Here is a 135,636-nt window from a genome sequence, read left to right as displayed (position 1 = left end):
CGACTAATCAGGGAGAAGAGACCTGGCTAATTCTGCTTTCACTCACCTGAGCTTTTGAATTAGGCTGCTGCCTGATTTGCTTGGACTTCATGGTCCCTGTAGCTGCACAATCTTCTATAGGGTTGGAAGAGTCACTGGCACTGAAGGCCTGAACAAGGGCATCTTTGGGCTGCACTCGCATGAAAGGCAGGCAGGGCCTGGCAGAGGCTGTGCAGAGCATACCGGTCTGGGATCAGCAGCGCTGGGAGTGCCCTGCACCCATCTCACGGTGCCCTTACTGCACCCCGATCCTGCAGTCACTAGCCAGGCTACCGGCCCCTTTATCTCAGCAACGTACAAGCCCATCTGCGTCTGAGCTCGTCCCCCAATAACAGAGCAGCAGGAGCACAACTCGGAGGTGTGCTGCAGGAGAAGAGCTGCAGGAAAAGCTGGCTGCAGGCGAGGAGACATCACCTCCTGCCCAGCCTGCTTTGGGTGTGTGTCAGTCGAGGGCCTCCATCACTTGAAGGCACATCCCTGTAGATGGAGCCAGAACCTCACAAGGCAGAAGGACAGCACAGTCCTACCCATCACGCTTCTCCAAGTGACAGCCCAGAACTCTGCTCTGCTCTGAGGAAGGGTTAGCCCAGCCCCTCTCCCCCCTGCCCTCAAACACCTCCAAGGTTTCAACTCCACTCCCTCTCCAGGTAAATCATTCCAGAGTGTCATGTTTCCCTCTTTATTCAATATTTAACCCACATTCCCTTCTGTTGCCTTTTCCAGTCCACCACAGCCATGGACAGTGGGTAACTCCTGCAGCACAGCCTGCATGTTTATGCCCCCTTCAAAGCAGTAACATCCCCCTGGGATGTCAATGAAGCCCCTAGAGCTATTTTCGGGATGGCTTTTCTCACCACCAGCCCTATGATGGCCTTCCCCAGGCCCTGGTGGGTTGGATGGAGACACTCACACACTGTCCCTTACAATTGCCTTGGTCCCCTCCCAAGGAAAGGCTGAGGGTCTGGACCAGGAAACAGAGAGAGCTCCAAGTGGGCTGCTAGGGTGATGGAAGCTGGCGGATCCCTCTCTTTTACCTCTAAAGCTCCTGGTTTGGTGCTGCCCAGTCGCAGTCTTGTGTGCCAATAGGAGCCTTTGCACCTCCGCCAGTGGCTCGGGCTGTCACCATCGCACACAGTGGCCGAGCAGCTCAGGGATGCAGTAAATTAGCAGCAGCATCCTGGACACCAAGGCTGGGTTTGCAGCCTGCAGGGAGGCACCAGCACTCCCACATGCACAGCTCCCCAGGCGAGCTTGTGTGTGTGCCCGCGTTCATCTGTGTGCGGTGTGTTGCACAAGGGTGTGGGCGGGCAGGCAGTACTCTGTCCAGCACACCCACCTCCCCAGAGAGGGGGAGCATCAATCAAATCTTCTAGCACGCTTGAGTGACTTCAACACCCAGAGAGTTTTTTTTCACTTCAGGTCTCAGTCTGCCCTGCCCACAGCACTGCAGAGCCTGAACTGGCCTGGGAAATGGTACACAGGTGCTTGGCTGGCAGCAATGTGGCATCGGTCAGGTCCAGCTCCATGTGGACCAGTCCCTCCTTTGTGTGGGAGCAGGGTGAAGGCAGGATCAGACCAGCAGGGAGGACACGGCTGGGGCGGTTTGACACCAGTGGTTGCAGCAGGACAGGGGATGGGGACACTCTTTGCTGCATTGTGTGCAGACATGAGCATGGGTCACACCAGCCCCAGGGTGGCTTTTGCCCAAATGAGGTCTGCTCAACCCTTCCCATCCTGGTGATGTTGGCTTGCTCCTGGTCTTTGCTTGGGGAAAGGTTGTGTCACACTTTCTGTCCTTTGGGGACACTTCTGAGGCAGCCCCAGCACAATTGAAAAGCCTGGGAAAGAGTAAAAGTGAAGGAAGAGGAAACTGCCCCATTCCCACCACCATGAGTCCCTTTTGTCCTGGAGCAGAAGGCAGAGAGGAGCAAGAAACTTTGCCACTTTTCACAGCCCAGCAAGAAACACTCTCTTGGTTGGCCCAGAGTCTCCGGAGCAGGGGCTGAAATTAGAAAAAAACAGATTTGAGAACCTGAAGGTGGGGACTCAATAGGCCTGAGGAGATGTGATGGGGGCAAGGTTTCCTGGCATGGAGCTGGTGAGACCTGCCTTTCCTGATGGTCGCACCAGAGCCACCAGCCTGGCCCGGACACAGCAGTAAGCTGCAAAGAGGGAGACCCTGGAAAGCCTGCACTGTGAAAGCCAGCAAGGGAAAGCGGGTGGCAGATAAGAACATGTCGAGGAAAAACACAAACCAGAAGCTCCCGAGGAATTTTGGAAAGGAAATGGGGAATTAACTGCAGAAAAAGAGCTGGGGCGAGGAGGGGTGAAGGACAGGAAATGCACAGCAGTCTGTGGCTTGCAAGAAATAGCCTGTCCATGCCACCTTGCCAGGGACTCGCCACCTCCCCTTGCTGCCTGGGGACACCCAGCAGCATCCATCCCAGCTGGGCAGGAGCATTGGGAATGGCCAGGTGGCTGCTGCCAGCTCCTGGGGGACAATCCAAGCAGGAACCAGGAAAGAAATGAAACCAAGAGCAGCTGGCAAGAAAATATCATCCCCATGGTGTCGGATAGGGAGGGGAGGCTGCGGATCCTGTCTTGCCGGCGAGTAGACAGAGGACAGCCAAGGCTAAGGCTGGCAGACTCCAGGTACCTCCCAAGATCCTGTGGTGCAGCCTGGCTCAGAGGGCATTTCACTTGGGTGCCCACCCACAGCTATTTCTGGGGGGGCAGAAACCATCCCTTCTCCTTTTTTTTTACCCCTCTTGCCTTCACCTCCCAGCAGAAGCCCCACAGTATGGGGTCCCCACGCAAGCAGCCCCCTCAATCTGTCCCTCGCCCCACAGCTATTTTAGAGAAAGGCAGGAGGTATTTTTAGTGCTGCCGGCTCCCAGGAGAAGCTCTGAGCCTCTGAGCCACAGCAGTGCTGGCGCCAGAGAAACTGCCGCTGCTCTGGCTGATATTTCTTGTATAATTAAACTCAATCCATCCCGGGGGCCGGGTCTTGGCCACCAACTCAGCGAGGATGGGAAGGAGTGGAGCCAGAGTGCCGGGGGCTGAAAGCTCTGACGGATGCTGGGAATTGCTCTGTGGGAGCTAGAAAAGCCAGGCCTGAAACTCTGAGGTGAGTTTTGCCAGATACGGGCGAGCAAGATGGCTTCGAAAGGAGCAGGGAGTGGAATTTAATGGGAGCAGACCTTCGCAAAGGCAAAAGACCCCATACCAGCATCTTCCTATCCCACTCCACTACAGGAGATGGACTCAAAGAAGATCCCCAGGGCTGGACAGATGGCACCTAAAGGCAACCTGGGAGAAAGCAACAGAATTTGAAGACCACCCAGTGTCTGCAGGGCAAGCCGGAGAGATCCCTCCTGGTTAACAAAAGCCCAAGCTGGAGCTGGAGCCACGTAGGAAGTTTTGGGGCTGTCTGGTTAGCGAGCATCTGGTGAACACAAGCTGCGGCTGGAGGATGACAAGCAGCAGCACAACCCCTGCTTCCCACGCCCACCGGCTGTCCGGGGGCCCCAATCTGCTGCTGAGAACGGGGGGAATGACAGCCCAGAGAAAACACAGCACCCGCCGGGGCTTACGGGTTTTTTTCTTCTTTTTTTTTTTTTTTCCCCTCTGTGCAAAAAGAACAGAGCATTTATTCCTATGCTCCCTTAAATTTCAAGATACATTTCCAACAATCCAGACACCAAGCTGGCATTCCAAGCAACAGTATATTTTATATAACTGATTTTTTTTTGTTGTTTTTACCACTTTATAAAGCCATACGATGAACAGCAAAGAATCCAACATCTGTACAACGGGAAGACAACAGCAGAGTCACATTCACACAGGGACATGGTACAACCAAAGTCATCCTTACACGCACGACATTATGGGCACAAAGATACAAAATATAACGTATTCTTTTTCCATCTATATAAATACACAGAAATGGGCAAGTCTAAAAGTTTGAAACTGTTCATTAACACTGATTAGCAAATAAATCTGTAACATTCCCAAAGTAACAAAGACAACAACAAAAAACCCACGCATAACACGGCGGCACATGATCCGCCAACAGAAACATCAGGTTGCTTCCTTTTTTTCCTTTTTTTTTCCTTTCCTTTTTAAGGAAAAGAAAAAAAAAAGGGAAAAAAAAAGAGTAACCCCAAACCAACCTCGCAATTTGCAAAACAAACGAATGAAATGAAACAAGCCCCTGCGGGCTCCTTTGCTGTCTGATCCTCCTGCCTGCTCCTTGGGAAGGGTTGCCTTTTGTTGATGCTCCTGTCTGGGGTTTTTGGGGCAACTGGTTTCTTCACCCGCCCAACCTGCTGGGTGGGGATTTTCTTTGCACTTTGGTTCAGGCAGTTGAACTCACTGGAAAAATCGATGCCTGGAGGCTGGGCTGGGTTTTTCTCCCTACCTGGTTTGTTTTCCATGTGTGGTTTGACCAGGAGGCAGACAGCAAATGTTGCATCCTGAGCAACCCCAAACTTTGCTCAATTCATCTGCTTAAACCCCTGAGCCCCCATCTCCACTGGCAATGGGGGGCCTGGCAAAGACCATGAGATGGGTGCATCCCATCAGCAGATGATGACACAGATCATCCCCCAAAACATCTCTTGCAGGGGGCAGAGCCAGAGGCAGCCCCGTTGAACGGGATCCCCACATTTTCTACCTTGCATGTGCTACCATTTGGGACAGGCAGCAAGCGACCCCCCGCAAGGAGCATCTCCCAACAAATAGCAACATTGACAGCAAAGGGAGGACGGGTGGGAAGGGGCTCCTCTGAAGAACAATCCAACACAAAAAGGGCACATACAATAAATTTACACACGCAAAAAAAAATTATATATATATCTATATATGTGGGGAAAAGTGCGTTTTTAAGGATATCTTTGGCAAGAATATATGCAGTTCTTTGTGCAGGAAGAAGGGATGTGTTTGTGTGTGTGTTTGTGTGAGAGAGAGAGAAATACCATCCGGCTGCTGACAACGGCAGTGTGATTACAACGAAACATATGCTGGGCTTAACTCGTGCAAGCTCAAATCTCAAATACCATGACTGCATTTAAAAACCAAAGAATAAAAACAAAGAGTATTTTCTGTCCCTTTCATAAGGAAAAAATATCAACACTGGGTCCCCACCAGCCCCAGGAGCTGGGTGATCCTCAATGCCAGCTGACGGTCTCTCCTGGGGACAGAAAGGGTAGTTACATCTAAAAATGTAACTTTAAAAAGGAGACAAAAGAAAAAAAAAGTGCCATCAAAGGGAGCTGACAAACACCTGGCTACATCATTGGAAGGTGATTAGCTCTGTTAAAAAAAATAATAATCATCATCAGACAATTTTGTTAGTGTTCAAGATTTGGATATGGTCTTAATCTCCATCTAGCAGGTTAGTGGCGAAGCCGTGCGCGGCCCGAAGCAGGTGTGATGCTGTCAGCACGTATCTGCTGGGGTCGGCTTCTACGCAACACCTCTGGGGTGCTTAGATCTGCTTCATTTGTACGGGGAGAAAAAGAGGAATGGGGGTTTCAAGCACCGGTTTCCGAGGCAGCAGATTAAAATAAAATTACATTATTATCATCTCTTTTCTTAGCAGTGAGAAAACCGAGTCTGAAAAATAGAGGCTTTCAAAAATATATCTTTATATATCTATAAACACAGTGTTTTCTCTAATCGGTGAACGGCAGGGTAAGGAGATTACAGGTGAGATCATCTCTCATCTCGCTTGAATTTCGCAGAAGGAGGGAATCGCTTTTTGGAAACATCAAAAATGAAAAGGTCTCTGCATCTGTGCGGCCAGGGAGGGGGGAAGCCCCCCCAAAACCTCCTGTCCTGCCACCATCTCACAACCAACTCCTTGCTATGCATCCTTTCACACATCAGTACAGCCTCCGGCCGTGCCAGCCCCTCCGGGCGCCCACGCCGCTCCCCCACGCACACGCACACACGCACACACACATGCACACTGGGCACACATGCGCTGCCCCGACACGGGGGGACCCCTGCACCTCTTCCCCCATCCACATTTTTCCTTGCTCTGCATTTTCTTTTAACATGAAGGTGTTTCCCCAGGGCAGGGGAAAGGGGGGGCAGGCAGATATAATGGGGGAGATATGATATGCAGAAAGCGATATGGCAAAAATAAATATTTTTGGAGTGTAAATTTAACCTTTTTTCCTCCTTAAAATTTTGTTAGCTTACAGTATTTCGTCAGTATAGCTCATACATATATTATAGCTATCAAGGCAAAGGCAGTCCAAGGGAGGCAAGCTTTCCAGGGGGGCTGCAGTGCTATATTTCTAATTTTTGCCCCCAATAAACTATTTGGGCCACTTTGCACTGAAAACTTCTCCCAAAAGGCTCTCAGGGGGATATATGCAGCAGAGGGCTCAGCAATGACCGTTTCCCCCACCTCAAACCTGCACGTGTGACCAAAGCATCCTCTACCCCGCCCAGCATCACGGGGCTGGAACCTCCACCTGCTGCCCCCCAACCACGATCTCCCCCTGCTGCAGCAGCATGGGGGGGCCCTTTGCCCCTCTCACCCTCAAGCTGGCCCTCCTCACCTCCCAAAGCAAAGGGAAAAGCCGACGGCACCAAAGTCACTGCAAAACCACGGTGCATTCAGAGGAGGGTGAGCCTCCAGACAGCCAGTTTTGGGGGTACATGCGTGCTGAGCAGGGTGGCTCTCGGAGGACCTGTTACCTCCCCACTGAGCCAACGTTGCCCAGCGACCGCAGGTCCTTTCCTTTTTTTTTTTTTTTTTCTTTTTTTCTTTTAACTTTCTTCCTTTTTTTTTTTTAACGTGGCCTCCAAAATAAAAGGAGAAAAAAGCGCCTGAGTTACTTGTAGTCATTCGCCTTTCGTGCAACTTGAACGTCCATGCAATTTTAAAACCGCTTGCGCGTCTCCGAAGAGCGCAATAGGGGTAGCCACGGGTCTGCTGCTTTGCACAGGGAACCCACCTGTGCCAGCATCCGCTATTATTATAATTATCATTATTATTATTATTATTACAATGTTTTTCTTTCCCTTCTGTTTTGTTTTGGTTTCTGCGTTAAGAGAACATGTGACAGGCTGCAGGAGAAAATTGCCAAAGAGGACTAGTGATGGGAGGGAAAAGGGGATGGGAGAGGAGGCGACTTTCTGCATCCTCCCAGGAGGTTCACAGGGAGGGTCCTGCCTTCCCCAGGAGCAGCAGGAGCCCCCACACACACCTCCCCGAGGGCTGAGGGGCACCAAAGCACCCCTAGGGAGGTGTGAAAATGCCATGACCCCCCTCTCTGGGTGGACTCACAGCTGCTCACCTGTGACCAGTGCTGGGCTCTGGGTCAGCAATAGAGATCAGCCCATGGCCAAGCTCCCCAGGGATGGGAGGGCTCAGGACTAAGCCCCCCCAAAATCCCAGGAAGTCACCAGGCAGCCAGCAGGTTTTGGGAGAAGTGTGGAGGCCAGCGAGGACCCTCCACTGCAGCCATGCAAGAGAAGGTTTCCAAGGGCATCTCCTCCAGTGTCCTGCAGACCCAGCCCACGTTGTTATCTCCTATGCATTGTTTCAAACATGCAGCAGACGTTCACTGATGGAGCTGCTGGGATGGAGCTTCTTCCATGGGTTTTGCTGGTTGTCTCCTTTTTTTTTTCCAGATGGAAAACACCAGTCATGGTCCCGCGTTCGGTCCCACGTAGATGTCATCAGTCAGGACCGTGATGCTGAAAGCTGGGAACACACCTCTTGCTGCTGCCTTCGCTTTGGTCACCTTCCCTGTGCTGGGACATCATGCATCCCGTCTGACATGACTTTGTGGCTGTCTTATGTAGGTGTGTGGTTTTGGTTCCTCTATGTATGTGTTTGGCTTGTGTTGAGTTCTTAAGGGTATTCGTAGGGATTTTGTTTGTCGTTTTCTGTTTTCCTCCAAAATTCCAACCCTTTTCCCCCCCAATTCACTTCCCTCTCCCACAATGCACTTCCTCACACTCCTTCTCGGATCAGCTCCAAGTCCTTCTCCAAAATTCAAGAATCACCTGCAAGCACCGGCTCATCTTTTCTGGCCGGAGCCAAGCATGACCCTGGAGACAAAGTTGACGATGGCTGCAGCTGGCTGGTCCGGGTCTAGCTCGGCAAAGAGGTGGCAGACATTGTCTGTGGTGCTCCCTTGCTTCCTGGCCACAAAGCCAAAGAGCCTGGGTGGGGACAAGGTGAGAGGCTCAGTGAGGTTTGGCAGCATTGCTCACCCAAGGAACACCACAACCCTCTTCCAGCATCATCTTGTCCACCTCTCATTCTTTAACATCCACCTTACATGGTACAGAGGGAGACATCACAACCAGTCTGCATGAAGACCAGTCTACTCTTCCCTTTGCTGCGGTTTCTTTCAAGGCCAGCACTGCATTTCCATCATCTCTTGGCCAAACCTCCCTTGCTCTGACCATCCCTGCCACCTTCCCTAGATCGTTCCCAGGAAGGGACCTTACAGATGATCACAACACTGCCTCACTTTGGGCAATGACCATTGAAACCACAGAGAAATGATGGGCTGGGCATCAGGGTAGACCCTGTATGAGACATCCCATAACACTGGGAAGGCCATGTGGGGACACGGGGCACTGAGTGAGACCATGTGGTTATTTCTGTCTGTCTCTTGTCTGATAAATAAAATGTTCTTTTTTTTTTTTTTTAATTAGAACGTGCAAACTCAAGTTATAAATATGGGGGAACAGAATGTGAGACAGGCCCAGGCCATGGCATTTCTAATTGGAGAGGGGAAATATCCCAGCAGCTGGACATTCTAATAAAAAACCCTTTGCTAACACAATGGCTAAAATTAGTGGGAATTGACCCCTGGAAATGGGCTCAGCCAGCAGCTCTGCACTCCTGTGGGTCAGGACAGGGAGTACAGGAGGAAAGGGAAGGGCTGGCTGGTGGCTCGCACACCCTCAGCATAACCCCCAGCTCTGCTCCATGAGCTGCCTCCCACTGACTCCACTGAGTTTCCAGTAAGGCCAGTTCAGCCAGGGCCGTGCCTGCTCTGACCAGGAATTTAAGGCTGAAAGGTGCTTCCTGAGTACCCAGAACCATGGCCACATGCTTCGTTCCTGCAGCAAGGAGCTGAGGCCATCTCACACTGTCCTGCATATGGCATCTCCCAGCCAATGCTCAAACAGAAGCAGGAGCCACCCTGACAGCAGCTGGGAGGAATCGAGCACAGAAAGTACTTACTTCGCTGGGCCGCTGCCATCAGTTTTAGTCCACCTGCAAGGAAAAGAGAAGGTGTGAGGGATAGTGCCTCCTGCACCCTACAGAGAGATGGGGATGGGATGGGGGCCATGGCAACAACAATGGAGGGCCAGCCTGGCTTTGCACAGGCTTGGTTCTATGGAAGTTCTATGACACTCCTCTACCCCAGCATGCTTGGAGATACCGAGAAGTCACCAGGAGAAGCTGAAGTTGCCCCATGGTATCCAAGGGGACCCTTCATCCCTGCCCTCCACATGAGTAAGGAGGACAGAGGAAGCAAAGACCCTTCTCCAAGCAGCCCAGGAGTGTCAGGGAGAGAAGGGGGCAGGGAACACTTGCTCCCCCAGGTTACAGCACTCACTTTCGTTCCTGGGGGTCCAGGTCGCAGAAGGTGACAGTGTTGAGGGGGTAGTGTCGCCGGAAGAACAATCTGAAAGACATGGCAGTGAGCATCAGGGCCAGAGAGCCCCCACTACTGCCCCACCACAGCCCAGCCCCACTGGCATAGGGGACACTCCCATAGGTCTCCCCTAGGATGCTCCAGGAGTCAAGGACAAAGGCCAGCCCTGCACATGATCAGGTTCATGCCACCCCAGGGACATCCTTCAGCCACACACTCCCTGGATCACAGCCCTGTTGGCTTTGGGGACCCAGGGACATGGCCATGAGGGCTCTTACTTTCTCTGGTTGTCGGTTAAGGTGATGCCTTGTGCAGAGACTTTGAAGTGGACGATGGTAGCAGTGGGTGTGGGGTCAGCCACCAGTGTCTCAGCGACAGCCTTTGCAATGGCCTGGGGTCCCGTCAGTGACTCCATCTCCACCGAGTTGATGAAGAGGACATTGCAGGCTGGAAAAGGAGACACCAGGAGTGGGGTCAGCCACTACTCTGGGCCACATTCACCCTGCAACAGCCCTCCCTACTCACCTGCACCCTGTTTGAGGAGGTCCGTGGCCGAATTGGTGGCTGATGCAGTGTCTTTCTTTTCCTCCATGGGATCTAGAAGACATGGAACAGTTACTGCTGCTCCCTGCTTGGAAATCCACTCCATCCCTGCAGGCTGTTGGGGTGGATACATTCCCTTCTGGTCCTGGCTCTTACCTCGGTCAGGAACGACGAGCTTGCAGGGCAGGGCCAAGGGCATGATGGAGTGCTGGTACACCAGAGCCGAGAGGCAGCCTGGGGAGAGAGGGGCGATGGTCAGCGCAGGGCTGGGGACATGGGTTTCCCTGGTGGTAGATCATTGTTGCTCCAGGTGGATGGGAACAGGCTTTTTGGTGGGTTTCTTCACTGGTCCTAACGCCACATGTGGCATTTCCTCTTGCTGAAACCACCATGACCATGGAGGGCTCAGAGAGGGGGCAGAGATGCCAGGGTCACCTTAGGAGCAACAAATGGGGCAGATGTCCTCATGCAGCGCCTCAGAGCACATTAACCATGGGAAAAAATCGAACAAGGGGAGACCCTGCCCTCCACCCTGCCCAGCAGCATCATTTCTCCTACATGTGTGTGCAGGAAGGTACATACCTTTGTATATACACACGTTTGTGTACACTCATGAATGTGCATGGCCCCAGAGATCCCAAATGCTCACAGGAGTCGGTTGTGCAGAGACAAGAGACAGTAACAGTGATGGGGGCTCTCCCAGATAGTCTGTTTTGATAGCCCAGCACAGGCAAGGCTTTCCCAACCCAACCCCACATGCGGGAAGCACACTGGGGGCACTCACCAAAATAGGGCTCGTTGGGGCATCCTTTTAGTTTCACACCCCGTGGGCTGGTCTCGATGAGGAAGTGCCTCACCAGCTCATTGGTGATATCTCCTGGGAAGAGATGGGACATTCTCACATCAGAGCCACCCCACTCCTCCTCCCACTCTGCAGTCCCACGTGGAAACCAGTGCTCCAGCTCGAGGGAGGGGTCCCTGCCAGCCCACACACCCTCCCCAAATCCAGGCCTTTGCACAGGGTTGACCCCAAGCCAGGCCAAAGTCCGAGATGCAGCTGCCCCTGAGCCCTCCACTGCTCAGAGCAGAGGGTGTCTGGTGCTTCCCTGTGCCCTGTGAGGGGACAGCTGGGAGGGGGGGATCCTGCCACATCAGCACATACCCAAGGGCACAACTGGCACAGCAGAGCCGGCTGCCCGCTCGCCCTGGCCGAACGATGGCAAACATCTCAGCGTGGGATGGAGAAGAGAGCACAATACCTTTCTTGTTCTGCTGCATGACCGTGGGAGGCGGAGAAGCTACTTTCATGGCGAGGCCGTAGGCTCCGCGGAAGGAGTGGCTGTCTCGGATGATGAAAGCCCCTGGCTCCCTGTCCTTCAGCAGTGCAATGGCTGCAGGAGAGGAGGGAAGACCTCAGAGCTGGCACGGTGAGAGCCAATGAGCCCTCCAAAACTAGCAAGTGTGTGGGTTGGGATGGGGTGCCCCAGCTCATCTGCGTATCTGGGTGGGGTTCTCGAGGGGATCTGGAACCAGGCAGGGGCTCACTTCCTCCCAGACTCCGCTGCCCTTGCATGGGCAACTCAGAGCATCCCTTCCCACCCAGCCCAGCTCTGTGCAACTGAGCACTAGAGAACAGGCAGGGATCAGGGGACAAATGCTGTGACCTTGACCCTGAAGCACCTTGTCCCCTCCGTGTTCTCACTTCTTATTTTAGTCATGTCTCCATGACCCCTCTGAGCTCTCTCAACTCAAGATTTGGGTGCTTTGCACCCCAAACTGCATAGACCCACTGCATGTTGTGGGGACCAGTGTTCCTCCACCAAGAGGAAGGTTTGGGGAGCCCACATTATGCAAACTTGCAGCTGAGCTGGGCTGCAACCCCCCCGTCTGCCATGGTCTGAGTATCTGCAATCCACCTTCACTCCTGACCATGACTCCCTTGATCATATCCTTCTCCCTGCGCCATCTACCCACCCTGCTCCCTGGAGATCTCCGGTTTGTACCAGTACTTGGAAGTGTCTTGCACAAACTTGACATTGGCACGAGTCTCGGGGCTGATGTCTGCAAAGAAGGAAAGAGAAGACAAGAAAAAAGTTAAAAGATGCTGCATCTAAAACTCCACATGAGCTTTTAGCAAATCTGGCTAAAGCATTAAGACCTCCTCCTCAGCCCCAACCATAACCCTATCCTCCAAACCCAGGCAGGCTGATCATCAGCTGGAGCTGAGGGGGCTGCTGGGCATCTAAAGCTAAACCCAGACACAAGGGCTCTCAAAGGGCTGTGTGTGGGATGAGCCTCCTTGCCACACAAGCAGACACAAAATGGGAATTCATCGTTTAAAAGGGAGTTGGCCAGGTGAAATGAAAGCTGTTGGAAGAAAGAGACATGTCCAGGGTGTGGCGGAGAGATCCCTTAACTTCAGGGGACCTTCACTGCTCTCTAATGTTCAAGCTTTGGCTCATCTATCATAAAAATAAATTCTTTCCCTTATCTTTGCTCCATGCAGAGGAACTGTGCTCCATGAGGAATGCAGCCCCCTGCCCAACCCTGCCTAACTCAATGCCCACCAGTGAGATGGCCCCAGTGGGAGCCAGTCCTCCAGCTGTGAAGCCACCACTTTACGTGGGCAATGTTTCCAGCCACCTGCTTTCCAAAAACAACCGAGCAAACAACCTAGCAGGCCAGATAGCATCACTGCTGGAGATGTGTTATATCAGCCCTCTGCAACCTGGTCACCTTCAGAGAGGTGGGAGGCTTGCTCCCCTTCCCAGCCAGCTTGTTAATTGTTATGGTTTTTAACTGCTTGTGCTTCCCAGCTGGGAAAGGTTCCCAGCCAGAGCGAGTCACAGGGCCGGGGCGGGCGCCAGCCTGCCCACAAAGGGCTGTGCACTCAGCAGCAAAACCGGCCGGGCAGCCAGAGCCACCGCTGCCCCACGGCTTTATTCCCCTTGTCCTATCATCCCAATCTTGGCGTCACCGAGGTGTCCCATAATGGGAGCCAGCAAAGGCGTTCCAGGCACGGCGACACCCAGGGCACAACACGACGTTTGAAATGGGGAGGCAGCACCACAGCAGGGTCTTGGCGGGGTAAAGCCCACTGGGAACAGGGTCGGGAGGTCAGCACATCCCCACGGCAGAGAAAAGCTGCCTCCGGGTGCTTTGATCTCCCTGTACACAACTCTGGGTACTGTTTACATCAGTGATGCCGGGTCGGTGCTTTTCCTGTTTGGATTTACCAGAAAGTGCAGGAAATGGCCCGAGCCCTGGCAGTGTTACCGGTTTGAGGATGGGCAGGAGGGGTAAATCAGGACGTGGCCGCAAACTCTTTCCCTGCCAGCTGGTGAGGAGGAGGAGGGGAGAGCCTTGGGCAGGGGGACATGGGGACCTCCGACAGCATCCTTTACCTGGCATGGAGAACTTGGAGAAGTCTGGCAGCGTGTGGGAGAAGGCGACGGTGCTCCCACCACTGGGGCTGGACATGCCGCTGGAAAGGGGCGAAGACGCCTTGCCGTTGATGGTGGCATAGTTGGGCAGGCTGTTGGAGCGGTCCCCTGTCGATATCCGCCGCTTCTCAGGCAGCGCGGGCTGTGGCGTGGGGCTGCCCTGCTGGTAGGCAGCTGAGTCCGGGGAGGAGGAGTGCGGTGTGCTCGTGCCGGGGTAGTATGCCGGCGAGACCGGGAAGGACGGCGTGGAGGGAGGCTGGTAGCCAGAGGAGCTGCTCTGCCGAGACAGCGTTGGGCGCCTCTCCTCCGGGCTGGGGTAGCCATACAGGGGGCTGCCAGGGGGGATGGCTGTCGCAACTTGATGCCTGGCCAGGCTGGGGCTCCCCGGTGGGGCCACCAGGTTGCTGTGGGCCGCCACGGCATGCCTGCTCAGCCCGGGGCTGCTGGGAGCACCGCTCACGCTGGGGTTGACGGCTCTTCGCCCAAAGCCAGGGCTGGGCGGCGTGTTGGTAGCCACTGTCCGGTGCAGGGTGCGGGGGCTCCCCGGCAGGACATGGGCCCCCGCCACACTGACCTGCGGTTGTGGCCGAGCTTGGAGGTCCGGCTGGAGGCCAGCTCGGCTATCAGGGTAGTCAGGGCTGGTGTATGCTGAGCCTGGGACCCCACCTTGGATCATTGTAAAGGAAGATGGAGATGAGTTTTGGTAGCTGCTGTGAGCAGAGGGCATCTGGGAGCCAACAGGCGACCGGTAAACAGGCTCAGCCGAGGCATGGGGAGGTGTAAGCGTGCCGTGGGGGCTGCCCTCCGACGGGTAGCTGCGGAGGGAGGCCCTGAGGAGAGATGAGAAAAAGGAGGATTCAGCACCATCACTCATTCCTGCTGCTGGCTGGCACCTTCCTGTGAGTGGTGCACAGGGAAACTGAGGCACAGTGCCAGCCAGCTGCTTGGTTGCTCAGAAGCAACAGTGGGATGGGTCCTCCCAGCTGCATAAAAGCAACTGGTGGCAGCTTTAGCTCCCCCATGCATCCAAATTCCCTCTCAAAATATGACTTACTGTGAGACAAGAGCATTTTCCAGCTCCTCTCCTAGCAAAATGCCGGGTTCGTTCCTCCCTGCCAGCCTCACCAGGTGAGCTGGTGCAGGACACCCGATGGGCAGGGTGGAGAGGACACAGGGACAATGGCTCCACTGCGCCACAGGGCACCAGTGCTCAGCCCAACCCAGGGCTAGGGGTTAGCACAGACCCCATACCTCCTCCCACCCCAAGGGCTGGGTTTCCAGCGAGATGCTGCCAAGGACCAGTGACCACCAGTGACCCAGCTTTGTGTCCTCAGGGCAGTGAGCTGCACGGTTAGCCAGGACCCTTAAACCCTGCATAGGGAGATGGGGGTTCTTGCAAAGGCAATTTCAAAGTTCGAATTTCAGCCCCAGCCCCACCAGCCACCCAGACCTGCACCCACTGCCTTACCCATCCACGCTGTGAATGGGGCTGCTGGTAGAGACGGGGCTGGGGGCAGGGAAGGAGTTGGCAAAGGTGCCATTCCTGGTGGGCATCTCCGGGCCCCCGGGCTGGGCGGCGGGCAGGGTCCCTCCCCTGCCTATTGTGGCCGTGCGGGCCACCGACTCGACATAGCTCCTGGGCTCTGCAGCAAAAGAAAAACAGATGAGCCCACAGCTCCCATGGGCAGGGGGCCATGCCTTTCCCAGTATCCTCATTTCAGACAGTGAAGGTGTTTGAGCTGAGCTCCTCCAACTGCACATTTCTCTCATCCCATATCCCACAGGGGGTGTGGAAAAACACATCTGCTCATCTGGGCCTTTAGGTTGCTCCAATGGATGCTGAAGACCCAAAGTCATGGCATGGGGAGGGGGGTAGTACCTGATCTCAAGGGGACCAGAGCACATAGGACCGTGGTCCCTTCCCGTGCCACGGCCGCTCCGCCCAGCTCTGAGTCAGCGTCCCTCCCCACCCGGGATGCCACAAAGCACACGTCGTGCTCTCTGCTCATCCCCCTGCTCATCCTAAAAATAGTCATGACTCTAACCAGCCTGCGCTGACTCACATGGGACTGACGACGATGCCTGGCGGTCTCTGCCCCGTGCAGCCCACCTCTGCCAGCCATCTCCAGCAACAGACCAGAGAGCAGCTCCAGCTATTTCCACTGCAGTATCCAACACTCTCACTGCCAGCCCGGCTTGAAACAGGAACCCACAAGCATGACCAAGAAAAGTAATTTTCCTTTGGAGCCGCCGAGCTGTCCCATGTCAGGAGCAGGGGGCTGGGCTCGCCATCACCAGCCAAGGCAGCCGCCAGTCCCAGCCCTCTCTCCTCCCTTTCCTCTCTGCCTCCTGCTCCATCCAGGCTGGTTCCTATCCCTACAATAGCCCGTGCAACCCCCAGCTTCTCCCAAAAGTTGTGACAGATGAAGGGGCTGCAGCTTCAGCCCTGTCGCCCTATGCCCCAGCAGCCGTGTCACACGTGGGCTGGCACGTGCCACCGACTGCTTCCATGCTGGAGAACAACACCCTAAGCGAGACCCACTGGCGTCAAATCCTAAGGCACCCCTGCAGGTCCCTGGCTCCAGGATGGCCGTGCCTGAGGCGGCTCCATAGTAGTAATTAGCATGACAAACATTATTATTATTATTAGTCATAACAGACAGGCTTCGGCTAAGCCTACCAGCAAGCCAGCCTGCTCACAGCCAGCAATGCCAATGCACAGCTCTGTGTTCAGTGCTGGACCAGGGGGTTGCAAGGAAAAAGATTGTCATGGGTCTCCCTCCTTCCTCCCTAGTGTCTCCATGCCCCATTCACCTGCAGACAGGGAAAGAACCATCCATCCCTCGGGCTGATCTCCCTGCTGTGCCCTGCTCAACCCCCCAGGGAAGATATGAGCCAAATCAGACCAAAGACCTCAACACAGGCTGGGTACCAGCATCTGAAGCAGGACACACAGCTCCGAGTGACAGGGACACGGCACTGCCCAGGGGGACGCCCAGGGCAGCTGCGAGAAACTCATCGTTGCTTAGGTAATTAAATTAATTTCACAGCTACTCACTTTTCTCCCCCAGCTCCCCACCCCTGACTAAAATTAGCTAGACAGTACATATGAGTCAGCCTGCAAGAGGTTAAGACCAAACGGTTGCGAAAATGCCAGCCCCTCCCGCAAAGGTGGGAGCTGGATGGAGGCAGGAGCCGGGGGCTCGGGCTGGGGGACAGCCCACGGGGAAGCACGTTGTGCGCCACAGCAATGTGTTCCAGTTGTTTGGCTCAATACGGGAAAAAAGAAAGAAAAAAAAAAACCAAACTAGGAAGTTTCAATCAAGGCTTTTTTAGATTAAAAAAAAAAAAAAAAATCAGATCTTTCATCCTAGTATTTTTTTTTAAGAGGCTCCAGAGATGGGAAGACAGTGGGAGAATAGACAGGCCTTGAGTCACCAGGGGGTGGGCAGTCATTTGGGAATCCCGAATCCAAGTGGGGCTCTGCTCCAGCCAGAAATCCCCAGCACTGTGACCATGCCGGGCTGTTCTAAAGGTGGCAGCCAGGCCCCGAGCTCCCGCGCTGCCAGAGCATCCCCCGGTCCCAAGAGCAGCTGAGCAGAGACCAGCGGGGCAGGGAACCTATGAAGCCTGTGGCTTGGTGCAGAGGGTGTTAAGTCTAAGCTTTGTTAAGCCAAAACACACATCCCTGCAGATTCAGTCCCCCAAAAAAACATCATGTTATGCAAGAGGGAGGACTAAAGCAGGGCAAGAGGCTGGTAGTGGCTACTCAGCTCAGCCAGAGCAGGATCTTCAGACATCCTTTAATGTATCCAAGAAGTCATTGCTGAAAAGTCAGAATCAGAACATTCGCTTCAAGCAAACACTTTCTCCCATATTACACAATGTTCACGTTTTGGTTATGTGCATTTTGAGGAACTCCTGGGGGAGAAACACCGATGGCTCCTGGGGCCACAGGAAGCATTGCAAATTCACTGAGAAGAGATATCCTCTCCCCAAAACCCATCCTGAGCACACGGTTCCCCATACCAGCCCTGAGGGCCCGAAGTTTTATTAAAGAAGAAAGCAAAACCACCCAACAACCATTAGATAGCAGGCAGCACTCCAGGGAATCACGGCCACTCCCTAAGCCTCCATCCTCCTGGGAAATGTGCCACCCCTGGGATCTGTGCCCCCCAGCATTGGTAGAGCCACTCCCAGCTTCTGTCCCAGGTCAGCCCAGTCCTCAGCATCCCAGGAGAGGTGCAGCCCAGGGATGGGAGAGGTGGGGGGAATTTTGGCAGCCTCCCGGACAGCGGAGGATGCACACTGGCTGCCAGCGCTGTGCTGCTGTCCGGCCGGCTGAGCCGGCAGCACACTGGTGGCCTCTGTGCCTAGTGACCTTTTGTGCTGCACTTCGGTTTATTTTCGCTCCAAACAGCAACAGCAAAGCCAGAAGGGGAAGGCAGGAGCCCAGAACTGGGGCTGCTGCTCCCAGCCCCCCACCAGGCTTGTCCAAAGCTGGCCGTGACATGCCAGCATCCCCAGCATGCCACCGGCGAGGATACCATGCACCGACAAAGAGCTCTCAGCCCCCATGGATGATCGCCACCCAACATGACAGATCTCCAGCGCCAATTTGGACATTGGGGGAGCCAACCACAACACAAAGCACAACGTTCCCTTTCTCGAAAGGGAGCAATACCAGCAAGACTCAGGCTCTTCCATCCCTAGGGGCCAGCGCAAGGGAAGGCTGCCGGCGCAAACAGTGGGAGCCTGCTCTGATCAACAGTCCCAACAGCGAGCACGAGGAGAGAAGAGACAGAGAAAGAAAAGCCTTTCTTACCTTCTTCAGAGCTACCGCCCGCCTCCCCTTCTAGCTCTGAGAGACGGAGGGGCAGGGGAGTGATGGGATCAGGGAGAGGAGGAAGAAGGGAGGTGTGAGAGACAGAAACAAAGAGAAATCTGAGTTAAGCAGCTTTGCCTTACTCAGGCAGGGGCACACAGAGCACAAAGGAGAGCCCCACAAATCCCCAACACAGCACCCCAAACTCGGCCCCTGGCCTCACACAGACCCAGGGTCCACCTGGACATCCCAGAGATGATGTCCAAACACCAAGAGGCTGGTTTCAGGTGGGGAAGAGGGAACAGTGGGGAGCCACCACAAAGGGCTGCTCCAGGAAACCCAGCAAGCACCAAAAAAGCATCAGCTCGCTCTTGGGGGCAGAGGGAAAAGGGCGTCCCTGGGTGGGCTCAGCCAAGCCATGCCCCGCAGGCTTAGCCAGGATTTGGGGAGGTTACATTCATAGATGGCCAAGGAAGGGGCCTCAGGTGTTGGGGAGCAGTGAGGTCTGGCTTGGCAGGCTGCTCTGGGACACGTCCCCAGGACAGCGGGGCCTCTGCACCCAGGGACCACTCTCTGAAATGGAGAGGGCTCTGGATACTGTTTCCAGCTGACAGGCTCAGCTCCTGGAGAGCAAATCCTCTCTGGCTGTGCTGCAGAGGAGAAAGGAGGGAGGGAAGAAGGAAGGGAGGGAGGGAGATGGGGCTGGGGAGGAGGCAGGACCCCAGGGTTTTCCAGCCTCCACCACCAGAGACCCTGCTGGGCTAAGCTTCCTGGGCAGCACCAACATCCCCCACCCTCACACAGACCCAGAGTCACCACAGTAGGTGACAAGGACCCCAGGGCTACCTGGCCCAAAAATGCAGGCAGAAGTGCCTTCTCCAGCCAGGGGACCCTTCCAGAAGTATCCTCATAGACACACCTCCCCAAAAAACACCTGCAGCCCCCATGCCCGCACTCACCTCCCACTGGATGCAGCAGGATCTCTGCCGGGTTGTGGGGTTTCAGCCCCAGTGCTGAGAGAGGGGTTTTGGCCAGGCCGGGGGGAGAACGCACTGTCGGCACAGGGAACACAAGAGTGTTAGTTGAGGAGTGGGAGGTGAAGCGTCGGAAAGGCTGGAGCTGTCACTACCCAGGGGTTCAGAGCCCACATGACACGTCCCACCCACCAGCTGCAGTCAGGGGCTGCCAGGAAGAGCCGTTATGTGAAGCAGCACCCTGGGGAAGGGCACCCATCCCCGTCTCCATTTGAGGATGCACATAAGGCAGGAGGTACCCAGGAATAAGCAGTGTGCCCCACTGCAGGGCTGGCAGGATGGAGTAAGCGGGCAACTCCCGCGGCAGGCCCAGACCCCATCTCCCAGCAGCATCCCCACCAGGGAATGGTCCCACCATAGGCATGAAGCCTTTTTCATTGCCTCCGTGCAAGCAGCCACCTCCCAATGCAGCACTCCCAAACCTTAACCCCCCTCTGCCAATCGCCACGTCTGGCTGAGGTGGGACTGTGCTGTCCCAGGGCAGCTCATCACTCCCGCAAAAGGGGCAGTGGGACTGCCAAAGAACTCCCAGCCCTGCAGACCAGCTCGATGGGTGGGTGAGGATGTTCACAAGTGCATGTTCCCTGAGGGGTGGTAATGCACACATGAGGTCTGTGCCCCTGTGCCCATACATACATACCAAGAGGAGCTGCGTATGTATGTATGGCTACGGTATGGACACACCAGCAGTACAGGGCAGCAGGGTTTCACAGGGCAGGGTGGACCTCCCCAGGCAGACTACACTTTCTCTCCCCTCCTGCCCTCTGGCTTTGACCCATCTCCTTGATGCTGCATCTCCCTGGGTCTCATCTCCAGCAAGAGGGACCAGAGGGCACATCCCTCCATCAGCATTTGAACGTCCCCGACTGGTGGCACAGGGCCCACAGCGAGGCCGGGAGGCGGTGGGTGGTGGGTGCTCCAGAGGAAAGCCAGACCCTCACCCCAAGGCCAGGACCCCCAGCAGCCTGGGGCTGGAGCAGCTGAGTCCCTGGGAAATGAAGAAGGCAGCGTCTTCCCCAGCTGGTGTCCAATTTCCCCAAATCTGGTCAGCCACAAGCCACAGTGTCAGCTCACACTCTGTTGGCTGACAAGCAGCAGGGTCCATCCGGGGCCGGGAACTCCCCTGAGACCAACATCTCCCCATGGAAGGGAATCTGTCCTCCATCCTCCCCTGGAAGCACTCTGGCAAAGCCTGCAAGCTGCAGCTTCAGGCCTCCCAGGCCTCCCTGGCTGGTGCTGGCTAAGGAGCGCTGCCTCCAGGCCACATCCACAGCCAGGCTGTTCCCATCACCTCTGCAAGTGACTCATCCCCCAGAATGAGTCACTGTTCCACTGCCAAGGAGCTACTGCCCTGGGGCCAAGCTCTCTGGGTCCCTGGAACAACGGGGCCATTTCTGAGCTGCCAAAAGCCCCAGGGACACTCTCACACTCTGGTCACTACATCCCACGAGACAGGGCTCAAACGCCAGCAGGTTGCAGGGGAATAACAGTAACAGCACAGGAGGAAACAGCCTTGAGCCCTATGGGCTGAGCTATAGGGGCAGGCAGCCCCATTTCGACTAGGACATGACACCAGAGAGGGCTGCACCCAGCCTGAGCATCCTCAGGCCCGGAGCATCCCTCAGCATCCAGCCTACAAAAGTGGTTTTGGGGCGGGTAGGATGGGGCTGCCAACTTTTCGAGTTTCCCAGTTGACCGACTGCTCCATTGCACTGGTCCAGCCTGAGTCTTGCTGTGCTGACATAAGGCTGCTCATCAGGGCTTACAGCTCAAGTCAGTCACACAAACCCGGTCCACACAAACCCACCACAACTGCACAGTCAGGGTTAGTCAGAAAGGAGGCATGCCACACTGGAGGAGCAGAGAAAAGCTGCATGCAAAGGGCTGGCACCTCCCAGCCTTCTCCCCATCTTGCTCTGGAAACAGCGAGTGAGAAGTGGCACAGCATGCGAGGGTCTGCCCTGAGCCCCCTCCCAGTCTCCAGTCCCTCCTGCCTCCACCTGGCTCGCCTGCTACTGCAGCCTCACTGCCCTTCTTGCCATGCCAATAGGAAAGATGGGGAGGTGCAGCACTGGGATGGAGTGCAAGGATGCTGTCTTTTGGATCTGTCTCTCTCCTTAGCCCACTTGGAATCTCAACAAAGAAATGTCCCAGGGAGTAAAGGGTGGGAAAAAGCCAATGGGAGGGTGTCGAGCACAGGATGCTGATGGCAGTGGGATGCTGATGGCAGCATGAAGTGGTGGGATGTGGAAGAGAGAGAAGGATGGAGAGGAGGAGTGATTAACATGGTGGTGGGTGTCTGGAGCCTGGAGCTGTCTGACCCTTGGCGAATTTCTGGCTTGCCGAGAGCCACCCATCAAGCCCTTCCGCCTCCCGGAGCCGCAGCACTTACAGGGGTTGGAGTAAGGGGTTTGTGGCGAGACGGGGAAGGCTGGGGTGGGGGGGGAAATCTCACCGCCACCGGAGGGTGGGCTAGTGGGGGAGGCACCCTCCATCTCTTCGAAGGCTTCCTTGTAGCTGTGGAGGTGAGGCTGGAGAGAGCAGGAGAAAAGGTCAGTCCCATTTCTACAATGGTCAGCACCCTCCAGGACACCACCTCCACCAAAAGCATCATCAACCCACAACCCTGCAGGATGTTATGGATGCTAGAAGTCCTATACGCCCCTCTAAGCCTTCTCCTTCTCCAGAGGTGGCTGCACCCCACCAGCCACTCCCTCACCCCAGCATCCCCCACCCCAGCACACCTCTTTGGGCCTCCCGCCAGGGTTGGCTGCGATGGTGCTGACCACCTCAGGTGAGAGGATGGTAGGGCTGCGGGGCGAGCTGGGCTCCGGTGAACTCTTCTCATAGTGGCTGTCACTGGGGCTCCGCTTGCGGGCAGGGATGGTGCTCTCCTCCAGGGGCTTCTCCCGGGACTGCGCCCCTGCAGGTCAAGCACAGGGTGGCCGATGGGTGAGGAGCTGCCAGTTGAGATGGGGACCAGCAGGAGATGCTCCAAGGCTGATCCGAGAAGTCCCCCCAGGGCTGGGTACCAGAGAGAGGACTCTGCCCGGCCAAGATGGCAGCTTCAGCACTCACTTGTATCTAACCCCCAGACCAGCATGGTCAGTTTTGAGCTGGAGCTGATACACCCTACAGCACTGGCCCTGGGCCAAGCAAAAAAGCAAGGCAGAGTTGTGTGGCTAGTGGCTGGACCACTACACTAGCCCTCCCAAGCACCTTGAGTCTTGCACTCAGAGGCAGCATCCCCAGGCGGTGGGTGCAAGGGGCATGAGCATCCTGCGAGCAGCCCAGCCCCGCAGAGCTGGGGAGGACCAGCACCTCTCAGCAGCATCACGGTGGGAAAGGGTCATATCCCCCAGCACTGGAGCAGCCAAGTTCAGCTGCATCCCCACTTCTGCAGCCTGATGCAGCTTCAACCACAGCAGTGGAAAAAGTCTGTTTTTCTGAGTCCCTAAAGCAGAGGGAACACCAGGTCAGGAGGAAAAACCCCAGAGGAATAGTGCAGGAAACCCCAACAAACCACTGCTGATCTCCTCCCACCAGCACAAAGCCTTCCTAAAAGGGGAGATCAGCATCTCCTCTCCATCTGCCCGAAAACCACCTTCCCAGACCCCAGCACCACCAGTGCCCACAGCCTGGGGCAGCACTAAGGGGCTCCGAGACTCTGGGGGGAAGAAGGGAGCAAGCAATTCACTGTGGGAGAACGAGTTACTCCAGGCTGTCAGGGTCTGGTAGAGCCCACTGGCGATCCCATGGGCTGGGATAAAGCCCAGGAATGAGAACAAAGCCAGCACAAGGCAGGGGCTTTGGGGGGCTGGGATGAGGGGTGTGACCCAAAAACCCCCAGCAAGGCCCAGACACACTCTCTGCCCCATCTTGCCTGACAAAGAGGTTAATTAGGGCTCAGGGACGATGGTGCTGGGTTCAGTGCAGGGGAACCAGGCAGAGCATCACAGCTCAGAGCCCCATGGGACTCCCAGACCCCCCTCAGGACCCACACAGCAGTGGGGTGACCCTTGGTCTCAGCCCCACTAGCAGAGGTGACAGCACCATCCCCTCCACCTTTCTCGCAGAGGCAGGGAGGGCTCGCACTCCCCATCGCCCAGCACACTGCAGGGCAGGGGGGGAAGAAAATAAAAAAAAAAAAAAGAGAAGAAGAAGGGAAAAAAAAAAAAGAGGCCAGTATCACGCTCCAGGAAATGCACTTTTCAAACACCAACTCTTTTCCCACGGGCTGGCGAAGGAAAAGCAGCCATCAGCTGCTTCCCCTCACTCCCCGGGGCTCCGTGCGGGACCCACGCCTCGCACCCGCTGACCTCCCCTCCTCCCTGCTCCCGCACCGGAGCTGTCCCGGCCCTGGGGAATGGGCTGGGAGCGGGTAAAGGGCTGGGGGCGCGGGAGGGAGGTTGCCTGGGCGCATTTCTAAATAATCAGCCCAGTGAACGGCAACAACAATAAAATCACAGCTGGGGGGGGAGAGGCGGCCGGGCTGCGAGGCGGGGGACGCGAGCCAACGGGGCTGGCTCCAGCCACGGAGGCGGCCTGGAAAATTCCACTAAGAGCAGCTTTGAAACACAACTCCCCGATCCCTTCTGCAGGTGCTCGCCAGCACAGGGGACAGCCATTAAAAAGGCTCGTGGAGAGAACAAGGGGAATGAGAGGGTCTCTGAGAACCTGCCCTGCAGGCACAATGGCCGAGGGTAGCATTGTATAGGGGCACCTTATATTTTTTTTCCCTGTTCCTCGCTTTAAGGGAACAAAGCCCTGAGTTGTAAGCACAGGGAGAAACAAAATGGGGGAGGAAAAATAAAACAAACGCTTACATTTTATTTTTACCCCTCCACTTTGCGCACTATGGGGTTTCCTGCACGCCCCAAGAGCATCACCAGGAGCAGCCCTTGGAACATTCCAAAGTGAGCTGCAGCGACCGAGTGCTGCGGAGAGGCAAGGATCACATATGTCTGCCTTGCTTTGCATTTTTCATTTGAGAACCACAAACAGCAGCTCGCCAGAGCGCAGCTGTCAGTGCACATCACACACCTACAGTGTGGGACCCCCTGCTCCATACCCAGGGCTGCACGTCACCCAACTGCAGGGTGCCGGATCTGGCCCATCAGGACACCCAGGCGCTCACCGGGCTTTGGCTGCACCACTCCCCAGACATGGAAAGCGGCTGGAGCTGCAGGGAGGGGAGGGACGAGAGGGGAAAAAAGAGACTCATTGTTCGGGAGCTGAGAGTGGGAAACTTTACGGGCTGCCCAGAGCAAAGCCTGGAGGAAACCCAGGCTCTGAGCACGGCTCCCCTGACCCCCCGGGGTGATTTATGGGCTGGAAACTACGCTTGAAAAACAAATTCTCCTTTCTCCTGCTCACTGTGCCCCTTCAGCACATGTACAGCCTCCCTTAGCCACGGTACCATCACCAGTCTCCCAAGGATGCTCTGCACGGCTGCAGGAGTTGGGGGGTTCCCCATCACAAAGGGGGAACAGCGGCCCACACCCTGCTCCCCACCCTCGCCACCACTATCTCTGGCACTGCCTCCCATTCTGCTGCCTATTTAACTCCCTAACCTGGCAGCAACCCTCTCCTAGCAAAGTCCTGCCCTTGGATTAAATACAGCTCTAGGGCTGGGGAAGGGCAGTAGCACAACAGCCAGGGGAGAAGGAAACAGAAGAGATTTAAACCCAGGTGGTTTTGTGGTTGGGGAGCTGGGTCTCTGGGCCAAATCAGGAGGAAGCTGCTTTCTGGGCATGAGATGATGGAGCCACTGCCAGGCAAGAGCCAGGCGATGCCCCCACAGTGGAGAGGAGAGGGCAAAGCAGCATCCCATGGCCCTTGGGATGCAGCACCCAGCAGTTAAAGCCACACAGGGACACACGATGCCCAGGGAAAAGACAGATGCGAACTCACTCCCTCCCGGCATGAAGAACAGCAGCAGACGTTGTTGCCCTGTACCTCTCTCTGCCAGAGCCCAACTCATCCTGTCCCACTGGGCACAGACAGGTTTACTGTTCCCCTCCTCCCAGGGCACTTAATTGATGTGTCTGTCCATGTTTCACCCCAAAATAAGCACATCCAGGGGCCCTCCCTCACCCCCCACCTGGCTGCAGATGGACTCATGGGGAAAATCCCCAGACTGAGGCAAGTGAGACCCTGCCAGGCCAGGAGCTGGCTGAACTAGGGGTCTGCAGAGCTGCACCCCAGCTCTTGCTTCCCAAGGGCTGACCCACAGCCAGGGCAAAGCTTGGAGGGGCTGGAGCCAGGGGCTGGATCCAGCCCAGCAATGAAACCTCACCAGAGAGCAGTGCCAGGCTTAGATGAGATGCAAAGCCAAGTGTGGGCAGGGGAGTCTGTACCCAGGGCCAGGGGCTCCACCATCACTGGAGGAGGTCAAGGAGGTCCCTGAGCATCGTCCTGAGAAAGGGAAATCGAACCTGCATGGGGAAGGTCTCCCGAGGCTCCCTCCATCCCACATGCATGCAACACACAGAGCACTCAGCATGCAGGGACAGGGAGAAAGGAGTGATGAGGGGGAAGGAGAGAGGAGAGAGAAGAAAGGAAAAGGAAGGATGAGAAGGAAAGAGAGAGGAGAGAGGTGGAAGGAGAAAGATGAAGGGGAAGGATGGTGGACAAAGAAGGAGGGAGGTGGAATGAACAAACCGGAGAAGGACCGTTGCTGATTCAGAGGAGGACGGGGGACTTTGGTGCTCTTGTTGAGTTCCCTGAGCTTGGCGTTGTACTCTGCCAGCATACCAGGAAAGGGGGTGCAAGGAGGGTGTGAGGTCACACAGGACAGACACAGTCCCCCATGGGGAGAGGAAGGGACAAGACAGGACAAATGTCACAAGATACAATAGGGAGACAGAGAGAGAAAACAAGAGAAAATATTAGATGGGTTCCAACAGACGAGATTGGGGTCCAAGGAAGCTCAGACAAATCTTAGAGCTGCTTTCCCATCACCCAAATTGCCTGGCTCCAGGCACTGCTTAAATCCACACAGGAAATCAGCGGTGGCTCCCAGCCACACGTGGCCTTGTACAATGCCATAAATGGCCATCACTGTCCCCTTGGGGATGGCACTGTGCAAGTCTCCTCCACCATGAGACGCCCAGGGCTGGGGCAAGAAAGGATAACCCCAGATGAGAGACAATAGGGACTGAAGGACGGCAGGACCAGCTCCTCTCTGCAGGGAGGCACTGGGGACACCAGCGCTGCCCCATCCCATCTCTTCCCCTCCATCACCAGCGGGAAGCGTGAATGGGAGCTCTCCCCCGCCAGGCATGGAGGAGGTGTGAGATGCTCCTCATCGCTGTGCAGGGACACGCAGGCCATTTATAGCAGCAGGGAATGTAAACAAACCCATCCGTGCCCCACCATCCCCATCAGCCGCCCCCTCCCGGTGCTGGCTTTGGGACACCTCGTTCCCGTTGGAGGTCAGTCTGCCCGCCCGCGCAGTCCCCGCCTTGGCACAGAGGGCCAGGATCCAGTGGCGACAGGTGGCCACAGGCTGAGGACCATCCCTGGGATGCCTGTCCTCCCCAGGAAGCCCAGCGGCTACAGGGGGATGAGAGTAACCTCAGCCCAGCCTTGAGGACGTGACCCCAGGGTTGGGGGGGGATGCATTTTTTAGGAGACACCATCAAATATCCATTTCTCACACACTGCAAATACTGTTCCACCTCTCCTGAGGCTCTCCTCTTCCACCCCATTTTTTCCCTCCACACCCTGTTTCCCCAAAAATAAGACAGGGTCTTATATTAATTATTGCTCCAAAAGGTGCTTACTTTTTTACATGTGGACACTATTTAAATTGACTTTTTATGAACTGTAACTAGGGCTTATTTTTGGAGTAGGGCTTACATTTCGAGCATCCTCAAAAATCCCGAAAAATCATGCTAGGTCTTATTTTCGGGAAAACAGGGTAGTTGAGGGGCAATCTGCTCCCTATAACATTCAGTCCAGACATATAGCATGGTTTGGGCATCCGGGCACTCTTGGGTTTGTTTAAACCCTTTGCGCATCTGGGCTGGATCACCAAGGTCAGGTTCAGATACATACAAACTGCCTCCAGCACCTTTGCACCCCTCCACATCCCCTACCTGCCCCTCGCCCCGGTGCCGCAGTGACTCAGCCCCTGTGCCTGGGAGGTTGGTGGTGTTGGATTTTTCCAACCAAGCCTCTTCCTCCTCCCTCTAATGCCAGGCGTGTTTCTGGACTGAGCACAGAGCTGGAAGAGACGGAGCTGCCAAGCCCCAGCATCACGAGCTGGCCCCCAGCCTGGCCACAGCCCCGAACCCTTCCCAAATGTCGCCCCACAACCCAACAACTGCAGACGAAGCTGCGAGGAAGGAGGGCACCCACCCTGCTGCAGGGCCATGGCACCTCCTTCACAGGGGATTGGGACCCTCTGTGTCCCCAAAGCCCCCGAGCTGGAGCCACGGGAAGGCAGGGAGTCAGAGGACACAGATTCCCCTCTATGACACAGAACAAACACCTTCACCCAGCCACAGCACCGATGCTCGGCACTGCGCTCAGCCAAGCCTTGCACCAAACCCCTCTGGCGGGGCTGGGAAATACCTTCCCAGCTCCTGACTATCACCCCAAGGCCAGGTCAAGCTTCAAACCACCCAGGGCCAAGCTAGCTGGGCCACCAGGCAGAGAGGCTGCTGCCAGCCTGCACCCTGCCCCCTGGCTCTAGCAGCACCCCGGCTGCCCAGGGAGGAGGTCTGAGCACCAGGGAGGAGGTCTGAGCACCAAGCCCAGCATGCTGGGGGTAAAGTGGGGGCTAAAATCAGGGAGGAGTCCAGCTACATTAAACACAATGCACGTTCTCTGCTGGGACCTTACACAAGAGCACGCTCCAGGCAGGAAGAGCATCCTGTCCAAGGCAGGGTCCAGGCAGGACACCCTTGGACAGAGCTGAAAATATTTTCCCAAACAGATCCATACTCTCCCCAAAAGGGAGAAATACCACTGGGACCCAGCAAGTGGCTCTGCCACAGAGGACAGACCAGCCCCATACCGCAAAGGGGTGAGGATGGGCAATGCTGCTGTGGTCGGCGAGCTGCAAGGGGAGTGGTCTCGGCAAAGGGGAGAGGCACATGCTGCCTCCCTGCCCAGCGTGTCCCCACGGCGGGTGGTTCAGTCCCAAGCCCGGATCCAGAACAGACGAGGAGTTGCCACATCTCCCATCCCTGGCTCCACCATGCATGCCACCCCCGTGGGGTCCAGCTTCTTGGGACATGCAGTTTCCCCTGTCCCCTCAAGGAAGCAAAGTGTCCTACCTGCCACCCTGTGGGCCACCAGGCCCTCCAGATTCAGAGGCTCTTCTGCCGACCTCGACAGGTCTTCGTAGCTCTCCAGTCCCTTGGGGGGCATCTGGGTTTGTGGTGTGACAGTGGGAGAAGGCGGGGAGGAGACGTGGAGCTGCTGAGACCCCACGGGGCTGTAGGAGGTGCTGAGCGGGAGGATGCCCATCGCTGCTCCAGCCGGGGCTTGGCTATAGTTCCTCGGCTCCGGCACTGGGGCTGGCTGGTAGCTGTAGGGTGAATAGGTTTCCCGGTACTCGTGCACCCCATAGTCTGACTCTCCGGGAGAATAGGCTTTGCCTCGAGGCTCGGAGACCACGGGGCTCACAGAGGTGCCAAAGGACCTTGGCTGGGCCACTTGTGGAGTCGGCTGGGCATAGAGACCAGCAATGGGCTGGGCTGAGACGGAGGAGAGCAAGAGTCCCGCCGGCTTGTCCTGGCGGGAGGTGGCAGGCACACTCTGCGACTTGTGGACGGCAGGCGCGAGGTCCAGCATCAGGACATCAAGCGCTTCGATGGACTGCTCGATCTCCCGGCGGGAGGGCGCCCGGGGGAACTCGGGCATGCTGTGGCTGTGGGGGGCCACTGGCTGCAGCGGGCTGGGCTGGGGGCTGCAGCTGGAGACACTGGGGCTGTGGCTCTCCAGGCCAACCTCCAGCAGCCGGGAAGGTGGCCGGCTCCCCCCTTGCTGCTGCCAGGAATTCAAGCCCCTCTGCACAGCCTCCCGGCTGCTGGTGCTACGAGCTGGGGCCTGGGGCAGTGCCGGGTTCCCATCATACTTGGCCATGTCCACCACTGGGAAGGACCGGGAGCGGTAGGCACCAGGGGGGTCATAGCTGTACAGGTAGGGCTGGGAGCTGGGCAGTGGCTGGGGCTGCAGCCAGCCCGGGGCGTGGGAGCCCGGCGGGCGCTGCGGGTAGCCAGCCAGGTGGTCCTGAGCAGATGCCGAGGGCCGCAAGGGAGGCAGCGGGTCACGGAGGTGGTGGCCCATCAGGGTGTTCTGGTTGTTGTAAGGGTAGCCACCGTTGGAGAGTGGCTCGCTGTCATACAGTCCCTCCTTCAGCAGCTTCTCAGCCCCGTTGCAGCTCGAGGGGCCGTTGGGCAGGGAGGAGAGGCTGCCCACCCGGGGCGCCTCCTGGTAGCCAGCCTCACTGGTGGTGGTGGTGCCATCCAAGGAGGAAAGGGTGCCCAGGCTGCCCACGCTGTGCCCATCCTGGTTGGGCAACTCATCATCCAAGATATCCGTCTCCCGCTCAGCCACGAGCGCCGCCGCGTTCCCGTTGACATGCACCTGAGCCGGCACCACGTGGCGGCCCGGCACGGCAGGCAGGTGCGCCGGCACGGGCCCAGGCGCGTGGTTGTGCATGGGTGGCGCACTCTCCAAGCCAAAGCCAACAAGGAGACGATCCAGCTCCCGCTTCTCCTCGGGGCTCAGCACCGCCTGGCCGCCGGGCGCCCCGGGCACCCCCGGCTCATCGGTCCGGTCGGTCTTGGTGGAAGCGGTGGAGTTGCCCGAGTCGCTGCTCACCGAGAGCGTGTGCTCAACGTGGTTGGGCGTTGCCGAAAGCGGGAGACGGGCGGCGTTGATGGCGCCGGTGCTGCCGTGGAGGGAGTCTTTCTTCTTCACTTTAGCGTAGAGGCTCCCGTCCAGGGGCCCTTGTGTGTGCCCAACCTCTGCAAGGGGAGAAATGAACACGAGACCCCAGATCAATTGCTGGCTCTCTGCACGGAGCTAATGGGTCCCATTAGCCGGTGGTTTCGATCTCTTCCGAGCCGCCAGAATGCTTAACGACCAGCATCGCCATTTCCTCGGCACCCTCCACAGTCCCACAGGAGCCACCATGCAGAGACACTGGAGCAAGACACCCCCCCATCCCCATGCCCCCATAGACCCCACTCCGCGCACCGTCCTGCCCTGCCCTGCAAGCATCACCTGCTCCGCTGCGATTCACCAAATATCCCTCCCCCTGGTTCCAGGAATCACTCCTGGCAATTCCCCTCCATGGCTCGCAAGGGCCGGGACTGCCCACACAGTCAGCCATGACTTCACCGCCACACCAGAGGGCTCAGCCAGCCTTGAAGGGCCACGCAGCACCAGGGAGGTGACCAGGGAGATTAGGGGAGGTGCACCACGGGCCATACGAGAATGGGCAGAAATGGTCAGGATCTGGCCTCCTAGCTCTGCATGTCTCCAGTTGGATGGATGTATTCAGCCCACGGGTGAAGAACAGATGAAACATGGACCCACCTTCCCCCTCCCTGCCAGATGATGCACAGATCCAGCCAGTTGTCCACCCTTGACATTTTCTTCCCTGGCTACAGACAGGCTCTCACCCTTTCTATACTTCCCCTTCCCTCTCAGAGGCCGGTGGATCTGCCTCACACCTTTCCTCACAGCTGGACACTGCCCTGAAGCTCCTGCACAGGCAGGACCACTCCCCAAATCCAAACGTGCAGCAGCTCCTCCCTGGGAGGCACTGAGTGCCCCAGTGCCACAATTCGAGGCTGGTATGAGAAGCTGGCTTTACTCTGCAGCCCCGAAAAGCCGGGGGGCAGCCAGGGTACAGCAGCATCACCAACAACAACCTTGCATCCCAGCTCTGAGCTCCCCAGCTCCCACCACTCTCAGCAGCCCCAAGATCACAACCAGCTGCACCCTTTAAACTCTTACAAACAGGGTAGACAGATTTTGGGGGCACAGAGAGACCCGAAGCCACCAAGACAGCAATGGGGATGGCCCCCAAGCCATGTTCCCCACAACAGAGCGTGCACGGCACAGGCTGGGCTGCAGACTCTTGTTTTTCCAGCTCCCCGCCGAGGTTTCCTGGAAGGGCCCGCAAGCAGCATTAAACACTTTCTTTTGGAGGAAAAAATGACTCTTCCCTGGCGGGGGTCCAGGCAGCTGACTCAGGGACGGAAGACGGCCCTAATGCGATAGTGTGAAATCAGAGCACCCCTATCTGTGAGCAAAACACTTCCGAAAGCCAGCCGCGAGCCGAGGACAGCTTAACCAGTCCCACACCACCACACCCGCACCCCAGCAGCTCCCACACCGCCAATCTCCCTCGCTGTAAAGCAGAGAGGGGGGATAACACACAGCACGTGTCCTACCAAGTAAGGGTCCCCTCCTCGATGCTGATTTTTCACTCCCGAATCCCCACCAGCAGCATCTCAAGGAGGCAACGAGGCCCCAAAGCTCCCACTTAGCCTGAAGGTGCCCCAGGATCATGCAGCAAGGTCCTCTCTGGGCGCTTGGTGCAGGAAAGAATGAGGATAGAGGTCCACAATTTCTCCTGGAGACTCAGAGCTCCTTCATCCAGCCAGTGTAACCAGGAACCAGCAGTGTTTGACTCTGCAACACCTCCCATACAGGGGAAAAGGCGGAGAGCGGGAGGGAATCCCTTCCCGTGGAGGGAGAAAGGAAAAAGTAGCGTGTCCAGGGGCAGTGTCAATGCTGGAGAGGTTGAGACATCGCCTGGAGCTGGGGAAAAGGCCCAGCCCTCCTGTCTGATGGCAGCGATGGTAGTGGCCCGTCCCATGAACCAGGGCAAGAGCCAGGGTGAGGGCTGGGATAATAACTAGGGCAGGGGAATAGAAAGGAAAAGGGAATAAATAAGTATAAATGAAAGCACGTGGTGCCAAGGGAGAAAATAGACGGGAAAGGCTTTAATTAGACTGTGGGCTGAGCACTGCCCCACGGCTGGGAGAAAAGTCTTGAAGCATGGTCAGGATGGGACACAACACAGTTCACAGCAGAGCCAGAAAGCCCTGAGCCCCCCGTCCCACCTTCCCTGGACCCTCTAGCCAGGCAGGGACATGGGGGCCCCCAGCTCAAGAGTGGTACCAGGGTAGCAAGCAAGGAAGGTGCCATGACACCTCCATCATCAGTCAGGCCCTTGTCCCATGGGTGCTCTGCCCCACACCTGACTGCCCACCCTGTCTTCATCCCCACATGTCCCCTGGGCTCGGATGCCAAAAGCCAACTCCTGCTCCCAGCACCCCTTCCAGGCCATGCAATTGCTCACGTGGCTGTCCATCGCTTGTCACCTGAGAATTTGAACAAAATCTCCCCGCAAAAAAAAAAAAAAAAAAAAACAAAAACAAAACAAAACAAACAAAAAAAAAAAAAAAAACCAAGGGAATTGGGGACAGGCTGCTTCAGCTGAAGCAGCCATCCCGAAAGCAGCACGATCCCAGGTCCCCATTTGCAAAGCGTTCGCAGCTCCCAGCAAGGTCAGGTTTCATCCCTGAAGGTCAAAGCAGCTCCAGCCTGGCAAGCTGTGCCACTCCAGCGTGGGTTGGGTTCGACCAGAGCTCAGCCCTGCTTCGGCTCTGTCTGCTCTGGCTGTATGGAGGCTGCTGGGGGTAGCGCTGAGCCCAGACTGGTCCTACCCCTGCTGCCAGGCTTGCTGCCTCAGCAGGGCAACACACTGCCCTCTCCCTCCCCAGCACCCCGCAGCTACACCTGGGAGAAAAACTGGTCCAGGGCACACATCACAACAGGATGAGGGGTCAGCTCACATGCCCAAATCCCAGCCATCCACTTCACACCCAGTAGAGTGCACCATATAGCATCATGCACCAGCGCATATCCTGGCCAGGGCTCTGTACCAGTGTAGAGGATAAGTCTGGGGCACCATCATGTCTCCCCTGGTTGTGCCCTCAGCAGCATCCCGCCTGCTGCCTCTGCTCCCCATCACCCAGAGCCCTGGTTCCAGGGCATCTCTGGAGCACCAGCTGTCATGGAAGACCCTGGAGTCTTGGGACTCTTTGCAGGATGAAAGATGTGGGCTGAGTCCCATGGGGAAGAGCTCAGCCCCCTCTTGCTCTGGTTTCATCATGTGTCCAGATACAATGGCAAGAAGTAACCCCAACGCCTGAGCTGTGGGACACCATGGCCGTGAATTTCCCACCCACCTCCAGCCCTTTCCCCTATCTCAAACAAAAGCAAAGTCAGGACTTACCAAAGGGGAAGAAAAGATCCCAGGTGAAGAGAAGGAGTGGGTGGCAAAATCCCTTTCCTTCACCCTGTCCAGCACCAGAGCCTTCCAGCGGGACCTGGCACAGTGGCAGCTCACAAGGCGTCTGCAGCCGGCTCTGTGTGTCCGTCCAGGACAGGAGCCGACAGCCCAGGGCTGGCTTTCATTGGTGTTTGTCCCTTTGGCTTTGCTTTCCCTCTCGTCGAGGGAGCTATTCCCTCCCCAGCGCCCTGTCCCGTGGGGCCAGCGAGAGGGGAGCCCTGACAGCAGCAGGGTGCCAGAGGGGCTGAGATACGGGGGTACCCCCCAGGACACGGGGTGCCAGAGGAGAGGATGGAGGAGAGGAAGGCAGCGGAGGCAGGAGATGGCTTGGAGGCGAGGAGGTGCGGTTGTGCTCCCCTCCGCCCCGGACCACACAGGGACAAGTGGGAGGGGAAGGCAGCTGGGGGCTGCCCAAGCCCGAGCCCCAGCCTGGGTTAACCCCAGCGAGGTGCTGGGAGGGCGGGGAGCCGTGGAAGGAGGACGGCTGGACAGACAGCTCCTAGCTATGAATATTAACTACTTCCTCCGCAGGCAGGGCTGTACCGCGTTAACTGTTTCCTAGGCATAACGGACAGACAGCTGGACAGCCTACCCACCCCACACCAGGGCTGAGCATCACCCTGCTGGATCACCCCCCAGTTTGAGACCACCAGCCCTGCCCAGCTCCTGTGTGCACCCATGTCACACCTGTTCCTCAAAAAGCAGTGACACATTCAGAGTGAGGATGTCCCTTCAGGCCATATGCAACACTGTAACCCAGCCGAGACTGCAAACTCAAATGTCTTGCTGGAGACCTTAATTTCTCCATCTTAAATAAACATGCAGCCAAAGAAGAGTGGAAACCCACCACGGCCAAGCCAGCAACCACGCTCTCTGCCAAACCTGACCTGTTTTCACAACCCCCTTCTCTGCCCCGCCAGCCCTGCAGCACAATGTGGACACACCAGAACTGGTTTTGGGATGGCACGTTCTGCCCTGTCCCATGGCAGGAGGCACAGCATGGACTGTATCTATCCCAAAGACCCCCATGACTGCTCCATCCGAAGCAAAATCCACACTAGGACGGTGCTGACAATTCGCTGGTCCAGGTGATGGTGAGCCTACCCCATGTCTGAGACCCTGAATACATGCCCAAGGCTCAGTTCCTCAATTGATACAACATACTCAGGAAAACATGAGGTTCCCCCCACTCTAATCCCCCAAATTGTGCATTTCCCACAGCCCGATGGATGACGACAGGGGGATGACAGCAGCATTTCCAGTGGCCCCCTGACTCACAGCCCCATTTGCTCCCAAACAGCAGCACATGCCAAGTCAGCATCCTCCCAAAACCTCCAAGGTCTGCTGGCTTCTGTGCCTTCTTATTTTTTGGCCTGGTTGTGCAGCTGCGGGCAGCCCACAGGAGGGCAGGTCAAGGGCTCCCCGCTCCAGATAGACTGCCCAGGGACAGCCCTGGCCCCATGCACAGGCGCTCCGGCAGGCTTTGACTTCAAGAACTGTGTAAAGGAGGAAGAGAAGGGGCTGAGCTTCCATCAGCCCGTCCCTCTCTCCCTGCATCCCAGCCCTACCTGGTTCTCAATCCCAGCGGGGCCAAACCCCATCACCTCCTCACATCACAACCCCAAATACTAGGTCAGAGGACAGAGCCTGGCCTGGAAGCAGCCACGCTCCAGCCGAAATGTCTAGCCAAGCCCATGGATGCTCCAGCATTTCTCCCATGGGGAATAACTAAAAGCAAGGGGGAGACACTGCCTGTGGATCCCCATCCAGCCCAGCCAGGTCCCCGCCGCCCCCCAAAATGCCCACCCTGCCGAGCCCTTACCTTGCAGCAGCCGGAGCAGAGAGCGGTGGAGAGGGGCGGGATGGGGAGGGGGGAAGTGGATTCCTTCGGCTTTAGTCAGCTGGCGAAGGCGAGCAGAGAGCCAGCGGCTCCCCTCCCCGCCAAGCCCAGCCAGGGGATGGATCCAGCCACAGGGGAGTGCAGCAGCCCGCCGGCAGCTCCAGTGATGGCTTTAACAGCTCCAGCCCGGCCCATTTGGCTCTCTACCTCTGCACAGCCTGGCTCATCTGCCCCTGCATGCCCTGGCTGGGCAGTCTCAGCCCCAAATACATGGGGCAGGATTCAGCCCTGCTAGGGGAGACATTCCGCAGGAGATGCCCACCCTCCTGGGGGACCCTGAATACTGGGGGACAAACGGCTGACAGCAACCCTACACCCATGGAAAGGTGCAGGACTGGCATTCAGCTCAACTTGGGGGCTCTGGGACCCCCCGACCTTTGACACATGGGAGTTCAGGCTCTGCCGTGACCTCCATCCCCAGTAGGGTGGGATGCTTATCCCTCTCCCCACCCCATCCAGCCCTGCCCTGCACACAGGGCTGAGCTGCAGGGGAGCCCTGTGCCAGAACCATGACTCAGGTGGGAATTTAGCAAGTCTCCCACAGATGTTGGATTTGGCCAGGCCCTGGCAGTCCCCCTTCCATTCCCGGCACAAAGCAGGGGCGGGCAGGGCTGGCCTGTGGTGGGGACGGAGACGGTACAGAGGTGGGCGGCAGGGAGGGGGACCGGACAGCGGGTGCGGCAGGACCAGATGGGTGAGTCCAAGGGACGGCCAGTACAAGGAGCTGCTGGGTCAGGAGGCACACACAGCCCTTTTGCATTATCTCACACCATGCCAGCATGGCACAGCGAAGTGTCCCTCCACCACAGTCACATATACAAACCATGGGGACAACCCCTCCATCCGCTCCATGCCCAGCCCCAGCATCCTGTTCTCCATCAGTGTCAATTTTCTCAGCAAAATCAAACCAGGCCATTGATGTTCCCCATACAGCTTTTCCCACATGCCCCAGTGATACCCCAAAAATTTCTCTGCAGTGATCCTCCAACCAGCTGCAAACCCAGCAGTGCTGCATCCATCCACAGGTCTCCTGTCTCCCTAGAGCCAGCCTGGCCCCCGAGGAGAGGCACCACAGTGCTGGCAAAGCATACTTCATTCACACAGGACAGAAGACATCCGAACCTCCAAACAGCCAAAGGAAGAAGTGCCCCATCACCACCCGTCAGCCTCCAAACACTCTCAGCCAACTGATGGCTATGGGGACCACAGCAGGAACCCGCCACACAGCCGGCACCAACCACAAAGCCCCTTTGAGGAGGAGGAAGGATGGCAGGCGAAGACATGAGCCACTTGAGGACACCACTCACCTCCCCTGTGCCGCATGGGGATGGATGATGGGCGGTGGGACAGGTCCACAGGGGTATCCCAGCACACGCCACTCTTGCTAAGGACCATGGGGCAGCCCGAGCCTGGCAGGCAGCAGGGATCCTGCCTGGGTAAGGCAGGAGGATGAGCTCACCGACAGGGCCAGTCTGTGCCATGGGGGTGGTTCGTGGAGCAGCCCCTGCTTGCCGCACCCAGCTGGGTTCCTTCCCAGCCAGAGGGTAAGATGTGCGGGTTCAGATCCACCCCCATGCCCCCTGCCCTGGTTGAGCTTGGTCAGCCAGCGACCCTGCCGCGACTCAGTTTCCTATTCCCTGCACCCCTGCAGATAAGCACAGCACAGCAGAGCTGAGGGTGGCACCATGCCCAGCAGATCTGCTGGTGGATCCCCAGCCATTCACCTGCCCCTCTGGCTTCAGGGTCCCACAGGGTCACCCCCACCCTGTCAGGTACCCCCGCCCCCCCACCCAGATGGGTTCCCCACACTGAGCCAAAGCCACCGGAGAAAAGACATCCACCCCACCGAGAGTGGCTGTGGCCGGCAGAGACGCGGCGCCGGGGGGACCCACCGGTTGGCGGGCGATCCCGATCCCGTTGGCCCAGGCTGCGGTGCCGGTCTGCGGGGAGCCTTCACCGAGCGGCAGGGACAGGCAGTGGCAGGGACAAGGAGCAGCGGCTGATCCCACCCCAGCACAGGTCCCCGTGCCAGCCTCACCCCCCCTCCGCCCACGGCCGCTGCTCGTTCGCGCCTGGTGGTGCCAAAAATGTGGCGTGCAATTCCCTGACCAAATAAGGCGAGAACAACCATAAACAGGGATCCCCCTCGCACAGTCAGGCACCAGGGTCCCCATCCCAGCCTGGGACAGGCTGCAGAAGAGGGAAAGTGCACACTGAGCAGGAGGAAGACGGGAGACCCCCAAGCCCAGGTTGGCTCTCCTCATCACTGTTCAAGGTGCCCCACGGAGTGGCCGGGGCAGACGCCCTATAGATGGGCTGTCTCACGGCTGCCTGCACTGGCACGGGTCATAGGGCAGCCCTCTGCCTCCGGCTTCACCTCCCAGCAGTCCCAGCTCACCCCCAAACCGATTGCAAAGGTGCCCTGATTCCCCATCGCCACCCTCCTTGCAAGGAAGACAGCCCAGCTGGCGCATGGAGGGACATCAACAGCCCTGACACCCGCCGAGACATCCGGGAGGGGACAGAGAGGAGCCCTGGGGTTCCCCTGCAGCCCTTCGAGGGGCTGGGAGTGCTGTGGCTCTGCCCCGAGAGCCAGAGGGGAACACATGCGCACCAAGGCACTCGGGTCTCTGCAGACAGGAGGGGGCTGCCAGCTCGGGGCAGGGGCAGAGCAATGGACTGAGTTCATGGTGGGGACAGGCGTCCCCTCTGCTCGGGGCCAGACCCACAGCCCCCACCTCCCTGCTGCATAGCTGAGCCCGCGTGTCACGAGTCGTCTGTTTACCACTCCGTGCCAAGGCAGGTGCCCATGCCAGCTCCGCGCAGCTGCCCCAGGTCCGGCCCCATGTCCTCACTGTGGGCAGGGTTCCCTTTGCCTGCGCCAGGCACCCAGAGTCCCCACCCTCCCCAGTAAGGCCAGCTGCCCACAGCTCCCACTCAGAGCAGTCAGTGACCTTCAGGGACATCAGGGACCGCAGCTGTCCCTGCTCCAGGGATGCCTGTCTGGACCGGGCCAGGAAAGCTCAGGCATTTGCTCGGCCACAGGTGGCTTTGCTGCCAGGACGGGGGCCCACCACCCTTGGACAAACAAGTCCTGCCTGTTCCTGCCAAGCAGGCAAGGGCAGCCCATTAACTGCATCCAAATTGGTGCTCAAGGGGCTTTTCCCAGGTCCAAGCCATGGTGCAGACCCTCCAGGGCCAGTCAGGTGTCCAATTCTCCCAAGGGAAACGGAAGCACGGCAACATCCTGCCACACTTGCACCACGAGAAAAGGGCTAGGAGACCTAATGGTCCGCCCATTAGGACCCACTTGTAACAGACTTGGGGTTTGGGTTTCCCAAGGCTATGAGGTGTGAACCAGGGCAGGATCCTGCTCTATGGAAACAGGGCTTTGAGAGCAAAAGTGCCAAAAAAAGAGCCTGAGCTCCCTGGCACCGTGGCAGGAGAGAAAGTCCACAAGATCTTCCTCTCTTATCCCATGGCCATGCTCCTCCTGGCAGCAGCCGCCTGTCCCCAGCTATGCTGCCTGCCAGCATCCCCTTCCCTGGAGTTGGGGGGATTCCCATGGGGACACTTTGGCCACCGACCGCCCTGTGAGCCCTAACCTTTCTCCAAGTGCTTGCTGGGCAGGCGCGGCTCAGCCCAGGCACCCTCCGCACTGTCCTCACGCTGGATGTTGAAGTTCTCGTAGGAATCCCAGCGGATGAGTGGGTCAGATGTGTTGTAGTCCACAGAGACGCTGGGCCCATTCTCCAGGTGCTCCATGCCTGGGAAGAGGCAGGATGGTCAGTTGGGGTGACGATGGAGCCAGCATGGGTGGGATGGAGGGAGGAGATGTAAGGTGCAGGCAAGGAAAAGGGGGCAGAAGCCATAGGGCAAAGCAGAAGAGTCAGGTAGGAATGGGGGCACCAAGAGGGATGGATGGGCATGGCGGGGTACACAAAGACCCACAAACAAGGTTGTACAAAGCCAGCTGGGGCATTTGGGATTGCCTAGGGACAGGCAGACAGACTGACAGCAAGCATGCCTAGGGTGGGACTTTCTGGGGTAGGGGGTGCTCCACTCCCAAGCACTCTATCCTTAAAGGATCAGCAAGTTCCGCAGAAAACGGCTGCCCAAGGAAGAGAGTGGAGGCGATAGGGCACCCACAGGTGCTCCTAGATCATCAATGTCAGGACTCCTCATCTCACCCTGGTGACAAAGGGACAGCCCCTGTTTGGGCAGGGAGAGGTCGCAATGGAGGCAGCAGGGGACAGAGCTGGGGAGCAGGAAAGGAATCAGTACTCAGCTCCAAACCAGCTGTACCTTGGATCTTCTCAGGGCCGTAGGAGAACACAAACTCCACCTTCCCATACTCGGGGAACCGGTCATCTGGAAAGGAGAGAGCAGAGCAAAGGGATCATCTCCATCCATCAGCCCCTCCAATGGCACCCAGATGGCAAACCCAAACATGCCTGCAGGCCAGCTCAAGGCCGGGAGCTGGCAGGAGATATCCTGGCATGGGGCAGCACATCTCAGTCCCCAAAACAACCCCAAGGAAGTCCCAGCACATTGGTGTTGGTCTTGACAATGAAGGGGATGACACTGCCAGGGCTCCCTGAGCAGCACCGCACCCTGTGGATGGAGCAGGGGTGCCCTGCTTCATCAGGGGTGGATTTGGGATGGGTGCCCAGCTGTCCCCATGATGGAAGCAGTGTCAGAGGGGACAGAGGAGGAGGGAGCTTGGAGCAGGGAGGTGCCAGGAAAGTTACCTCTGAAGGCCTCATCCAGGTCCTCCTTGCCAAAGACAACATCAAGGTCGTGCACAGCACACGTGTGGAACTGCACGCGGAAAATCACGTCACGCGTTGGGCTGCGAAACTTCTTGTGGTAACACTTCAGCTGTGGATGGGAGCAGTGACCAGCCATCAGGATGAGCCCCCAGGGCTGGACAAGGGGTCCCAAGGCATGAGGACCACCCGTCCTCCAGCTGCTCCCCGTGTGGAGGGGTGGGCCAAGGCTCCTTACCAAGATATCGCCCTTGAGGAGCAAGCCAGGCTCAATGGTGATGCAGATGCCCGTCTGGCTGTCTCCTTGCACGTTGCTGCAGAGAGGGACGACAGGAGGATGTGAGCTGCAGTGTAGAGCCCTCCCAGAGCTCCCAGTACCACCTCCACCAGCCCCTTCCACCCAAACCCAGCCAGGAAAGGTACGAAACACAAAGCTGGCCCTCCAGGTGACAGAAGAGAGTCCCATCCCCTACCCCAAAGGGCACCCAGTTCCAGAGGGAGGCAGACAGGAGAGGGAAACTGAGGCACAGCTCAATGAGGGTGTTAAAAAGCCTGTGTGGGGAAGGTTTGATGGAGGTCTGAGTGCCGGGGCTGGGCTACCAGGCTGTCCACCCTGCTCCCATGGGCCAAGCAGAGCACAGGACATGGAAGGAGAGCTCTTGGGGAAGGCTCTCCTTCCTGCCTCAGTTTCCCTGCCAGAAGTCCTCCCCAGAGTGCTGGAGGAGCTGCCTCCAGGTGGTGGCATTGGCACTGGGGGACAAGGGAAGAATGGAGTTGGATTTCACAGGCAAGATAAACCTGGAATTTATTACTGGCATCCCATAAACAGTCTGTTAAAAGCTGAGAGGTGAGGCTGGGAGGGCAGTAAATCTCGGCTAACGGAGACACCTGGCTGTGGGGAAGGGAGATCTTGATTTGGGGGTGAATTGGGAACACACTCAAGGCCAGGGGCTCTGGTCCCTCCAGGGGGGCAGGAGCTGGGGGTCCCAGGCTGGCACGTGGCCCCAGCCCAGCATCAGGGCAGCTGTAGAAACTGGTTCCTGCTTTGCCTTTGCCAGTGCCTGCTCTGGGAGCAGCACTGGAAAATGATGTCGGGGTAAATCGCGTGGACATTAAAATGGGGGGAAACTCTTTACTGGGGAGAGAAAGAGAGCTTTAAGGACAATTCCGAGCAGGAGAAGCAGCTTTTTGGGCAGGGAGAGGAGAAATGCCTCTGTTCCCCAGGGAGGGTGAGGTGTCCCCATCCCTGTCCACGCTCCCTCCGGGGACACCCAGCCCCAGGCTCCCTCTGCTGCTATGCAGTGTCACTACAGCCATCCCAGCAGAAGGGCCCAGTATGGCCAGTTACCACCTCCAAGCAAAGCAGAGACCCTTTTTTTCCGCTTCCCTGGACCACAAACAGACTAAGCACAGGGCACCGAGATGGCTGGGGACTTGGCCTTGACCCTCTCCATCTCCCCCCGCTTCCCAAACCCTCTGGACTGGGGAGGAGAGAAGCCCCACAGCGAGGAGACAGTTACTAGATTCCCGAGGTGTAGACGGGCTGCATGGCCTGGTAGATTTTCAGGAAGGGCCGACAACCTGGAAGACATCAAGGCGGGGAGAGAAGGCAGCGCTGCTGTTAGCCGGCAGGGCGGAGGGGCCAGGGCAGGGATTAGTCATGGGGGAGAAATCCAAACAGGGAGGGAGCCAAGGCAAACAGCCACTCCCCGCCCTGGCCAGCCCGCACTGGCCGTGGGCAACATCTGGGATGGGCAGAAAGGGATGCTTGGGGTGGGGTGGGAAAGGGGGAAAGCCCCTATAGTTCAGTTCGGGTCCTGTAGGACCTGGGGCAAGTGCTGGGATGAGGATGGAGGTGGGATGATGGTCTCTGAGCAAGGGACCGCTTCTGGGTACCAGCACTGGACATGGCACCACACTGCAAACCCCAACCCCCATCTGGTGCCACCCTCCAAAAAGCCCTCAGAAAAGGCTTGTCACCCAGCAGCTCAGGTTAGTGCCCAGTGTGGGGCCAGGGGAGGCACCCCTGAGGGTGTCTCTGTGGGAAAAGGCAGCACCCCCCTAACAGGAGTGAACAGTCCCCAAGAGAGAAAGGGAAACTCAAATTGCCAAGGAAACTGTGGAAAATATCCCCCATGGAGAGCAAGCCCAGCCAGGCAGCGTGGGGCCATGGTACATCCATGGGGGCCAGGCTGGGGGAGGCGTGGGGGCACCTACCGCCTTTCGACTCGAAGTTGGGGATGCCGTGCATGATGACGTGGTGGAGGAAGAGGGGCTTGTTGTTCATCTTGATGCTGCCGGAGAGGAGCCCACTGAAGTAATGGATGTACCTGGAGGGTGGACAGGCAGCTCAGAGGCAGGACCCACAGCAGAGCACGCCCCTCACCCCCAACCACCCTGGCCGTTAGGGCAAAACCCAGCCTGCAAACGCACACCAGGACCCACCTCTTCTGGGATGGCTGTCCCACCGGCACCACCTTGTCCTCATAGAAGCGCTTCATGGCAAACCTGTCCAGAGCCTGGTCAGCGCTGCAGGGACAAAAGGGCAGATGAGTCTGAAGGAGAGCATCAGCACCAGCACCCCAGTACTGCTGGATTGGAGGTTGGCACCGAGCCCCAGGGCCACCCCAGGACCCCGTGTCCCTCTCACCTGGCTGAGATGTTGCTGTAGTGCATGTAGGCAGCCACCACCACCCCCAGCCGGCCGCGGTTCCCCTGCGGGCACACAGCACAAGAGGTGTCAACAGGGGCCGTGGTGCCCGCAGCATGGCCACCCCGCACGCAGGCACACACACATTGCTCCCTGTATGCATGCACCAACATACACACCCCAACCCTTGTAGACACACACCAATCTACATATACATGCTGACACCTACCCACAGCCCAAGCCACCCTGTGTCCCTTGGCCTTTGAGGATGCTCAGCCCTGTCCTTGCAACCCCCTGTCCCACCCAGGCCCCAGGGACAAGGTCCAGCCAACCTTGTTGTGCAGCACCACCACGTTGTGCGGCGTTGTGTTGAGCCATGTGTCCATGGCTTTGCAAATGCTGCAGATCTTCTCCAGCGCTGGGGTGTGCATGTCAGGCCACCCAAAATCCAGCACCTGGGTGGGAGGTGGGGGGACAAACAGGGGTCACATCCACACTGGGCTCTGCCCCTCCACAGTTCCCAGCCTGCCAGTGCGTAAAGCCCAGGACACATACCCAGGGACACCCCCGCATTGCCCTGATGTGCCCCTCCCAGCGTCTCCCCCAACCCTGCACCCCACTGCCCAGACCCCTGCCCTGGGGAGCCCATCGGGGTCCCAGATCTCAGCCCTCCCCCCAGGTCACTCAGCTCAGCTGCCCAGGGCTCCCCCACAGTCACGGACAGGGATGGAGATGATGCCTTAGGGGGGCCTCCAAAAGACCACAACAGCCAGATTTGGGATAGGGGCAGATGGGGTTAGGCTGAGACCCCACAAACTCATTGGGAAGTCCCAGTGCTTTCCTCCAGGTTCTGCCCCATCCTTCACCAGTTGGGTGGAAAGAAAGGGTGGCTGTTCCTCCCCCTAACAGCTTGCACCAGGGAGCTGGTCCCACCGACAGCCCTGTCCCGAGCTCCAAGCCCCAGTGCTCCCCACAGCTGTGACCCACCTTGGGGTGAAGTTTGCTGATATCATGTCTCCGCTCAGAGAGGTTGAAAAGCTTCAGGGAAAAGGAAAGACAAGAGTGAAGGGACACCTTCCTCCTTCACTGCCAACCCTCACCTCTTCCTCTCCTCAAAGCCTCCCCAAATCTCCCCATGAGAGGCTTCCCTGGATATATTAACCCCAGTAATGCCTTGCCACAGAGCAATGTAATGGCTAAAAACTCCCACAGGGTCCAAAAGGGAATGGAAACCTTCAAGACAGGAAAAGATCCACCCATGTTGGTGCAAAGACCCTCCTCACCAGAGTCAAACCCAGTGAGAGGCGAGGATGCATCACCCCAGCCCGTGCAGCACCCCACTCCCAGGGCCTGAGCACCCCAGCCCCTTCCCCAGTCCGGCAGGGACCCAGCCGTGTGACTCACCACGTAGTTGTCCCCGTGCTTGGACTTCAGCATGTGGGCCACCTCGCGGAGGTTGCTGCAGAAGCTCTGCTCCTCGGCCGTGCTGGGGTAGGAGACCGCGATGATCCGCTCTGTGATGTACACTAGGTCCAGCTCGCAGCTGCTCTCCATGGCTGTGGTCAGGCTCATGCTCCTGGGCAAGGAAGGGGACCGTCACCGGGACTTGGTGTGGGGAGGGGACACAGTGACTCTTCCCCACCCTGCGCAGCCCATGGAGTGAGGCGAGACAGGCGGGGATACTTGGGGATGCAGCAGCAGGGCAGCCTACAGCCTTTCCTCTGCTCCCAGTCCTAACAGGGCGTCTTGGGGACCCCAGGTTGGGGATGGTAGGTCATAAACCGTGTCTTTCCATGGGGAGCATCCCCCAGCTGTAATACAACTGGAGAAGCAAAGTATTGGCAGGGCAGGGGGAAGGTTCAGGCAAGGCAGAGATGGTCACCAGAAGGGGAAACTGAGGCATCTACCTGGATGTTTTGTGGCGTGACTGCCCACTCCTGGGGGATTTTGTGGCATCCTAAAGAACCAGAGAGAAAAAGCGAGTTGTGACCACAGTCAGCACAGGGGTCTTGCTAGAGCCAGGTGTGATGGTGCTGCTGGAGCATCCTATCCCCGCCACACCACTCTGCATACCATAACACCCCCAAAATATCGCTGTCTCCACATCTCACCCGCTGAGCATCCTGGTGGCACCAAATGCCCCAATAGCACCATTGTACCCCCACCATGGCCACAAGCAAAACCCAGCTCTCACAAGGCCAGCACAGCTGTGACCAGCTGCCACAGGCACTTGCAGGGCCAGTGCCATGGCACAGCATCCCAAAAGACCTTTGAGGAGGATGCTGTGGGTGGCAGGAAAGTCTCAGGCAAGTCACAAGTCCCTCTGGTCTCAGGTGAGCTCTGGGCACACACCTGGCAGGACAGGGCGGCTTTGGCCATGCCCAGGGCAGGGGCAGGTTCGCTGCCCGAGTGGCGGTGAGGAGCCAGCCATGCACAAGGGTTTGCTTTGGCCCCGGCTCTGCAGAGCCAAATGCTGGGAGGAAATGTTTGAGCTCTCGGAGCAGGAAACTTCTATTTATGCATGTTCTCTGGCCTCAAAAATTTCATCTGCAGCCGGTTTGCTTGGTGACTTCGTGACCCCAGCCAAAAAACAAAGCAGGGTTTCCAAAAAAAAACCACTAAGGAAAAACACACCCACACCTCATTAGTTTTAGTATCTCTACCTAACAAGCAGGAGTCATTTAAAGACTCATCTCATACAGGCAGCAAGTCCCAAGCTCCCAAAAGGATCCAGCAACAAGAGATGAGCCCTACAGCCAGCTCCTGGGATGCCCCTTTTGTCCACGGAGCTGTGAGACCTGCTGCCACTCTCCTCGGGGCTGCAGCATCCTGCAAACGGCATGGCCAGAGGCGATGGGGCAGGGTGGGAGAAGTTTCCCTGGTGCCCTTCACCCACCATCTTCCCCCCAGCATGGTTCCAGGGCTGGTCCCACAGGCAGCCAGCGTTCACCCTCTATCGGCCTCATGTCACCCTTCCAAGGTCAGGCTGCCCAGCTGAGCAGACCTGGGCTCAGCAGCCTGTGGGACCTGGGGACAATGGTCTCCTCTCCCAGCTGAAGCCACTCCAGGAGGCAGCAGCTGTGTCCGAGCACCCAGGGGTGCATGGGCAGCAGTGACAATTCCCCCCCAAGCCTGTCCCCAAGGTGCCCCAAGTCTCCTGCTCACCCCAGAAACTCCCCAGCGTTAAGAAGGAGTTAATGTAGCAAAAAGGGAAGTAAAACCTTCCGCAGGCAGAGTCAGTGTGCATGGAGCAAGCTTGAACCTGAGCATGGGCTTGTCCCTGCATCACCCACGGGTGACCAGGACAGGATCCCCACCATGGGCTCTGCTCCACCCCTTCATAGCGGGATATGTCCGGGGTCTCCCACCCACACCCGTCAGAAAGGGGAGCCCCATGAGCCCCTGTCACCCCACCCAGCCACAGCAGCGTCCCAAACCGCAGCCTTGCCCAATGGAGGAGCTGACATGGGGCAACCAGGACTCACCCCCATCTCCCAGCTGGGGAAACTGAGGCACAGGCGGGCAAGCAAGGGATGCTAGAGCACCTCTCCATACCTTGACAGCGGCAAGACCCTTGCTAATCCATTTCCATGGCATGGTGGCTCTACTCCCGGCACCCTTCCAGCCCAGGGGAGTGGGTGCCCACGGCTGGGGCGCTCCAGCGTCCCCCACCCTGGCAGGAGCCCCCCGGCTCTGCCCCGCTCCCCCCACCCCGCTCTAACCACAGTCGCTGCTGTCTCTGCCGCCAGCTTCTGCATGAGCAAGAGTCAGCCCGCGATCAGCTGATAGGAGCAAACGCTTGCGTTATTAAACACTCCTGCTCGCCACCAGGCTAGGAGACCCTGCAAAAATCCCTTCTGGAGCAGAGACCCACCCAAGACAGTATGTCCTAGTACAGCCCAGCACAGGGCAGGCTGGTCCCAACCACGTTGGGTTGAAGACCCTCCCCCTGCCAGCCCCATAGAGCAACTGCCTCCCAGCCCCACATTGGCTCAGCATGTCCCCAAGCTCTGGGCAGCATCTGAAACCCACAGGTCGCTTCTGCCTGGAAAGGGTGATCTGAGGCACGGGAAAGGATGCAGACATACCAGCAAACTTCCTCAAAAGAAAGCAAAGCCAGCAAAGGGGACTCATGACTGTCCCAATGGACTTTTCCAGCCATGGGTGCTTTTTCTCCAGCTCGAAGAGGGATTAGAGACACGCTCTGGACAACCAAAGAGATAGGGCAAAGCTGGCTGCCAGGTGAGGAAAGCTTTCACCCTCTTCCTCGTGGGAATTGCTCTGCCTCCGTCCCTCAGGTCCCAGCCCTGGCACACAGGGAGGCCAGTGAGCTGGTTGCGGGCAGGGGGAAGCCGTCCGCGTTGATTTTGGCAGGGTTTTTGTCTACACTGTCTTAGCAATTTCATGTCCACAGATTAAATAACATATCCCCAGCTCTGGGACAGGAAAGCCGGCTTTGCAGCAAAAGCCCCAGCCTCCCCTCCGCTGGGCTCCGCCACCGCCTCTGCCACCAACCCTGGGCACCTCACTTGGCCTTTGGCAGGACCAGCATCACCTTGGCCAGCAGGGAGAGAGGGCAGGGCAGTTCCAGGGATGTTGGCAGACCACAGGACCATCCCAGGCTGAAGGATTTTGGCTGCAGAAGGTGCTTGCGGGAATGGGAAAGGCATAAGCAATCCCCTGGAAAGTCTCAAGGCAGAGACCAGCCTCCACAGCTGGTAGCACTTACCAGGGCATCTACCTGCTTCACGATGCTCTCCCCTGGGGACGGCTGCAGGCAAACAGGCAGGAGGAAGGAGAGGGTGAAAAAAAGGCAAGCGAGAGAGAAGGAGACAGAGACTGAGAGAAACACGCACACAAAGCAGGGGCCAGGGTCAAAAGTTCCCCCCTGGCTATTTCTGGCCCTTCCTAGGAAATGCACCGTGGCCCCGTTTCCTTCCCTGCCTGCCAGCGTGTCCGTTCTTCCTAAAGGTCAGGAATCCCTCGAAACTCAAGCGCAGAGCTGGGGTGATGCTTGGTACGGAGTATGCTGCCATCCTGCCTTCCACACTGGACTGCTGTCGCAGATGGGGAGCACTCAGCCAAACCCTGCGCCCACTCCACAGTGGGCACCCAGTGCCCCGCACACCTCTGGGATCCCATCTGGATCCTCCATGGTCAGACCCCACAGCCAGGAGGTAAACAACAGGGCGAGCCCAGCACAGCCCCACACCCAGCCTGGCCACCGGCCACTGGCAGGCACAGCTCCTTGAGATAAACCCGGCCCCGTGGGGCTGGCAAAGGGACCCCGGCGGGAGCCAAATGGGAGTCTGAGATGCTCAGAAAAAGGGCGAATTTGGTGACACACTGCTGGAGTCCATGGAGAGGTTTGAAATGGGGATGGGGATGGGAATAACCTTCCAGGGATGGGGGAGAGTGTCCAGACCCCAAATACAGGCAGGCAACAGAGCGCTCAACCTGGGGACAGCTGGTTGGGGTGCCTGGGGTGGCACAGCAAAGGGACCCAGCTGGGTGGCTCATAGGGGTCTTGGGACCCCAAGACCAGGCTGCTCCAGTCCTGAGAGCAGGGCTGCAGTTGCTGTTTCCAGCCCATGGGATGAGTCAAACCCCTTTCGATTTCCTCTCTGAGCCGCAGTAACGGTCCCAGCTCAAAGACAACATGTTTTTCTGGTGATAAGTGCCCGAGGAGGTTGACAGGGGCTGGGAGTGCAGGCAGAGATTAAACCCAGGACAGATAACAACCGCAAGGCCTGGGGTGTGCAGCACACTCTGCTCCCGGTCCCCTTGATCAGGCTCATGTGCCACTTCCATGAGCTCGCAGGGGTCCATCCCCTAAACCCACTTGTCAGGCGAGACCCCTGCTCAGCTATGGGGTGCCCAGCTCAGGGCCCTGCGTGGGGCACAGCCACTCCAGCACTGCCAGACTGCTGAGCCTGGAGCTGAAACCCTGCCAGGGCCTCCTCTCCCCGGCGCCTGCCCCAGCAAGCCTTGGCACATGTCCGGAGCAAGAAGGAAGGGCGGCCGTGCCAGCCCCAGGCAATGCCAGCCTCCCTGCCGCCACGTGCCTGCTCTGCCCGCCACTGGGATGGGGACGGGGCAGGGGGGCTGCTCTACCAGCAAGATGACACCTGGTGGGCACCACCGTGCCACACTTCCCAAACCTCTGCCCTGCGCATGGTCCTGCTTCCAGTGCCAGCCCATGCCCTGCCATCCCCAGAGCCCGGCCGTGGCCCAGAGCAGTGTGGCAAGGGAGCATGGCTGCCCAGCCAGCACCCCCCCAAAACGTCCTCCCTCAGGACAGGGTGTCCGGAGATGGGGCGCCCAGCTGTCTTCCTGGTGTCCAGAGAGGACAGGGTGGGAAGGGCTGTGTCTCGTCCCCACCCCAGCTGCTCATTAAAGGTCCCCAGGAGGGACAAAAGAAGAGGGCGACAATAACAAGGGACAGGAATGTGCAGCCTTGGGTGCCCCGAGCCAAAGGCACATCTGGTAGAACCATCTCTGGGTGTGCAAGACGGCTCCAGCCAGGGAGGGGAGACATTCAACACCGGGGGACCTCAGAACCCAGGCTAGTCACGTCGCATCTGCCTGTCCCTCCCAGGAACCCTGCACACCCCTCTTCCCCAAAATCCCCATCTCCTGGAGTCCCCTGATAGCTGGGCTGCCTCAACTCATGCTGCTCAGACATCCAATACCCTGCAGCCAGCAATGCTGGGGGACAAAGCACCAAAATGGGGGGGTGCTTTTACCCCCAGCACAGGACCCCTGTGGTTTTGGGGGTGGGGGACTCACACTCTGAAGACCTCAGGCAGAGAAAGCCCCACATCCAGTGCAGAACAGGGGGTCCCATCCCACCCAGCATCCCCAGAGCCCTGCTTGCCACCCATGGCTCACAGGGGGGACTCACCAGCTCATAGTTGACAGCAGGGGAGCAGGGGGTCACAGCCTGCAAGGAAGCAGAAAGGGCCAGGATTAGACCCTGTGGACCTCAGTCCCAAGCATGAGGCATGGGAAGGGGCCAGGCTGCAGCACCCCCACACGCCAAACAAACTCAGTGCCAGCTTGAGGAGGTGACCAGGGCACCCATGACCCATGGCCCTCCCGTCCTGGGCAGGAGCACAGGCAGCAGCCCAAGGTCAGGGCTGGGCTCCCAGGTGACAAGAGTGGGCTCGGGTCCATGGCAGCAGTGCCATTCGTCCTCGGCCAGGGAGCCCCAGGCAGCCCCAGCCCGGGTGGGCATGGTGGGATGTGGCACAGCACGGGGCAGCTGCCTGATGCCAAGAGCATGTCCTGGAACAAACCCCAGCCTGGCCTCGTGAGTGCTCCTGCAGCCGCCAGCTGAACAGCCCAGCTATTGTTACCTTAATTACCAGCGGCAATTACTGACAATTAACCTTGGGTTTTGCGTGCACCCCAGTCGGCTAGGAAGAAGCAGCACGCCAGGGTGGGAGAGGCAGCGTCTTGTTTGTCAGTGCCGCGGGGCAGTGGGAACAGCCACTCCAGCCCCCACTCCAGCCCCGCACTGGCCCAGAGATGCCAGCAGCAGCGGGTGGCTGTGATTCAGGGCACCTCTCCCTCTCTGACCTCGCGTGTGTCCCCAGGAGCAGTGACCCGCAGTCAGCCAACCCCTGCCCCATCCCAGCATTGAGCCAACACACCAACCACCACCCAGGGGCTGGTCCCCCACAGGGGTGGCCCGAGGACATCCCACGCCCCCCTCAGCCTCCCCTGTCCTGGGCCATAAAAAGCAGGATTTGCCCCCAGTTCCCACCCCATCCCGGTCCCCACAGGGCAATGCCCAGCACCTGCCCCCTTCCCAGCCATCAGCCTGTTCCCATCCCGCCCCCCTGTTTTCTTCAGGGGTTCCTCCTCCTCCTCCTCCTCCCTTCCCCTGCGCATTATTATTATGATTTTATTCTAATGCAGAAACGCTTCCATAAAAGGCCCCTTTCCCTGCCCCGCGGTGCTGGCCCCACGCCAGCCTCCCTGGAATGTTCTCCGGCAGCGAGCCGCCGCAGACAGAGCCGGCGAGGGCCATGCCGTACTCCGCACCGTGCCCCGCACACCACTGTGCTCTTCCTCCCAAGATGCTCAACCGAAGGCCCCCGGCCCCCACACAGCCCCAGTTCCCAAGGCCAGTGGTGGGGGGAGATGCACAGCTACCCCCTCTGCCATGGGACACGGTGGTCTCACAGACAGGTAGGGTCCGTGCCCACCCTTCCTCTGTTGTCAGCACCAGGAGGTTTGCAGGCTATGAATGCTGCTTCAGCTGGAGGAGAAAACTGGGGTGCCCATGCTTGTATTTCCCTGCCCTAGCGGATTCTCTGATGTCTAATATGGGCTTGTGCTCACCCAACACCGCCCCTCCCATCCACAAGAGACACCAGCCCAGGCTGTTATGGCACTCTCATCCCAGAAAGGCAGTTTTACAAGGACTGCAAGAACGTAACTCTGTTTTCAGCTTCCGTCCCTCTCTCAAGTTTGGCTCAAACGTGCCTCAGGTTCAAGATGATGGGGGAGTACCCTGCACCAGGCAGCAAATCTCTCCCTAGGGAAGCCGAGCTCCTGACCTAGGGGTGCGGGAGCATCCCTTCTGCCCCACGGGACCGCCAAGAGCATCGCCCCACACAGGACCGCAGTGAACCCCAGGACCACCACAACCTCTGTCCCCAGGGACCCTCGCAACCCCCAGTGCTGAGAGGGGTGGGAAAGGCGAGGGGGACCCACACACCCCTATTCTGGCTTCGCCTCGCTGCAGCAGACACAGCGGCCTTTCTTCTCCCCCCACCGGTGTTTGCATTCCTGCCGCCCGGCCCCCACCGCCACGACCCCGCCGCCCGGCAGCCCTGCCCAGGAATGCGAGGAACGAGGCGCAGCGGGGCTGCCGCCCACCCTGCCAGCCCCCCACGGCCCCCCACCCGCCCGGCCCCCCAGGTCGCAGCCCCGTCCCTCCCAGCAGCCACATCCCGTAAGCCACTGCCTTGAGCTCCAGGTTTTGCCTAACAGCAAAATCAGTTTCCCAGCGAACAAGACCCCACAGTCACGAGTGGTGTGGACTCTCTGATGTCTCGTAAAGGGCTGGGCATGCCCTGCAGCCTTCCCCTGGAGAGCAGGGATGGGCTCATCACTCACAGCCAGCTGTCACCATACCTAAAGAAACTCTACCCTTGAGACATCCAAGCCCAGAAGTAAACACCTGGCCAGTAAAGTCCTGGCAGCCCCTGTCCACACTGCCCTGAGGGCACAGCAGCCCACAGGAGCCCTCCTCCACCGAACCTCACTGGCTGCAGCTCAGGGACCAGCCTCTGCACCCCATATCCCCTCTGGGACTTCAGCACTGGTTCACAGGCATGGAGTGTGGCTGGAGGGATGCAGACATCCACCACATACTCAGCGATGAGATACCCTGAAGCCTTCTCCATGCTGCAACCACCGCCCCATCTCCCTCCCTCCCAAACCTTTCCTCCTCCTCCTCCTCCTCCCTCAGCAAAATAACCCCTGCAGCTGCAGAGGTGCCCAGAGACACCACCAGATCCTGCTCTGGACAGAGCATCCCCGTGGGTTGTAGCCCCAGCCCGCAGGATGCCAGCAGGGCTGGCAGGAGACAAACCTCCACAGAGGGGGCCCCCGTGATTCAGGAGCGGGTTGGGTCGGTGCAGCACCAGGCACGGGGTGGGCTAGGGGAGCGCGGGGTCACCCCCAGCCAGGCTGCTGGAGCTGGGCAAGTGCTGGCCCACAGCCTGCAGCACAGCCCGCCCGGCTGCCGGTGGGTGATGCAGGCCCATCTCTGACGCATATCCCTTCCTTTGGGTGGCGGTTTTTGTTTTTCCCTTCCCCAGGAGCTCCGATAAACATTCCCAAGCCGGCTGATATCCGGGACAGTGCTGACCCTTGCGATGCCAGGAGCAGCTGCAGCACCAGCTTCCCTGATCCCTGCATGCCAGAGCCGATTCCCACAGCCAGGCATCGAGACACTGGCAAGCTAGCCCAGCTGGTGTGGTTGGAGCCACAGACATGCTGCCAAAAGGGACCCCTCCAGCATCATGGACCCTCCAAGGCAAGCCAGCATCAGGCAGGCACAGCTCCCCTGGCCACCCCACCCAGAAGGGATGTGGACCCCAAAAGAGGGTAGCAAGGCACTCTAGTCTCCCCCAGCTTCCGGGAAGGGGGTCTCCTGCCCTAACCACCCTGCAGGTTAGAAACACCATTGCCAAAGAGGATGGCAACTCAGTGGCTGGATCAGTGTCCCGCAGGACAACGCTGGGGTGGCACTGACAGAGGCCATGTGAAATGATATCAGTTCAGTCCACGTCACCCTATGGGGAACCTCATGGGGTCCCATGTCACCCTATGGAGGACCTCTTTCTCCCTAGGAAAGTTGCCACCCACATCTCAGCTGGACTGTGCATCACCATGCACTCCATGGCTTTCTGCTCAAACCGAGACTTCGTTCCAGGCAAGTGGGGATCCTAGGGAAAACCACTGGCCACTGCACCCCCCCAGCTGGCCTCAGAGTCCTTCCCCTGCTCACCAGCCCCTCCAGACCTGCTGAACACATACGGTGTGGGGCAGAGGGGCAGATCCACTCTGGCACTCAACAGCAGAAGGTGCTTTAAGGGGAAAGGAGTGAGTGACAGGTTGGGGCCACCAAGTTGGTGACATCGAGGAAGGTTTTCCCCTCTCCAACACCCCTGTTCTCCACTTCTCAATGGGGCCAGCCGCAGCATCCTTCCCCCCTGCCAGCCATTTGGGATTATAGGGTCTGGGCTCAGAGACTGTCCCCCCTGGCCACCCCCGTGCCCTGCACAGGGGTCAGGTCCCCCCTGCCCTCACCACATGCTGCCTGCTCCTGCCCTCACATTTCTCGCAGCTCTGGCAAATCTCCTGTTTATGCAACAAGTCCCCAGCGGGAGGACAGCATGTTTCCATCCACGTCCGCTCCCCCCTCGCCCCGGCTCCACCCTGCCCGACACAGCCCCAGTGTGCAAGGCAGCCGTGCGGAGCCCTGACCCCCCCAGCGCAGGGGTCCTGGGGAGGGGGCAGCACCCCGGTACCACACAGTCCCTCTCTGCTCCCACCAGCGCTCAGGGACTCTGCTGCTTTTGGGGTTTCTCCCCTCGGGTGGGAGGAACCAGTAGCTGTGCCAAAGGGCCGGGGAGCGGCTTGGCCGGCAGCTTGTGGTGAGTCAGGCCGGGCTGATGCCGGGGCATGGAGGTCTCACCGCTCCCAGGCTTTCCTCCGAGCATCCCCGTCCCGCCCCGCAGCTGGGTGAGGGACTGTCACTGTGCTGTCACCTCTGTGCCGGGATGCGTGGCAGCACTCATGCTAGGGCAGAGGCCATCAGGCTGCCCTGCCCCTGCATTGCCCGAGAGATGCTGGTGGTACCCAGAGAGGGTATAGCACAGCAAAGAGCTACCACCATGCCAGGGATGTCCCCCAAGCTGGGACAGACCCCATTCCCTCCGTCTGTCCCCGGTATGTCCTCAGGGAGCCGCCTCATGACCCATCCCCACCAGGAAGGCGGCAGCAGGACCAGGACAGAGGTCACCCAGTGCACCCAGCCCTGCAGGTCAGGGCTAAGATACCACAGGGGACACCAGTCGCTCCACCCCACAGTGGCCCCAGGGACCACCACAGGGACCACCACCAGCACCCCAATGCACCCCAGGACCCACAGCATGGCCAGGAGAGTGACAGCCCCCATCAGCCCACAGCTGGCCGGGCCAGCAGACACAGCACAGGAAGACAGGACGGGGAAGGCAACACACAAGGAAAGTCCAAAGGGTTGTGATGGAGGCAGCGGCACCAAAATAGCCCTGGTTTCAACCCAAATAAGGGCAGGTCCCGGCTCGAGCAGATTTGAGCAATTGGCCCCAGGGTTGCCAAGTGCCAACTGGGGGAAGAGGGAGAAGGCAGTGGCCTTGGGCCTGTTTGGGGGGGAAAAGGGGGTTTTTAGGGTCTGGAGCGGTCAAAGGTGCCCCCTCATGCCCAGGACAGGGGCTGGCCCTGCTCTGCCAGCGCGTGCTGGCTCCGCACGGGGCCGGCCACAGGCAGGGATGTGCTGTGCTCCAGTGCCTAAAAAGGCAACATCTGCAGGCAGCAGGTCTGGATCCGGCCCCATGGGCCAGCGCCTGCCTGGCACCGACCCCACAGCCCCAGCCATGCCCTGCTGCCAGCACCCACACACACGGGCTGCCACCCCACTGCAGGGACACCCCTCACCCCAGTCCCATGAAGAGCCCACAGGTAGTCCACAACCAGCCTGTCCCAAGGGAGAGCATGGAGGTCCCCTCAGCCACTCTTCAACCTCCCAAAGCCAAGGATTGGCTGGGAAGCAGCTCCCACACCAGGGATCAGTCAGGAGCAGAGTCACCCTGGAATACACTCCGCTGCAGAGCTTCACTGGGATTGGTTCATGCACAAGTGCTTATATGGGATTGGTCAGTGGATGGATTCTCACCTGGGATCAGTCAACACATGGATTCTCAGGTGGGATTAATCATGCATAAACTGTCACACAGCATTGGTCAATCCATGGATTCTTACATGGGATTGGTCAGAGCAGTGATTCTCACACAGGATTGGTCAGAGCAGTGATTCCAAAACAGGATTGGTCAGTGAATGGATTCTCATATGGCACTGGTCAACAAATGGATTCTGATGTGAGCACAGGTACTCATGTGGGACTGCCCAGCACACAGGCCTGTAAGCAGGCAGGTTGGCTGCCTGTGCCCCACAGTGAGCCCTGTGTGGGGCCCCGCCCCACAGATCCCCTCTGTCATGCTGGTGGAACATTAGGCAAGCCCCATCCCTAGGCATAGAGACCCCAGGGCAGGCTTTGGGCTGCCCCATGGGGCACCCATAAACCCCTGTGGGGCCATAATCCATCTCAAAGGGTGATCAAGGTGCTAAAATAAGCCCTGGCTGCCCCAGGGTGTCTGTGCCCCCCAGCACCCAGCCTGAGGGTTCCCTCCATGGGGGAAAGTCTTGAGCAGATGGAGACTGGGGTCAGCGCTGTGTCCCCATCCCATGGGACAGAGCTGAAGACACTGCAGTAAAACTGAACTGCTGAGCAGCACCCCCAAAAACAGTGTCCCCCATCTATGGGGTTGAAGGGGTATGGGAGCAGAAGGGAGAAGCAGGAACAGAGCCACTCACCCCTGCCTGGGGACTGTGCCATGGGGCCACTCTCCTCCCTACACCCCAGCACTTATCGGGGTGACTCTGGTGCTGATCAGGGGCTGCTGGCACGGTGATGGGATGCCCTAGGGATGGGCTGCATAAGGCCAGGCATGTGACCATGGCAAAGCAAGCAGGAGGGTGGCCCAGGGCAGGGCACAGCTCTGCTCTGGCAGCCGCCCCGAACAAGCCAGGGTGCAAATGGACCCCTCAGCTCGGGACCCCAGAAGGAGGGGGCAGGGAGGGGCACAGCCCCAAGGCCCAGCACTCTGCCCAGGGGCTGGCAGGGGGCAGCAGCCTCAAGGGGCAGCACCAGCCCTGCCCTTCCTGAAACAGGGGCCAGCAGGATCGCTAACGGAGTCTTCAATAGAGAGGGCACGGGCTGGGGGCTTGTCTTCTCCTGAACCAACTTTCCCAGAGGTGTCACCCCCAGGGATGGCTTTGGGCTCCAGGCAGGACACACGCAGCCCTCCCAGTGCTGCCACGCTGTAGGGACACAAGGTGCCTACTTGGGTGCCCCCCAGCACTCCCAAACTCATCAGGTGGCAGATGCCAATCCAGCACCCTCAATGAGGACCCAAGGGGCACGGCCACCGTCACCCCCCTGTCCCTGCCAGCCACTCCCCAGCACCCAGAGCAGAGTCACCAGTCCCGCACTGGGGGCTGACGGCGATGCAGAGTAAGATCAGCCGCGAGTGCCTCGGGAACAGAGCAGTTCTCCTTTTTTTTCTTGTTTTCCCCTTAAAACAAGAGGGCTGATGCCTTTCTCGGCCGTTTCCTCTCCCAGGAGCACAGCCCAAAAACATCTGCGCCGGGACCTGCCCTGCCGGATTTAACCCTCTGCGTGCCCGGCGGCGGCCGAGGGGCTGGGGGTCCCTGCCCTGGGGGCGCTGGCACTCGCTGGGGCTGCCGGGCTCCTTGCCACTCATTAACCCGGGGTTTAACCATCGACGGTCCCGCGGCGGGACCAGGGAGCAGGGGTTAACCCGTAGGCTGCCAGGGTGTCCCGGCGCAGGAGCTGCCCCTGCCGTGTCCCCCACTCCGGGGTGACAAGCACCCGCCCGGCAGCGCCCACCGTGCCGCGGGGTGGGAGCGGAGTGCCGGAGGAGGACCCCGCTTTCCCGCCCAGCCCTCGCTCCCCAGGGACAGGTCCCTACGCACTCCGGAGGGGATGCAACCCCCAGCGCCTGTGTGTCTCCCTCCGGGGCTCCCTGCCGGTCACCGCCCCGGAGAGGTGGGGAGGTGGGCACGGGGTACACGGCCCCCCGAGCCGCTCACAGCTCCCAGGCGACAGCAAACCAGCCCTCACTCCCTCCCCAAATCCTGCTCCCTGCGAGCACCGCACTGTCCCCTCCAAGTCCCCCCGCACCCCAAGACTCCCTCCGGGGACCAACAACTGGGGAGCCTCCAACACAGGGGGGCAGCACGCCCCCAACCACGCACTACTCCATCACCGCTCGGATGTCACGCGCGGCCCCCGCCCCCTGAAGAGATGCCATCCCCTGCAGCATCTCCCCCCGCGAGGGGTTGAGGACCCCGTGCCCTCGCCGCCCGCCCGTACCTGGTTCATGACGCTCCCGAAATCCATCCGGGGTCTCGCCTGCCTACATCCGAAAGGGACGGCACCGCAGCTTCACCTGGCCCGGGGGGCGCGGGGGGCGCGGGGGGCGGCCGGGGGGCGGCCGGAGGGGCCGGGGGGGGCAGGCGGGAGCCCGGCGTCGCCCAGGCGGGCAGGCGTGAAAGCAAACTGCAGGCAGAGCCCCCCTCCCTCCCCGGGCCAAGCCTGGAGAAGGAAGGAAGGAAGGAGGGAGGGAGGAGGGAGGGGAGGGAAGGAGGGGGAGAAACGAAGGGTTTCGCTCCCCGCAAGCGGGACCCCGGCGATGGAGGGGCGCAGGGGGGTCCCCTCGGCCGCCCGCTCCCCTCTGCACCCCCGGGGCGTCCGGGAGCTGGGGACCCCGGGGGTGCCGGCCCCAGCCCTGGGGAGGAAGGGGGTCCCGGGCGGCTTTTTCCACCGCTCCCCTCCCTCCTCTCGTTCCTTCTCCCTCTTTCTTCTCTTCCCTCTCTCCCCAGCTGCACGGCGCGCTCCAAGTCCAGCCCCGCTCCGCTCCCCTCGCCTCCCCCAAAAACGCCCTTAAAGGCAACCGGGAGCCCGGCTCGGGCAGCCAGCCCTGGGCAAGGGGTGCTGGCAAGCAGGCAGACCCCCTCAAAAAATATCCCCCCCTCCCCTTACTGCCACCACCTCTGTCTGCAAAGTGCCTCGCACCCTGTACCGGGGGGCCACAACAGGCAGCGGGGCGCAGCGGGGTCGGGGCCTTATCGCCCCGCGTGACGCCACCGGCATCCCCGTGCCCTTGGTGGACGGGGCGGGAGGGGGGGTAGGGACAGGGGTGTGGGGCCCTGCTTGGGGCCTTTTCTGCCTGGCACCCCCTGGAATGACTTGGTCCCCCTGTGCCACACACAGGACGGGGTGCCAAATTAATGGTCCTTGGGTGCCCCACATCCCTGGTGTTGGGGGGATATGAAGATTTACCAACCCTCCCTCCACCTCCAATTATAAAGCAAAGCCAAAATGCTAGAAAAGCCCCAGTTGTCCCATGGCATGTAGAGGCACACTAGTGCCTGCTCGCCTCTCCCAAATCCGGGGTGCAGCCAGCATCCCACTTGCTTTCTTCCCATCTCCCTTCTTCCTCGGGGCTCTGCGTGATGATGGATGGAGCCCTGCTCTCCCCAGCCACCCCTGGGGGCAGCCCAGCCCTGGCCCTGCTGCACAAGCAAGTATGCAGTGCCGGGGGAGACCCAGAAGCAAAAGGGGAACCCCCAGCAGTGTGGGGCAAGGGGGAGCCTGCCCAACAGTGCCCCACAGAGCAACGAGCCAGCCCGAGAGGCGGCGAGCCAGGCACCCGGCCCAGTGCTGTTGACATTTTCTCACCCAACGCCTCCCCGTTCCTGTTTGCGTTTCCATTCTCACGCCGCAGGCCCAGCCAAAAGGCTGAGGCTGGCTCTGCCAGCATGGGGCAGGACCCCAGGGACCCCTCCTGTCTCACCACCCCCCAAAATTTCACTGGGTAGGGTGTAGCAGCAAGGGGCTCTCCCTCTGCCCTCCTGCAAGACTCCTGTAAGATGCATCACCCCTGTGAGTGCAATCCCACTCCAGCAGATCCTGCCCAGCCCCTCTGTGCCTCAGTTTCCCAGGCAGCTGGACGGTGCATAGGACAGGAGCAACAAGACACCCTTCCTGCTGCTGAGGACAAAGCGCCAGAGCCCGGACATCCCCAGGGGGCACCTCCTCACCCCACTCCTGAGCAAATGCCGACCCTGCTGCCCTCCCCAGCTCCCAAGGGGATGGGGCTGGACCCCAACAGCCACTGGCACCCCAAAACAGCACTACAGCCCCCAAAAAGCAGACATCCTAAAAAGAGGGGAGTGCTGCAGCCAGGATGGAGAGGCAACAAACACCCTGTGCCCAGGGAGCCAGGCATGGACCCCAGCTCAGCTCCATTACGGATCTCCACGCAGACTCCCTCAGCCCCAGCTCTTCAGGAGGTGACCATGGGACACCAGCAGTGGAATCGCTGGGTCCAGATGGGAAAGTGTCAATGGCCGAGTGGGATGGGAGTGAGTGGGTGAGGAAAGGGCATTGACAACATGTCCCTGTCCCTGGGGAGGTGACGGGAGCTGTCCCTTGGGGAGATGATGTGTCTTCTACACAGGACATGACCAGAGAAGTCCTGACAATGTCCCTGAACTCCAGCCACCAAATATCTCCCAGAGGCATCAGGGCCAAAAGCACGAGCAGGTCCGTCAGTCAGCCAAGTGGCTCTGGTGGCCCTTGCACCCTGCAGGGTCCCTCCATCACCCCTGTAGAAATCACCACCTACCTGAACCAGCTCCTTCACAATCCAAACCAAGCACCCTTTACCACCACAGATCCCAGCAGAAAAAGGGGGACCTGGGGATCAGGCACTGGGCAGGGGGCGGAGGTGAGGGTATTCTCCAGAGGTGAAAGCATGCAGGGAGGAGATGAAGCGTCAGCACAGAGTCTGTAAAGCCCCTTCTTGAGCCAGACCTTTTGGCTAGTCTGGGGTCAGTGCCACTCCATGGAGCGTACTGGGTGTCCCTGGGAACCCAGCACCCTTCCTGGGGCAGGTCCCAGGAGGGGTAAACATGAGGGATGCAAAATGGTCTGGGAAGGGAAGAAATCGATGGGAAATGAGGCAGAGATGCCCCACAGGAGCCTCTGTCCAGCCCGGATCCTTCCTCCCACCACTGCAGGGCCCTGGGGGGCTGGATCCAGCCCTGGGAGCCCCTGAGGAGGGAGGCTGGTGGTCCCCACTACATCGGCTGACAACTTCCAGGCCAGCTCCAGCCAGCACCCACCAGTGCAACGAGCATGGGCGATCTCAGCATCCCCAAGCCTCTGCCTGCCCTCCCTGTGCCCAGCAGCACCCAGAGGGTGCAGAGAAGGGCCCCAGCTCCTTTGAGCAGCTGAGCCAGCCCCCCCCACCCTGGAGCTGAGAGAGACCAAATATTTGGGCAGTGACGTAAAGAAGGGGAAAAAGGAAAGGGGGAGGAAAAAACCCAGAACCCATCCAGGACCCATTGCACAAACACAACCTGGCACAGCACTGGGGCAGGGCTGACCCCACAGCCCCCTGTCCTGACACCCGGCTGGGCCCATGCCAGGGCCAAGGACACATTCCTGCAGCATTCCTCCCCCCCGCCGCCCGCTCTGTTGTGGAGACCAGGGATGTTGTTAATTAGCTGTCCCAAGGCACTGGGGGGTGGCTTTTGACGGGGCATCGGGGACAGGGATGGGATGGGCAGTTCCCCGTGTGACTGGCACGTCATCCCCTCCACTGCGCAGGGAGGAGGCTGACAGGCAGAGTGGCTGGGGTGGTTAGCGAGGACGGGACAGCCACATGTTCCCTAGCATGAGCCTGATACAGCTGGGACAGGGATGTCCCCTCCTTTCAGCCACTGAGCCTGGCGCAGCCACAGGGAGCCCGTGATGCACCACCCGGCTGTGCCCCCCAGCACTGCCTGGAGCCCCCGGCCACACCACGGTGCCCATCAGCACAAGTCAAGCCTGCCTGTAAGAGTCCAACCACTCTCTGCCTCGGTTTCCCCTCTTGGCCCTGACTTGTTTTGCAAGCAGCAGGGATTCCAACCACCAACTGAGGCCAGGAGACACATGTCCCCTTCACCAGCATCGTGTGCCCTGGCACGGGTCCCCCTATGACCCCCACCACCAAGAGCCCGTTGGCGCCACGGGCACCGGGAGCGATTGCTCTGGCCAGGACACACCTCGCTGCCCAGCCCTGGCCCCACTCCAGCAACCGGTTTAATGATGGACAAACAACCCCCCCTGGAGTGCCATTGCAGGGGGCACTCAAAAAACAAGCTGGGCCTGGTGTGAGGCCAGCAGGGATGGATGGCACTGAGCTGGAAGCACATTCATGTGACACCCGCCTGTGTGCAAGTACGCTTGTGCACACGGATGGATGTTCTTGCATGCATGTGCATTCATCTATGAGCATACATGATCATGCACATGCATGATTGTGCAAACACGCTCGTGTTCGGGCACACACATGCACACTCACACACGTGTTCACATGTACGGACACACACATACTCACACACATGGCACAGCAGCCTGACTTGGCTCCAGTACACACTGACAGCTCCCCAGGAGGAGACACCAGCGGACAAGGCAGCCCCCAGGGCCTCAGTCCCATGCTATGTGCCATGCCTCAGTTTCCCATCTTAGCACAGCCCGGTACCCCCACTCCCTCAGGACCTGTGGGCCCTGGTGTGTCACAGGGTGAGCAGGGCAGGCTGTAGCCCCGCCAGGACCAGAGGCTGGCACAGCTGCCACTTCCCAGAACCACCCCACAGCGATCACCAGCCGATTCAGCAGCCGAACAGTGCAGTTCTCCCTGTCCTCCAACCAAACCAGCTATCAACGGGCCAGCTCCCACCACGAGGAGAAGCATCATCCCCAGTCTTTTCTCAGCTTCACCAATCAGCATCATGGCAAAATCCAGCCCCAGTCAGAATGAGCACATCGCGGGGAACTGGGATGCCCATGGTACCTCCCTTGCTCCATGATTTGGGAAGCACCTGCACAGTCCTGCTGCCAGGAGCATCCTCCATACTTCCATCCTGGCCAGGAGGGCTCATCATGCCCTCTCACACAGCTGACCACTGCCACGGAAAGCACTGCACCCCAGGCTGCTGGCACCCACACCCCACGCATGTCCCCCACCCCTGGCTGCCCCCAGGAAAGGGCTCCATTACTCAGTTTCCCCATTTTTCAAAGGAAGCTACACCCCCCTGCTTCAGCCAGGCAGTTTCAGTGCAGGGAGGGAGGGAGGAGGCAGGCTGGGGGGTCAGATACATGCCAGTGTCTGACTGTCGGTCCGTCCCCTTTGGAGGGAGGGAGGTTTGCTAAGCGAGGAAAAATCCCTGAGCGAAGGGGCCGGGCACGAGAAGGGCCTTACATGGACATGGGAACAGCGTCGTGCTTCTCAGCTGGTGTGTATGTGGCTGCCCCAGCCCCCCCCCCGGAGCCATCCACAGGCCCCAGGCACCCCGCCAGCATCGCGCCACCAAGGGGTACAGGTCACATTGCTGTCCCCCTGCTGTCCCTCGAGCAGGGGTGCAGGTCACTGCTGGGGTGCAGGTCCTTCCTGCCATGGCACAGCTCTGCCTGCTCACTGCCTCACCACCTCCAAAGGGACATGGCATTCCTCAGCACCCCCCACATACATCCCAGTGTGTGTCCCCCCCCCATCACCATCACACCCATGATACCCACTGGCACCCCACACCCATCACCCCCAGTACAACTCTTCACACCCCAACAGCCTCTCTACCCACACACCTATCTCTCCCCTCTCCCCCCCTCCCATGACACCCAGTTCATTTGGGGTTTGTAACTGGGGGCTCCCCCCAAACTGAGCCAGGAGGCAGCTGGCTGGGTGCCAGCTGTGCTGGAGGGGGAAGCTGGGGAGGCAGAACAAGGGGTTGGAGCAAGTCCCAAGGGGGTAAACACAGGGACCAAGGAGAAGATGCTGCCAATAGCATGGTGGGACAGGTTCCAGGGCCAGGAGCCACCAGAGGGGGACACATGAACACTTCGGCAACATCTCCACACAGCTGGAGAAGTTGGTGGGGGCAGCTGCCAGTGCTTTTGGGGTGAGCCCATCTCCTCCCTCTGAAGTATCTTGGGTATGCAGGGGTTAAACGTGAGTGGCTGCAGGTAGACAAGAGGCCATTTTTACTCTGTGCCAAGCCCCCTCCCCACATGCGCCCTCTCCAGAGACCCTACAATAACAAGCCGGCGTGTGAGTCAGCTGGCCGCTTGCCCGGCCGGAGGAGCCCCTCCCTGGGCGCTGGCCCAAAGGAGCTCTGCAGAAGGCCCCTGGCCCTGGCCCCATGCATGCACCCCCCACCAGCAGCACACCCCTCAGCTAGCCAGCCCCACCAAGGGGGCTCCAGCTTCCAGCGAGCGTGGGAAGGGTGATGGAGGCTAATGAAATGCAGCCGGCCACAGGCTGCCCCTGTGCACAGGGAACCCAGATGCTGGGACCACCGTGTGACTCTCCTCTTGGTGCACAACCTTGTATCAGACATCAGAGAATCCCCATGGGGCAGATAGCCAGATGCACGCGCTTCCCGGCACTCCCTCCTGCCTGGAAACCACTAGCAGATGCTCCCTGCTGCTGCCTGCCATTCTGTGGGCATCACCCCACCCCATGCCCCCCTCGCCTCTCCCCATGGCACCCCGGCATGGAGGCAAAGCCACCTCCTCTGGCCTCAGACTCCAGGCGTCTTTGGCAGAGGGTTCCCGGGGTGGCACTGCGTCCCAAGGCTGGCACAGGGTCCTGGGATGGCGGAGGGTCCCCAAGATGGTATAGGATTCCCCCAGGTGGCACAGGGTCCCCAGGTAGCACAGCCCCACCAAGCCTCCCAGCCACCTCTGCCCTGCCCACTCAGGGCTCAGGGTTCTGGGCATGTCCCCAGGGTGTCCCCACAGCCCCCACCTCCTCCGACACCCCAGACAGGGCCCGGTGCCACAGCCACTCCCAGTGCCTGCCCCATGCCGCGGCACGCTTCGATACCTGACGCGTGCCTGGTGCCCGGCACAAGACCCCCCCCGGGGCTTTTCCTCTTCCTTCCTGCCCAACCAGGCATGGGCACAAGCATGGGCACAGGCAGGAGCACGTCCCAGCCTATGCTGCCTGCCCGGGGTGCGCCAGCCTCTTCCCACCCGGGATGCCAGCCTCTGAGCCGGCTGGCACGCGTGCTTCCCTGGGGATGCAGGAACACGCAGCCTCCCCTGCCCCAGGAGCCCAGCAGCAGGCGCCATGCCCACCTCCAGATCCCTGGAGAACCTGGGTTACCATAGGGTCCCCCTTCACTGGCACAGCAGCCGGAGAAACAGACATCACTGCCGGGTGTCCTTAGCTCTGCTCCCTCCTGCCAGCAAGATCCGCCCCCAGCAGCACTGGGTATCGGGAGAGGTGCCCAGCCTGCGTGGATGCTGCTGGCAGCGCTCAGCCGCAGTGCATGGCACCCACGTGCAACAGCACCCACCCTGGCAAAGGCCACACTGCTCCAGGCACCCGGACACAGGGCCCTGCTGGCGCCCTTCCAGCAGGGCTGCACCCCAAAACCCAATCCTGTACCTGGATGGGCACATGCCATCAGGTGTCAGGCAGCAAGGTGTCACTGGTGCCACCAGGACCAGTCCACAGCCACCAGCCATTTTGGGTGCCCATCAAGTAGGGTCAGCTGTTACAGACCGTGCCATTTCCCCCCACCCCAAGTCCCCAGTGACCCTGGGCAGGGACAGGTACGCCTCGGGGTGCTGGCCTTACCTTGGCTTGGCACTTGGTGTGGCAGGAGAGCTTGCAGCCTGTGGGTGGGAGAAGGGATAAAGAGTTAGTGGGGGCGGGAGACGGACATTGCCAGGAGTTAGCCCACAGGCACCCCATGTAGGGAGGCAGGACGAGGGGTGGCAACCCATGCTGTGGGACATGGAGCACTTTGGCACCAGGCACAAATCACCACGATGTGCACATGCACACGTGGATGCCCACGCCTTGCACACTTGCGTGCGCACACACCAAGTGGCACCAGCATGGCACAGCACCATGTGCACATGCACGTGGCACTTGGCACACACCCCATGCACACGAGCTGACCCTCCCCCGTGCCGATGTGCCGGGGAGTGTGCGCACATGCAGTACCAGTGCCCGGGGGCGAATGGCATGAAGGGAGGCCATGCACGGACACGTCTCACGAGGCCTCGCACGTACACCAGCATGCAGAGGAGCACCATGGGGTGCCACCAGTGCCTGGGCCCCCGCCTGCCCATGCACTGCTGTTGCACACTCGTGCCTGCACCCCTGCAGAGGACAGCACGTGCACACACATCGGTGTAGGTGTGTGTTTACCACTGCTGGGGACATACACTTACACAGGACACCATCACCTGCCCAGGCAGCCCTGCAAAGCCACATGTCCCATCCCCAGGGAACACAGGGGTCCTTGCACAGCATGGCCCCGGCCCAGCTGCTCCCCAGGCCCTGTCCTCCCCCAGGCCATTTCCTACAGCGCAGGAAGCCACATTGTTCCCGCAGCCAGCGGTGTCTCCACCTGACACCCCTCACATGGGGCTCGGCAGCATCGCACACATGCAAGGGGCCACAGTACCGCCTGTGTCCCACTAGGCACCACGGGCAGCAGGCATGGCAGAGGGCATGAGCACCCACCTGTGCACACAGACCTGCCTGTGTGTGCACACTCGTGAGGTGACAGTTGCACACTTGCTTCATGCACATGCTGCTGACAATCAGCGAAATGCACACATGGAAGTGCCTTCACATGCCATCGTCACCCCCCAGCCACCTTCCTGCCTGCAAAGGCGTCCCCACACGCTCTTGCACACCCACAAGCTCCCCTTCCAGCACACACAAATGTGTGCACACAGATTGGCACAGGCACGTTCCCACCTTCACATCCTTGTGCATGCAGCTGTACATGCAGGTACACACACACACATGCTTGCACACACACATGCAATGGGGCACTCACAGACTTTGACACTGCTGCTATACATACAAGTGCCTTCAAAGCCACACGTGATCACCCACGGCCTGCTGCACAAGCACAGCTCCATGCAAGTGCATGCATTGTTCTCCTGATCCCCAGCACACACGTGTGCCCGAGCCCTCGCCTCACCTCGGCAGGTGCTGCCCTGGCGCGTGATGGCCTGCCGGCAGATCCCACACGCCTTCACCTTCTTGAAGCTCGTCATCTTGAAGCTGTGTGCCGAGGGAGCCTCCAGGTCCTGGGGCTGGGGACACACAGGGCTTTGTCAGTGGGATCGAGGTGGCATGGAGAACTGGGCACCCATCCCTGCCTCAGTTTCCCTCTGAGCACGGGGTCATCCTCCACCCACCCGCCCAGGTGAGTAAATGTGTCACCCCCACACCCCATCACCCGGGGCTGTGACAGCTGTGGCAGGGCCGGGGCCGTGGGGTGGTGAGCACGGCGTGGGGGGGGCCACTGCACGCGCCCACTGCCGCGGCCCCTTTAAATAGTCTCTGCCGCCCCCTGGCGGTGCGGGCCGGAGGGCTGTGCTTGCGCGTGTGCGCACGCTGGTGTACACACTGTGCATATACACACTAACACATCCACATGCGTCCACCTGTGCGTGCGCAGGCGTGTGTGTATGTGCGCACAGACACGTGTGTGTGTGTGCACAGACACGTACGCACACACAACTGTGTCCCTGTGCCTGCACGCCTGTGCACAAGCACTTCTGTGAACGCGTGCAGGCACAAGTGCGTGTGCCTGCATGCCTGGAGTGCAAACACGCTTGTATGTGTGTATGAGTGTGCAAACTTGTGGGCACATGAGCACACGTGAATGCACATATATAAATGTGTGCGTGCACAGATGGTTTTGCATGCGTGTGTGTATACACAGATACATGTGCAAACACTCACGCGCACACCCAGGTACACGCAGGTGCTGCCAGAAGGGCGTCTGTGCAGGAGGGTGTCTCCGTGTCATGCTGTGTTTTGGGTGCGCACACCAGGCAGCATGTGCTGGGATGTCCCACGGCGCTGTATGGGGGCTGCAGTGCCCCCTGAGTGTGAGCGTCCATGCCCACCCTGCCTGGCACTGCCCACAGCAAGTGGAGGCCAATGCCACCAGTATGGGTGCAGGATGGATCCAAACGTGTGCAGGTGCTGGGCTGTGAGCATGCAAGTGTGTGCAAGTGCTCAAATACCGGGGCTGATCGTGGGGGGTGCGGTCCTGGCACAGCAGCAGGCAGCCAGGATCTACCCCAACCGCCCCCCGATGGTTTGGGTACGGGGGCACCCCCTGGCAGCACGCCAGGTCTGCCCACCCACCTGCTGCCAGATGAAGACGTGAGCCCGTGTAAATCCGTCTTTTCATGCCAAGACTAATGAGATTAAGCAGAAGCCCGGCAGCCCCCCCTTGCCCCAGTGTCTCGCTCTCCTCCAGCACCACACCAGAGCCAAGGGGGACAGTGCCAAAGTATCAGAGTGCCAGGTACTCCCCCCAACTAAACCTCCCTGCCTCAGTTTCCCCAGTGCACGCATGGACAGAAAGAAGGGCTGCACACATGCACCGTGTGCCTGTGTGCACGCAAACCATCCTGGGGCTGTGAGGGTGCTGCGCGTGCTACACATGGTGCATGTCACCACCCTGCATGCATATGCATGCCTGTGAGTGTGCAAGTGTATGCAAGTGCGCGCATCTCCGTGAGCCACAGCAGGAGCAGACACAGATCTCCATGTTCCCACATGCAAGTCCGTGTGCAATCTTTCGCACACTCACATGGGTTCGTACATGCATCTGCAAGCCTCCCTTCCCTGGGTACCTGCTCCCACAGGGACACTTGCTGGTCCCTTGGCAGCTCCCAGGGCTTGTGCTACCCTACAAGGGAGCAGAGCACAAACAGCTGGACACATATACACGCGTGCACATGTGTGCACACAGGCGTGTTGTCACCCATCTGGCAGCCGTGGGAAAAGCTCCCCTGGGGGCGGGGGGCTCCCACGCTGCAGTTGCTGGGTGACAACAAGGCCTAACGATGCCATGAGCTCGTTTGCATATGCAAAGAAGCATCTTTGCTGCAGGGTGCCCCGGGAAGAGGCCTTGCTCCCCACTCCCAGAGATCCAGCTGGGATGCCTAGTGATGCCAATGCATCTTCCATGCACGTATCCCCCACCCTGCCCTGGCCCCGCATGCTAGCATGGGCCTGCTTCATTAAGAGCAATTATCTTCCCTAGGGAAGGCACTGCCCCCCTGCCCCATTCCCACCCTACAGAGCCCCCTCCACTTGTTCCATTGCCAACATCATCCCCATGACAGGGGCTGCTGACCAGAGCCTCGCTTTACACGCCCACCTCCCTACTGCCAGGGGGGCACCCTGCTCACCCAGTGCCACCCAGCTGGCTGGGTTATCAGTCCATCCCACAAAATAACCCCATCCCAACTCCATACTGGCAGCATGCTAGTTAGCTTCCCCGACCCTGGGGTTGGGAACAACTGAGGGGATATGTAGGGGGGCTGGGGTACCCCTTGGGGATGCCTCCTGGGTACCCACTGGGGGTACCCAAGGGTACTGGTGGCATGTCCAGGGGTAGGCCCCCACACGGTGAGGGAGGGGGCACCAGCATCCCTGGCCATGGGTCCCTCAACACGCAGACCCAAGGAGGCTGGAAGGGGACCCAGGTGTTCCTGGGCTGGAAGAGGCACTGGGGAGAGATGCCAGATTAATCAGGAGCTGGGATGCCTGGGTCCATTGCCCAGCGCTGCAGAGAAGTGCAGTGGGGGGGAACTGGGACATCCAGTTTCCTTGAGGCTGCAAAGCTGGGGTGGGTGGAGGGCACCAGGACGCCTGGGTCCAGCCCTGTGGGCTCAGGCCCACCCAGTGCCTTGCATCCCGCTGTGGCCCAGGGCCCAGCTCGCCTTGGTGACAGGCTGTAGGGGCAGAGCCCCAACACCCAGTACAAGCTGGATTCCCTCCAGTCTGCCCAGTTCCCTCCAGTGGGGCAGCAAAGCCTCGAACTGGGGAACGGCAGTGCCCCCCAGCCAGGGCTGCAGGCTGGGTGTCGTGGGGCATTAACCCCCACCCTCCCCAACCCCACACAGCCTCCGCAGACACCCCCCGCCAGTCCTGTCCCCATCCTAGCCGGTCCCCTCTTCGTGCACCCCCCAGCCTGGTACCCACCGCCGCCCCTTTTCCGGGCTGGGTCCCGCTTTGCTCTACCCTGTCCCCGGGGCTTCTCCCGGTCCTGCTCCCGTTCCGGTTCTCCCAGCCCCGTCCCGGTGTCCGGCCGTCTCTGCCGGTCTCCGCTTGGTCCCGGTTCCCCCAGAGCCGGTCCCGGCCCCGCACCCCCGGTTTCCCCCGCTCCCAATCCGCCCGTCTCAGTGCAAACGCTACCCGCTCCGTCCCGCTCCCCCCCGCTCCCCCCGCAACCAGCCCCATCCAGCGCCCGCTCTCGGGACCAGCCCCGCTCCGAGACCCCGCTGCGGGGCCCCACCGCGCTGCTGTCCCGCTCCCCCGCCGTGCCCCCCGGTACCCCCACGGTGCGAGCGCGGCGGGCCGTACCCAGAGCAGGCAGGAGAGGCACAGCCCGGTCATGCTGCCCGCGGCGCGGCTCCGCGGCCGGCCGAGCCCCCACCGGCCCCCTCGCTCCGCCCGCCCGCTCCGCCCCGGCCCCACACCGCCCCTCCAGACGGGGGAGAAGGGGGGTGGCAAGGCCTCCCCCGACCCCCACAAAACATAGCGGCACCCCGGCCAAGGTGGCCCCCGGGGCGGCCAGGACCCCGCCATTCCGGCAGAGGAGCTGCGGTACTGGGGAGGCTGGACTGGGGCTGTGTCGTGTCCCGGCTTTTCTCTGGCCCCGCACACACATTTGGGATCCATTTCCTTTGCTGACCAGGGGGGCACCCGTCACCACTTCACCCCCATCCCTCCCCCGACCTCCCGTGGGTCCTGCGGCCGGGTGCCTCCCCCCACGCCATCCCCAGCTGTGTCCCCTGGGTGGTCCGGGGATGGGAGACAGGGAGGGATCAGGAGACATCCATGCGCCAAGCTGGGGGGCCTCAGCGAGGGGGGACAACCCGTGGGACGGATGGAGAGCGGCTTGGCAGCCCATGGCCCGGAAAGGGATAGATTTGGTAGAGGGGTGCCCCAGCCCCTCCTGGGGAACTTGGCCGGGCAGCACACGGTTGTCCACCCCCACCAGCGCTGATTCTGGTTCCAGCTGGGAAACTTGTGCTCAGCTGGCCATGACCACGGGCATGTGAGTCAGGGTGGGGGACGCGCCGCGGGGAAGGACACGCTGGCAGGATGAGGCATGTCTGGCATGGGGACGTGGGCGCGGCAGGGACGTGGGCACTATAATGCCCCCTCTCCCCATGCCTCAGTTTCCAATCTGTACACTGCATGCAGCTGCCAGAGCAGAGAGGAAGGTCAGGGTGGGATGGGGGGCGTCTGCCTTTCCGGGACACAGGAGTAGCATCTGACCTCCCAAAGTGCCACAACCCCTCCCCAAAACATCCCCGTCCCACCACCTTCCACCCCGCAGCTCTGCTGTGCCTTCCTGACCCATGGTAGAGGTACCAATGTGGTAATGTGCCAGCTGGGATGGGGGACAGGTGAGGATAGCACCCCTCACCCCCTCCATGCCAGCCAGGCCCAGGGGCAAGTGAGACTGGGGGGCCAAGCAGGCAGTGAGGTCCTATCCATGCACTCCCCCCATCACTACAGCCCTCGTTAATTAGCCTCATTACTGCCCACAAATGATAGGCCCAGTGGAGAGGGGTGTCCCCACCCCCCCATAAATCACCACCTCCCATTCACTGCCATGACAAGCTTGGGCACCTCAGAAGGGCAGGGACAAGGGTCATGCGACAGGGACAGGGTAGCTGCAGGGACACTGCCCGTGAGCATCATTTAAGGCTCGTTTTCTCAGCAGAGGGGGTACAGACAGGGGCACTTAGCCCAGGGAACCCCCCACATGGGCACCACTGTTGCTGGTATATACCCCCAGTGCAGGGCCAGCCACAGCAGGAGTCCCCTGTGTGCCCCCTCCCAGGGTCACCATGTCCTCAAGCCCCCCATGCCTGCTGCCAGCAGAGCTGTCCCCACACTGCCCTTGGGTGCATGGGGCACATGCACACATCACACAAGCACCCTCCCTGAGTACAAACTGTTCACACTCATGCACACCACGGCGGATGGGCACCTGCATGTGTGGGTGCCCGTCTGGGCACAGGAAGGGCTGGGAGACATCCCTATAGCAGCTCACACTAGTGTAAAGCCCGCTGCTACTGCACCCAGCACGCACAAATGTGCTAGGGGACACACACACGCACCCCATGGCAGCTCCCTAGAGATCTGCTGTGCACCCATACTCGTGTGTGCTGCAGTTCACTCATCCCAGCCCGCTCTGCACACCCGTAAACACACACACACACAAGCACACGTGTGCTACACACCCCCAAGAGTCCCTGTTCTCACACCCACACCAGGGACACACGGACAAAGAGATGGACATGGGACTGCACAACCGCCACCCCACACCCCACCAGTGCCACCCACCCACCCACAGCCCTGAGCACCCGCCCGCACCCCTGGCAGCTCACAGTCCTGCGTCCCCAGCAGGCATGGGGGTCCCCAAGCAGCCAGAGGCCTCTCCCTCCTCCGGGCAGGGTCCCTGCCCAGACACATACTGGCCCGTCACCACCCTGCAGTGACACTCCCCCAGGCGCTGGCTGGTGTTGGCTTTGGCACCCACTTTGCTGGCACGGTGCAGCCAGAGTGGCCGGTGCCACCCTGCTGGGCACAGGGCAGGCTCCCAAAGGTTCAGGAACCAAGCGAGAGTGGCATAGCAGCAGCCCTATGTCCTCCGTCAGCCTCTCTCCTCCCTGCCTCAGTTTCCCCAGCACAGGCAAAAGAGCAAGACGGATCCCCACACTGGGCGCTGCATGGGCACAGGGATCCCCCGTTCAGGGCATAGGGATCTCACACACACCAGGTAGTGACGGGCACAGGGATGCCCCATGCCAGGTGCTTATGGCCATGGGGGTCCCTCACGCTGGGCAGTTTTTTGGGCACAGGGATCCCACAGAGACTGAGCATTTTAAGGGCACAGAGTTCCTCAGTGCAGGGTACTTACGGGCACAGAGATCCCTCATGCTGGGCACTTTATGGGCTCAGGGATGTCTTGTGCCAGATGCTTTATGGGCACAAGAGTCCCCTTATGCTGTGCACAGGGTCCCGCCATTGTGAGTGCTGTAAAGACACAGGTCTACCCCCCACCTCCATGCTGGCTTTGTAAGGACACAGTGATCCCAGCAGAACCCTTTGCATGAAACAGTGTTCAGCACATCTCCCCAGCCAGGCACTGCAGGGGCCGGCTGGTGCGGGTTATAGAGTGGGGAGGTCACAGTGCCATGGTGGGAGGGGGACACAAGGAGGGACAAAGGACATGCCCTGCACCCTGGCATGCATATGCATGGTTTAACTCTCTGCTGCCTGCAGCAGGCAGGGCCAGCGCCAGCCTGTACCCCCATCTCCCTGCACCCCGCGAGCCCACCCCAGCTCTGTGCCCCCCCTGCAGACCCTGACCCTAACGCTGTGCTCGGCAGTGCCCACTTACCTCCCGGTGGCGGCAGGCGCGGAGGGGCAGGAGGCAGGACACCAAGGACTTCCCCCAGCGAACCAAGGTGGCAAAGCACCAGCTCAGCCGGGTCATGGTGCCCCTGCCCGGGGCTCACCCGGCCGCGGGGGGGTGCAGGGGCCGACCCCTGCCCAGGGCACGCTCGGAGGGGCAGCCAAACCCAGCCTTGCCTCCGCCGGCTGCAACAAGCTCCGGTGCCTGGGCAGTGCCCAGGTGGTGCCCGGCGGTGGGCACGGGGCCGTGCGGCGATGAGCTGGGGGGCTGCGGTCCCACCGGGCCCTGTCCCCCCGCGCCGGTCCCCCAACGTCGCCTGCGCGCTGGCAGCCAGGCAGAGAGCACCGTGCCCGCCCATGTCCTGCAGTGCTTGGGTGGGAGCCAGCTCCGCCACGCTCCCCCTCCTCCTCCTCCTCCACCTCCTCCTCCTCTTCTTGCACACGGGGGCTCAGGGCTCAGCACCCTCCGGGCTCACTCCCCTGCCCCCTGGGCACGCTGTGCCCTGGGGTGGATATTGAACCCTAACAAGTGCCCCTCCAGCCCCCTCTGGCTTGGGGGTGGAGGAGCCCGGACGCCAGGGTTCGATCACAGCTCAATCCAAAAGCCCCCTACCCCAACCCTCCCTCAGTTACACTCCAGCACCCCCTGTCCACCTTAAGCCCTAAATGGCAGTGCCTGCAGATGGGGTGGGCTTCCCGGTGCCCGTCACAACTGGGCTGGGCTTCCACCAGCACCCCCCCAGCGCCCCCCAAGCCTCTCCCCCGGAACCTGAGGATGCATTCAGGGACTCCTCACCCGGACTCCCCCCCAGAAAGGTCCTGTCTCCAAGAGGATGCCCAGCTGATGTGCCCTGCTGCAAGCGCAGTGTTACCCAGGGGAACCCCTCACCAGAGGGCACCCCAACACAGCCACAGGCACCCCCATCCCACCACAGGCTTGCGCAGGGGGATGGGGTGCACCCCACCCTGCAACTGCAGCAGGGACCACACACACCCCCCGCACCCACCAGGGTGGTGCCAAGGGGGGCTGGTGGCAGGAGCCCCAGATGCCACTGCAATGCCACGGTGATGCTGGGCAAGGACCTGTCCCCACGGGGCGGCTGCCAGTGCCAAGCATGGGCAGTGGCTGTGCCAGGCCTGGACACTAATTGCATTTGCCCCAGGAAGGCTCTTAACGAGCAGCAGCGCCAAGGAGGAGTGCAGGTGGCTTGGGGGGGTCCCATACACTTCATGGCTGTCCCCCACAGTCCTGCCTGTCACCCCAGGGTGGGCAGAGGGCTGGTGGGCAGGGGGTGCCAGGGTATGGCCCCTCCCACCCTAAGCACCAGGGAGGTGACATCACTGCTGGCTCCACCGTCCCCCACCCGCATTTGATTAGCAGATGGCCCCCACACCCCAGGCCCCCCCGCAGGCAGCACCAGGCCTGTGCGGGGCCATTAGCTTTATTGGCTGTGCTGAACGAGGGCCAGGCCTCGTTAATTGAATTGCACCCACGCCAAGGACAGGCGGACATCTTCTCCGCACCTCCTGGGCCCCATGGCACCCCCTCTCTCACCCTTGACTAAGGCAGGGACAGGAGACCCTGATGCCAGGGTGCTGGGGTGGCACCTGCCCAGCAAGGGATGAGCAGGGGCATGGCCCCCCCATAGGTGTTGGGGTCCTGCCAGTAGAGTGTGTGGCATGGGGTGGGCAGTGTTGCTGGGTGAGTGCAACTGCAGGCACACGCACGTACGTGCATGCACATGTGGGTGCCCCTTTAGCCCCCTGCCCACGCCTGCCACACATATGTGGCTTGTACCTACACAACCACCCCTATAGACATGCACTCACAGCCTGCACATGCATGCAATCGCACACACACACACATCCATATTCATGCACACACATCTCTCCTGGCACAGTGGGGTGATGCTCTGTCACCCCCGACACCCTGTCCACACCTCCAATCTGATGTGGGGTGCTGTGGTCTGTGCCCACAGGGCAACCCACTGCAGTGTGTCGTGGGGGAATGGGGTGCTGGGGAAGCTGGGGGTCACACCAAGCACTGCCACCAGCTCCCTCATGTCACTTGGCTGCTCAGGGACACCCCACAGCTCAACATGCCCCCACCCAGGAGCCAGGAGGGTGTGGGGAGTCTCAGTCTCCTGCTCAGCATCACTTCCTACTTTCGTTTTGGTGCTGAGCAGAGGCCTGGCCTGGGGGAGGCGGATGGCCCCCAGTCTCCTCCCGTGTGGCACAGGTAGGGGCAGTGGGTGCTGCGAGCATGGACACGGGGTGGCGCAGGACGGGGGAGCAGCTGGGCATTGCTGGGGGCACCCACCAAACTGGCAGTGGGGAGTGGAGTGGCAGCAGGTCACCACGCCTGGCACTGGGGGGTGAGCTGGTATCGCCCCCAGGCCCTCACAGGGGATTTAGCCCCCATCTCAGAAGGAGCCCACAGAACAGGGCTGGCATGGCAAAGGGGGATAGACATGGTGGCCAAGGGGTGCTGCTGGGCTGGAGGACCCCCAAGCACAGATAGCAAGAGGGAGTTTGCACCCCAGCACTGGGCACAGTGCCTATGTGGGGAGCAGGTGCTCAGGGGGTGCTGTGGGCCTTGCTGGGGTGGGTTGTGGCTGCTGGGAGGGGAAAGCTCCATGCTCAGGGGCTGTTGCCCCTGGGGGCTGCTGTGCATGGGAGTGGGGGCTTTGTGCCAGGGGCTGCAGCTGCCCCAGGGGTGCTGTTGGCTGCTGCTAGCTGTGTATATGTCCTGGAACTCCCTCCAAAAACTGCATGGAGGATGTTCCTCAAAGCATTACCAAGCCCCATCCCCAGAAGAGGATATTGGGGTACCCCCTACCAGGCCTGGCACTGTCCTTCCCCCCTCTATAGGGGCTGTGCAGGGGGACCAGCCTCACCGACCCGCTCCCCAAAACTAACACCCCCCCAAATCGAGGACCTGAGTGGCCAAGCCACAGCGTCTGATGTGATGCGGGGCGGGTGGAGGGTGGCTCCTGCAGCCCTCCTGACTTCCTCCACTTCCTCCTGGCCAAGGTACAAAAGGAGAAGCAGACGGGCGCAGTGTGGGCGCGGGGACACGCCAGCATCCCCCTGGCACCCAGCAAGCACCTCAGAGCACCCCACGGCTCCCCAGCCAAAGGTAAGGGGCTCCTCTTCCCTGGGGAAACTGAGGCACGGGCAGGGTGGGTAGGCAGGAAGATGGCTCATTCAAGGTCACCCAAGGGAACTGGGACAGGAACCCAGGAGGCAGGAGTCCCGTGTGCTGCTCTGCCTGCCCTGCCACCCTGCTGCAGCAGGGAGCGTGGGGCACTCACATATGCTTGGGCACGCTTGGGCACGCTTGGGCACACATGCTTCTGTGAGCACACACACAACCTGCTGTGCACACTCCCACGCACACACATGTGCTCCCCCAGCCCTTTGCCCAGCCACCACCCATGGTGACAAGCCCAGGACCTGCCACCTTCATGGACACTGTCCCTTACCCTGTCCCCACAGTGCCACCTGCCAACCCCCAAAATATACCCACTGCACTGTGCTCCCCAGTCCCCCACCCTATGCCCACCACACCCCCAAACTCCACACCAGCCCTGCAGGCAGCATGCTGTGCTAGGGGGCTCTGGCTGAGGGGAGCTCAGTTTGGGGGGCTGCATGTCAGAGGCTGTGTGTTCCCCTTCCCTGTCCTGCCATGAGCCCCCACACTGTTTGTGGTGTGAGTCAGGGAAGCGAGAGCAGAAGCAAAGGCAGCGCTTCCCCCGCACCAAACCCACATCCTGAATCCTGGGGGACAAGGACAGGGACAGGGACACATTGGGGTGGGAAGGCTCAGTCCCTGCAGCCCCCAAGGAATGGGGCAGAGGCTGGGCATGGCATGGGGGCAGAGCCTGGGGGCATTTGGGGACAGGGCACATGGGCAAGGGAGTATGGGATTTGGCACATTTGCCTACCCCATACTCCATGTAGTGGTGGGGACATGGGCAGGGCAAGGGGGTGCCTGAGCACACCCCCTCTTAACAGCAGGAAGATCTGGGGTGGAGCTGGGGGGGCGAGGGGAACAGACCCTCTCCTTGGGGCAGAGAGCTTAGGGGTGCCAGGTGAGTGTCAGCCTGGCAACTCTCATCGCTGCCCCTGCCTTTGCAGACCCCCAGGGGACAGCCATGTCAGGGGACGGGGAGCTCAACCGCGTCATCAAGGACCTGCAGAGTAAGTGTGCCAGCCTGACCCCTGCCAGCGTGTCCCCTGCAATGGTGTGTCTCGTCCTGGCTATGCTGATTCCTTCCTTGCACCCAGACTGTGGGTGACTGCTGTGGGTGCCATGCTCCCACTTCAAGGCCCCCAGCACCAGCCCTGCCAGTGCTGCCTGCTCCTGTCCTCGCTGCCAGCCCTGGGCAACCAGCAGTGCCTGGCGGGTACCTGTGCCCTTTGCTCCCCCTGCTCCCCCACTTTATCCCAGAGCAGGTTCCTCTTTCATCTGCCAGCAGAAATCCCCGGGGCTGGGAGCCAGGAGGTGGCAGGGAGGGGGTGGGATGGGGCAGGGTGCCCGCTGCCCAGACAGGGCTGTGCCAGCTCAGCCCTGCCATCCCGCAGAGACTGTGGCTGAGCTGAACCGCAGCTACCAGGAGCAGAATCTGCCGGTGACGGACGGGAGCCGCGAGCTGCACAGCCTCTGTGCCCAGCTGGAGTTCCTCCTCCAGGTACCACCATTCCTCCATCCCGGCCACTCCCTGCCTCAGTGTCCCCTGGGACGCAGCTGAGAGCAAAGGGGACCCCACACTGGCTGTTTTGGGGGGTGGGATGACCACAGACAGTATTGTTTGGCCCGGGGCTTCCCCAGCCATGCAAGCACCTGAACAAGGCTCACCCATGTCCACATGTGTAATTGCATGTGCTGCAAAAGGAAAACTGAGGCACAAAGCCAGCAAAGAGGGGACAGCCAGGGGACGGCAAGGTCCATCCTGCTGGGGGAGCTGACTGGATCCAGTCCCACAGGGAACAATCTGGGAGGACAGGGGACATCCCCAAATGAGCAAACACAAGCTTGTGTCTCTGCCAGTTTGACATGAAGGAGAAGAGGAGCTTCTTTGGGCAGCGCAAGGACTATTGGGACTTCTTGTGCCAGGGTCTGGCACGCTGCCGGCAGGAGCACGAGGGCATTCGCTTTGTCACCTCCCTGGACAAGGTGGGCACAGGTTGGTGGGTCCCGGGGGCTCATGCCTGCACCCATGCACACACTTGTGCATGTTTGTGGGTGCACACACACTGTGCATGGGTACACACTTACCCGGGCACTGAGGATTCGACCACTGGCACTATAAAGGGCTTTCTCTCCTCTGGGATCCCTGCTGCCCCCCAACCCTGGCCCTAGGGACCCCCTTCCCCTGCATGGGCTGGGGCGGAGGCGTCTGGGGGGCAGGCTGGTGTGGCAAGGCTGTATAACCCCCTCTCCCCCCAGCTGAAGACCCCCGTGGGCAGGGGTCGAGCCTTCCTGCGGTACTGCCTGGTGCACCGACAGCTGGCAGAGTCCCTGCAGCTCTGCCTCCTTGACCCTGAGAGCCTCCAGTAAGATTGGGGAGCATGGGGTGGGGATGCTCGCAGTGGCGAGGGGCACGAACAAGGTGTGTAGCACCCTGCAGCACACTGTGGGTAAGGGTGCTGCAGGAGTGGGTGCCTGCCCAGAGTGCGGAGTGGCGCGTGAGCCTGTTTTGTGTTTGCAGTGAGTGGTACTACGCCCGCAGCCCCTTCCTGAGCCCCCAGCACCGGGCAGAGATACTGGTCAGCCTCTACGAGCTGAACGGCATCACCTTCCACCTGGCCTTGCACAGGGCTGACCTGGACATCGCTTGGCCCATGTTCTCTGAGTGAGCCTGGGGACGCAGAGTCACCGGGAGCATTGCGGGTATCAAGGGTGCCACGGACATCAGGGGCACCTGTGGCGCAGCATTGCAGAGCAGCACACAGGTGTCCCCCTGCCACCCCGGGCCCCACATGGCACCACAGCTGTGCCAGCCCTCCATACGTGGCACCAGGCAGGCACAGACACCTGTGCCAGCATGCATACCGTGCCTGTGCCTGTAAATATGCCACATGTGCATGCACACACACATGCCGCTATCCTCTGCCAAGTACGTGCCCAGGCACAGGTCTGCTGCAACATCGTGACACTGTGACATCTGAGACATGGGGACACACGTGTGCATGCACACCCTTGCCCCTGGGCACACTTGCAGGGGCGCACTTGTGGATGCAGCTGCTCTGGCACACTCATGCCTGCTCTGCTGCTCACACACTCGTGTGCACACACTGCCACAAGCACACATAGAGCCCCCAGTTAACCCCTACCTCCATGGGGGCATCTCTTGGTACCACCTGCTCTGCTGGTGTGCAGGCTGATAGCACTAGCCTTCCTGGTCCACTATCACCAGATGCCACCTGATGTCACCAGCCCTGCTGCCCTCTCCATCCCCAAAGGCCGACCATGCCCAGGGAGCCCTGTGGGAGGGTTGCAGTCCCTGGCTCGCCCTGGGGGTGACCTGGTGGCCCTGAGCCCCATGTCCCCTCTAGGACACTGGTACGGCCCAATGTGATGGCTGGAAGCAGCCCAGCAAAGACAGCCCTGCAGACAGACAACACCAGCACCAAGGCACATGGATGGCCTGATGGCATTGCCCATTTCACCGCGGCACCCCATGGGGTGCCAGCCCGCCCATGCTCACCCACCTTGGCTGCCCTGAGGGCAGGGAGTGTAGAGGTGGAGGATGTGGAGTGGGATGTGGAGGACAAGGAGATGAAGAAGAATGTGGAAGAGGAGGGTGAAGAGGAGGTGGAGAAGGATGAGAAGGAGGATGAGGATGAGGAGGAGGAGGAGGTGGAGGATGCGGAGGTGGAGGATGCAGAGCTGGATGAGGAAGACGTGGAGGTGGAGAAGGATGTGGAAGAGGAGGATGAAGAGGAGCTGGAGGTGGATGAGAAGGAGGTGGAGCACGTGGATGTGGAGGAGCTGGAGGACACACATGGCACTGGCAAAGCACCCCAGCCCAGTGGTGACATGGAGCTGAGCACGTCCTCCCTGCCCAGCACGGGGGTCATGCCAGGTTCCCCGCCACTGGTGCCCGGCCAGCCAGGCGGGACAGAGGCATCCCTGCGGGCGCTGGTGTCCCAGCTGCAGGCTGAGCTGGAGCAGCAGGAGGTGGCATCGCAGGCACTGGCAGCCCGGCTGGCAAGGGAGAAGCGGCAGCACCGGCGGCGGGAGGAGGCCAGTGCCCGGTGGGCCCAGCTGCAGGCACAGGAGGCCGAGGCGCTGCGGGAGACCAATACTTTCCTGGTGCAGGCACTGGAGGCGACCGTGGCAGCGGGGGACCCGGGGGCGCTGGCACGGGCGCAAGAGGAGGCGCGGGGCTGGCGGGAGGCGGCAGAGGAGCGGGGCACCCGCCTGGCTGAGGTGCTGGCAGAGGTGGCAGCACTGGCCTCGCGCCTGCGGGACTGCCAGGTGGCATTGGCAGCAGCAGAGGGACGGACAGACGCACTAGATGATGCTGGTGCCCCAGACGAGGTGGCCACTGTGGAGGAGGTGCTGCAGCGGGCACTGGAGCTTGCCTGCAGCCCACAGGAACCCTCACCGGACCTCCAGGCAGACAGGGAGCCTGTCACAGCCGCTGGCATGGCCATGGTATGGGCAAGACCAAGGGGACCCCACAGTGGGACGGGGGTTTGGGGGACCAGGCTGAGCCCCCATCTCCCACAGCGCTTGGCCACCCTGGCTGCCGCAGCGAGGGAGGAGGCCCAGCAGAGCCGGCAGCAGCTCCAGGCGCAGCAGCAGGAGGTGGCACAGCTGCAGGAGCAGCTCAGCAGGTCGGGCAGGGACACCCATTCCCACCACCCCCCACCCACGGTGGGTCCCTCCCATCCCCACCCACCACAGCGTTTCCCCTGGGCCACCCCATGATGCCCCATTTGAACCCAGGGGAGCAGCACCTGGGGAAGGGCAGGGTGAGGGAGGGAAGGATTTGGGGAGGAAGGGCTGGAGGCATCAGTTTGGGGACTGCTAAGTAGGTGGAGGGGTGGGTGGGCAGAGGGGTGGAAGAATGAGTTTAGAGTGAGTAGATGGATGGAGGGGTGGATAGAGGGATGAATTTGGAGTGAATAAGTTGATGCGTGGGCACACAGAGTGAGGGAGGGTTGAATTTGGGGTGATCGGATGGATGGATGGATGGATGGATGGATGGATGGATGGATGGACAGAAGGACAGAGGGACAGGTGAACAGCTGGGAAACAGGTAGGTGGCTGGCCTGGCAGGTACCAAGGTGGCTGTACAGATGGAGAGCCAGCTTGGGGATGGATGGGCAGTGGATAGAGGGATAAAGGGGGAGGGGGGGAGGGAAGAAGGGATGGAGAGATGGAAGGATAGAGAGATGACCAGCTGAGGGACAGGGGACCATCTCCCCACTGCCCTATGCCAGAGCCCGGCAGGACAGGGAGCGCTGGGCATCGGCGCTGCAGCGGGCGCAGCGGGAGGCCCTGGAGCGGGAGGCCACGCGCGGTGCCGAGCAGGCACGGCAGCAGGAGCTCATCCGCGACATGAAGGGTCGGCTGCTGGAGCTGCTGCGGTGAGACACCCAGGGACCCCACTGGTCTGGCTCTGTGTGCAGGTGGGGGGCCCCAAACCCATTTGCCCAGAGGAGGGCACCAGAGCCCAGACAAACCCCATTCACCACCTTGGGAGACTGAGGTGCCCACCTTGGGGTGGGGTACCAGGGCGTGCACCTGGAACCCCACCACAGGGCATGTTCCTGACAGGGCTGACATGTCCCCTTCTCACAGGGAAAAAGATGCCCTGTGGCAGAAGACGGAGGGCATCGACACCCCGATGTCCAGCCCAGCACCCCGCGACGCAGGTCTATGTGCCCGCTGTCACAAAGATTTCCGACTCCTCTCCCGGCGGTACAACTGCAGGTGCGCTATGGGGGCACTGGGGGTGGCATGGGCGTGGCACAGCTCTCACCGCCCGCTCTCTTGGCAGGCTGTGCCATGGCAAGGTGTGCCACACATGCTCCGTGGACGTAGGCAAGAAGGGGCGCTGCTGTCTGCTGTGCTACCAGCAAAGGCACACACAGACTACGTGAGCTGGGACCGCATCCCTTGCACCATGCCTTGGACGCCCCCTGCCCTGGCTGCCTCTTTTTGGACTTACAGGGGACCCAGGTGTCTGGGGCTTGCAGGCAGGTCCTGTTGCCCAACATTTCAGGTTTGAGAACTGTCTTTTTTGTGGCTGGTCCACAGAGAGGAAAACAACCTGGTCCTTCTACCTTTGTGGCTCCTGTGTCATCTATCAGTCATCGCCAGATTAAGCCCCAGGCTGGGTGTGGGTTGGGGGGATGCCGGTATGGGGATGTCCAAGCCCTCCTTGGGGGAACCATCTTCATAAGGGGCATCCCAGCTGCAGCCACGCTGAGCTGCCGCCTGCTCTGTCCCGCAGTGGGGAGGCAGCAGCAGGCAGAGCAGGCAGCTCTTGGCCAACAGCCCCGGCTTCCTGCCAGGCTGCGAGGAACTGCTTAGGCAAGAGGTTTCCCAGATGCAAAGGTGATGGGCGGTCCCTGCCCAGAACCCCTGCTGATCCTGCCCAGCTCCAAGTCCCCAGGGCTCCCTGCATGGGTGCCAGGGGACCTCCGTACCCACCCATGAGGTAGCCCATGGCTGGCACCCACTGATGCCCCCATGGTTAAGGACTCCCAGGAGCCTGGAGTAGAGGGGATGGAGGAGCAATACAGGACCCCTGTGGAGAGATGCTTAGGCATGCTGGGGCAGGCACCCTGGTACCTGGCACACAGGGTGGTAGGAGGGACCCCAGCAGGGTCACAGCCCCCTCTTCAGCCCCTCTGCCCCACTCCAGTACCAGCCCCAGTTGCCCAAGCCAGGGCGGAAACATCCTGGTTGTGCAAGGGACAGGTTCCCAGCCCCTTGCACAATGATGTCCTGGCACCGCAGAGCTGGAGGGATAGGGGGTGCCCTGGGTGATGCCACCCTTTGGACAGGGGTCACAGGGCTGGCTCAGTATCAGCGAGGGGCTGCGCAGAGATCTTGAACTGATTTGCTTCACTGGGGCTCAGATTGGGGTCAGGAAAGGGGGCAGCTTTGTCCTCAGGTGGGACAGACACCACACAGAGACCCTTGCACAGGGGAAGTGCCAGAACCTGTTTGGGCACCTGCAGGGAGTGAGACCCAGGTTTGGGTCCCCTCTGAGGAGGCACACGACACCGAACCCTCTGCAACAGCCTCTTGGGTAACAGCCCTTCCCTGGCCTGGAAACAGGGTTACCCACACCTTGCTGGCCCCAGCTGATACCCGCACTTTGGCACTGAGGTGGGTCACCCAGGACCCACCATCCCCAGAGAAGTGCCCTAGCCCCATCATGCTATCTTGCTCCCTGTGGCAAAGAGGAGCCAGACCTGAGTGACCCACCTGCCAACTGCTTTATTGTTGGGTGGCCATCAGCCACGAACACTGTCCCCACAGCAGGGTGGCAGGGTCCCTGAAGTCACAGGCTCTACTCCAAAGAAGTGGGAGGGTGGGCGACACTTGGCATCGTGCCCCTGGCAATGTGGTCCTATCCTGTCACTGCCCAAGCCCTCTTCCAGTCGGGCTCCAGAACCCACTGGTGGCCCTGTCCATCCCCAGGGCACCACCGCCCGCATCCCAGGGGATTGGGAGAGGATGCTGAGTTGTGTGGGGTGCTGGGGTCTGCTGAGAGCTGCAAGGGTTGGGTCCCAGCAGGGCTCAAAGGGTGGTGGAAGTGTTGCCAGAGGTGGAGGCGTAGGAAGTGCGGCCATAGCGAGCCACAGCATCCTTGCTGATGAGTCCACGCTGTGCCAGGATCTTGAGGAAGCTGTTGCGAAACTTCTGCCCGATGAAAGCGTAGATGATGGGGTTGATGCAGCTGTGGGCGAAGCCCAGGACCTGTGTAACGGAGAGGGCTGTGTCGATGCGGTTCCTTCTCTCGCAGGTCTCAGCAATGGCCCGTGTCCTCATGAGGGTGTCACTCACCAACGTGATGTTGTAGGGCAGCCAGCAGATGAGGAAGACCAGCACCACGGCGAAGATCACCTTCATGGCCCGCTGCTTCTGAGCATTCTTGGTCTGCAGGAGGGTGTGGATGGTGACGCCGTAGCAGAAGAGCATTATCAGGAGGGGCAGGGCGAAGCCGAAGGTCTGCGGCAGGATCCGCAGCACGATGCGCCACTTGGCCGTGTCTTCACCACCAATGCGCTCGTAGCACACAGTGCCGTTGTTGGGCGAGGGGAAAGCCTCACGGAAGAGTAGCACGGGCAGGGAGAACAACACAGAGAAGACCCAGATGCCCAAGCAGACAAACTTCACCCAGTGCCTCTTCTCGGTGGCGGCCCGTGTGGCGTAGACAATGGCCAGGTAGCGGTCCACGCTGATGCAGGCCAGCAGCAGGATGCCGCTGTAGAAGTTGGCCTCCTGCAGCATGGAGATGGCTTTGCACATCACGGTGCCGAAAATCCACTCATGGGCTCGGTAGGCAGCCCAGAGTGGCAGGCTGAGGGCGAAGAGCAGGTCTGCCACAGCCAGGTTGAGCAGGTAGACGTCGGTGACGGAGCGGTTGGTGTGGCTGGAGGTCACCACCAGCACCACCAGCCCATTGCCCACCATGCTGAGGATGAAGACGAGGCAGTAGATCACCACCACTAGATACTTATTGAGGACTGAGCTGTCAGGCCGGCACGGGGCAGCAGACATAACGGTGTCGGGCATGGCTGTGCTGTAGTCATAGGTATAGTTGTAGAGGAGGTTGGATAAATCCCCACTGAAGGAGTAGGACTCCATTTCGCCTGTGGAGCACAAAGCAGCATCAGTGTGGGGTGGGAGGATGGTGTGGGCAAGGGGTGACAGCATCTCTGGGTCCCCTGGTGTCTCCACTGCCCCCAGGTCCCCTCTCAGCCCTCTCCATTGCTCCACTGTGGCCCACGTCCACACTGTCAGGTAATGGGCAGTACTGCAGGTGGACACTGTCCCTCATACACCCCCTCGTACAACATGCCCAGCACCCCTCAGTCTGCTCCACTTCATCCCAAACCTGTCCCTTCTCCATCCCCCATGGAAGAAGGGGTTACTCCACAGATGGGCCACCTCTTCTCGGGTTGGTGGGTTCCCCCATCATGTCCCGCCAGGAGAGACCTGGCTCTTCCAGCATCCCTGTGTCCCCCAGGTTTGTGTGGCTCCTTCAAAAGTCTCTGAGCTCTTTGGGCATCTCAGGGCCCCTCAGGCACCTTCATAGTCCTTCAAGCATCTCTGGATCCCTCTCGCTTCCCCATACTCTCAAGCACCACTGCTGGAGCTACCCCTCCTGCCACTCCAGTCAGCGATGAAGCTGCAATCACAGTGCCCAGGGCAGGAGGCACTCGAGAAGGTCTGAAGGTGGTTTCATGCCCTTCTTCCCCCACCCAGTCCTGTCCCTGTGTGAGCGGTTTCATCCTCTGAACGGAAAGACGTGTCACCCCTTGCAGGTGTCTTTAGAAATATTTCACATCTCTGGTTTTCCTGTTGCTCAGCTGAGTACTGCCGGGCATGTCCATGTACCCCGTGCTTGACCGTGATGGGGAAATTGCAGGTGACAGTCACTCTTCATGTCTCCTTGCTTGTAGGACACTCTGTTCTGTCCCTGTTCCCCTGAAGACCATTGCCTTTCAGCCTTCTCCCAGCATGGATCTGGACTCCCGTTTCACTCCAGTTTCACCTCTCTACCCCATTTCCGAGCCCCCGAACCCCTCCAAAGTTTAGCAATGCCAGGGCTGCATGGGGGTGCTGAGACTTCTCAGTGCTGGGGGGTCCCTGGCCACAAGCTGGCCGCATTTGAACCCAAACCCTTCCTGGAACCAACTTTCCTCTTTTGCCTGGTGGGGATTCCCCACGGCAGCTGGGCCGGTACCCCTACCCAGAAAAATCCCTTCTTGGCTCTGCCAGGCCCACTCCTGCCGTGTTGCTGGGATGGTCAGCCCAGGGTGGAGATGTCCTGGCATCCTGGAGTGCTGCAGCCGGGGACATTGCTGGTACCAGTGGAGGAAGGTCCCCTGTGCGGGGCCACCACAGGCACAGGGCAGAGCCGGACATCAGTGCTTCCCCTCAGATTATTTTTGGTTGCTTCTGCTCATCCACTCCAAAATCCTGGTCGTTCCTCTGGGGCTGGGTATGCCCCACTCACAGGTACCCACAGCCAGCCTGGCTGGGGGAACAAGCAGCACCCCATTTCCCCTCCTGACCCCAGGAGGGCTGGGGGACACTGGGGTGGCCCTGGGGGTCCCCCTCAGGAGGGAAGGAGGGACACACCATGGCAAGCACCCTCCTGGCACATCCATGTGCAAGGAAATGAGAGTGGGTGCTTTCCCCCCAGGGGACCCACAGCTGATGTCCTTGGGGACCACGGGGGGTTTGCACCCCAGATGAGCCCCGAGCACAGCCCTGGGCGCCCCCACCCGCCGCCTCTCGCTCCCCCCGCAGCACGCAGCCCCTCAGGCAGCTGAGGCAGCCCACCCTGGCCCCCAGCCCACTCTGCATGGGCGTGGGCTCAGCCGGGTGCTGGGGTAGTGAAGCCTGAGGAAAGCCCCGGTCACCCCGGGAACTCACCGCTCACTGCCCTTGCTGTCTCCCTGACTCTGGGGTCTTCTTCCTGTCCCAAGCACCTGGGCAGGGGGACAAATCCAGGCGTCACCCCAAAGGGCTCTGGTGCTGAGCTTGGTGGTGTCAGGCCTGGGGGTCCTGCCTGGCCAGCCGGAGGGTCCCTCACCTGCGCCTGCCGCCGTGCTTCCCAGCACCCCTTCCCTCCGCCGCCTGATTTATGCCGCCCGGGGAGGAAGCGAGGTTGCCTAACCTTCTGCCGGCATGAAGGGGAAGTGGCCGCCAGAAGGGATCCTTCCCTGGCCCCCCCAGGATGCCTTACCCAGGGTTGGGGGGAGCCCGCAGCCCCCCACCAGTCTGCTGCCCCAGGGTGTCCCAGGACACCCAGCAGTGGGTGACATTGGGGTGCACTCAGGGGTGCACTGCCCCCCTTGAAGTGATGCACTCCAGTGGTCTCCAGCTGGGGGTCCCCACCTTGTCCTTCGGCCTCCAGTGGATGCAAGGCTCCGTTTCGAGGTCCCCCCAGGTGCTACAGTACTCTCGGAGAGTGAACACCCCCTGGGGCCGTGGGGGGGGTCTGGTTGGCAGGCCGGTGGGCAAGGGCAGGGCCGGGGTCCGTGCCTCAGTTTCCCCATTGATAGAGCAGGGGCTCATGCTGGGGTTTTTGGGGGGCACTGCGGGGCTGGCTTGCTCCCGTTAGGGGGTGCTGCAGGGCACTCCCCAGAGCAGATCCCCGTGTCCCTGCCGCCCTGGCTGTGCTGAATCGAGCCCAGCCCAGCCCAGCGGGGCCGCCAGGCGGAGCCGTGACCCCACACCAGCCCCGCAGACCTGGAGCGGGGTCGCCCCTGTTCCCTAGGGGCCCCCCACGCTCTTGGAGTCCCACAACCCTGGGATCATCCAGCCCGCGGGACACCCCTTTCCCCTGTGGGTACCCCGTACCCCCGGAGCACCCCGTCCTTGTGCAGAACTCCGTGCCCTGGGGCACACCCGCATCTTCCTGGGGTACCCTTTTCCCTGGGCATCTCCAAACTTTCGGGGACCCCCCTGCCCCTGGCGCACCCCATAGCCCTGGGCCCCCCACAGCTCAGGGGACCCCCACAGCCAGGCGCACCCCCCAGCCCTCCGGGAAACCCCTCTGCCCGTACCCTCCACATTTTAGGGAGCCCCGGAGTACCCGGCGGCCCCTCCCTCCTCCCCCCCTTGCCCTCCCCCCCCGCCTTGGCCCGGTGGGCGGGGCATCTCGTGACGTCAGCGCGGAGGGCGCGGGCGGGGCGGGCGCGCTCGCACCACCGCCTGCCGGCACCGCCGCGGTCGGGAGCGGAAGTGACGCGCGGGCGCGAGAGCGGAAGCGGCGGCGCAGGCTCGGGCGGGTCCCCGGTGCGCGCAGCGGGCTCGGCTCCCTCCGGCCTCGGCCCCTGAGAGCCCCTCCCCTCCCCGGCACCGACATGATCCTGCTCGAGGTCAACAACCGCATCATCGAGGAGACCCTCACACTCAAGTTCGAGGGCGCGGCCGCCGGGTAAGGACGGCAGGGGCGGGCCTGACCGGGGCGGGAACGGGGGCGGCGGGGCCGAGCCGGGGCCGCGGGCTGAGGGAGGGGAGGGGGCGCCGGCTGGCGGGGACAGGGCTGTGCCAGGGGCCGGGGCGGATGGGTCGGACCGGGCAGAGAGGCGGGCCTGGCGGGTGCTGGCACGGGCAGTGCTGGTGTAGGATGGGGGCCCGGGGGAGGAGGAGGCCGGGGGGAGCACCGAGACAGGATGAGGGCCGGGGGATGGAGCGGCTGGGCTGGGGGCGCTGGTACGGGGGCAGGATGGGGGCTGGGGTATGATGGGGCTGTGCTGGGAGGGATGGTGACAAGGCAGGATGAGGGCCTGGAGAACGATGTGGGTGGCACTGGGGTAGGATGGGGGCCTGTGGAGCAAGGAGGGCAGAGCTGGGACAGGATGGGGGTGTGCAGGGTGAGGAGGCTGGGAGGATGGAGTTGGTACTGGAGGAGGGTGGGCTGGGCCGAGGTAACTGAGTTGGGGGATGTGGAGTTGAGTAGAGGGTGGGCAGAGTGAAGGCCCAGAGGTTAAGGGAGCAAAGTCAGACAGACAGAATTGAAGGGGGGAGCAGAGTTTGGTGGGGTGGTTAGTGCCAGGGCAGTGTAGAGACCTGGGGAAGGAGTAGGGAGCTGGGGAGGGTGGTGGAGATTGCAGCATTGAGGCAGGCTAAGGGCACAGAGCTGGAGGAGACTGAGTTGGGAAAGTAGATTTGCAGAGATGCTTGTTTTGGGTAAAGCAGTCTTCATCAGAACAGGCCCAGCATGATGCCAGTGCTGGTGCAGAGTGTGTAGGGGGAGCCGAGGGACAGGAAGCCTGTGTGTGGAGCCTGTTCTCAGCTTTTTGCTTTGGGGGTGGGGAGGAGATTGCAGCCTGCCCCCCTTTGCTTTCCTGAGCTGGGGGGGGATGCAGGCCCACAGCTGTGTCAGGGCCCCTGGTGATAGTCTGGTGGGTGTTCTGGCCTTGGGGAATGTGCTGGGCATTCATTGATGGTTTGCCTCTGCATCTTTGGCTGGGACAGCTCAGTCCCTGGGGATTTACTGTGTTGCACTAGGGCTGTAAAGGTGCTTATCTGAGCACAGTTTAACTCAGAAGAGAGTCCCTTCATATAAATGTCCTTATCTGCAGCTGGGCTACCTGTGGGCTCGCTGCGCTGTCTGCTGGCTAGGGTGATGCTGGGCACCTTTGCACCAAGACAAAGCCTTGAGAAGGAAAGCATGATGATGTTATCTCTGGGGTGGAGCCTGCCCTGGTGCCTCCAAGAGCAGGGCCCAGGCTGCTCTGGGAAGGGATCCCGTCGGCAGGTGCCTTTTCTGTGTCACCTTTCTCTTCAAGGGCTTTTGAAGCTCTCAGACATTTGTGTGCAGACTTTCGCAGAGGCCATTTCCTCTGCTTTCCCCTCTCCGTTGACTTCTTGCTTGGGTTTGTTGGTTTTCTTTGGTTGTTGTTTTTTGTTTGTTTGTTTTCATAAAATAACCTCACAGGCTACATTGCCTTGTGGTATAGCTGAGCTGCTTGGAGGCTTTTTATTCTTCTGGAGCCTGATCATTTAGTGCAACAGGTTTCCCCAAAGCAGAGGCACCATAGTGGGAAGAGAAAACTCCCAGGTGACCACTATGGGGTTGTAGCTGCATCCCTTAGAAATTACTATGTGTACAGAGATGATCAGTGTGTGTCAAAAACGCTCGTTCATCACAAGTGTGTACTGAGGCACTTTTCCTGCTGGAGAGAATGGATATGTGTCCCTGCGTTGGTGTAAATGTGGAGGTGGCAGTTTGTGGGTTTAAAAACACCTTGAAACCCCATCTCTTTGCGATCAGAGCTGCGGTTGCTTGCTCTGCACCAGCCTGCAGGCCTTTGAAGTTTCCATTTTGCTGTGTGGCAAAGCTTCCTTGCTTCTGCATCGGCACACTTACCTGGCATACCAGTTGTTCCTGGATCAATTTTTGCCCTTAATGTAGCTGATAGTGCTGTGCTTCTGCCTCTTACTTGTCTATGGCTTGTTGTTTTCTTTAGATGTCATTTCTAGATAAGCTTTGTGTCTTGACTGTGTGGCTGGAGGAGAGGAAGTTATTTACTTCTGCATTTTCTTCTGTGCAGGGCGTAGACAAAGGTTTGAGATGTGCAGGAAGATGTATTTTTTTTTCTCTTGGTTTCAGGTCTTTTAGGGAATGGGTGTTATGCAATTTTTATTAATGTGAAATTTCTTTTCCCTCCCGCCACAGTTCTGGGGTCATTCCTGTGCCACTGAGCCTGGCAGGCAGAAGGGAATTTGCTGTATTTCACTATTTTGTCAAGTTTGCCTGAGGTGCATCTTGGGGATGGACACAGGACAGTCATGGCAACATCAGGCCTTGAGGATTCAGTGTCCAACAGAAGTGAGTCTGGACATTCAGACAGAGTTGAGTTTGAGTTATTTGCTCTAAACCAGGAGTGGGGCAGATGCAATGCAGGGATTTGTCCGTAGGCGTTGTCCCAGAGCCAGGTGTGCCTGGTGGCTTCAGTGGCAGCCTGGGAGTGGGGCAGGGTGAGGTTTGTTTCCAAATCCTGTGTCAGAGACTTGTTCTGGGACATGGGCTGTGTCACTCCCCTCTGCTTCATGTGGCTCCACTGTGGCCAGGATCCAGCAGGCTCCCTGCAGAGCTTTCCTGGACCATCAGGTGAGAGGCGCTTTGTATTTCAGTGTGTCATATAGAACTAGGCCACTGCTCTTAACGTTATAGTCATACATGTCAAAATTCACTCTGTGTGGAGGTCCATCAGCTGCCTCTGGAGTTCCCAGCATGGCAGGTGCCTCGGAAGGCTGCAGACAGAGGTCAGCACTCGAGGCAGGGCCTAAGCCGTGTCTGAGTCCTCTCTTGACAAGGTTTTTGGGGCTCGGCAGCGTCCACGCAGTAGTACAATAATTCCAAATTGAGTTTGTTTTTGTGGGCAAAACCCATGGAGATCTCGCCTCCTTGGACAGCCACTGTTGAACACTGGTATTTAGGTCAAGGTCATGACAGGTAGTGGACTTTAATGCATCTGATTTTTTTTATTATTATTTAATATTGTAATTTATTGTTTTAGATCCATTTCATTAAACCAAACACATTTTTTTTAAAGGCCTGAAACTACCAGAATCTGTTGAAATAACTTGAGTTAGGAATTTGCTGCTGAATCTTTCAAGCATTGAACTGCTGCAGTGGGGCAATACCTGGTCGGTAGGAAATGGGGCAGTTCAGGAGCTTTTGTGAGTGTCAGGAGAATAAACTGTTTCATAAACTTTTGACTAATTCATTTTGACTTGAGAAGTTGCCTAGAAGCTGGAGTAACACGCGGGTCTGATCGAAATGTGATATGAGGGGGTGAGCTCTACCAGTTCGAAGATATTGTTTCTCACCGTTACTTCCCTTTGCTAACCACACAGACAGGAAAAAAAAATTAAGTGTAAAACCTTTTGATGATTGTCTTCTGCATCTGGTGAATACTCGTTCTGTTTAACACACAGGGAGGAACAGCCTCCCAAAACAGATTGGCTGTCCAGTTTTGTCCTGCTGTAATTTAACTGAAGCCAGTGAAAGTGTGGCACAGGGCTTCGTTCACAGGGTTTGGTTTTTCAGCCATACATAGCTTGCCTTAAATCTCCAGTAAATTAATCATTTACCTCAAACTGTTTCTTAGTATTTACCCACTGTGCAGTAGAAAACAAATTTGCATAGCTGGAGAACAGCATGCCTTCTCCCTTAGTTGGGGGTGGAGGAAAGAGAATCTCAAATCTTTGGTTTCTTTACAGCCCTGGGTAGGTACAGATCTGCAGAGCTTCACGACTATTAGCTACATGGGAGAACAGCTGAAGCTTGAACTTCCCTGATGCAGAGTGGTTCCTGTGAGCTGCTGGGGAGCTGGGCTGAAGCTGTTTTATGGTGTTTCCCATCTGTGGTCACTTTGGTGCTCATTGGCTGCAGAGCTGAGCTGCGCAGACAGGGAGGCCGAGCGCTGGGTGACACCGGGTAGCATGAACTTTGTGTTCCTGATGTGACATGCAAAGTGAGTTCGCCGTGGGGAGACCGAGGAGCATCTGAAGGTTGTCAGGCATGCTGGGAGGGTAGAAGAGCTGCGGGTCCTGCCGGCTGCCACTGAGAAACTCCCTGCGTGAGCAGCTGTGGCAGCCTGTGGCTCTGGTGCTTTGAGGGAGCTCAGCAGCCCTGCTGAAAATAGGGATTGCTCTTCTGCCACCCCCTGCTTGCTGACACAGGCATTTCTATGGCTGCATGGGAAGCAGGATTGGGGAAGTGACCTAGGTTCAAATTAAACAGGCAAAACTGGGTATTTTTAGCTCAGATGAGTTTCCTCATCCCATTCATTGTGTGAAGGCTGCCTACCGTGATGCATTGGAAGAGCAGGGATTAGATCTCCTTCCTTCAGCAGCAGTATCAGGTGCTGGTTCAGCGTCCTCTCCAGCCCAGCCTGGAGCCACACATCTCACATCTCCCCCAGCACGACCTCACCTGCTGAAACCCAACTGCCTGACTCTGAGGAGTGCTTGGGCGATGCGATGGCAAAAAGCGGTACCCTTGGGTTCAGCCTGACATGGGTGGCACTAGTGGTAAACCTGGGCTGTCCTCGTTCACTGAGCGCACGGTAGGTGTTTGAGCATAGCTCGTGGGCTGCCACGGCACATCTGGCTTCAGCCACTAGAGAAGGTGACTTTGCGTTGAGGGTGGATCGCAAACCAGCTCTGCCTGACACTAGGCAATGCTCTGCTTTTGAGCAATAGCGCACAGAACAGGAGGGAAGTGTTAGGCTTTTGCAGGTGGTTCTGTCATCGCTCCAGCCTCAGTTTTCATCTTATGTCCCTGAGAGGGGCCTGCTCCGTATTATCCTCTGAGAATGTTTCTCACTGCAGCCACTGGTCCTTGACACCACAGAAAAATGCATGTCAGTCACTGTACAGTGAATGTGAGCTACAGCGAATGGTGTGTGCAAAGTGAGGCTCTTCCCCAGAGACTCGCCACAGTGTGGGATCACTCCAGCAGCGGACACACGGGGCAAAGACCTGTCCAGAATCGGACCTGCCCATACCCGTGCGCTGTGGGGTCGGCCTGTGCTTTCTCCGTGGAGAATTCCAACACGCTGCTATCCAGCCTTCTCCAGGCTGCCCTGCCTCTGGGACGGGGAAGCTCAGGCACCAAGAGGAAAGCCAGCATGCGTGGGCGCTGCTGTACGGCTCTCAGCATCACCCTGATGGAGCACTCCTGCTCGAGGTCCTGGTGGGTGTGCTGCCAGAGCTGTGGGAGCTCTTTGATTTCTTACGCTCCCGCAGCTTACGCAGAGTAGCTTTTGTTAGCTGAGCAGGACGCAGGAGTGGAGGAACTGTTCATATAATTTTAGACGGTGCTCATAATTTTTTTTATTGGGGTGACCTTTCTGTAGCGAGAGCCTGCAGTCTGTCATGGAATCTGGCTCCCTCTCTCCAAACTGTGTATCAGCTTGGTGATCTGAAAGCTCTGCTCAGAGCTTTAAGCTTTGAAATACCCCCTTTCTTTTCTTTTTTTTTCCCCCCTCTCCTCTGGGGCAAGAGATTAGAATATCTGTGTGCCTGCAGCTTTTAAAATAATTGCCATCCTCTTTTACTGGGTACAGGCCTTAATTGTGATGTAGGAGATGCTTTTGTCAGCCAAGTTTGCATTTAGGTCTGTTTAATACAGAAGATGAGGGCTCTGTATAATTAGTCTTCGTTCTTCTGTTCTTAAATTTGTTGTAACATATGGCTAAGAGCCTCCATGGCCTGAGAATGAAGCGGGAAGTTTGGAAGTTGTCCGAGTCAAAATTGAGGAAATGCTGTCAGAAAAAAAGATTTGCTGTTGCTCTTAAGTGCTCGCTGGCGTCTCTCCACAGGCGCTGTGGCTCTTCGTGGATGTTCTGCCGGGGTGAAAAATCTCATTTGGAGCTGGCTCTGTATTAGATAGACGGAGTGTAGGAGCCATCTGGAGAGGAATAGCAAGAATGCGGGCAAGATGTAAAACCTGTCAGGGTCTTTTATTGTTGTGAGCAGAGGGCAGATGGGATTTGGTGTGGATTTGACTCCAAACTTGATAAGTGTTATCAGAAAATGGACTGCTGCCGCTGCTTGGAGCAGCTGCCATTTTAGTGTCTGAGTTCAGGTAGGATTTTGCAGAAAGGTCTGGTCTGGATTCGGTGTTTAGTGCAGAGGAGCCATCTCAGTTATTCCCACTATGAGCTGGTTTTATTGTCCATTCAGGGCACACGGTAGCAAACAGGGAAGGTTGCTGGGGGAGGTTGTGGTTCAGGTAGCATTGATGGTAAGGATCTTGCAGGGGTCACAGCAGCTCCTTGCCTTGGGAGCAGATGGGCTGTACTGTCTGAAGTCCTCTGAGCATAGCTGGGCTTAGTCTGGTTCTTGGAGACTTGAATCAGAGGTGAAAGTGAACCCCAAATGAGCTCCTGGCTGCCCAGAGCCCTGCTTCGAAGTAAAATATGAAAAGGATGGCTGGGATTTACAGTTACTCTGTGCCGAGCTGCTAAACTGCAGATTCTCACCACGGGTGTGGGTGGGTCTTGTTGTGGAGTCAAGGGGTGCCAGAGCACGCTAAACCAGACAGAGCAATTTGGGATCATGCCAGTAACCTGACGGTAACCGGTACCCACCCCACAGCGGTGCAGTCCCACTCCCAGGCCCGCTGTGCAGCCCCTGTGCAAACCCTTTGCCCACAGGAGAGCGGGGTGGGCTGGGAGGGCTAAACAGGGAGAGGATATCGCTGTGCCTTGGCGGGGTGTTAGGTACATCCCTGCTACGATTTCTGTTGGTGGGAGGTCAAGGGGAAGCGATCGCATGTGTGCGACCTGCGGTGCCATCACTCGTCCAGAAACCGTGGGAGGCTGGAGGAGAGAGCTCCTCTTGCGTCTGCCTGGGGACTTTCTCATGGGGGAACAACAATTCAGGTAGCAAAGAGGTGATTTTTTTTCTGTTGTAGAAATGTGTTAAGTAGCCAGGATGGTTTTGGTGAGGTTAGCCAGAGAAATAAATAGATGCACTTTAAACTTTGGGGTTGTAAGGCTGCTGAACTGTGAAGGGCTAAGAGAGCTTGCTTTGCTCCCAGCCACACTTCTGGTGCCCTTCTCTGTCCTCCCCTGGGCCAGACCAGGCCTGGGCTACTTAGGTGTGTGTCAGGCGAGGCAGAAGAACCACCCTGCAGCAGATGACGGGGCCAGCGTGGCTGTGAGTGCTCTGTATGCGGCTCACGTGAGCGCTCGCTTCACTGAGGCTGTCTGCTGGGAAGTGGTTAAATATTCAGCACCCAAAGTTCTGCCCAGTTACCTGCTTTTCCCTTCAGTATCTCCCCTCCTTGCCATTCCCAAGGACAAGAACTGAGCCACTTGGGAAATTGGTGTTAAAATAACTTCTCTAGGAAATTGTGCTTGCGTGATGGAAGGTTAAAAAATGGGGCTGTGTCAGCTGTAAGCTTTTGTGTGCAGAACAAAGGCTGTCGTGCAAAGCCATTGACTGACTTTGGGTACATGGTCTCACATGGCTTCTTAAATAACATGACAAGTGATCTTCCCGCCATCCCCTGGGGTACTGGGCAAGCAAGCAGGGGTTCACTGTTCATCCTCGGCAAAACCACACTAGTGCCTGCTGGCTGGTGGTCGCTTCCCTGCATTGTTTGGAGGCTCTGCTGGGAGCTGGGACTCTGAGAGGCATCAGCTCCATCCATGTGTGTGGGGATTGAGGTTTGAATGGTGTAACTCTGGGAAGCCGGAACCAAGGTTTAAGGATGCGTCCTCTTTAATATTCCTAGCTCTCGTGTGCCTGGCTGTGCTATCTTTAAATCTTCCTACATAGGTTTCTTTTTTTGTAAAAAATTTATACTGCCATCCAAGCTGATTCCCAAGTCTGAGTGTAGTGCTCTAAAAGAAGAACATGTCTGCATCGACTGACCAAGTGGGATCAGTGGGATTTTCTCTCATCTCTGCTCTGAGTCGTCCTCAGTGAGCAGAAGTGGCTTGGATACAGCTTGGGGAATTGCTCCCTTTTCCAAGACCCCAAGTTAAATACACAGCCAGGTATATCCTCTGAGCCTCCAGCTCAGGCCTTGCTGAGAAGGGAAGATGAGAGCAAGAGAGGTCGCAGGTGGCTGGCTCAGCTCTTAAACGACAGGACCTGCCTTGGGTGACTCGCGCTGCTTCTTTCAAGTGCGTGCTTTTTATCTTCAACGATGCAGCACAAAAGACGGAGGCTCTCCAGCCTCCCAACAAAAAGGGCTGTTGCGTTTCACAGCTAATAACTTTCAAGAAGCAGCAACAGCTCCTTGTTTCCACTTAGGATCTCCAGTGGGGGGTTAATTCTTCCCTTTCCATGCGAGTGAAATGTTGTTGACCCGGTACACAGCCTGATATCAGTGCTGTTCAGTGCCTTGGTGTCCCTGCATTGCCCATCAGGAGTTTTAGCACATCATGGTCATTCCTGGCTTTCAGGAATGAGGCTGTCTGCAGAAAAAAAGCTGATGGAAGAACATTGCTTTCTGCTAGGAAAAGAAAAAAAAAAACAAAACCAACCAAAAAACACAAAAAGAAACCAACAAGATTAAAACCTTTCCAGAATATGGTGAGGGAAAGTAGATATCGAGTCATCGAGCCACCTTTCGAGCCACCTTTCTCAGTGCGTGTATCAAGGTGTAGCTGGTACCCAGCAGCATATGCATGTGTGGACAGAGCAAGTTTTGGCAAAAAGGTTGAAGTTGTTCTCTGGACAGCAGCAGCATCATTGAGACCACAAGGTTGCTTCGACACACTGGCTTTGGTTTGGGGAGTTATTTCAGTACGTTGGTTCACATGGGTGTGAATTAACTTTTCTACAGGCTAGATTTCTGCTAGCAGCATCGTTAGCCTGTACTCTGTTTAATACCAGCCACTTTTCAAAAGTGAGCCAAGATATGTTGTGAAAGAACCATAACAGACTGGCATTTTTATCCTGTTCTCATTTTCCACCCCTGCTCTCAGCAGTGCAGGTACCTTTGCATCACTCCCTGTTGGAGAATGACCTATTAATACCAGTTCCCTCAGAGCTGCCAAAGCAGTTATGTAGAGCCAGTCCTAACAAAATCACCTTTCAGAAGCAATTAGATGTTTCACAGGATCCTACTCTTCTAGAGATCATGGCCAAACTGGCAAATAGGGTTAGTTAAGATGTTGTTAGATCTTCATACTCACAGCCTAAGAAGTGATGTGCTTGGCTCACAAAGTGCTCTTGCTGCTGATCAGGGATCCCAAAGAAAACACTGGGCAGCGTTGGGGCAAACCCAGACCTGCATTTTTTTCCCGCAGAGGTAGCTGGCAAAGCGTTGGGAATTTTCAGAAGGGATGTGGTGGGCCAGGATGAAATGCACATCTGGAAAGTTTCCTTATGTGGTTTGCTCCTAGCCCCGAACTTGGAGAAGGGGTCTTCTCTGCGAGTGAGTTATATCAGCACGTTTGCAGAGCTGCTGCAATGGTGGTGGGGGCACCGTGTCAGGAAGGGTTGCTCAGCCTTCAAGTGCCTTCCATGAACTAGTATCACAGGAATAGGCAAAAGAGACTCTCTCCCTGAACCAGTATCATGGCCGCTCTGTACGGAGAATGCGCTTGTTAAAACAAACTCCTTAGTGACAGGTAGCTTTCTCAGACATTTACAACTGGAAATCCATTAATAAACTGCAAATAATAACAATCTCTGCTAGCTTTGAGGCCTATTTTATATCATCTGTGGTAAAACTGGTGCTTACAGGAATGGGGAAGTCTGCGATTCCTTATCAAAGGTGATCTGCTAGTTGAACAGCTGGAGTTAGAAGGGTTTTCAGGTAGAGCTGCTTGTGAGAAATAAGGCATTAGAAATTAATCCTATTTTCTTCACAGCTTGGAGGCTGCTGTTTGAGTTCTCATTTACCTCCTTTGTTTTCTTTGCTTTTTAGGAATAAACCAGAGGCAGTAGAAGTAACATTTGCAGGTAAGCCTCACAGCTCTTGTAGACTTCTCTGAAAAAGGACTGGCTCGAGTGGTCTGCCCATGGTTATGCCTGGTGTGCCCAAATTCACCCAGGACCCCTGCAGGAGGAGGAGAGCTGTGCAGGGGCAGACAGTGTGGACACCCTGCAGTGTTCGCAGGGCTGACGCTTTGTTGGCTGCCCCATTGTTTTCTCTGTCCATCCGCCTTCCCTGGGACTTTCCCTGCAGCGGTGAATTGAGTGGTGGTGGCGCTTTGTTTGGTGTGAGCATGCTATGGAGCTGTTCTCTTTTACCTTGCCTGTTCTCCAGTCCTGGCCTTGTTATTAGGTCTTTAGCACCATCTGTTTTGGGTTGTTAGAAAGCTGGCTCGGGGTGACAGGCAAGATGAATTCATCGCCTGAAGTTTGCTCTCCAGGATGAGAAGTGCCAAGGAAGTTCAAGTGTTCATTCAGCAACTGATTTTTTTGCTTCTGTTATCAAGAAGCCGTGTAAGCTACAGGGCTCCATGAGGAAGTGGAGCTTGCTAGATAGCTGGAGGGTTGCCTTTCCCTGCCTCCTGCCCTCCCTGCCCGTTCTGCAGTGAAGTGGAAGCTGTCTCAGCAGGCAGTGGCTGAGCTGCCTTTGCTGGCAGAGATGTTTTCTCCTCCAGGCGGCAGCTCTGGCCTCCTGGGCACTTCAGTCACTTTCTGTGCTGGCCGTCCAGAAGGCTCCTGTCTCTGTGTGTTTGTATCCTCCTGTGTTGAGCACAAGCAGATTTAACAGGGATGCTAAATGACACTGGACTAAAGCTTTCTGTGATGGACAGGTGTCAAAACTGTTTCAGCCCTTTGAATTGATAACAGGTCTCCCTACATGACATTGCCACTTTCCTTAATTATGAGGTTCTCTGTTGGTGTACATGTGAGGGCTGGAGCAGGGGAAACAGAGTCACTTTATGCAGTTTCTAGAACACATAAGGAAAACCTTCCTCAGAAATAGGAACTGGTTCCTTTTCCTTCACATTTCTCTTGCTTGTTTCATAGACTTCGATGGAGTCCTTTACCATATATCAAACCCCAATGGAGACAAGACGAAAGTGATGGTCAGTATTTCTCTGAAATTCTACAAGGAGCTCCAGGAACACGGTGCTGATGAGGTGAGTGAGCATCTCTGGACCTTGAGCCTACGAATACTGTCTTAGCATGGGAAGTGTCCTTGCGATGTTGATGGATCTAATGTTTAACCCTTAGAGAAGCATCTGTGCTCCCATCTCACGCTGGTCAAAGGAGCAGCCCTGTGCCAGCCAGGAGTCTCACTTTGCTGGAAGACAAGAACAAAGTGTGTTCACACTCTTGTGAATGAGAAGTCATCTTATATGACCGTACAGCCTGAAAGGCAAAAGGCACCACTAATTTTGAAAGTCCAAATGAGTGTGAGGCCTGACCATATAGAAATAGTTTCCCTGACTGATGTCCTTAGCCCATGAGTGAAGGAAGGCACCAAGACAAATCTGGAGTCCCATGCTGCTGCTCTCCTGACTCTAGCCACGCTTGAGAGCGAGTGATGGGCTCCTGCTTGATCTGCAGGCTGGTTCCCTTTTCGCTGCTGCTGTGTGAAGAGGCAGGCTCAGTTCCTGTTGAGTGGGCCAGGACTGGGGACAGCCATTTATGGTAGAAAGAAGGAGCCTCTCAGAGCTGTGGTTGGGTGGCGAGGAGGAAGTGTGACTCAGTTCCTGAATCAGTTTTCAAATCTCCACATGGTGTCAAGTGGGGTTCACCCAAGGCTCTTCAGCACGCTTTTGCCTCTGGGTGCCTGTCCTTGGAGGAAAACAAGGAAACTGCTCCATGAGTTTATTGTGAGTCTGTTGAGAAACAAGCGACTCGAACCCAAAGTGAATTCCTGCGAGTTGCTGCAAGACCTACCAAAGTCAGAATAAATATGACTAAGTGTCCTGCTTTCCTGGTTCCTGTATGCAGAGTTTTCTAGGAGCAGTGGTGGTGGAAGGCAACTTCCCAAGCTTTTAGAGGAAAATGGGATCTCTGCATGACTGCCTTGGGAGTGGTGACTAAATATAAATTACATTTTTAGATCACCAGTTAGCAAACTGTTGCTTTTTGTGCTTTCTTGGAGATGATGTGGCTTGTTTCTGCTCCGCCTGTGGTGAAACCCCACTGTGAGGACTGCAAAGCAGGGTTCCTGCTGAGATAGAGCATCACCCTGGGCTTCTGCACGCAGGCAGGGTCTCTGCTGAGAGAAGGTTTTGGCATGCAGAGTCTGTGCATCTCCTCTGCATAGTAGTGGGTGTCATCCCAGGAGGGCTAGTTCTGCCACAGCATTGTTGTGTTCTTCTCTGTGAAATACCTCCTGTTCCCGGCCCCCTCATTGACACAGAGCTATGGCTCAGTTGAAAATTGCCATTGATGTAAAATTCAGCAGTGATTATGTTTGAAGAAAGGTTTTTTGCTGTGCCGTAGGCGGCTCTACTTCTGGGAGGCATCCAAGCTGCCTGGCAGTCTCCTCTCTATCCCCATCTGTCCCATGCAGTAGGCTGAAACAGGGCAGGCAATCGCCTGGCCATGCTGAGCCTGTCCCGTGCTCTGAACTTGCCTTCCCACAAAGAGATGGGCAGGACATGCTTTGCATCTGCCTTTGGATGGGAAGAAAGGTTGTAGCCCTCAGATCTGTTGTGTCACGCTCTGCTGACAGTTCTCCTTTGAAGGGATGAGGTGTATGGAAGGGGTTTTCTTCTCTGCACAAGTTCAAGACTAGCAAGAACTTTAAAAATTTCCAGTTTTGAGTCCTCTCCTGCAGCACGTCCCCTGTCAGTGGGGTTCAGGGAGCTCTACCTAGAGCAGGAGCAGCCAATAATAGCAGAAGCCAATGAGTTAACATTTGTCCACATTCACTTAGACTAGGGGAGGCAGATGCTGTAGTTTGATGTTTCTAAATGGAGACCGAACATGGCGTGGGCTGTGCAGGAGGAAACAACTCTGATAGCTCATGCTCTCAATGTTTAATTTCTTTCCTAGGTATTGAAGAAAGTCTATGGAAACTACTTGGTAAATCCTGAATCAGGTAACCCTATGATAACATTTACTCTGTGTGTGTGTGTGAATGCAATTCCAAAATAACTTAAGTCACCTCAGAAATGCTCAAATGAAGGCTGCATTTCAAGAGCTTGATATCTGGGGCACGCTGTTACAATGAACAGCAATTTAAAAGGTGGCTCAGGTGCATCAAGGCCGAAGTAGCTTGCAGCACAAGCTGTAATTCTTGGTGCAGCCCTCCTCCGGGAAGCTTCTGTTCCTCACGGTTGGGATCTTTGTTCCTTTCAAAGATGCTTCGTCAAACACAGGAAAACCATGGTTACCTGTGACAGCATCTCTTCCTACTCAGTGCAAAAACTTGGGAGCAGCTCAGCCAGCACGTGTGTCTGGGAGCTGGGGAAGGAGCCCCAGGAGTGTTGCCGTGGCCACGTGCCGAGTTCAGGCATGGCTTCTGGTGATGCTTGGAGTGGGAAACACTCACCCCTGGGGCTTTTGGGAGAGCTTAAGGCAAAGGTGGGACTGTAGATGTCTATTTCCAGAAAATGTCTCTGGCTTCATTAAAGCCTTATGTAGATTATTAAGGTTAGTGGCTGTCCCTCCCCAGGTTACAATGTCTCTTTGCTCTACGACCTGGAGAACCTTCCTGCAGACAAGGACGCTATCGTGCACCAAGCCGGCATGCTGAAGCGCAATTGCTTTGCTTCTGTCTTTGAGAAATATTTCAAATTCCAAGAAGAGGGCAAAGAAGGAGAAAAAAGAGCCGTTATCCACTACAGGGACGATGAGACAATGTAAGTGTTTAAACTGAGCGGCACGGGAGCTGGAGAGCTGTCAGTACACTCTCTGCTCCTGCTCACAGCTGTAGGTTGTGGTGGAAAGTCAGAAAATCTTACTGCTCCATACTTTGCAAGGGTGATAAGGGCCTGTCCTAGGCTGTCAGAAGTATCCAGTGAGGATAATGCTCATCCCTCAAGCTGCAGGGATGTTACGCAAGAGTGTCTATTAGTGGCAAAACTTGTGGCTGCATGCAGGAGAGGAACTGGCCACTCCCAACAGAAGTGTTTTGCTCCCTGTAAATACTGTCTCAAGGGAGGGAAAATCTTCAGCAGCCAGGCCTGTGAATGGTTGTTGTATCTCCTTGACCTTGTTATGCAGTTGCTTCCTTATCCTGTTGTACTTCTTAGCTCCTGTTCACAACTGAGTTTTGCTCTCACACCCATCTGCAGGTATGTCGAGGCGAAAAAGGACCGCGTCACGGTTGTGTTCAGCACGGTATTTAAGGATGACGATGACGTGGTGATTGGAAAGGTGTTTATGCAGGTACGGAAACTGAATTACAGGGAAAGGGTCTGGTCCTCAATTCAGATGCCTTCTTGCTTGAAGCGGCATTGCCAAGCAAGCAGATGTTGGGCTGAAGTGAGCTCACAGGCAGTTCAGTGCACGTAAGTGCTTTGCAAAGCTCCAGGCTGCACTGGTTTGGAAGAACCATGCTAATAAGCATATGTATTTTCTAATCCAGGCTCTTGTATTGGCGTCTTAATTATCGACGGTCTTGCTCATATGGACAATCAAACGTGTTACAGATTAGAAACACCATGGTGAATACTTCAGTATCCACCTTGAAGCCCTGCAGTGCGGCTGGCTGTGCTGTAGGGATCTCCAGCCAGCCGAGGAGCTGAGCATGATGTGGAGGATTTAGATCGGGGTGTCAAACTACTTCTACATTTATACAGTCCTACAATTACATTTGGCCCTTTGAAGGCAACTGCGAGGCTGATGTGGCTGCTGGTGAAAATGAGTTTGACACCCCTGCTGTAGAGGGAGCAGGAGGGATGAGGCCGTGTTGTGCCATGCTTGGGATGGTGCTGAGAGTTGTCTTCATTTCGTAGTTTGCTCCTGCTAATGCTCAAATGGTACAGGGACTCAGCAGCTCAGTGTGGCTGCTCTCACATGCCACAATGAGCTCTTGAATTTGAGCTTTTCAAAGCTATGAGTTTGCTTAGTTTGTGGGCTTGAATCAATCATAATAATGCCAAGTACTTCTAGACTCAGCTACCCTTTGCAACTGCCATTTAGCCGGGAAGCATTCAGAGGCCCGTAGTAAACACTTTGCATGTCTGTTAGTGACTGTGCGGAGCCTGTGGAGATTGAGACATTTGCTCACAGCTGGGGAAGGCTTGGTGTCTGCTGGTACCTGTGTTCATTCGTGTCGCCGGCCCATGTAGCTCACCCTGTGTCTGCTGAAGCACCCGAGAAGCCTCCTGCCTAGGCACAGCCATGGAACAGGGCCCCACAGAGTGTTCCAGGGCTAGGAGAGCTTTAGCCTATCCGTTCAGGGGCGCCAGGCCATGCTGCTGACAGGCTTATGGACAGCAAGCTACTGGCCCAGTTTGCTGGATACCAGTTTACCTGTGTTGGGCGTCATAAGAACAGATCCTGTTGTGATGAGAGTCTTATTTCACAGCTCTGCTCTCTGTGTCCTTTGGCTATGGGCAGGGCATCTGCTCTGGCTTTGTGCTTTTCCTCACCAGGGTATCCTATAGCCCAGAATTTTAAACCAGGGAGGGAGGCATGAGGTGAACAAAACAGGGCTTGTGAGGCTTCCAGGGAGGTGCCAGGACTTCAAGGCAGCGGCTATCCCAGAGTCTCCGTGTCCCAATTTATTGGTTTTTACAGCAGCAAACCCTGTTCCTGCCCAGCCACAAGAATTTCCACTCTGAGTCATGCCGGTTCCTTCCCTCCAGCTATTGCTCTTGCATAACGCAGCCCAGTCGGCCTGGTGGCTGCTCATCTGGGCTCTCATGGAGAAAATCTCTGACCATTAACTAACCAGTGAAGCCATTTGAACCATTTCTCCCTCTGGCATAAGCAGGCAGAAGTGCAAGCTAAGTGTTTCATTAAGGAAACCTCAGTGAGCTACTTAATTCTCTAAAATGGACACGGATGCCCTGGCCCTTGCCAGGGTGAGCTGTGCTCAGAATGGAGGAGAAGCCGAGGGTGGCTGATGGTGTGTGGGTTGGGCTGGGGGTTGGGGAGGCTGCCCTGCCTTGGGACAGGGGAATGGTGCCTGGACAGTCTTATAATTCCTGAAATGCAGAGCCAGTTCATTTTGTGTGAGGGGAAGGCTGTGCTGCTGTCAGAGAGGTTCCCTGTCAGAAGGGGTCTCCCCGCCTGGAGATGTTGTTTCAAGGTGCAGAGAAGCATTAGGAGGAGCAAGTTTGGCCACAAATTTCAAACCCCTTAGATGCCTCTGGATGCCTAGGCAAAGGCTCCTGGAGGAAGATGCTTTCTCAAATGGCAGAGTCTTTATGGTAAATGTGATGGAGACCTTAGCCCTTTCTGAGAATTTCCTTTCCTCTGGGGTGATGGGCACTGCCTGTTTTTGCTGGAAGCATTGATGGTGTTGACTTTCTGGCAGGAGCTGTTCTGTCTCAGGTACTTACTCAGACTGAGGTGTCCCACAAAGCACTCCTGGCAAGAACTGTGATGCTGAAAGCCACCCCAGCTGAGGGACTGCGCTAGGGCCATGTGTAAACCCGGAACAGCCGTGCATCTTGGTCTGGTTTTGCTGGGAAAAAGGATTGTTTTGCAGAGGTTTGGCCTGATGAACTCAGCCTATTCAGGGAAAGCTGGGAAACCTCCTGCTCAGTTGCCCTGTGTGAGTGAGGAAACCTCATTTGCTTTCTTGTAGTGTTGTAGTGGGACTCAGCTTCACTTTGTCTTGTTTAGGAGTTCAAGGAAGGTCGCCGGGCCAGTCACACAGCCCCACAGGTGCTCTTCAGCCACAGGGAGCCGCCCTTGGAGCTGAAAGACACAGACGCGGCTGTTGGTGACAATATCGGCTACATCACCTTTGGTAAGCAGGCAGCTCTGAGGCCTGGGGACACTTGGGAGGGTGAGAGGTTCCTGCTGCTGTATGAAAAACAAAAGGTTTACCTTCCCTGGGTGTTCAAGTGGGTCAGTGGGGGCTGAAGGGGCTCTGGAGTTGCATTCTGCATTGTCCTTTTGCTGTATCGGGTCACCTCAGCTCTGCTGTGGGCAAGAAGGTGCGGCAGTGGACAACGAGCCATTTAGTGTCTGCTTACAAAAAAAAGTAGTTCAGCATTTGGGAGCAAGGGAAGGGTGGCTTTGCTGTGATACTGTGGAAGCTGGTTTCTTGTGGGAGGTTTCTCGTGAGTGTGTTTGTAGCTTGTCCAGCTGCAGGCACCTGTGCAGTGCTTGATCAAAGAGCAGGAGCAAGGCAGTGAGTTCTGCTTCTCCAGTTCTGCCTCTGCTCAGGGCCAAACGCTTCCATCTCTGATGAGCCACTTCCCCCTGCCTGCGGAGGTGCTGGCCAGCAGAGTCATTGCTTCCTCCTGGGCAGCAATGCTGAGGGCTGAGCTGAGGAGTCCAAACCCTGCCCTGTTCAAAGGGAAGGGTCTCTTCCAGAGAAATTGGGAGTCATGGTTGGATGTGCCACTGGGGTCTCTCAGGCCAGCATTCCTGCAGTTTGGAGCTCAGAGGTGGAGCACAGACACTGCAGGTGAAGGTGATGTTTGCACTGCCCTTCTCCTGTGCTGGGAACAGTGCCCTGAGGTTAGGGCAGCTCGTCAGCTATGGGAGGGCTGTCTAATGGCAGGTCTGGGATGGCAAGCAAGACTTCATTCTTGTCCAAACGCAATTTCCCTGTTATCTGATCTGACAGTCCAAGGTGAGATCATCATGCAGACAAAAAGGTCTTTCAGCCCTTGGATCTGGGATGCTCAGCAGAGCACCAGCCTGTGGAAAGAAAAAGCCACAGGGCCCCTGCAGTAGCCAAGTCTGGCTCTGTCACGGGGCCAGCAAGCTGCCATGCAGAGATCCACAACTGATTTCAAGATGCAAGGGCAGACTGGATCTTGAAATCACTTGAGCGGCCTGACCGTCTTTATCTGCCTCCCAGTTCTCTCCTCTGTTTGCTTCTCCAAAGCACTGAAGTAGGGTTATGTGGTTTCCTACAGCTCCGTCATCTCTGGGCACTTGGCCTTGCCTGCGCCCTCCGGAGTGCACGGCTGTGTCTGGGCTGCTGTGGGAGACGTAGGAAAGTGCTGCGAAGCCCTGTGTTTAAAATCACAAGTGCTGCTTAATCTCATGTGTGCCACAGAAAAGGGCCCTTTGTAGAGAGCACAGTAGGCACTCGGAGCAGCACACCCTGAAGCCTCCAGCACTGGAGGAACCTGAAGCCCTTTGGTAGCCTCGGGAGGCTCTAATGGTTTGTGTCACCCTCTTTCAGTGCTGTTTCCCCGTCACACCAATGCTGCTGCCAGAGACAACACCATAAACCTGATCCACACATTCCGGGACTACCTGCACTATCACATCAAGTGCTCGAAGGTACCGAGGGGACAGGGCTAGGGGATACAGGGTGGCTTTGGTCCGTCTAACCTGGGTGCTGCGAGGGAGGAGCATGGAGCAGGGATGTCCCCTGAGAACTTACCAGGGTCTGGCATTGCCCTGCCCAATCATGCTGGGGTGACCAGTGATATATCATCACCTTCTCTCTGCTCTTTTGTGCAGGTAGTTTGTGTTTGCTTCCTATCCTAGCAGTGAAGTAGGATTTTTACCTTTTGGATATGGTTTCCTTTCTTTCTGGGAATAGAAATGAAGGCAGTTGTTCAGAGACCTGGCTTTGACCTGGGCTCAGGCAGCAGTTTTCCCTGTTGTCTCCTGGACTCTGCTCATAGCAACCTGGCTGTGCAGAGCAGGGTGCTTTCCCAACAGAGAGCAGAAAGATAGTTCCTACCCTGTATCTTGAAATGTCAGCTATGAAGACGGGATCTTGACATGTTCCTGTTTTGTCCTAATGAAACACAGGCCTATATTCACACGCGTATGAGGGCAAAAACATCAGATTTCCTCAAGGTGCTGAACCGTGCCCGTCCAGACGCAGAGAAGAAAGAAATGAAAACAATCACGTGAGTAGCAAAGTGGAGCCCAGAGGGCTTCTCTGCACGCCACGCGCTTGCTCCTGCTGAGCTTTGACATACTGGGTCCGGAGGGAATTGGGATGCTGTGGCCAGACCAGGCCCTGATGTGCTGGGACCCATCTGAGAGAGAAAAGGAGTGTTTCATAGAGAGGTGCTTGCCTGGGTCAGGGTGTGTTGGCTTCCCAGGACCCCTGTGCTCCCCCCACCACATGTGCTTACTGCCTTGCATGTCCCCCGCAGGAGTTGAGTCTTTGGCACACCCTGTGCTGGCAGGTCCTTCATGAAGAGGTAACTCAGTGTCTGCATCATCCATCCCAAGCCCGTGGTGGCATTTGTGGGGCTTTTCCCCTGTTAAAGTTGATCAGCTCTGGGGGCAGCTCCAGCTCAGGGGGGAGAGTGGCCAGGTCCATCCTGGAGGTTTGTGGGTGCTGGAGTAGGTTCTGCAGCTCCTCAGAGCCCCAGGCTGCCCTTGGCCAGCAGATGGCTGGGGACAGCACTCTTGCACCACCACACTGGTCGACTGGCTTCCTCTTGTGAATAAAGCAGCCCAGAGCCAAGTGCGTGGAGGAGAGCAGTTGCGTGAACACAGTTCCCTCAGGTTCTTTACCCTCTGCTGACCCCAGAGCTCCTTGGTGTATTTTTTTTGCAGTGCGTCCCAGCATGTCCGTTCTGCATTCTGCTCTGGGGCAGGAGGGTTGTCCCACCTGCCAAACCTTCCCCATGGCCCCGTGACCTGGTTCTGCAGCCTCAAGTGCTTGCGAGCTCTGAAGCAGCAGCGCCTGCCTGGCTTTGAGAGCTCAGCACAAGTGTGTGCCCCACCAAAAGCCCTGTGGGCACCCTGGGGCACTCCAGAACAGCACTGGGGGCTGTGCTGACCTCTCTCTGCATCCTTTCAGGGGGAAGACGTTCACAACCCGTTAATGCCAGGGTCACTGAGGCTGCTGTGGAGGACGAAGGTTGGGGCACTTGCTACCTGATAATCGTAGCTTTTAATGTTGCACCTCTGTGGGCTCATAAGGAATTCAAGCAATCGGGGTCTGTTTGTACGACAGTTTGGGGAGTAATCTGCAGAAACGAGCTGTGCTTGCGAGGACTCGATCGTTCCAAGAAACAAAACCTTAATTCCAGTTTGATTGACTTAATTTCTTTTCTTTTTTAATTTTTTTTTTCTTTTCAAGCTGTTTCGCTTTGCAATATGTTACCGGAAATAATTTGCAGTATTTCTTACAAGAATAATGCAATATTAACTTGTTTTATTCTGAGTATTTGAGTTCAAAACTCCTGTATCTGAAGAAATACTGTTGGGGTTCATTAATAAAGGAGATCTTTCTATCTTACGGGGCTGTGGGACTTTGGCTTGTCACTGCATGTGGCCTTGCCCTGGAAGGGGTGTTTGGAGTCACAGGTGCAAGGAGGATAATTACTGTATCCCAAAGCCAATTCCTTCTGGTGGTCTCTGTCTTGGGGGGCTGAAGTGGGGGGGTTGCTGTGCCCAGGTCTAGGAGCGAGCAGCCTTGTGTTGGGGAATTCCTGGGCTAAACAGAGCAGGATTCCCCTACCCTCAGCTCACAATCTGCACCCTCATTCCCCCTAACAGGGAGAGGTCAGATGGAGGAGTCTCTGACTCTACCCTGATCAGCATAAAACCATCTGCTGTTGCTCCTCGGGCTGTGGCTGGGTGCTGGGGAGATCCTTGAGGAGGGAGGAAGCACAGCTCCCCAGGTCCTTTTCCCCCAAACAAGCAGAGTGGATGGTATCCAGTTAAGTGAAATAATTTATATAATTAGAAGACATTTTCATACAAAACCCCAGGCCTGGCCCCCAGACAGTGAGGGCAAAGTGGGGCAGGCTGGAAAATTACAAAGCACGCACTGGAGAAGGGTGGTGAAACCCATCTCCCTCCTCCCTCTGTACACGAGCCACCCGGCAGGGTCAGGACACCGTCCCTCAGCACAGTTCCTAGCGATCAGGGCGCTGGACACAGAACACTTTGGCTTGGTGGTCACCAGAGGTCGTCACCACAATGGAGGCATCCCTGTGGGGAGATAGGGCTCACAGACAGGGCTGGGAGGCTTTGGGCATCTCTCACCAACCCTGAAGTCTCAGCATGCACCTGGGTCTGTCCCCGTCTTTGGGACCAGACCCCAGGGGCATGGAAAGGAGAGACAGCTCATGATTTGAGTTCCTGAGGCTGGAGGCACTGCCACCCCTGGTCCCTCCACCCATCAGGGAAGGGGTTTGGGGTTTACTTGCTCACTTGTTGACGGCAAAGTCGAGGATTTCAGCTGAGTGCCCTCGGTACTCGCTGATCATCTTCCCTGAGCGGGCGTCCCAGAGCCGCACAGCCCCGTCCAGGCTGCAGGTGTAGACCACGGCCGAGCTCTCTTCCCACAGCAACTGCACAATCCCTGACTGGGGTAGGGGGAGGCCGCAGGGTGAGCACTGGGGACCCCCAGAAAGTCTCAGCTCCCTCCACATGCCCCCGCCCCTGGTGCTGTCTGCATCCCCACAGGTAGGAGAGCCGGTTAGAGGGCACATCTGCTGTGCAGGGTCTGTGGCTGCCTTTGGGGAAGCCCAAGGGGCTGAGGGAGAAGCACAAATTGGGAACTGGCCCCAGGAAAGCCCCTGAGCTCCAAGAGAGGTCTCAGATGGGCCAAACAAAGACACCACCCCCACTCCAGGCCTAGAGAGAGGGAGTAGGGTAATACCTCGTGTTGGCACTTATGCCTCAAGCTCTGTGTGGAGAGGTCATAGATAGCCAGCGTGCCATCCAGGTAGCCCACAGCAGCCAGTGGCATCCTGCAGAGAGGGGAACAGGCGTTATGTGGGCCTGGGGGAAGCAGGGATGGAAGTGCATGAAGGATCAAGGTTGAAGGCAAACCCTATGCTGAGGGCTACAGTCTATCTTGAAGATGGGGGACAACTCGATGGCTGGAGCCATAAGACACCCCAATCAGGAAGCACAGTGTCCATCAGGCTATAGCCCAGAAACCCAACAAATTGTGGGGAGGACTGAGCAGCTGGGGTCCTTGTCCTCTGTGTCACACCCAAGTGACCTAGGATCTCCACAGCCAGCTGAAGAGGGTGGAGGTGACAGAAACGCAGCAGAACAAGCCCAAGGGATGGAAATGGATCTGTTTGTAACAACACCTGTAAGATATAGCACTGAAGAGGGGCTGTCCCCACACTCACACGTTACAGAAGCCCAGCGACTCCACCGAGTTGGACTCTGCCTCCTCACCCTCACCAGTGGGGGCCTTGGGAGCCATGTTCTCCATCTTGAATACACACACCACCTGGGTAGAAGGAGGCTGTTTAGTCCCTGCAGGGAGGGGAAGGGGACACCCAGTCACAGCGACTTCTCTTACCCAGGATCGTGCCTACACCCCCAGACACCAAAGCGCAATCCCAAAACCTCAGCTCTTTGGAGCAAACAAGGAGGAACTTGCTTCTACCAACCCAGCGGGACCACCCAGCTACAAGTCCCACCAGCAGCTTGAAGCAGTTGTATTGGCCAAGGGCGCCTCCTGCTGGTTGTCGGTGGCCAGCACAGACTGCTCAGGGCCAGCAGAAGCCCGAACCACCCAGAGACACTGGCCTGGCCCAGGATGGGGCTTGGGAGGCTGGTCCCCCAGGGCTCCTGGCTCTGCCCCCACCCACACAGACCCACCTTGCCCGTGGCAGAGTTGACAAGCTTGGCGTGACAGTCCACAGAGCCAGTCATGATCAAACTGCCGTCCTGGTTGCTGGCCACACACGTCAAGGGGTCCTGGTGGCCATCCTGGCCTGGGGAGTGAGCAAGCGAGGCATGAGCTCCATGTGTCCTTCCCATGGAGACCCAGTTGACCTTGAAACCCACCCTCCTGCAGCCTCCACCTTCCCCAGCTTTGCCAGCACCCCAGTGGCAGAGGACAGCCACCTGTGGGGACAGGGAAATTCAGCACCGGCCTCCCTCCTGGCTTCAGAGGTGCCACCTCTCCACTCAGGCAGAGATCAGAGCCCGCTGGAAGGAGCCGTTCTCCAATTAGGGAGCACTCCAGGTGATTAACCTCTTCCCTACCTTTCAGGACATGCAGCGAAGTTCCCTGCTTCAGGTCCCAGATGCGCATGGTCCCATCCTCATACCCCACCACCGCTCGCTTCCCTGGGCAAGACAGAGCCAGTGGATAGAAGCCAGAGCTCCCCATCCCTCTGCCTCCCACTCAGCACAGACTGGCAGAAGCAGGAGGGCAGACAGTGGCAGCAGGATCTGTCACAGAGCTGGTGACATTCCCCACCCTGGACAGCCCCCTTGCCTCACCATCAGGCAGGATCCTGCCACACGTGGCTGGGCACGCAGGGCCCTGGAAGGTTTTGCAGTCTCCACTAGGGATCTTCCACATCCAGGAGTTGCCATCAGCTGTGCCCGCCAGAAGGACGTGGGCTTGAGGGTGCCACTCCATCCACTGGGCAGAGAGGGACAGGCAGCGTCATGGGGGTAGTGTTCCCCCTGCCACCCAGACGAGTCCCAGCTGCCAGCCTACCAGCTCCCCACAGCACCAGTGGTGCCACCGCTCACCTCCAAGTCCCCCACCTCGAAGGACCACACTTCTTCCTTGGCGTCCACCCGCCACACTTTGATAAGCCCAGACATGTCACCCGTGGCCACAAACACGGAGTCATGACTGAAGCCGGCACAGGTAACCGAGTCTTTGTGTCCTAGAGATGTCAGGGGACAGAGACTGCTCAGGCCAAGCTACAGAGAATGATCAAGAGCCCGGGTACAGCAGAACATCAGCTGACGAAGAGCACGTCTGGAGACGTGGCTAGGAGGGGACACAGCGGCTCATTCAGCCTCAAGCAGCTCACCTGAGCATTCGAACAGGAGCTCTCCATCGCTCACACGCCACACAAAAGCCTTGTCGTCTTCCCCGCCTGTCACTGCCAGTGTGTTGGTCTTGGGGTCGAGGCTCACACAGAAAACAGAAGCTTCACAGAAGAGTAAAGAGGTACTGCATGACTCGGACACTGCTCACGCCCCACCCAACGCTCCCAGGAGATTGAAACCCCACACAGCGCTGGGTCTGGGCGGGATGTCAGCGAGCTGAACTCCCAGCCCAAATCACAGGAATCAGTTCTTCCCATAGGAAAGAATAGCACAGGCTGCCTGCCAAGCTCAGGGCTCAAAGCGCTTCTCTACTGGAGTGCAAGTTGGAAACGAGCAAAGCCCGAAGCATCACAGCTCCAAATCATGACAGCTGTCGGAGGGACAGCAGCCTGGCAAAAACCTGCTGCACCCCCTTACTTTGGGGAAAGCCAGAGTGGGAGCAGGTCCTGAGGGGGACTCCAGCTGCTGCCTGTGCCCCCTGCTCACCTGAGTGGAGGGAGAACGTGACCTCGCTGTCGTCCTGTGCCTCCATGCTGTCCTCCACTCCCTCGTCGTCCTCCGTCTCCCAAGCCTCAGCGTCGGGCTCTTCCGCACCCTCGTCATCGAAGTCCACATCCTCCATCTCATCGGCCAGGTCATCTGCAGAGAGCAACGGAGCGCGGGTCAGGAGGCGGCTCGGCCCTGCCAGGGCCGGCGGCTGCGGGCACGGGGGCACCGGGGGTGTCCCCGGGGGACGGGGCAGCGGGGGGGACGCGCGATCCCGATGCCGCCGCGACCGGTAGACCCGGAGCAGAGAAGCCGCAAAGGAGCGGGGAGCGACACGGGGAGAGGCCGCAGGCCCGGGGGGAAGGGAACGGGCCGGGACCCGCGTCCGGGCTCGGTGCTGGGGCGGAGCGGGCCCGGTGCCCCCGTGGGAGCCCCCGCAAGCTCTACCCGCGGCGCGGCGCCCTGTCTCACCCGGCCCGGGCGGGCCCAGCTCCACCACCTCGATGATCTCCTCGTCGCCGTGGAAGCCCAGCTCCCCCGGGCCCTCCGCGGGCTCCATGCCGGCCTGCCCGCGCACCCCACCCCGCCGCCGCCGCCGCTTCCGCCGTTCTCTCCGCCCTGGCCAATCCGTGCCCGCCGGCCTCCCGCCTCAGCCAACCTCGACACGCGTCCTCACCCGGGCCCCACCCCTTCCTCCAGCAGGGTAGGTTAACCCCGCCCCGCGCGGTGCTCTCTGGGAGCTGTAGTTTCTCCTGTGCTGCCAGGGCAGCGCCGCGGCCCGGCAGCCCCCGCGCGGCGGACTGCAGCTCCCGGCATGCAGCGGGGCTGCCGCACACCCGCACGGCCCAGCATGGCGGCGGCGCCCGGCAGACTGCGCGGTAACAGCAGGCGGGCGAAGGGAGCGGCCCCGGGGCGGGGGGGATCGGGAGCGCCCCGCCGTCACCCTCACACTGCGGCCCCGCGGCCTCCGACACGCACCCCCGGGGCGCTCCTCGGCCCGGCCCGGGTGGGGAGAGGTCTCGGAGCCACGCCCCTAGCGTCCTTGGCCCCGCCCCTCAGAGGCGAGGTCTTGCAGCCACGCCCGTGGCGCGCTTGGCCACGCCTCCTCTGCATTGGCCACGCCCCGCCCGGCTCTATCCCCGCCCCCGCGCGCCCCCTGCCGCCGGGGCAGAGGTTGAGCCCAGGGTCAAGGCCAAGGGGAGTGCAGGAGTCTCAGGCCGAGTCTCCACACGCTGCCCTATGGCCGCCCTTCCCTAACGCCTCTCTCCCCGCAGGGCTGCTGGTAGCAGGTCCCGCCAGGCCCTGGGGGCAGCCGGCCCCCCTGGGCACACGGCTCCTGGGGCGGAACTGCCACCAACCAGCAGGGCCACGGTCCAGCCCGGAGCCCAGAAGTGGGGGGCTCCCCGAGGGGGTGGAGTACATCCCCACGCGCAAGGCCAAGAACCCGATGAAGCCGGTGGGGGTGGCCTGGTGAGTGCTGGGGGGACGTACTGGCTCGGGGGGGTGGGAGAGGCTCAGCAACAGGGGGCTCCTCTGGGGTGGGATGGGGCATCTCAGGGGGCTGCAGCGCTGAGCCGTGGGGTGTCTGTGCCACCCCAGGGCCCTTGTGTCCCCGCTGACTCTCTCCATCTCCTGCCTGGCTGTCCTGCAGGGCCATCGGGTTGCCCTCTGGCATCATCCTTTTCCTCCTGGCCAAGCGGGAAGTGGACAAAAACCGTCTGGAGCAGCTCAAAATCCGCCGTACGATGATGGAAGCCAACCAGGGCGAGTACGAGACAGAGCGATACAAGAGGGTGGTCAGAGGGGAATAGCCAGGCTGCTGCCAGCCTGGCACCATGTTGACACCAGCCCCATGGGACACATGGCACTGGCACCTGCCCTCCTGTCCAGCCAGTGGGGTGGTTGTGGGGCTGGACAGGGACAAATAAACCTGGTTCTGGTGAGTGGAACACCTTGGTGCAGCTGCAGTCTCTCTCTCAGCCCTCAGCCCTGGGCTCTGCCTGTCCCCACAGCAAGGGTGGCAACTGCTCTGCAGCCGGGGTTCTGCCTACAGGGGCAGGGGAGTATGGGCCGGAGGGGAGGCCAGGCCTGGATCAGCTCAACCTTGTATTTTCCGCCCCAAAGCAGGGTTTGCACTGCCCCAGGCCACAGCCCCCGCTGAGGCTGCCCGCAGGTTTTCGGGGGAGTTGCCACAACAGTAAGACAGGTACCATCTGGAAAATTAAAGTGTTTTATTTAGCAACTTTGCCCACATCTGTGGCTGCAGGGTCTCTGTGACATGAGCTCTGCCACAGGGGTCCCAGCTGCCCCTCTGCCCACACTGGGCACTGCTGCAGCTCATGGCGGGGGGCATGGCTGGAGCCACATTTAAGGCACCGAGTGAATAACATTGACTGGGCTCTGCCAAAAAAATCCCAACACGATCCCAGCAGCTGCTGCCAGCTCCCTGTGCCCAGGCAGGACCGTGGTGCTCCGCTGCCAGTCCAACACAGACCTCAGCGCACAGTGCCAAGGCTGGGCACTGCCTAAAGCAGCAGCTGGTCCCCCCAGCTGCCCCTGGAGGCTTATGGGGGGGGTGATCAAGGGAAGCCCTTTTCTTAGCAGCCTACAGGTAGGGATGCTGAAGCATTAGGAGTCACTGTAAGCAGCCATATTCTGTACAGAGGCCAGAAAAGGGGGTGAGGGGCAGTGGGGGGGCCAGAAGGGGTCCCAAGGCTAATCCCGGCCCACAATCTGCAGGAGGAAGGTGAAGATGTAGATGATGTCCGTGTAGATGGTGAGGGCACCGTAGATGTACTCCTCGGGGCTTATTGTGTTCTTCCTGTTCCCCAGCACAAGTTGGGTGTCATAGGCAAGGAACTGGGGGGACAGAGGGTGTGTCAGGCAGGGACTGGGGTGGGGGGAACCTGCCTGACACCCTCTGCCCACCCCAGCCATCAACTCACCAGGGTGAAGGCGATGGCGCCAATGGCGGCATACAGCATGTGGAGCCAGGGGACCTGTGCGGGGAAGGGGACACGGGCAGGGTGAGCTGGGTGCTGGCAGGTGGTGGGCAAGGCAGGGCAGGTCCTGCCTGCACCTGGATCCCAACGAAACGCCGGTGATGCTGACACCAACACACCCTCTGCCTGCAGGCAAGCTGCCTCTGCCGTGGCCAGCACCACACCCTACATCCCGGCAAAGGGGGACAACCCAACCCTCCCTGCCTGTACCAGCCCTGGGGACACCCAGCCAAGGATACCCATAGCATCCCGCAGCCCTTCTGACCCCCCCCACTCACATATTTGAAGGAGAGGACGATGGCAGTGATGATCCCAGTCACCATGACCACAATGCCCAGCACGCAGAAGAGCCCCGTACACGATGTAAAATCAACCTGCAACGGGGGGGACACACGTGTCATGTGAAAGCCTGGGGTGTCCCCACCACCTGGCTCTCCACCCTGACTCCCACCCAGGGCAGGGCAGGGCATGTCCCCTTCTCACCTTGGTCTGGAAGCAGAAGACGGTGACAATGATGGCCACGATAGCAGTGATGAGCATGGCGATCAGGACTGCTTTGGTTTGATACATGCTGCGGATGGAGGGGACACCAGAGTCACCCCATGCTTTGGGAGTTCCCTGCCAAGGGGGGTGTTGGTTACCCCCCCATGGCCCCAATCCTGGGCAGGGACCCTGGTGTCCCTGAGCCCAGGGAACAGGAGTGTCCCCTGGCAACCTCTCATTTGAGCCAGCCATGCAGGGGGGAACAGGAGGAACCCCAGCTCCTGTCACCACAGGGTCCCTAGGACATACCTGGCGATTGTCCCTGTCATCAGCCCCATGGCCAACGTCTGCAGGAGAGAAGGGTGGGCTCAGCAGGGCAGCGGCAGCAGGGGGACAGGTTTACTGCTGGGGGCAGTTCCTGGCTTCCCCGAGCCTGCCCATGCGTCCCCCCATCCCTCCCAGCCCACCTGGGGAGCTGGGGTGCCATGGGGGCACCCCTGGGCCCCCCCGCCAGCCCCAGCCCACTCACAAAGATGCTCAGCAGGATGATGTTCCAGGGGAAGCGTCTCCTGGGGACAAAAACAGAGAAGAGAGGTGAGCTGGTGACAGTGGCCATGTCATGTCCCCCTGGTTCCCAATCCCTGGGGACAGCCCCAGGCAAGGACCCCCCGCAATGCCCAAAACCCCCCCATACCCACAGTCCCCCACCCCATGGGTCCCAGCCACCAGTGACTCACCGGGGACCCTGGCAGCAGGCCAGCACCACGTAGGTCACCAGGAACACTGCGCTGCAGAGAGAGACAGTGAGTGTCAGCCCTGGGATCCCTTCAGGCTAGGAGGCAGCGATTGTGGGGTGCCAGCTGCTGGAGGGCACCCCAGGGGGGCACGAGCTGGGGACCCCCTACTCACTATGAGGCGTAGTAGATGGCAACGTTCTCCCGGACAAAGGAGCGGACGGGGGAGCTGTGGGGTAGGAGGAATGAGTGTGAGGGAGGGGAGACAGCAACTACTGTGCCCTCGGGACCACCCCATGGGGGACATAGGGCCAGGCTTCCCCCTTTTTTGGGGCAAAGATAAGGAGGGATGCCCCAACTCACACGAAGGTGAACACAGCAATGATTCCCACTGTCACCAGCAGCTGTAGGGAGATGATGGCGTAGACCTGCGAGAGACAAGGGGGAGTCAGCACCTGGCCTCCCACCTGACAGGTGCTCCCCCACCCTGATGGGTGCCCCTGACCCCCAGGACTTGCCTTGCGGATGAAGGTGTGCCGGACCTTCTTGTCATCCCAGTCGGTCGATGGGAAGTGGGAGCTGTCTCCAATGACATCGTCACCTGTAGGGGGGGACACCCCTCAGAACCAGGGTGGGCTGCGCAACCCCCTGCAGCACCCCTGTTTCTAGTGTCCCCCAAAAAAATACTCCAAGGTGCCCCCACTTACCGAACCGAATAGGCATGGTGGGCATGGCCATCCCTGGCTGGGCGTACCCCCCTGCCACAGGGTAACCCCCCGGCTGAGAATACCCCCCTGCCGCAGGGTACCCCCCTGGCTGTGGGTACCCCCCTGCTGCAGGGTACCCCCCCGGCTGTGAATACCCCCCAGCATGGTGGGGGGGCTGGGGGTACCCCCCCGGAGGTGGGGGATACAGGGGGTTCTTGTCATCGTATGCGGGGGGCGCGTTGGGCTGCGCCATGCTGGCTCCCTGCGTCTCTCAAGGGCACCTGGAGGGGAGAGAAGATGGGGGGTCGTCAGCAAAGGTCCCTCTCCCCAGGCAGGTCGTGTCTCCAGCAAGCAGAGCCACAGGTACAAGGACACAGGGGACAGTGGAGCCACAAAACCTCCCCCTCCCACTTTAACAGTGGCTTTTAATTAATAAGGACGAGCTGGCCTCAACGCCAGAGGGTCAATGAGAGGTGAGGGACGCTCCCACTGTCCTTCGGCCAGGGCCACCCGCATTCCTGTGCCCTGAGTCCCCGCGTCAGTGGCCAGCCACGGGCAGGGCACAGCCACACGCTGACTCAAGCAGCGGTGGGGACGTGACCTCTCCAGCCTCCGGAGCCCACCCCGTCAGCGCCGGAGAGCAGGGAGCACACCCCTGCACCCTGGCTGCTCTCTGGCTCCTGCTGGCACTGCCCTGGGAGCAGCACCACCCTGCCCGCTGCCTCGGATGGAAACCCAGGGCCTGATCCTGATCCCATCCACACAGACCCCACTGCTCCACCCCCTGCTCGGGGGGTGTCCCCCATCCAGCAGCCTGGCAGGTTATTTGGGGGCTCCAGCATCCCCCCCAGAGAGTTATAGGACAAAAGTGCCACCTGCATCACTTGGGAGGGAGGCAGACACATAGGCGGGGAGGGGAACCAGGACCCCCCAGGGCTGAGCTCACCCCCCTGACCACGTCGAGCCCCTTCGCAGAGGCCCCAGCAGCTGCGAGCAGCCAGCCCAGGCCCAGGGCCAGCCGCTGGGCTTGGCCCCAGGAGGAGGAGACGGAGGAGGAGGAAAGCAGGATCTCCAAGGCCAGGAAAACAACAGCGCTGCCAGGAGCCGGTGCCAGACCTTCACCGGCCTGCTACCCCCCTGGCGCTGGCACCGGGGACAGCCACTCCGAGCCCCAGGCAGGTGCGTTACCCCTGCCCGCAGCCGTGACGTGACCCAGGGACCGTCCCCAGGAAGGGACCAGGATCTGCCCCAACCAGGCATGGGCTGGGAGGGGACCAGGCGCTTCCTCCAGCATGACGCCAGCGCTTCCCGCAGCCAGGCTGGGCCGGCAGCCATGCTGGGGTGGGCACACCCCGGCCAGCTATGCCAGGGAGCAGCTCAGCATCCATCCTTCCCGCCATACGTCTGTCCTAGAAATGGTAGAGCTCCCATAGCCCCACCGCCCTTCACCATGGCGATGACGACGGTGCTGAAAATAACCTGCACGGCAGTCTCCACCCCAGTCAGAAGTTCTGCTTTTGCTGCTCCACAGTTTCCCAAAAAGCACCTGGTGCCCCCTGGCACCGCCTTGTCTGCAGGGCCAGGGAGGGAAGGGCCCAAAATAGGAGCCTGACCCCAGGAAAACCCCTGTGACTGGCACCAGTTAAGGGGGGACTGGAGCCCATGGGAGGGGATCCAAGCATTTCGGGAAAGCAGGGTGGCTCTGAGCAGCACATGGATTCTGGGGAGTCCCACCCTGTGCCCATGGCCAGCACCCTGTCGCAGGGGTCCACCGGCTGCCCCAGCCCCTCCTGTCCCCATCGCAGCAGGGTGGCCTCGGGGGCTGGGAAGGAACCAGCCCAACGGGTCCCTGCAGCTGCCGCACCCAGAGAGGCAGGCAGCACCCCGCACCCTCCCTGACACGCCAAGCCGGGGCACAGCAGTGCCCCGAAAGCAGAGATCACCAGCCACGGGGCCACCCGGACCGACTCGGTGGCCCCAGGGTGACATGCCGTCCCCGGGAACAGGGTGCTGCTCTGCGCTGGCACCATGACTCAGCACAGATAAGGTGCACGTGGAAGGGACTTGGGGTGCCGGCGGCTGTCACCCCCAGCACGGCCCCACAGGTGGCACCAGGCAGTGTCCCCACTGGCCACCCCAGCACTCCTGCCAGGCTCAGGACCCTGCCACCAGCTCCACAGGGACCCTGGGGTGCCAAGGGACAGCTTGCAGGGGGACGAGGGTTTGGGGTGGCGGCCAGGACTCCCTGCTTTCCCTATGGGTCCCTACAGTGAGGCTGCCTGGGAAAGCATCTGACTTCCCAGAATAGTCTGGAAGGTCCCATCAGAACAACATGGACTGGTACAGCACAGCACGGTTTGGTAGGGCACAGCTTGGTACGGCACAGCTTGGTACAGCACGGCACAGCCTGGTACAGCACGGCACAGCCTGGTACAGCACAGCTCCTCCACACAGCATGGTACGGCTCGGTACGGCACAACTCAACACAACACAGCTTGGCCTGGCTCAGCCCAGCCCAGCTCGGCAGGGCTCAGCCCGCGAGGGGGGGGTCAGCACCGCCCACCCAGGCCGGGTTCCCCCACTGCCAGCCCCCATGCCGCTCACACAGGACACAATTTGCATCGCCGCTGCCTCTCTGCCCCCCCTTCTGAACCCCCTCCCGGGACACAGGGGCGTGCGACAGGGGTGTCCTCCTGTGCCCAAGCCCAGGCGCTCCCACACCACCCAGAGCCGGTCCCCACGCACCCCACACACCCCACACCCTGCCGGGCACAGACCCGTGCCCTCGCCTCCTGAGACACCCCACGGGGTCCGTTGGGACACCCTCCACAGCACAAAGGACGGTGCCGCCGCCGGACCGCCCCACACTTTGGCCCGATATCCCCCCACGGGATCCCGTGGGGTCCGGAAAACTGGCCCCAGCCCTACAGCAGGGTCCCGCCCGTGGGGGTTCTGTCACCCCGCGTCCCTGCCCGCGGGACCTCGCTCCGTCCCCGCTCCCCTCGCCGCGCAGGACCTCTCCCCGAAGTGCCCCCACCCGCGTCGGGGATGGGGGTGCGGGGAATCGCAGCGCGCCCCCGCTGTTCGGGGACCGGCCTCCCACCCTCGCCCTGTTCCCACCGCCCTCCGGGACGCTCGGCCCGCTACTGGGACACCCCTCCACCAGCTGTGGCACCGGAGGTGGCCGGTACAGGGCGGGTAAGGAGGGGTGAGGGGGGGGAACGGGGAAGACAGCCGGCCGGGAGGGTCTCCATAACTCACCCTCGTCAGCGGCCCCACACGGGAACTGGGAGCGGCGGGGAGCGCGGAGCGGATCCGGGCCGCCCTACCTGCTGCGCGCTGCTCCGTCGGGCTGCGGCCGAGACGAGCCGGGACGGGGCGGCCGGGGCGGGGGAAGGCACCGCCCGCCCCCTCGACCCCCCGCTGTCGCGCCCCCCCGCGGCAGCTCCGCGCCGCTGCTCCCCGGAGGGGCCGGGTGAGCCGGGGCCGGGTGCTTCCCCCCCCATGCTGTCGCTCCCCGGCACAGACCCCCTGACCCCCGCCCGCCGAAAGGCGCCCCAGCCGCCCCCCCGGGACCACCTTCTTGACGTCTCTGACGTCACTTCTCCACGCAGCGATGTCAACCGAGGGGACACCCTTTATGGCAACGGGGTGGAGGGAATCCCCCTCCCTCTGCCGGTGACGCACTCGGTGTCCCCCTCCCCGTCTCCGCTTGCCGCGGCAGCGACGCGGCTTGACCAGCAGGGGGCGCGCCGAGCGCGGCGGCGGGGGCGTGGCCGGGGCGGCAGCGTGACGCGCGGGGAGGGGCGTGTCCGGGCGGCATGGGCGCGGGGCGCGGGGGGCGGCACCCGGGGCATGGCGGGGCTGCGCGGCGGGCGGCGGCGGCCGTTGTCCGCGGGCTGGGGGCCGCTTGCCTGCGCCGCTGCCTGCCCCTCCGCCGCCTCGCCCGCCGCGCCGCCGCCGCCCTCATGGCCCTCGCCGGCCCGCTGCTATTCCGCGTGGGGTGAGTGTCCGCCGCTCCGGTAACGGACGCCGGGTCCGCCCGCCTTTGTTCTGCCTCCGTGAGGAAGGGCTCGTCCTTTCCCGCTTGTGCGGAACTCCTCGGGGAGGGACCGGGGCCAGCGCGGTGTGCTCCGGTCCTGCTGGCACGGGAAGGCCGGGCTGCGGCTTTTGGGGTCAGCCCCCAGTGGGCACTCAGCCTTACCGGGCCGGAGGGGCGAGGGCAGGCGGTGTCAGCCCGGCTACCGGGGGTGCCTCTCAGGGCCGGGAATTAGCCATCGGCTCCCCGAACACGGTAGCGGTCACCCTCGGATCTGACATCCTTGCCCCGGCGCTCGTTCTCTCGGGTCTAATGATTAACCAGCGCTGGCCGTGACCCTGGTGCCCAGCGCTGGCAGGAGCCCCCGCCTCCCGGCTTTGGACTTCCACCCCCCACAGATGCAGGGAAGCCCCGGCTGCTGCCGGGATCCCTCTGTGCTGTACCTGCCGGGATCAGCGCAGAGGATGTAACCATCCAGGAGGATGCTCTTGGCCTGGCGTTGGGCTGGGGCTTTGCATGTCCTCCACAGCACCAGTCCCCGTCCCCAGACCTGAAACACTGCTGTATAAATAGGGTGCTCCTCCTGAGCCCCCCGGCCCTCGTCTGTTGCACTCCTGCGTGGCACATGCTGCGAGGGCATTTCTCGTTTCCCTTTTCCTCGGCCGGTTCTGCTGCCGCTTCCCTCTTCCCTGCAGCCGTGGCACCCAGGGCAGGCCTTCGGAGCAGGGTCAGCCCTGGGCATGGGCCCCCCAGGGTGGGGGGGTACAGCCAGTGATGCCCAGCAGCCAAAGTGCTGATGCAGGCAAAGCCCTCAGGCTCCAGCCCTTTCGAGTGAGGAGAGCCCTCCTGGACAGATGGATGGACAGATGGATGCCACCACAGCAATGCCCACCCCACTGGTCCTTGCTTCCCAGAGCAGCTGGGGGGGGACCTGCCTGGGGAACCAATTCTGCCCTTGCTGCAGATCTGGGGCAGGGGGAGGACACTCCACCTCTGGCCCCCTCATGTGGGAAAGTGACCCCGTGTGTGTCCCCCGGCAGGGGTCTGGGCGCTGCCTTGGCCCTCACAGCAGCACCCTCCCCAAGTGGGCTCCTTGTGGGGGCTGCCGCTAAAGCCGGGGGTATCTGCCCTCCCCAGGTACAGTCTGTACTCCCGCACACGGCTCGGCTACTACTTCTACCAGTGGCAGGTGAAGAAGGCCCGGGAGCGGTACCCGCATGGTCACTCTGTACCCCAGCCCTGCCGCTTCCCTGGTGAGTCTTGGTGAGCCACCCCCACGGTGACCCCGTCATGTCCCCCACACTTTGGAGTGGGGAGGAGTTGTCATCACCAAATTGCCCCAAGTGTGTTTCACTGAGAATTTGATTTAAGATGTGGGGAGTTTTGCCTGCCCCCCCACACCTTTCCCAAGCCAGAGTGTAATGCCCTGGTGTCTGTCTGTCCGTCCCACTCCAGGGGTGAAAATCCTGCCCGTTCCTGTGCTCTCCAACAACTACAGCTACCTGGTCATCGACACTGGCTCCAGCCGGGCAGCCGTCATCGACCCCTCTGACCCTCTGGCTGTGCAGGTGAGAACCCCTTGGCCCCCCCTGACCAGATGTTTGAGTGTCTCCAGGAGAGGGGGGTTCTCTGGCTTGTTTGGGGAGCAGAGGGGGGAAGTCTGCTCCTAATCTGAAGCCCTAGTGCATAGGGCAAGCTTGAAGGGGTGGTGGGGCTCATCTAGCACCTGGAGAGCTGGGCAGGGACGAGATGGGGATTTAGGGGGAGACCAGTATTAGGGGTCTGTCTCTGTCCCCACAAATCTCTCTCTGTATGTCCCCCAATTGCCAGGCTGCCATTGAAGAAGAAGGAGTGATCCTGGAGGCCATATTCTGCACTCACAAACACTGGTAAGGGGCAAGTGGGGGCCCTGGAAGGGTTGGTGGCTGCTGTGGAGGGTGCCCTAGCTGACGTGACCCCTACCACTACCCTATGTGGGATGAGGGGACATGTTTGGGGACACTGACCTCCCTATCCACAGGGACCACAGCGGCGGGAATGCATCGCTCCGCCAGCGGCACAGCTCCTGCAAGGTGTATGGCAGCTCCCTCGATGCCATCCCGGAGCTCACCAAGTAAGTCCTGCACCCCTATGGCTCTCCCAGGACCCCTGCAAATTTGAGGGGTGGAGGCTTTACCCACAACCACCACTCTCTGCTCCACCCACCCACTGGTCCATTCCCCCAGTACCACATTGCCTCCGAAATGGGCAGATATCTGGCAGGCTCGTGACACTAGTGCACTGGGGAGGTGTTGCATGGGGAGGTGGGGGTTTTGGGGTGCTGGGTGGAGTGGGGGGCACCCTGACGATGCACCCCTCTGCCCGGCATAGCCCACTTGCAGACAGAGAGAAGGTGAGCGTGGGCTGCCTGACCTTCGAGGCGCTCACCACACCTGGCCACACTGTTGGCCACATGGCATATGTGCTGGACGGGGGGCCCTTTGGTGGCCCCTCCTGCCTCTTCTCCGGGGACCTCCTCTTCCTCGCCGGCTGTGGTGAGTGTGCCCAACCCCAGACTTGGGTGGCTAGTGGGGGAAAGGGGAAGCCCATCCTGAGAAGGGCTTGGAGGGACCCCACAATCCACCCCTTGTGATGGGCGGTTGTGTGGGGGTCCAGGCAGGCTGTTTGAGGGCTCCCCTGAGACCATGCTCGCCTCCTTGGATGTAGCCGTGGGCTTGGGTGAGGACACGCTGCTGTGGCCAGGTGAGTGTCTCCAACAGCAGGGCAGAGTTGCTGGTGTCCCCCTCTAGCCCCCGCCACCGAGCTGGGGAGCCAGGCGGGGCGATGCTAAAGCGTATGGGGTCCCCAGGGCATGAGTACGCGCTGGAGTGCCTGACCTTCGCCAGCCTCCTGGAGCTTGACAACCCTGCGCTGGAGCAGAAGCTGCAGTGGGCGGTGCAGCAGCGGCAGGAGAAGAGGAGCACGGTGAGGCTGGGGGATGTCCCTGGCTGCAGCGCCCCCAGCCCCTCACAGGGTTCCCCCTCCCTCAGGGGGGATGCTACACCCCAGCACCCTCTTGCATGGCAGGGGATGGGGGTGCTGCGGGGGGCTCCCAGCTCCTTGCCAGGGGGTGCTGCCTCCAGCGCGGGGGCTGAGTGGCTGTCCCCGCAGTGCCCCTCTACGCTGGGGGAGGAGCAGACATACAACCCCTTCCTGCGGACCCACCGGCCGGAGCTGCAGGCAGCGCTGGGGCTGCAGCGGGGTGGGGGAGAGCACCCCGACGCCTTTCGCGCCCGTGTGCTCAAGGAGGTGCGGAGGCGCAAGGACCTCTACAAAGCCACCTAGGCTCCTCTGCCTGGACACCCCCTTTCCATGGAGCCAGGTGCTGCTTGGGCACAGGGGGACCAGAAACTGTGGTTTGTTTTGCTGTGAATCTCCCTCCTGGGTTGCAGGGTTGGAGGGTAGGAAGAGTGGACCCTCCTCCATGTGGGCACCCTGTAAGTGATCCTTGCCTTTGCTCCCCCAGATTTGGGGGTCACCAGCTGTCATGTAGAAGCACCTCGATCCCCTTTCTGGGGGTCCATAACTCTCAACCCCACTGCCGAGGCTGTAGGGACAGCTCCAAGGGCTTTTCCTGTCCCACTCCTGTTTTTCTGGGAGCCCTCAATTTCACCCCCAGCACTCAGGGAGTCCCCCCCTCCCCTGGCAGCCCCCAGTGCTGTGCATCTCTTTTGGGGTGGGGCTGGGATGGAGCCAGCAAGGGGGGGGAGGGGGCAGTACTACCTCTAGGCAAGTGGTTCTTCTCCAGCAACCCATGCTTGGTGCCAGAGCCGCCCCCCCCATACACACATGGGGATGGGACCATGGGAGCACACTGGTGGGGTGTGGGGGCATGCTGCTGTACTGGGGACTGAAGCCCCCTCACCAACCCCCCAGAATAAAAGACCGGGTCGGGTTTACTTCTGCTTGGCCCTTACGTCAGGGGAAATTCCCCGCGTGAAATTCCGCTGCGGGGTCGTTGCCCCTTTAAGAGGCGGGGCAGGCCGTTGCTACGGCAACCGCTGAGGCGTTGCGGGGGGCACCCGGATCCGGGGGGCACCCGGATCCGGACGGCGCAGGTCTGGTGGCGCCCGGGGGCTGGGGCGGGTGTTGGGGGGAGGTTGGGAGGTCTCGGGGGTCCGTGGGGGAGGCTGAGGGGACAACAGGGGCTGGGGGGCTGCAGAGGCCGGGGGTGGGGGGGTGTCACTGTGGGCACCGGGGTTGTACCGGGGTTTGGGGGAGACACGCTCCCCCTCACCTGGGGATCCGGCAGCGGGAGCCGCCGGGTGAGACATGGAGCCCCCAGCCGAGTGCCAGCAGGAGACACCAGCCCTGACAGCGGCAGCTGCCGAGATCCTGAGCCTCATCGGTGGGTGCCCCCCCAAAGCTGTGTCCTGGGGGTGCAGGGCCGGGTCGTGGGGGCTTGAGCCGGGTGAATGGTGAGAGGCTCGGCCCGGCCTGCGCGGCGGGGGGAGCTGAGGCGGGGGAGCGCCCTGGGCCGGGGTGACGGTCCCTCCGGGCAGGGCTGGAGGAGCTGGAGCGCTGCCTGTTCGCCGAGACGCTGCAGGTGGTGGCAGCGGGGGACCAGGCAGGGGGCCAGTGGTGGGCGGCAGCCCGGTGGGCACCTCACAAGCGGGCGGGTGAGCCGGTGCAGAGCTGCTTCCTGGTGCAGGCTGGCTCCCGTGGCAGGCAGGACGGCGTGCCCTGCTCCAGCGCGCTCAAAGGTGAGCCGGGGGTGGCATGGGGTGTCCCCTCCCTCCTCAGGGCTGGAGCATCCCGGTCCCACCAGCCCCAGGGCTGGGATGTGGGGCACTGCTGCAATGCCAGTGGGATGAGCTGAGCGTTGCTCTGCTCTGCCAGCCTATGTGACCCCGCAGCTGGAGACTCTGGAGCAGGAGGAGCAGGAGCACTTGCAGGTGACCAGTGTGGTGGTGGCATGTCCCCTTCCCCATGTCCTGCCCCTCTGCCCTGTGCAAGGTCGCTGTGGACAGCCTGGTGTCCGCTCTCTGGCTTGGACAACACTTCTGTCCCATCAACCTGGTCCCCTTCCTCTACTCTGGGTGGTAGCTGGAGTGGGGAGTTTTCCGAAGTGCATCTGGCAGGATACCCCGGTTGAAAAGGGTGCAGGGTTGTGCCACCTTGGACAGGGAGTGCCCTGGCTTTGCCCCCCTGCCTTGTGCCCCTTATTTCTCCTGCAGCTTAGAGCACATGCTGTAGAGAGGAGGACCCACATAGTGAGCCACCAGCATGGAATGACTGTCACCAGGACGCTCCAGGAGGGAGAGGTGAGGCTGAGGGGCATCTCTCCCCTCTGCCCCCTAGATGAGGCACATCCTGAGAAGGGGGTACATGGCTGGCCTGTCCCACGCAGGGGTGCCCCCAGGCTCCAGGAGATGGCATCCCCAGGGACTGTGGGGCTGTGGCTGTCTCACAAGGTGGCCATGTATTTCTGCAGGGAGAACCGAAGTGCCAGAGCTTCTCCTACAGCTGTGACGAGGTGCGGGGACTGCTGCTGGAAGGTGCCAGCATCCTGTTGCTGCGGGTGCTGGCGTGCCGGCAGGCAGTGCCCCCCGGCCTCACCTTCCTGGCCATCGACACCGAGAACCACCTCTGCACCTCCAGCTATGTGAGCTGCGAGCCAGGGGGGCCCAAGAGATATGGGGGGTCTGGGTCAGGTTGGGGGTGCCAGGGTGTGATGCTGGAGGTGGTGGGTGAGCAGTGTGGATGACAGCATGGAGGAACATGGGGATGGCACCTGGGGGCAGGGGTGACTCTGGTATAGGGGTGACCCCTGGCTGTGCCCCCCCACAGCGTGCCCTGGGCATCCAGCAGCAGGTGGTGGGCTTGATGGAGATGGAGGTGTTTGTGATCGAGCGAGCTGTGCACACCAGCTCGGGCGTCTCCACCGTCTGGCAGAGCAGCTTCCTCCCCAGCGGGTACGGGCAGGGGTCTGGCCAGGGGCACCCCCAGCCCTGCCAGCCTGACGGGGACGCAGGATGGGGTCATGAGCTCTTCTTCCTGCAGGCATTTGGCCCGGCGGGTACAGGTTGGCTGCCCAAGGCTGTTACTTCTGCAGGATGAGTCTGTCCTTGGCGAGATAGGTAATGGCAGGGAGAAGCTTGTGTCCACCAGCACAGGCAGCCCCTGCCTGCTGTCTGGCAGCACAGTGAGGAATGCCCTGCCCTGCCTTTTTACTGCCAGGTGGGGTCAAGCCCCAGCCCACCTTCCCCAAACAGCCCCTGGACTGGGAGGAGGACATCCAGCTGTGCTCCTGGTTCCAGGACCAGAAGGTGAGATTGTGGAGGCCCATGGGGCTGTGCCCCAGCACGGTCTCCCCTGGGGTTCCCAGGGGGCACAGTGGGGATCAGGCTGGTCAGCACCCCCCAAGCTCCTCAAGTGTGGAAGAGGACCCAGGCATCCTGTTCCCCCCCTGCTGTCATGGTGGCTGGTGGGGGGGACATTGGTGGCTGTACCCACCCTGTCCACCCCACCGCAGGAGGAGCTGGAAGCGTCCCACGCCACCTATGTCCGGCAGCACCCCGAGCTCCCGGCGCTGCTGGCTGACTTCCTCCAGGCCTTGCTCCTGCAGCAGCCCCATGACCCCGTCTCTTTCGCTGCCCAATTCTTCGCCCCCTTTGCCCGCCAGCTCCCCCCCGGGATACCCTTTGCCTCTGCCAGGGCTGCCAGCCCCCCACCTTGCCACCCTCCAGCTAATGGGGAATAAAGCTGCCTGTGCTGCCTGTCCAGCCTCGTTCACTTTGGGGAAACTGAGTCACAGGGAGGCCAGGGGGATTCTGAGTTTCATGCTAACCCCCACCCCACACAAGTCTGAGTGGGATCCTGTGCTCCTCCCAGCTGTTCTAACTCTTACTTGAGGTGGGGGGTGCCAGGGACATACCCTGGGGCGGGGCCAGACTGGAATCCCTGTGCCTGCCATCACCCCACATCCCCCTGGGGGCACAGCCCTGATGCCCACCTCTCTGTGGGGCATATCACGATGGCAGAGGGGTGCCCCAAGTAGCAGCCAGTACTATCCAGGCACCCACAGGTGAACCTGGGGTGCTCCTCCTCCCACCTCCACAGCCACAAGGGTCCTGGGGACTTGATGCCTTGCTTCTGTGGGGACAGCCTGACCTGCTATGATGCTGAGCACCCCATTGTTGGGGTGAGAGTCCCCCCAGCCAGGGATGGTGTGAGCACCCTGCACCGCAGAGCCTGCCTGGCTGGGCTCTCCCCCCTGCTGCTGAGAGTGCATTTTGACCTGCTCAGGCGCTTGTGCAACACACGCCTGCTTCCTCCTCGCTCCCACTCCTCTGGCCTTTCCCCTACTCCTGTGGGGCCAGCCCTCCCTCCCCACACTGCAAGACACTGTCCCCTGTCCCCCCAACCACCCAAGGAACAGGACCCCTGGCATGTGAGGGAGGGTGACACGTGGGCATGCTCCCACAGCCCTGGTGTGTGCGTGCCAAGGAGAGGGAGGCGCTAGGTCCCCCCCTCCTGGAACAGGGGGAACTGAGACCGTGCACATTCATAACACCCAACCTCCCCAGGCAGGGCCCCTTTCCCAGCCTAGGTCATCAAGTGGGGAAGGAGAACTTCCTCCTCCTCTTCTCCTCGGGGGGGCAACTGGGGGGTCCTTTAAAAGCTAGGCAGTGGGTGTTGCACCTAGTGTCGAGATCAGGGCTCCCCAGTGACAGATCGGGCCCAGACATGGCATCGTTGGAGCCAGGTGAGCTCCATGACACTTGGTTCCCCCCGCACCCCCCTTCCTCCCCTAGACCCCCTTCATGCTGCCCTGGGACCCCCTGGCTCTGCTCCCCCACCCTGTGGGCACTGTCCCCCCCAGACTGTCCTGGTTTCCCCACCTGCCCTGTCCTCTGTTCCCCCAAGCCCACCCGTGATTCATCCACTCTCCCAGGACGTGAGTAGGCTGGGAGGGATTGGGACCAGTACCAGTCTCTTGTCCCCTCTATGTGCCCACCCAGCAGCAGGAGCCAGAGCAGGGTCCCCTCCTGTCCCTCCTGCCCAGAAATGCACTTTGGGTCTTGGACTGGTGACAACTGGGCTGGGATGAGGAGTTTTTAGGGACACCTGAGCTGAAGGTGGCATCTGACTCCTTGAACAGCCACTGACAGCCCCCATACAGCCACATTCATGATCCTCCTGGAAAAACGGGGTTTGTTCCTCATGGGGCTCACCAGGTTGGGGCAGGTGGGACTGGGGGGAAGCCAATACCAGTGTCCTTGTCTCCCAATGGGCTGCCACCTCCTCCTCACTCCCCCAGGCCTCTCTGGGTCCTTGAACCGGGGCCAAGCCCAGGATTACGGCACCAGCGGGAGCCCCGTGTCCCCGCAGCACCCTGGCACTCGGGATCGGACCTACCTGGATGAACTCATCAGCATCCCCAAGGGCAGTGGGGTAGGTACTGCCAGGCTGGCACCTCCATCAGGGTGGGCAGAGATGGGCCAGGGGGCCACTACTGCAGGGAGCTTGAGGTGGGGGTGCAAAAGGCCACTGCAGGGACAGAGATATGCCTGTGACATGCCCTGGTGACTTCAGTGTCCCCAGACCCAGCTCAGGCAAATCACAGCCCCAGCCTGCATTTTTTCACACTTAGCAGTTTCCAGATGGGGAAACTGAGGCACAGGGTGTGGTGCTATCCAGCCACAGGAATCAACCCACTGCTCATGCACTTCCCAGGCTCCCCTGGCCTGGGCCACCCATGCCCAGCCCAGCAGGGCTCTCCCAGGGTGCCTGTGCCCCACCAGCCCCCCCAGTCCTGGCCCATCCCGTGGATGGGAGAAGGGACAGGAATGGGGGTTCCCCTGCCAGAGGCCAGTGAAAGCAGGGGTTGGCAGTTGGATCCCATGGGGCGTAATTAATGGTGCCCGACAGTCCTAGGACGCCCCTGTAAATCATTGTCCAACTTGTTCTCATGTGGGATGAGGGTCTTGCTGTCCCCCAGCACTGCTGCAAAGAGAGAGGGTCTGGGGGGCAGTGATTCCTTCTCTAAAACAGGGAGAAGCACTCTCCATGTGAGAAATGTGCCCATGCAGGCAGCACAGGACTTTCTAGCAACAGGTTAAATGGGACTAGGAATGCAACTGGGTGACACTGGTTTTGAATGGGAATGCTCCGCTCTGACCTGCTGCCTCGTCCCAGCCTGGTTTCAGCTTTAGGAAACTCTGGGCTTTCACCGGTCCCGGTTTCCTCATGAGCATTGCCTACCTGGACCCGGGCAACGTGGAGTCGGATCTGCAGTGCGGGGCGGTGGCAGGGTTCAAGGTGAGCCCTGGGCCCCCCCAGCCACCGGCTCAGGAAGCAGTGGGGGTTTTGTAACCTCTCCTGCACCAACGGCTGCGCAGCCCCATGGCAAACCAACTTCCCCAGCCCAGGGAGTGGGAAGGGAATGGAGGGGGCCCTCCCTTGGCACTGGGGGAGGGCACCCAGGGGTGTGGGAGGGCACCCAGGGCCACCTCCCTGCTTGGGCTGTGGACAACTACTATCCCCTTCAGGGTTCTCCTTCCCTGTGTCCCTGGGCTGGTTGACACCCTTGCTGGGAGCCCTGGGCAGCCAGCTCCTACTCAGTGCCCAGCCCCTGCTGCCTCCCTCCCTCCTTCCCCAGCTGCTGTGGGTGCTGCTGTGGGCCACTGTCCTGGGGCTGCTGTGCCAGCGCCTGGCCATCCGGCTGGGGGTGGTGACGGGCAAAGACCTGGGCGAGATTTGCTACCTCTATTACCCCAAGGTGAGCAATCACAGGGTCCCTCCTGGGGGTCACAGCCTGAGGGGACTTCACAATTGGGCTGGTGGCAGTCCTGGCAGGGACTAGGGGGACAGGACTGTCTAGGGGGTGGAGAGGAGCAGGAAGATGCTGTGAGAGACTCACCTCTGCTAGGGGCTCCCAAAAGCTCCCCAGCCCTGGTGCCCACCCACTAGCACCCACACATCCCTTCAATACAGAGGCCTGGGGAAGGCGGGAGGGAAGCAGCTGCCTCGGTGTCCTAGTCCAATTTGGGGACACATGAGCGCGTCCCTTGGGGGGTGAGCCTGGGCGTCAGGGCAGCGACGCGCAGCCGAGATGCAGGGCGAGCCTGGGCGTGTTGGTGTGGGGAGCTGAGGAGTTTGGGGGGTCACAAGGCAGAGGGAAGGGGAGAGCTAGGGGTCCCATCTAGGCAGCAGGATTCTGATGGGGGTGAATAGCTAAATAACAGGTCCCCAAAAGGAGGGCTGGACACATCCTTCTGTCCTGGCACCCCCCCGGCAGCACCATATCCAAGCAGCTGGGTCCTGTCCTCTTGCACCCTGAGACTGTGTTGTGGGAGAGGCTGGGGTGGGTCTCCCAGGGTCTCCACGCTACTCTGGGTGGCTTGCCACAGCCTGGGGACAGGCACAGGGACAGGAGTCTCCAGCCTGGAGGCTATGCCCATTCACTCGGGGCTCAGGCATCTCACCGTGCCCTGGCCCTGGCCCCCCAGGTGCCCCGCGTGCTGCTCTGGCTTATGATCGAGATTGCCATCATTGGCTCTGACATGCAGGAGGTGATTGGGACAGCCATCGCCTTCAGCCTACTCTCGGCTGGCCGGTGAGCCACCCCATGGGGAACCCCAGCCTCCCCCATGGCCACTTTCTGCCGAGGGGCACACAGCTAACACCCCCCCTTGTGACCCCACAGCATCCCCCTCTGGGGTGGGGTCCTCATCACCATTGTGGACACCCTCTTCTTCCTCTTCCTCGACAAGTATGGTGAGTTCTGGGGTGAGGGGATGGGGAAGATGCTCACCCGGGCAGCCCTCGTGCTGATGTGGCACTGGTGTCCCCTGCTCTGTACCACCCCATCTCTTGACACTTCTAGGGCTCCGCAAACTGGAGGCTTTCTTTGGCGTCCTCATCACCATCATGGCCCTGACTTTTGGCTACGAGGTGAAGGGGAAAGATGGAGACACCCCTTTCCCTGCAGGGCACTGGCGGGGGACCCCCACAGGGTGCCCCCACTGGCACGGGGCTGCAGCGGTGTGGGGGTGCAGTGCCAGCTCACAGTGCCCCTTCACACTCGTTACAGTATGTGGTGGTGAGGCCAGGGCAGGTGGAGGTGCTGAAGGGCATCTTTCTGCCCTACTGCCCGGGCTGTGGGCGAGAGGAGCTGCTCCAGGCTGTGGGCATCGTCGGTGCCATCATCATGCCTCATAATATCTTCCTCCACTCCTCCTTGGTCAAGGTAAGACCAAGGCATTGCCATGGACACTGCCACCCTGGGGTGTCTCAGGGGACATGTAGCGGGGACCAACTGGTCCTAGCTGCTGGACAGAGGATGCTAGCCTGACCCTATGGCACCCATGTCACCCATGGTGACCAGACTCGGGCGATTGACCGGTCCAAGAAGGAGGCGGTGCGGGAGGCCAACATGTATTTCCTGACCGAGTCCTGCCTGGCCCTCTTTGTCTCCTTCCTCATCAACCTCTTCGTCATGGCTGTCTTTGGTGAGGCTTTCTATCATCAGCGAAACGAGGACGTGGTGAGTGTCACCCCTCACCTGTGGGGAGGTGATGGCTGTGCCTGGCTGTGGGGACAGGCAGGGCGAGCATCCCTTGGAGACTGGGTGGTCCTTGTCCCCTGGGATGTTGGGGAGGTCCCCCCATGTCTGTGGGGGCTGCCAAGTGGCTGTCACGCTCGTGTCTGCTGTACTTTGCAGCACAACAAGTGCATCAACAGCAGTGTTAGCCACTACGCCAGCATCTTCCCTGCCAACAACGAGACGGTGTCTGTGGATATCTACCAGGGGGTGAGTGACCCCAGGCTGTGCCCAGCGGGCATCTGTACCCATTTGGGGGACATAGTCCTCCGTCCTATCGACTTCTGGGGCTGGTGGCTGCCATGACCTCACTGGGAAGCTGAGAGCTGGTGGGGGTGCCCAGGGAGGGGAATGCTCTGGGGTCCCCACGGGAGTGTCCTCACACAGGGTGTCATCCTGGGGTGCTATTTCGGGGCGGTGGCGCTGTACATCTGGGCCATTGGGATCCTGGCAGCGGGGCAGAGCTCCACGATGACTGGGACCTACGCAGGACAGTTCGTCATGGAGGTGAGGGATGGGGACGCTGGCCCTCGCCCCCACGGCGAGCAGCTGGGAGGGAGGGGAATCACAGGTGGGCTCTGGGCGGGGGGTCCTATGGGCACAGCCATTCAGGGGTATTTGGCAGAGTTAATTGCCCCCCAGTGCCCGCAGGGAGCTGGGCATGGGGCATTGCCCACTTGGTGGGTGACAACTTGCTGGCACCAAGGTCCTGGTCCCCAGGACATAGGATGGGGACAGTGCCCACCCATTGCTGCTGCACAGCCACCCTCGCCCCTGTGACGCCCCCTGCCAGAGGCACCCTGTGGGTGCCCCATGCAGTATTTCCCTAATGAGCTTGTTTGTATGAGATGGAGCTGACATCTAGTGGGGCCTGGCAGCCCTGCAAGGACCTGCTCAGTGCCCTGACCCAGAGGAGGGGGTGATGCCCCCTGTGTTCCTCCAAGCCAGGATTTGGTGGGGGGGACAGCCCAGTGCAGTGCCCCAGGCACAGCAACGTGCAAGGGTGCAGGTTTTGCCATGTCCCCAGGGCTTCCTGCAGCTCCGCTGGTCCCGCTTCGCCCGGGTGCTCTTCACCCGCTCCTTCGCCATCCTGCCCACTGTTTTCGTGGCTGCCTTCAAGGATGTCAGCCACCTCACAGGCATGAACGACCTTCTCAACGTCCTCCAGAGCATCCTGGTAAGGTGGGGGGCACTTCCTGCCCCCCAACAGCCCAGCCCAGCAGCTGTGCCCCCCTCACCCTGCTCTCCTTTCAGCTGCCCTTTGCTGTCCTGCCTGTCCTCACCTTCACCAGCCTGCGCCCACTCATGCAGGACTTCACCAACGGCCTGTGAGTGCCAGGGCAGGGGGAGGCACAGGGGGCAGAGAGGGGTGCCCCAGCTGCAGGCACCCTCCCTTTGCCCATTCAGCCCCCGCAAACCACACCACGGGGCGGTTGGCGTATGCGCATTGGGGGAGGGGTGCGATAAGGGGGGAGATGTTCATTCCCATGTGCCCAGGGCAGCTGGAGCAGGATAGACTCCATCACTGCCCTCTCCATCCTCATCCCAACGCTATGTCTGGTCCCCCCCGACAAGTTCTCAGCATCCTCCTAGCACTGCCAGCTCCGCATTTGGAGGATACCCAGAGCCCCATCATGGGGGTGTAGTATGGCTGTGGGGTGCAGAGATGTCCTGGTTGGGGTCTTGCTCACCAGATCTCCCAGACCGCTGTGCCCACTGGCACGTGGGGTGGGGGCTCTGCCCTGGTGCTGATGTCTGCTCTGCTGCCTGCAGCCTAGGGAAGGTGCTGATGACCCTCATCACGGGGCTGGTCTGTGCCATCAACGTCTACTTCGTGGTGGACTTCCTGCCCACGCTGCAGGGCCTGGGGTACTATATCCCCCTGGGCCTGCTGCTGGCTGCCTATGTGGCCTTCATCGCCTACCTGGTAGGGCTGGCACCATGGGAATTGGGGGCTGCCTGGGGGACAGTGCACCCAGCCCATCAACCTGCCCTCTGCCTCCACAGATCTGGACATGCAGCATCGCACACGGAGCCTGGTTCCTGGCCCGGGACCACCACAGCCGGTTCAGCTTTGGTGTCTCCCTCGACCCGCCGGCCCTGGCAGGGACCCGGTGACACACCCTGTCCCCCATTACTGTCCCCCTGTCCTGCACCGCCCCCTGCACCGGGCACCGGTTTGATGCTACGCTGAGCCCCGGGAGTGATGTTGTGGCGAGAGATACACTCAGCAAGGAAGGGGTTAACAGACGGGCAGACCTTCCCCCGAGTTTTACGAGACACCCCGCAAGTTCGGGGATGCCGGTCCAGGCTGGATGCCGAGTGGGGGGTCAGCAGGAGGTGCCCGCAGCCCTTGGCACAGAGGCTTCAGTGAACGAGCCGCCCTGGAGATCTCCCCTCCTCATTAGCGCCGGGAACCGCAGGCCCCCGGGACGACTAATTACCGCCCGGGACCGCTAATCACGACTCGGGACCGCTAACTACGCCTTTCCGCCCGCCGTCCGGGGACAGCGGGACC

At 59.4% G+C, this 135,636-nt stretch overlaps 9 protein-coding genes across 22 annotated transcripts; 5 read left to right on the top strand and 4 right to left on the bottom strand.

The window, feature by feature from the left end:
- Positions 1–3,745: 3,745 nt before the first annotated feature.
- TNS1 (tensin 1) lies at positions 3,746–58,400 on the bottom strand. Of its 11 annotated transcripts, none has more exons than XM_065637702.1 (31): positions 57,914–58,400; positions 50,081–50,119; positions 45,084–45,133; positions 44,581–44,752; positions 44,164–44,214; positions 43,509–43,631; positions 43,177–43,241; positions 42,972–43,055; positions 42,744–42,856; positions 42,047–42,107; positions 40,765–40,840; positions 40,509–40,638; positions 40,063–40,128; positions 39,363–39,524; positions 28,813–30,510; positions 26,189–26,269; positions 22,270–22,448; positions 21,918–22,056; positions 19,451–19,543; positions 18,492–18,527; positions 15,135–15,309; positions 13,628–14,496; positions 12,198–12,284; positions 11,483–11,614; positions 11,008–11,100; positions 10,380–10,457; positions 10,206–10,277; positions 9,959–10,127; positions 9,642–9,710; positions 9,263–9,295; positions 3,746–8,226 (listed from the first exon to the last, which is right to left on the bottom strand). In XM_065637702.1, exons 1-31 carry the CDS (start codon positions 57,938–57,940, stop codon positions 8,082–8,084), a joined length of 5,367 nt encoding a protein of 1,788 aa, XP_065493774.1. In that variant the 5' UTR covers positions 57,941–58,400; the 3' UTR covers positions 3,746–8,081. The 11 variants fall into 11 exon arrangements, with proteins under 11 accessions (XP_065493774.1, XP_065493777.1, XP_065493779.1 ...); XM_065637705.1 differs by having other exon boundaries at positions 21,981–22,056; XM_065637707.1 differs by lacking the exon at positions 57,914–58,400 and adding an exon at positions 52,784–52,933.
- An 18,845-nt stretch (positions 58,401–77,245) lies between these two features.
- On the top strand, positions 77,246–82,208 carry RUFY4 (RUN and FYVE domain containing 4). Its single transcript, XM_065638211.1, has 10 exons — positions 77,246–77,291; positions 77,676–77,782; positions 78,142–78,267; positions 78,541–78,647; positions 78,803–78,946; positions 79,650–80,754; positions 80,830–80,936; positions 81,546–81,692; positions 81,907–82,038; positions 82,106–82,208. Exons 1-10 carry the CDS (start codon positions 77,246–77,248, stop codon positions 82,206–82,208), a joined length of 2,124 nt encoding a protein of 707 aa, XP_065494283.1.
- Positions 82,209–83,859: 1,651 nt separating this feature from the next.
- LOC135990484 (C-X-C chemokine receptor type 2-like) lies at positions 83,860–84,930 on the bottom strand. The gene has a single exon (XM_065638189.1). It carries the CDS (start codon positions 84,928–84,930, stop codon positions 83,860–83,862), a length of 1,071 nt encoding a protein of 356 aa, XP_065494261.1.
- Positions 84,931–88,060: 3,130 nt separating this feature from the next.
- On the top strand, positions 88,061–108,550 carry ARPC2 (actin related protein 2/3 complex subunit 2). Its single transcript, XM_065638024.1, has 10 exons — positions 88,061–88,237; positions 98,210–98,244; positions 99,265–99,377; positions 101,251–101,296; positions 101,873–102,059; positions 102,495–102,588; positions 104,998–105,124; positions 106,520–106,620; positions 107,101–107,201; positions 108,110–108,550. Exons 1-10 carry the CDS (start codon positions 88,164–88,166, stop codon positions 108,132–108,134), a joined length of 903 nt encoding a protein of 300 aa, XP_065494096.1. The 5' UTR covers positions 88,061–88,163; the 3' UTR covers positions 108,135–108,550.
- AAMP (angio associated migratory cell protein) lies at positions 108,371–113,152 on the bottom strand. Its single transcript, XM_065638023.1, has 11 exons — positions 113,038–113,152; positions 112,567–112,719; positions 112,062–112,181; positions 111,772–111,911; positions 111,514–111,658; positions 111,274–111,357; positions 110,884–110,999; positions 110,406–110,509; positions 109,922–110,012; positions 109,471–109,625; positions 108,371–109,248 (listed from the first exon to the last, which is right to left on the bottom strand). The coding sequence occupies exons 1-11, from the start codon at positions 113,123–113,125 to the stop codon at positions 109,173–109,175; spliced, it is 1,272 nt and encodes a 423-aa protein (XP_065494095.1). The 5' UTR covers positions 113,126–113,152; the 3' UTR covers positions 108,371–109,172.
- Positions 113,153–113,365: 213 nt separating this feature from the next.
- PNKD (PNKD metallo-beta-lactamase domain containing) lies at positions 113,366–125,454 on the top strand. Of its 2 annotated transcripts, XM_065637185.1 has the most exons (10): positions 113,366–113,444; positions 113,841–114,036; positions 122,669–122,784; positions 122,987–123,099; positions 123,362–123,420; positions 123,552–123,644; positions 123,902–124,065; positions 124,187–124,273; positions 124,380–124,495; positions 124,682–125,454. In XM_065637185.1, the coding sequence occupies exons 1-10, from the start codon at positions 113,381–113,383 to the stop codon at positions 124,853–124,855; spliced, it is 1,182 nt and encodes a 393-aa protein (XP_065493257.1). In that variant the 5' UTR covers positions 113,366–113,380; the 3' UTR covers positions 124,856–125,454. The 2 variants fall into 2 exon arrangements, with proteins under 2 accessions (XP_065493257.1, XP_065493256.1); XM_065637184.1 differs by lacking the exons at positions 113,366–113,444; positions 113,841–114,036 and adding an exon at positions 121,314–121,495.
- TMBIM1 (transmembrane BAX inhibitor motif containing 1) lies at positions 114,779–121,225 on the bottom strand. Of its 3 annotated transcripts, none has more exons than XM_065637661.1 (12): positions 121,072–121,225; positions 117,493–117,773; positions 117,304–117,386; positions 117,149–117,213; positions 116,961–117,014; positions 116,789–116,839; positions 116,581–116,620; positions 116,361–116,398; positions 116,052–116,139; positions 115,847–115,942; positions 115,512–115,565; positions 114,779–115,425 (listed from the first exon to the last, which is right to left on the bottom strand). In XM_065637661.1, the coding sequence occupies exons 2-12, from the start codon at positions 117,743–117,745 to the stop codon at positions 115,282–115,284; spliced, it is 966 nt and encodes a 321-aa protein (XP_065493733.1). In that variant the 5' UTR covers positions 117,746–117,773; positions 121,072–121,225; the 3' UTR covers positions 114,779–115,281. The 3 variants fall into 3 exon arrangements, with proteins under 3 accessions (XP_065493733.1, XP_065493732.1, XP_065493734.1); XM_065637660.1 differs by lacking the exon at positions 121,072–121,225 and adding an exon at positions 120,754–120,895; XM_065637662.1 differs by lacking the exon at positions 121,072–121,225 and adding an exon at positions 120,822–120,877.
- Positions 125,455–125,791: 337 nt separating the features above from the next.
- On the top strand, positions 125,792–128,273 carry CATIP (ciliogenesis associated TTC17 interacting protein). The gene is made up of 9 exons (XM_065638131.1): positions 125,792–125,918; positions 126,073–126,273; positions 126,410–126,465; positions 126,748–126,834; positions 127,005–127,175; positions 127,361–127,485; positions 127,574–127,650; positions 127,751–127,839; positions 128,046–128,273. The coding sequence occupies exons 1-9, from the start codon at positions 125,843–125,845 to the stop codon at positions 128,271–128,273; spliced, it is 1,110 nt and encodes a 369-aa protein (XP_065494203.1). The 5' UTR covers positions 125,792–125,842.
- Positions 128,274–129,253: 980 nt separating this feature from the next.
- On the top strand, positions 129,254–135,240 carry SLC11A1 (solute carrier family 11 member 1). Its single transcript, XM_065637186.1, has 15 exons — positions 129,254–129,278; positions 129,834–129,967; positions 130,712–130,834; positions 131,175–131,294; positions 132,025–132,131; positions 132,222–132,292; positions 132,402–132,469; positions 132,609–132,764; positions 132,903–133,061; positions 133,239–133,328; positions 133,506–133,625; positions 134,146–134,295; positions 134,373–134,446; positions 134,892–135,045; positions 135,126–135,240. Exons 1-15 carry the CDS (start codon positions 129,260–129,262, stop codon positions 135,234–135,236), a joined length of 1,656 nt encoding a protein of 551 aa, XP_065493258.1. The 5' UTR covers positions 129,254–129,259; the 3' UTR covers positions 135,237–135,240.
- The last annotated feature ends 396 nt before the right edge of the window (positions 135,241–135,636 follow it).

Source organism: Caloenas nicobarica, chromosome 6 (assembly GCF_036013445.1).
Source record: "Caloenas nicobarica isolate bCalNic1 chromosome 6, bCalNic1.hap1, whole genome shotgun sequence".
Classification (NCBI taxonomy): Eukaryota; Metazoa; Chordata; class Aves; order Columbiformes; family Columbidae; genus Caloenas; species Caloenas nicobarica.
This window is presented reverse-complemented; position numbering and strand designations above follow the sequence as displayed.

Coding starts and splice junctions, on each gene's coding strand:
- CATIP (XM_065638131.1), top strand. CDS start 125,843: ATGGAGCCCCCAGCCGAGTGCCAGCAGGAGACACCAGCCCTGACAGCG. Junction 126,835..127,004: donor GGACGCTCCAGGAGGGAGAG/GTGAGGCTGAGG, acceptor GTATTTCTGCAG/GGAGAACCGAAGTGCCAGAG. Junction 127,840..128,045: donor CCTGGTTCCAGGACCAGAAG/GTGAGATTGTGG, acceptor ACCCCACCGCAG/GAGGAGCTGGAAGCGTCCCA.
- RUFY4 (XM_065638211.1), top strand. CDS start 77,246: ATGTCAGGGGACGGGGAGCTCAACCGCGTCATCAAGGACCTGCAGA. Junction 78,268..78,540: donor TTGTCACCTCCCTGGACAAG/GTGGGCACAGGT, acceptor CTCTCCCCCCAG/CTGAAGACCCCCGTGGGCAG. Junction 78,648..78,802: donor CTTGACCCTGAGAGCCTCCA/GTAAGATTGGGG, acceptor TTGTGTTTGCAG/TGAGTGGTACTACGCCCGCA.
- SLC11A1 (XM_065637186.1), top strand. Junction 133,626..134,145: donor CAGGACAGTTCGTCATGGAG/GTGAGGGATGGG, acceptor CCATGTCCCCAG/GGCTTCCTGCAGCTCCGCTG. Junction 134,296..134,372: donor ACGTCCTCCAGAGCATCCTG/GTAAGGTGGGGG, acceptor CTCTCCTTTCAG/CTGCCCTTTGCTGTCCTGCC.
- LOC135990484 (XM_065638189.1), bottom strand. CDS start 84,930: ATGGAGTCCTACTCCTTCAGTGGGGATTTATCCAACCTCCTCTACAAC.
- AAMP (XM_065638023.1), bottom strand. CDS start 113,125: ATGGAGCCCGCGGAGGGCCCGGGGGAGCTGGGCTTCCACGGCGACGAG. Junction 112,720..113,037: donor GCTGGGCCCGCCCGGGCCGG/GTGAGACAGGGC, acceptor TGCTCTCTGCAG/ATGACCTGGCCGATGAGATG. Junction 111,912..112,061: donor GCTCCTGTTCGAATGCTCAG/GTGAGCTGCTTG, acceptor TGACATCTCTAG/GACACAAAGACTCGGTTACC.
- TMBIM1 (XM_065637661.1), bottom strand. CDS start 117,745: ATGGCGCAGCCCAACGCGCCCCCCGCATACGATGACAAGAACCCCCTG. Junction 115,943..116,051: donor TCTTCTGCTTCCAGACCAAG/GTGAGAAGGGGA, acceptor CCCCCGTTGCAG/GTTGATTTTACATCGTGTAC. Junction 115,426..115,511: donor GCGCCATCGCCTTCACCCTG/GTGAGTTGATGG, acceptor CTGTCCCCCCAG/TTCCTTGCCTATGACACCCA.
- PNKD (XM_065637185.1), top strand. CDS start 113,381: ATGCAGCGGGGCTGCCGCACACCCGCACGGCCCAGCATGGCGGCGGCG. Junction 113,445..113,840: donor GGCGCCCGGCAGACTGCGCG/GTAACAGCAGGC, acceptor CTCTCCCCGCAG/GGCTGCTGGTAGCAGGTCCC. Junction 114,037..122,668: donor AAGCCGGTGGGGGTGGCCTG/GTGAGTGCTGGG, acceptor TGCCCTCCCCAG/GTACAGTCTGTACTCCCGCA.
- ARPC2 (XM_065638024.1), top strand. CDS start 88,164: ATGATCCTGCTCGAGGTCAACAACCGCATCATCGAGGAGACCCTCACA. Junction 105,125..106,519: donor TATCGGCTACATCACCTTTG/GTAAGCAGGCAG, acceptor ACCCTCTTTCAG/TGCTGTTTCCCCGTCACACC. Junction 107,202..108,109: donor AAAGAAATGAAAACAATCAC/GTGAGTAGCAAA, acceptor GCATCCTTTCAG/GGGGAAGACGTTCACAACCC.
- TNS1 (XM_065637702.1), bottom strand. CDS start 57,940: ATGGATTTCGGGAGCGTCATGAACCAG. Junction 40,129..40,508: donor CCTGGATGAGGCCTTCAGAG/GTAACTTTCCTG, acceptor TCTCCTTTCCAG/ATGACCGGTTCCCCGAGTAT. Junction 22,057..22,269: donor CTGGCGGGAGGCCCAAAGAG/GTGTGCTGGGGT, acceptor TGCTCTCTCCAG/CCTCACCTCCACAGCTACAA.